Below are 144,179 nucleotides of genomic sequence, written 5' to 3'. Positions count from 1 at the left end.
CAGCCAAAATCAAGAGTCGGATGCCTAACCAGCTGAGCCACCCAGGCACCCCTGTGCTGCTTTCTCGCTTATCATATCTGGGTGTTTTTGTAGGGGAAACTATTTAGACTCCATACTATAGTTTCACACTGTTTCTCCCAAAACATCTAAATCAAGAATAACCGTGTGAAAGACATGCCTGTCAAACAGACATCCTGGCAGTTTCTACTAGCGGGTCTCGTAGAGAAAAGCTCAAATCCCAGGCTGTGTCGCAGACACTCGTACTTGCTCAAAGTAAATACATATGGTCTGAGGGAATTTTATTTATTTATTTATTTATTTATTTATTTATTTATTTTTTAAAGATTTTATTCATTTATTTGAGAGAGAGAGAGAGTGAGAGAGAGCATGAGAGGGGAGAGGGTCAGAGGGAGAAGCCGACCCCCCGCCGAGCGGGGAGCCCGATGCAGGACTCGATCCCGGGACTCCAGGATCACGACGCGAGCCAAAGGCAGTTGCTTAACCAACTGAGCCACCCAGGCACCCCATGAGGGAATTTTAGTATATCAGAGCTGTCAGGGGGACCTTAGATACAGTCTTTCAAGGAGTGGCCTATGGGTCATCTGCATCAGAATCAACCCAAGGCACTTCCTAAAAATGAAGATGAGGAGGCCCTATGCCAAACCTACTGAACCAGAATTCCTCAGCTTGGGCCCTGGAAACTACTCATTAAAATAAGCTCTCCATCAGGTTCTAATGCCAATGTACATTGGAGTTGGAGAACCACCAGTCAGCATTTGCTCTGGAGTCCAATCTAGGCCCAAGCTCCTCCTCAATGTATGACCCCGGCAGGCACATCCAAATATCCTTAACTTCCTTGTGTGATCTGGTGCCACACACTTAATGCACAGATGAGGAAGTGAGCCTACAGGTGGGGGCCCTCTGCTGGGGTTCCCCCTGGCACCCCAGGTACCACCCTGTGCTGTACGTAATTGTCTTGGCTGCTTGTTTATTGTCTATATTGTCTGTGAAGACAGAAAATATTCTGCTTTGTAGCCCCAGGCCACAACCCGGTCCCTGACTCGTAGTAGTCACTCAGTGTTTGTTGAATGAATGGATACGTTGATTTGATTGCTTAAGAGCCGCCTGCTAATCAGCAATGCTGTGAAAGCCAGAGCAGAGGTTCTAATTACTCCAAGGAGCCTTAAGGCTTCCAACCCTGCCAATCTGGCTGTCACTTTTCTACCATTCTTCCGGAGGCAGATAGAATTTCCTTCTTTGCCAAAGGGATGTTTGAGGCATGGAACGACCACTCATTCCTTCCCACCCCACTGCATCCCGCTGTGACACGGAGACTGCTATCCAGCTGCCTTACTGGGAGAGCGTGGAAGCAGACCAGGGCAGATCATTTAGAAGCTCTGCTGTGGGAACCATTCGGAAGTGCTGTTGTCTGGCAGTGACCGAAAGGGTCCAGACGAAAAGTTCCTAACTTTCGGTCCTTGGAGGCAGGGAAGCTGGGCTGAGATGCCAGTAGGCTCCCAACTGCCTTCCCCTCTAAACCTGACCTTGTAACTTGCAGACTTGCCCCCTTGGCCTTGCAATCCCAGTGAAGCCTGGCAAGGAGAGACCCTGTGTGAAGGAAACGAACCCCAATTCTCCGTCAACACTCCTGGCAGACAGAATCTTCCAGCAGACGCTCAGCCCAAACACGCTTCAGCGCTCCCCCGTGCCCCACACCCTCACTCTGGCTCTGTCTCTGCACTCTGTCCCCGGTGTCTCACCTCGGACTCACCCCTGACTCTAGGTCTAAGTTCTCACTGATAGAAGGCTCTGTGACGCGGTTACGGTTACGGGGCTGTGGCCGGCAGGAATGGTGAATTGTCAGCAGTTACCAATCCCGCTACCTCCCACTCTAGGGGATCAAGTTAACCGGTGACTCCCAGGACACAAGGACGCCACACAGCAAGTGGCCTGCTTGGCGGTTCCCTGTGGTCTGTCCGTGGACACTGACATCTGTTTGTTTGTTCAACTGTCTATATTTAAGACAAGGGGGTGGGCCGGCTCAGGTGTAAATGGAAACCCTGAACATGGAGTGGAGGCACGATGTAGGGACACTAATTCTCTCCCCGGGGCCTTGGTTCCTTGCCCCGCATCTCCCAGCTTGGCTGACTGTGGGTGGCTCCATCCGAACTTGCTCTCCCCTGTGGTGGCAGGACATTCACAGCAGTCCACGCTCCCGCCTGGCCCCTGCTCTGGCTCCAACCCAAGCGCTGGACTGGCCTCGCGGGCTCTAACTGGCCTGGATTGGGGCGGATGACTACCCCTGAGCCTACTCCCCACGCCAGGAAGATGTGATTCACCCACTGGCCAGACCTGAGCTTCCTGCTGCTCCCTCTTGGGGGTGCAGTCGGCTCCGCCGGGACCACGTGGGCTGGAAGGAAAATGGGCTTTATTAAACGGGGACTAGAGAGAATGAATGATAGTGACCCAAAATAACAAATCTCCGAAATAACCAACATTTTGAGCACTATAGACACTTTAAGGGCACTTTTTTATTTAGCACCAACCTTGTGAGTTAGGTAGTACTATCTACCTTTAATCATAAGAAAACCCAAATAGACCTCAAATGGTAGAGAAGGGGTGAGATCCCAGGTCCCCCTGATTTCAGAGACATTCTCCTTCCATTTTGGCTATAAATCCTTCCAACCTGACAAATCACTCGAGCTTGACAATTCAATCTTCTTTCATTTCTCTTTCTCCCTCATTCCCCACAACTAAGGGTCACCGGATCCGGCTGTTTCTCCACTCCCCTCCCTCCCCCAAGACTCCACTCCATCTGTCTTTGCTCCTGCGGCCCCTGACCTAGGTGGCCTCATGACCTCTCTCCCAAACAAAGACAGTAGTTTCCTGAGGGACCCTGGAGTCCCTCCCACAGGATCCCACAGTGATGGGCTTCCACTGGACATAACTCACAGGCCTGCCTGATTTAGCCTGATTTTTTAAAAATTTGAGCCAACAATTTGAAATCAGAATATCCCTTAAGCATATTATTTTTTCCAGCTTACTTTGAAAATTGGAAGATCTGGCAATATTAAACCGACATCCCCCTATGCCAGTAACGGATAAAACTGCCTAACTGCTGCCTGCCTTGAAAAGGGCATCCACGCTTTGGTTCACGAGTGTGTCCATGTCCCTGCTGTTGTTCTTTTCTAAAGTGAAATTAAAATATTTGAGGGGCACTTGGGTGGCTCAGTCGTTAAGTGTCTGCCTTCAGCTCAGGTCATGATCCCGGGGTCCTGGGATCAAGCCCCGCATTGGGCTCCCTGCTCTGTGAGAAGCCTGCTTCTCCCTCTCCCACTCCCCCTGCTTGTGTTCCCTCTCTCGCTGTGTCTTTCTCCGTCAAATAAATAAAATCTTTAAAAAATAAATAAAATAAAATAAAATACTTGAAAAAGTGCTTTATCTGCTGGTTTAAAAGTTAGAAGGGACAAGACAGGTTACAGGGAACAGCTTTTCAACTCTTATCCTTCCCTCGTAGGCTTCCAGAGGTATTCTGTACATAAACAACCAAGTACACACACACACACTCTTTTTTCCTTATCTTTACAAAAAGAACAACATACCAAACTCCCTGCTAGTTACCTTGCTGTTTTTTCTTAATAATGTGTCTTGGAGATTATTTCATGTCTATACAAAAAGAACTTCCTCGTTTTGGGGGTCTTTACAGCTGGATAGAATTCCATTATATGGATATGCCATCATGTATTTAATCAATAACGTCTTCATGGGCTTCGGGAGTATTTCTTGTCATTTGCCATTATAAACATTCCTGGAACGAATAATCGCACACAGGTGCTATTTCACATGTAAATAAGAATAAATTCTAGAAGTAGAATTGCAAGGTCGAAGAGTACATGCTAAAATGAAGCTTTTACCTGCAGGGGACGAAACATGACATCTAAAAGATTAAAGTTGGCTCTTGCTACACGTGTTCCACCACAGTGACAGACCCACGCTGATGTCTCAAATCTGTCTCTTCCACCAGACAGTACGTTCCAGCAAGGCAAGAAGCTGTCTGTCTTATTTATCCTGGCATCCTTGGCGTCCAACACCATGCCTAGACCATAGTGTCCAGGACAGCTGTGAAAAGGAGGGAGAGAGGAAGAGTTGAATAGGGGCTAGTCCTTGGGCACAGTGACTCCACGGGAGCTGTGCTCCCCCAAAGGCCCCGATTCTATGACCTAATAGAATAAGAAAGATCGGGCCCTCTAAAAAGTCTCCAAAGTACACCAGAGGGAAAAATGACAGTAACTCAACCCCAAAGTCAGGCCATAGAAGAGTGAACGTGCTTCCTTCTGAGATAAGGAGCTGTATTAGGTGCCAATCGTCCACTTGGCCTGAGTGAGAACAGTATCGTGGAAGCCAATCTCTCTCTATTCCAGGAAGGGAAAAGTTGAGCCAGAGTTAGAAAGATGGTCCGTCAGGGGAAAAGATAATCAACCTCTGGCCTTATTTCAGTTTTAACTAGATCCACATTTGCTCTCTAGCTTGACAGAATAATGCTGATAGATGCCTTTCCTTTTCATCCAGATATTTCCCAGATGGCTTCAGGAGTCCCTGAATGGTATGTTTGGGCACAAATATACCCATGGGAGTATTAAGAGGTCTTACCCCTAAGCAAATTCAATAAAACAAAGTGAACAAGTCCTTGGCACTAGCTAGAATTTTCTCCAAACCCAATATCGAGGCCTGATGCACGTTCCAAGAGTGGAAACTACCCGTAGGCCCTCAGTGTTTTTTGAGTGTATGAATGCCTGAAGACAGAGTGTGAGAAGTGTGGGAAGACTACAGCAAGAATTTGAGAGCTGCTTCCCTTCCCAACCCAGTAAAACCAACCAGGCTTGAGAGGAGGAAGGAGAAGAAGGACAAAGAGCAGACCGGCTAGGAAAGACTTGCTCCTGACAGGAGAGAGGTGGGTGACCCCGGAAGGGCCGCAGGAGAGCGGTGAGGCAGGAAGTTTTCTGCGCTCCGGTTCAGTCAGGCAGAGGGCGGGGCTGGGAAAGGAGGGAAGTGGAGGAGAGGGAGGAGAGACGAGCAGAGGGAGAGGAGGGGAGAGCTGGGGACGCGGGAAGACCTACAGGGCTACTAGACCGCCTCTCCCCCAGGCTCAGAGGAGAGTCTGCCTGAATCTCCCTGGATCTTCTTCATGGAAAAGGCAGGTCTTCCCAAAGGAGGACCAGAGAGGTCCATGACAGGCTGCCTCCTGGGAGGTTATGGAAACAGGGGCTGTGGGCAGGCCAACTGGAGAGGCGTTTCGGCGACGGTTTGCCCTGGTATGTGAAAAATTTTTCCTGCTTAGATAGTTGGCAAACATTTTCAAGGCAAAATGGAATTTATTAACAGAAAATATTTCTCAAGGATTGTTCCTTCTCCCTCCCTCTGTTCTTTTCTTCCTTTCTCTCTTTTTTTATCTTCTTCTTCCCAGGGTGGAGGACTGCATCAACAAGGTTCTTTCATCTTTTTTTGAGGTTTGGATCTTCAGGCCTGGCTTGAAAGAAGAGGGAGCAGGCGTTAGGGGAAATGCTCAGCCCTCTGCCCACAGTATGGCTTCCTTCTCTCCACGCAGGTGTCAGCCTTCTGCCGCACGAAGAGACTGGACTGATACGGAAATTGTCTTTCCAGAAGAATTCCTTCCATTCACACTGGTGTGGGCTTGAGGCCCCACAGACCTGGGCTTGAATCCATGATCCACCACTTATTAGCAGTGTGGCTTTCATCTTTTGGGGCCTCCATTTCCTTAGGAGTGAAAGGAGGGGGTGTGATCCTTACCTCTTGTCATTGTTATGAGGATGAAATGAGAAAGTGTCTGTTAAGTGTCTGGGAGAGAGTCTGGCCCAGAGTAAAATCTCAAAGGATGCTAGCTCTGTTGCTTCTGATAGAGGACAGAGAGCTTGTGGTAACCCGCTCACACACTCAACTAAGAATCAGAACATGGCAGCTATGGGTATCAGTTAATAGGAAACCTACAGTCAACCAGAGGCAGCAAAAATAGATGATGTTCATCAAGGGTTCACTAAGGACCAAGTGTTCTAAACGCTTTATCAGCATTATTTAACCCACACTACTGTCCTACCATTATTCCAAGGTTAATAGTCATAGAGTGGCTGAACCAGCATTTGAGCCCAGACCATCTGGTCCTCCAACCTACTTTGTTACCCATAATGAATGCTCCATCCCTGTGGCAATGAAAAGGAACCATGGAATAAAATCACTCTGGAAACTGAATGGGCTTGAGAGATCAGCTTTTCCAGATTTGTTTTGTAGAGGAGGAAACTTAGGCCCAGGGAGGGGAAGTTCTCACCCAAGGCCATGTAGCGGCAGAGCCAGGAATAGCAGCCCAGCGTCTGGACTCTCGGGCCAGTTGTTCTGTCCCTGAGAAAAGAGGAATAGTCCAAGTTGCTGGGGAGAGAGACTGCTGGTTGGCCACCTGCCCTTGAGAACTGCAGGTCTTCACTTAAATCCTCAAATTTAGCCCACGAACCAAACCTTTGATGGGGTGTCTGCCATGAGGGAGGCATCAGGGAATGCATTCGCCATCGGGGAGACTGAACATGGAGGACCCCTCCTGTGTGGACCTGGGAATGGGCTTCCGGCCAGGTGAAGCTCATCTCTGATGAGCTGGAACGAGGCAGCTGCAGGAACACGGAGCAAGAAACCAACGCTGGACTCTGTGTGGAGATCTAGAGGAAGGGGGACCTGTGGTGTGTCTCCTGAGGGGTCAGGAAAGACTCATTTGCAATAATCCTAAGAAGCCAAGGGCAGGGCTCCATTTTTTCCCCATCTAGGCAGAGCCCAGCCATACCTGTACACACAGATACAGCCAACCAGTTCTTAAAATATTGAAACATCTGTACCACTTGGTAAATAGCCACTACCCCGAGCCCCAGTCGTGCCCCTGGCCACCCCAGTCTCTCCGCTGACACCGTTACACCTCCCCTAGTCCAGCAACTAAACAGTTAACACTTGCCCCCGCAAAGGCCCTCTGGTAGCTTTGCTCCTGCCTTCAGAGTTGGCTGTTACAAATGGTCTAGGACTAAATTCATTCTTACTGGCTGTTTTTTTTTTTTTTAAGATTTATTTATTTATTTTAGAGAGAGCCTGCGAGAGAGAGAGAGAGAGAGAGAGAGAGAGAGAGAGAGTGAGCGTGGAGGGGAGGAGGGGCAGAGGGAGAAAAGAATCTCAAGCAGACTCCACACTGAGCGCGGAGCCCACCATGGCTCCATCTCAGGACCCTAAGGTCATGACCTGAGCCGAAATCAAGAGTCTGAGGATTAACCGACTGAGCCCCCCGGGCGCCCCTCATTCTCACTGTTTTTAACGTTTGAATGTCACCTTCAGCTGAAGCTCCCCAAATGGAATGAAGCATCTAAACAGAGCCACATGGGGTCCATCTGGGTGGCTCCCCAGAGGACAGGTCCTGCAGAGGAAATCTGAAGGGGTAAGAGATGCAATTTAGTGGCTAAGAGAGTGAGGGTTTGGACCAAAGCTCTGATTAAGGGGCTGTCCTCCTGCTGCGTGCTGAGGTTTAAACACAGGGTTCAGGTTCTTCCCACATCTCTCTGCCCTCCGCTGCTTCCCTGGGCCCCTCCCCTGCGACACATTTGGAGGGCCAGCCCAGTAGCCAGTGGCCACATTATTAATACTCCTCGATCTGCCGGACTCCCCTCGGCTTCCCTGCTAGCAGCGCCCTCCCTCCCCTCATTGCACACGCTTGGGGCTTATGCTCCTAGACAACACGTGCTGGAAGAATGCAGGTCAGAACAGCCACAGAGGGCTCCCCAGCAACCCACCAAATCCTCTGCCCAGCACGGTCCTCCAGAGGTCACCCGGTCAGGGTCCAAGGTAGGAGGCTTTTCACCAACAGGCAGACATTTTGCAGGGAAAGAGGCTCCATACCTTGCCAGGGATGGTGTCCCGTGTCTTATGACGGGGGTGGGGGGGTGGGGAGGGTTCCTGGTTGTCACCTCGGGCCCTCCCATTCGAAGGGAGAAAGAGCGAAGTGCGACCGGGAGAGACGGAGGGGAAGGGGGTGCCGAAGCCCATGCCCCTTCTCCTGCGTTGCTGTGGAAATGTAAACGGCAGCTCATCCCACTGGCTCTGGAGCTGGGCAGCCCTGGTTCGCATCCCGGTTCTTCCCCTTAACCAGCTGTGTGACTCCGGGCGGCTTGTCTAACCTCTCAGAGCCCAGCTTCCTCGTCTTTAAGATAGGAATCACAGTAACGTGAGGCCTTAGAGGGGTCAGATGATGTAGCGGAGGGAAGGCATGCCCCTCTGGGATTATTGTCAGCCCCCTTCTCTTCCTTCATCATGGGCAGTCGGACAAGGAAACAAAAATTATCTCCCAAGCCGTCCAAGTGTGCATAAAATTAGTCCAGGAGTTTTTCCTGCCCGCTACAGACTTTCTCACATGTTTTCATCTGGTCTTTTCTTCCCTTGGGTTCCCCGTCTCTGGTTCCCCCTGTCCCCGGGACCAAAACAGTGAGAGATGCCCAGACAGTCAGGAGATGGTTCCTGAAGCCAAGCAAACATTTCAGAAGGGGGGATCTCTGCCATTTTGTACTTCGTTCATATTAGGAGCCCCCCAACGTTCAGTGTTTCACCTGAAACTTCCACTTCTACGAAGATTAAAGGTAAAATGACATGAGATACACACACACATGTATTTGGCGCACATATTTATTTGACATTCCAGTTGTGATATTATATATATAATATATAATAACTATGTATAATATATTATATATAGTATATACCATAATGACACAGGTTGTGATACAATAATATACAATACATATTACATATATTATATGTATAATATTGTATCATATTATAATAATATAAATACTGTAATAATATATAATATATCACAACCAAAATGTCAAATAAACAATGCTGAACAGATTAAACAAATAATTCAATAAATCAATGCTTATTCATGCTAGAATATTATCAGGCCATTAAAAAATTAGGTTTAGGGGCGCCTGGGTGGCTCAGTTGGTTAAGCGACTGCCTTCGGCTCAGGTCATGATCCTGGAGTCCCTGGATCGAGTCCCGCATCGGGCTCCCTGATCAGCGGGGAATTTGCTTCTCCCTCTGACCCTCCCCCCTCTCATGTGCTTGCTCTCTCTCATTCTCTCTCTCTCAAATAAATAAATAAAAATCTTTTAAAAAAAAAATTAGGTTTAGGAAACTATTTAGAGAGATAGTCTTAAAATATTAAATACAGCGAAAAACCCAGGCGGGGAACCCCATTGACGGCGTGGTCTCAAATACCCTACAAATGTTTGTGTGCAGAGGAAAGGCAGGAAGGAAATTCACCAGAATGGGGGAATTCTGCTTAGTTCTGAGCGTTGGAATTGGAAGTGAGTTTTGTTTTCTTCATTATAAAAGTAATCCATGTCCATTGTAGAAAATTTGAAAAATGCAAAATGGTATAACCAGAAAAGGTTGGTTTTATTTTTAAAATATTTTAAAAGAAAAATGGTTGGTTTCCAGTGACCTCACCAAGAACAGCAATGATCAAAACGATCAGCTCCTCTGCTACCTGTTACCCACCTCCAGTGTTTGCAACATACACCTCGCACATGCATGCACACATGCACACACGTGCATGCACACACCTCACACATGCATGCACACAGGTCATGCATGCATGTACACACATGTTCATGTGTGTGTGCACATGCATGTCCACGTGTACACACATGTCCACACATGCGTTCACATGTGCACACCCTGAGATTTCACCAAGGTCTGAGGGGAAGTCCCCTGGCGGCAGTGCAGGAGCCTGAGGCTGGGAAGAAAGTATCTGCTGGAGGGAGGGGAATGGACTTCTGGGAATTCAATTCCTACTAATCATCATCTTCATTCAGAGAGATGAGCTGAGAGTCTTTGCCAGAGAAATTAGAGTCTGTGGGATGGCAGGGTGGTGGCTGTTTTAAGAAAAATATAAGTAGGGGCGCCTGGGTGGCTCAGTCGTTAAGCATCTGCCTTCAAGTCAGGTCATGATCCCAGGGTCCTGGGATCGAGCCCCTTGTTGGGCTCCCTGCTCCGTGGGGAGCCTGCTTCTCCCTGTTCCTCTGCCTCTCCCCCTGCTTGTGCTCTCTCTCTCTGTCAAATAAATAAATAAAATCTTATTTAAAAAGAAAGAAAGAGAGAAAAATGTAAGTAACTTAAAGGCCTGGGAGGACGTGAGGGTCTCAGTCCCCAGCACCCGCCAGGCCAGTCCCCTCTTGTCCAGCAGCAGACAGCTCGTGACTTCGTGGCTCCCAAGAGCACGGCCAATCTGTGGTGATAGCGCACCTGCAGTGTGGGCAGGGCGTGCTGGGGACAGCATGCCTCTGCCCCACATGCTGTCAGCTGGGCATCTGGACCGGGGGCCCCAGGATGGCTCACTCACACGGCTGGCATGTTGGCACCGGGCGCTCAGCCAGGGCCGAGGGCTGGGAGCGTCGGTTCCTCTCCACATGGGCTCCTCCTCCCCACGGGCGGCTTTGGCTTCTTTGCGGCATGGTGGCTAGCTTCCAAGAGCAAGCATCCCAAGAGACAGGAAGTGGAAGCTGCCAGCATCTGAAGGCCAGGGCCAGATATTGGCAGAGCACCTCGTGTACTCTGTTCATGTGTCAAATCGTCACAGGGCCAGATTTAAGGGATGGGGAGACCTGTCAAGGGGAGGCTGGATCGAAGAATCTGGAGGCCATGTTTTCGAAACCGCCACAGAGGAGCACAGACAAGATCTCTTCTTGGTGGGGGGTGCCTTCAGGCCAAGCTGTTTACAGCATCATGGCACTCACGAAGGATGGGTGGGATGAGAAGTTTGTAGAATGAGCCACGTCACACCATATCCATCAAGAAGCCACCTGCTCCAGCCTGGGAAAAGAACGCCCGGTATCTCTCTTTCGCCCACCTCCCCGGGACCCTCAGAATGGATCCCTCCAGCCTCTGGGCTCTCCTCCTTCTGTCCCCTCTGTCCCTACCGACGCTGATCCACCTCCTGTCCCTGATGGTCCTCGGGGCCTGTGTGAGCAAAGGGAATGTGCTGTGACTCCTCAGAATAGGCTAGAAGCCAGAGAGCGGGAGAATCAGGCCACTTCTCTCCAAGCCAATAATGAAGGGGATGAGAAAGCAAAGTAGGACAGATGCCTGACTCACAGTCAGTCTTCCTGCTGTTAGGCTCTCGGCCCTTGCAGGGAGAGCAGGAGCCCTTCGAGGTCTCTCCAGGTTCATTTCCTACTCCCCCTCCCTATCCCGGTGCCAGTCCAGCCTCTGACCATGGCCGTCCCGCCGCCCCACGCCCCCCCACTTCTCCCTCCTGGGGACAGTGACACTCCATGTGTCCTCTTCCCCTTGGGTCTTGCTGCCACCAGCTCTGCTTGTGGCTCCCTTTGCTCCCTTCCAGTCTCTCCCCGAACATCACCTCCTCTGGGAGGTCTTCCCAGACCTGGGTGTCGCAAGCAGCCTGTCCGGCCTGCTCCTGCCCTTCTCTGCTCTCCTGTCCCTCCCTGACCTGACGTTGTCTCCTCCCCAAGATCACTAGCTTCACAGGGGCAGAGATTTGGTTTGCCTGGTTTTTCACTCTCTTCCCAGGGTCTGTAGCAGTTCCAGGCACGTACATGATAGTCAATAAATATTTGTTAAATGATCCCCCACCAGAGCTATCGGGAGGGCGGGCTCTGAGTGCGGGTGGGGAAGGGCGGAGGGCACGGGGTCCCTGCAGCCCGCAGGGCAGGTCCGGGCAAGTCAGCCCCACGCAGAATGTCAGGCTTCCCTCGCTCCTTCCTCTGGGGGCCCCAAGGCAGGTTCCGACTTGCACAGCAGTGTGGGGTGACCTGGCAGGGCGTGCTGGACGGCCATGGAAGAACTCTAACCCTCCCAGGCCCCCGGCCGGACCCCTGCACTCAGGTGCCCCATCTTCCCAGGTCCCCGTGGCCCCCATACTCAGTGACGAGCGAGAAGGCAAAACCCCACCTGGGGCGGTGCTTCGTCCCTGGGCGAGGGGCGAGCGGGCTACTGTGGGTGAGAGAGGAGAGGCACTAGGAGCCTCCTGTAAATGCACCACAGCTTCACACATCATCCTTTCCACCCAGTGGGGATTTATGCAAAAGGTCACTGTAGGGCGCCTGGGTGGCTCAGTTGGTTAAGCGACTGCCTTCGGCTCGGGTCGTGATCCTGGAGTCCCGGGATCGAGTCCCACATCGGGCTCCCTGCTCGGCGAGGAGCCTGCTTCTCTCTCTGACCCTCCCCCCTCTCATGTACTCTCTCTCATTCTCGCTCTCTCAAATAAATAAATAAAATCTTTAAAAAAAAAAAAAAAAGGTCACTGTAATCGGGTGTCAGGTCGGGTCATAGAAAGCACGATCCCCGCCTTTACAGAGGGTGGCACTGGGGCCTTCAGAGCAGCCTCACTTGGGGTGGGGCTGAGTTGGCTGCTGATCGGGGGGATGGGGGCCAGGTAACCCTGGCCCTGCAAATCTCTCAGCTGTGGGCTTCTTAGAGGAAATATGTAGACACCCTGGTGGGGAGCGGGGTGGGGGGGGTTCTGGGCTAGAAACATGTTCTCATCAAAGATGAGCTCCTCATCACATTGGAAGCTCCAGAGGTAGCAGGGAACAGAGGTGCCCTAAGAGATGGGCTGGTGGACAGACCACTGGGCTTGGGGTCAGGAGAACTGGGTGATGGGCCCCGTTTTTCCAGGCCAGCCTCCTTCCTGCTCTGAGCCTCAGTGTCCTGCTCTGAGTCTGAGGGGCTGCACTCCATCCGTGAGGTTCTTGCTCAGTGGCTTAGGGTGTCACAGTCCCACGAGAAGGGCAGTCCCACAGGGCGGCACACAAAGCACAGTGGGATAGGGATCAGGAGGAGGAGTAGCAAGTGAACCTGGAGAGACCTCGAAGGGCTCCTGCTCTCCCTGCATGAGCCGAGAGCCTAACAGCAGGAAGACTGACTGTGAGTCAGGCATCTGTCCTACTTCGTCCTCAGAACCACCCTCCAGACGTGCACAGAAGTCACCAGACCACACCATCATCAGCGGTGAAATTGGGATTTGAACCCAGGACCATGTGATTCCACAGCCCATTCTGTCTCCACTATGGCATGTCACCTTCTACGAAACAGGCTTTTTCCTTTTCAAGAATGGAGGCACTGGGGCGCGTGGGTGGCTCAGTCGTTAGGCATCTGCCTTCGGCTCAGGTTGTGATCCCAGGGTCCTGGGATCGAGCCCCGCGTTGGGCTCCCTGCTCAGCCAGGAGCCTGCTTCTCCCTCTCCCGCTCCCCCTGCTTGTGTTCCCTCTCTCGCTGTGTCTCTCTCTGTCAAATAAATAAATAAAATCTTAAAAAAAAAAAAAAAGAACGGAGGCACTTTCATCTAAGCAGTGACTGAACGGGACACATTGACCTGTGGTCTAGGCATTGGACAAACCATGGCAAACGCCTGCCCTTTAGGATCAGCCTTGACCAATGCAGACAGCAGAGACTCTCTCCTACCTAAGCACTGATCCCTCGCCTCTGCCGTCTCCCCCTGGCTCCAGAAGGGCTGTGGTTTATGTAGCCCTGAGGTACCCAGAGGCCAGAACAGAGAGAAATAGGACTCCTCGATGGGCCTGAACCCTGCCCTCCTCCGGGTTCCTCAGCCTTTGAATCCCCTCTTTTTGAACCAAAGGAGGACGGAGGAGTCAAATGAAGAGCATCACAGGGGCAGAGTCAGAGAAGTTGAGAGCCTGCTGCCATGCTTAGAAGTTCCGAGAGCTCTGTGTCCATTCTGTGGTAATGCTCCGGAAACCTTCGTTTTCTGTAGTGAAGGTGCTTGAGAATCAAGGTCAGGGAACCACAGAGTACCTGGGATGGGATTAGTCAACCATATCCTTTCTCGTCCCCCCACGGAAGCCCAGAGGATGGTCAGGCAGAGCCCAGGCCTTGACCTACCTAGTCAGAAAGTTCCAGCATCATGAGCAGAAAGTCCAGGCTGAAGCCAGGTTGCTTTAACTCGGCCAAAATCCCAAAGCACCAGGCCTGTCTTCATCCTGTTGGGATGTGAAAAAGGATTTGAGGAGGGTTGCCACTTAATACAAAAATTGCTTTCCCTTCCAATTCTAAAGATTCAAGATATTTTTTTCTATTCCCTTCATAGGGAAAACCTTTCACCAAGCTTCCTTCCAACCTTCCTCCATCCCACCTGTTCTTCATTTGCTCGTTTTCATTATTGTCCTCATCAGTGTTTGAGCGCTCACACTCTCTCTCTCTTCCTCTCTCTCTCCCTCTCCCCCATCTCTCTCTCCCTCTTTCTCTCCCCCTCTCTTTCTCCCTATTTCTCCCCCTCCTTCTCTTTCCCTCTCTCCATCTCCCCCTGCACCAACCCCCCCTCCCCGTCTCTATCTCTCTTTTCTTCACAATCCAATTCATTCAATGGAATACTTTTCTTTGGGGCTCAGGGGGGAATTTCTTGACATCCAGGAATGTGGCCAAGGTGTATGTCTTTATCTGAGCTCTATCTTAAGAATGCTTCACAGCCCTGTTCCTCTGATGATAATCTAATCCCATGCAAGTATGGGAGCACCTTCTGCTGGGACACCAGCCTTGAGAGAGACAACTAGCAGCTATCAGAGCCCCCTTCCCTGGTTGTTCAGTTCAGAGGCCACATCACACATCCCCAGGCCATTTCTTGCCAAACAAAAATTTTAGAAGAACTATGCTTCCAGAAAAATAAAGAGGACACTTTGAAAGACATCAATCATAAAACATGCTCTTAGCATCTTTGAAAAAAATAAGCACCAGAGTAGATTGATAGGGGGCTCAAGTTTTCAGGTTGGGAATAGAAGAAACACATGTAGCATGCTCAACACTAGCAATGCTTATAATTGCACATCAGCTTCATGTGTCCAACTGTTTTTCTGATTCAGTGCATTTATGAATGCTCTCTGCCCCACCTTAGAATCAAGACAGAGAGTAGTGAAAAATGCTTTGTTATCAAGCAACCCTGGTTTCAAATCCTGACTCGGCCACTCACCCGCTGTAGATGTAAAAATACTTCTCTGAGCTTTGGTTTCATGTACAGAATACAGACAAAAAAATATCCAGCGCTTAGGGTTGAAAGGATTCAGTGAGATAATGTCTTAAAGCCTTTGCTAAATGTTAATTTCCCTCATTCCCACATCCTCGCTTTGGGTGCGGCAGAGAGATCATTCAAACAGGGATCGCCACATCCTTACCATCAAGATTACAACCTTGTTGAGAAGACAACACTTAGTAATGTATAATAAACTGCCAAACTGGTGGGAGACTGGAGATAATCGACAGGTAAAATGTCAGGTCATAAAGCGGATGGCCCGATCGGGACTGCCTCCCAGAGAAGATGGGCCTCGAAGGATCAGCAGTTGGCAGCAGAACTGAGTCTGGCAACTCAGGCCCAGCTGTGGAGGGAGGAAGAGGGCAGGAAGACAGGACGAGACTGACCAGGGAGGGGAAGCCCCGAAGCGGAGCCACACAAGATGCTCCTGCAGGAAGGTGCAGGGCGCGGTGTGGAGACACTGAGAAGCCAGGCAGAGGCAGGTGGGCATGAGTTCATCAGAAATGAGCTTAATTGCAGAGTCTGCTATCATGAGATCAGAGTTTTATGGAATGGAATGCTGAAGGCCTCCTTCCTCCCCAGACACGAGGCCCCGCAAAAGGAGCGAGTGGAGAACCACGTACAAGGGAGGGGACGGTAAGCTTCCCCAGGGGCCCGGATGTGGGGGACACAAGGGGAGAGGACTCTCGGATGAGCCCTGGTTTGAGTCAGGATAGCAAAGGAAGTTAGCTGCCGATACCAGAGATGGAGAGGTTCTTGGACAAGGGGACTGACTGAAGAAGAAAACCATGCAGTCAGCGTGGGGCGGGTTTGCGGTGAGGCAGGCGTGCAGGTCTCCAGGGAGTGCACACCGCAGGAGGGCCTGCCTCCTTCCAGCATCTACTTCACTCTACCCCCTCCTCTCGCTTTATTCCAGCACCTTGTTTCCTAAAACCTCAACGGAATTCCTAACTGGGTCTGCCTGGACACAGGACATTATGTAAGCGTCCAGAGGAAGCCAGAGCGTGTTTCACACCTGTGTTTCCTGAGTCTTAGTTGAGCCCCTGAAATAGTCAGCTAGTGGGCCCCTAAAAGGGCTCAGGCTCCCTCACCTTTTCGCAGCAGAAAAATAAGAGTTTCTGGAGAGGATGTGACTCCACATCAGGGAAAGTCTCATGTCTTATGGAGAGTCAAATGCTATAGAGAATCTTAGAATCCGAAGGTAACTTGGAGATGTGCTCTTGATGATATCCTTTATCAATTATGTGTATTCCAGATTCCTCCTCGAAGCTGGGAATATGTCGTTTCTCTTTTTGTAAGATACCCTTTGATGAGTGGTCAGAGGTCCCTGGGAGGCATCCTCTTGCCCATGCCTTCTGCCTCCGGGGAAGCCCACCCTTATCTGCTGCTGCGGTTTACCAGGACTCGGCTAGCATTGCTGTGTGGGATTCTGGGCACCGGAACAGCGAGCAGGCCTGGAGGCAGCCAGCATCAGGAATCGAGGAAGAGAGTTCCAGATGGAAGCAGCAGAGTATGAAGATGCTTGACTGCAGGCCAGCCCCGGGGCGGGGGGTGGGGGGTGGGGGGGGGAGGGGCGGGGGCTTGGAATGCCCTAAAAGGTTCCAGACCAGTGGAGAAAGGCTGCTAGGAACGGCTGAGAGCATGGGCACGCAGACCCAAAGGAACGTCTGGTATTCGGCCCCTCTGTTAATAAGATCTGAGGAATTACAGGCTCCCCAGGACGGAAATCACCCTCACCCTAAAATTCTCATGTCCACACTCCAGCCTCCTGCCAAGATCACCAAAGCAGTGTTTCATTAACAGAGATGGAAATCTGCCACAACTCTTGCAGGTCATTCATTCAAGACCCCCTAATACTTCCATTGCTTTCTATGCAATGTCAAGAAGAACAAAAAAGTCAAACTTCAGGCTTTTCTGAACTAGAAGGAAACAGGTAAATGCAGGGGAAGTAATGCACATCGATGAAATGAATATAAGTTAGAGAACAGAAAGCACTTCTCAGGAGTCTGAGATGTGAAGTATAGCCCACACCTTCCAAAGTAAGTCTCAATGTTCTTTCATGGAGAAGACAACCACACTAGCCTCCTCCTCATCTGTAATATGGGGGAAACCATTCTCTACCTTGTGTTATTGATATCACAGAGAGTAAAGACCACTTTAGATGCTAAAAACCTTGACATGTCGAAAGGATCCTCCACCCCTAGATCATCTTCCAGAAGCCCTGGACAAGTAAATGGGGCCAGCGCCATCTATAAAACGTGCTCCCAGACTGTGCTTATCTTTCGGCTGCCAACGCCCTTCCTGCTTTCAGATGATAGCTTACTTCCGTCACCAAAGGAACTATGACTTGACCACTCCCAGAACTTGGTGATCCCAAGCGCTCCAAGACCACTTCCTACAGCCTCCATCAGAGCTCCCAGGTAGCAGGTGCAGACTCCTCCAGGAGGTAGGACCAGCCCCATGCCCAAATGGAGGCGAAGAGAGAGCATGGAGGACTGGCTTAGAGCCAGAAAAGCTTGAAACATCATCTTAACTTGTGTGTTTGAACTGCAGCCTAGGGAACTCTGGAGTCCCGATAAGGTATTTTGATGCTGGAACAGGGGTAGATCAGGATTCGTTTTGGGTCCCCTACCCCTGCCTCAACCACAGCAGTTCTGATGTTACCCATCTTTTTTTTTTTTAAAGATTTTATTTATTTATTTGAGACAGAGAGAATGAGATACAGAGAGCATGAGAAGGAGGAGGGTCAGAGGGAGAAGCAGACTCCCTGGCGAGCAGGGAGCCCGATGCGGGACTCGATCCCGGGACTCCAGGATCATGACCTGAGCCGAAGGCAGTCGCTTAACCAACTGAGCCACCCAGGCGCCCCTGATGTTACCCATCTTATATACAGGGTTCCATATATGCTTTTGTTTACAAAAGGGATCCTGTGCTTCTAAAAATGTTTATAAAACATCTGCCTGCAATAATATATTTTATAGATAAAGAAACCAAAGTTTAGAGAGGAAAAATGAATTGTACTCAAGACTTCTTTAGAATCAAATACCAAACCCAACGGAGGAATTCTATTGAGAAAAGTACCCATGCTGCTGACCCCAAACTAATGTGACATGCACACAAATCCTGTGTATCCTTATATTTTTGCTGAGCTCTTCCCCCTTCCAATTCCTAAGTACTGCAAGGACAGGTAGAGGTGCCATTTAGGAAACGTCCTCTGTGCATCCTCACTCTGGGGCACTGTAGACCCTCCCTTCAGCTCTGTTTTGTTCATCCTCCATCATTAACACTCTGTATCATTGGTTGACCTAGACTATGAACACCTTGAGGGCAGGAACCAGGTCTAATTCCATATATCTGTTCAGTCTCCACATTAAGCACAGTGCCAGTAACTCAGGAGAAGCTCAATAGATGGCTCCTGAATGAATGAATGAATGAATGAACGAACGAACGAATGAATACTTACCCTGCACAGACATAAATCCCCTGGTTTCTCTTCTCTAAGTAAGTTAACCTCCTCCACGTTTTTTTTTCCTCCCCTTCTGGGTTACAGAGGGCTAATGCTGTAAATTCTCTCTAAGAGAAAACTGGGCAGATGTACTTGGGAATATTTAAAAAACTAGGCTGGCATTGGAGAAGAAACAGCCAATATATTTAGCTACCCATGGCATGCCAAGGCCTTATTGAGACAGAAATAAGCACTGTAGGAGGAATCTCAATTAAATATTTTTCTAAGTCGTCAGTTCTGGGCTTTGCCTAAGCATGGCTGTGGAGCTGGGGTGAAGCATAGGACAGAAAGCCAAGAGGACTCTGAGTGGGGCCTCTGAACCATCTTGGAGCTCAGTTGCCTGCAACATAAAGCTGGTGACTCCAGGGGTAGGGGACTGGCCTACCTTCCCCAGTCTAAGGATCAGGACACCCTACTTACAGGTACTTTCCAGCATCCCCTACGTTGGAGGGACACATCCTCTCCTCTACACCTCTTCAGAAGAGGTCCCATATATCTGAAATATTCTTCCGATGAGCTCCACCCAACCATTTCCAATGGTCAACACTCCCTGGAAATCCTGCCTCATCGAGAAAGTATTCCAGGAGTGACCTGAGGGGAAATAATGACATTTGGGGGCATTGAACTCTGCCATGCATCCTTCTTATCTTTGTTAAAATACACAGCGCTTTAGTCCAGAGGCATGAGGATGACCACCGCAAAGTGCCTGGGGCATGGGGCCTGGCTCTCGAGCTGGGCGGGGTGGGTGAAGGAGGGCACCTGGTGGGGGCATAGGCCGCCCAGTACGGAAGCCAGATCTGCCTGCCAGTGTACACACATGTGAGTAATAACAAACATCTTCCTTTCTTCATATTTGAGATCATACGGTTTTGAAAACAGCTTTTCTCACTTAAAAATGTATCATCAACCTTTTCCCCATGTCATTGAGTGTTCTTTTATAACATGATTTTTAACATCTATATAGCATCATGCTCTCGCTTGGAAATCAGACTTTATTTAGCCAACCTCCAGCTGTTAAGCATTTAGATTGTTTCCTGTTATCATAACGCTAAGATGAACACCCTCAGGGGTGCAATGCTATGTTCATTCCTAATCTTTTCAAGAAGCAGGATGGCCGGGTGCCTGGGTGGCTCAGTTGGTTAAGCGACTGCCTTCAGCTCAGGTCATGATCCTGGAGTCCCGGGATTGAGTCCCGCATCGGGCTCCTTGCTCAGCGAGGAGTCTGCTTCTCCCTCTGACCCTCCCTCCCTCATGCTCTCTCTCTCTTTCTCATTCTCTCTCTCTCAAATAAATAAATAAAATCTTAAAAAAAAAAAAAAGAAGCAGGATGGCCTGGTGGTTAAGATCAAGGGCCTTGCAACTGTTCTCCCCAGATCTTGAGCCCTTAGCTCAAATGACATAACCTCTCTTGGCCTCCTTTTCTTTCTTTGTGAAATATTCAATTTGCCTGTGAAAAGTATGAATACAACTTACCTTACACGGTTGTCCTGATTATTAAATTAGTTATTAAATATAAAGTCTGAAAACAATGCCATCCTTGACACTGTGTCATGGGTTGAGAAAGTACTCGAGCTTTAATTGTTATGCCCCTGAGATTATATTCCTTGAGGAAGAATCTCTGGATCAGCAATTTTATGCATTTTTAAGGCCTCGGAAACATCTTGCCCAGTGGGCCTTCTGAAGGATTCTACCAATTTTTATCCCCACCAGCAGCTTGTAAAGATGTTGGGTTGTCTTCCAAATCTCTTCTTTTAAAATACCCAAGATGTTTGCCTCTCACCAACCCGGACTTCTCTGTAGCTGTAGGACTGAGCACTACTGACCCCTCTTTCCCGGAGCCCTCTAGTCCCTGGTTCTGTCCCCAGGCTTGCTGGGTCCTCTTTCAAGGCCTCTGACCTGCCTCCATGTCTGTTTTTGTACCCACTCCCCCGGGACCAGGCAGGGATGGGGGATTTCCTCAGGTCCCGGCCTCCGAGGCTCCCAATCCGCTCTCCACGTGCTCTTTCTTGGAGGTCTCATTGCCTCCATCCTTGCCCTCAGCTTGCTAATTGACACATCCTGGGTTCTCACTCTTCATGAATGTCCCAATCCCACATCCCCATGTGGGTGTCCATCGTCTCAAAGCTTCAAACCCGACGCCAAATCCACCATATCCTGTTCTCTCTCGTCCACCTCTGCCAGGCAAGCTCTTGGTTTCCTTCTTCCTGTCTCCAAAGCTTGAAACTCCAAAGATACCTTGGATTCCTCCTCCTCAAACATCTTAAGCAGTCATCAGACCAGTCCATCATTTTTTCTTAGTAGCTCCTAGAGTGTCTTTCCCTTGTCACTTCCAACACTTTCTCCCTCATTCAAACTTTTATTATAAGGCAGGTCCTCTTGTCAACCAGCTCTCTCCTTCTGCACACTCCTTCCTTTGCTCAACCTTAGAACGGATCTCTCCAGACGCCCAGCCATGCCCCTGTTCAAGGATCCTCTGCAGTCCTCGCTGCCTGAATAAAGCCCACACTCCTCCACTTGGCGTTCAAGGACTTCAAAGACCTGACCCTACCCTACATCTCCGGCTGTGTCCTCTGCACATTTTCTTCTGCAATTCTCTTTGCCTGGAATGTCCATTTGCTTTAAATCCTATCCATCCTCAAATCATTCTCTTCCCTGAAGTCCTTTCCGATCTAGCCTGCAACAATAACTCATTTTAGTTAGCATTTTAGTGCTACAGGTAATGGTTTGAGAAACACTCAAACTGGTTTCAACCACAAGGATATCTGCTGGCTTGCGTCAAAGAAAATCTGCAGGGAGCGTACCCAGCGGGGGTCAACGGTAGCAAACACTCTTGCTAACCAACGTCTATTTGTCTCTCCCTCTTTCCTAACAGAACTTAAATTTTGTTCAAATCCCCACCTCTCCTTCACACAGCCATGTGCCCCAGGGAGACTGACCTCATTCTTAACTTGAGTAAGTTGTGATTAAGGACACAGGTGCTGCAGCCTGAGTTCAAAACTTAGCTCTGCTACTTCCTAGCTGTGTGGTCCCTGGGTAAATTATCTACTCTTTATTTCCATTTCTTCCTGTGTAAAATGAGAATATTAATAGTATCTCCTCTACAGCATTATGATACAGCACTTAGGAGAGTGCCTGGTACATAATACAAGTTATATTATGGAGGGCTTGCTATTTTTACCCCAACTAATAAGATGATCGTGGCATTCCCGAGGGCACTTGTCAAAAAGTCATGAGGGCAGTCTGCTAGGGACCTTCTGGGGAGATTATGCGAACTCTTAAGGAGGAGACACAAAGTTTCTGGACTCTAATTTTCTCCAGTGTGCCACGTCCAAAGTCTGATCTCTGGGATGTGCAGCCCGAGGCCAACGAGCCTCAGTGTTGATTGAATGATGTCATCAGGGACCCAGACTCTCTCGTCTCTTTGCTCATTCCTCTTGCACGTGCTGGCTTCTTCCAAGCACAAGTCGGCTGCAGCAGTCCCAGTCATCATGTTACAAGGTATAAGAGCAACCAGAGGACTAGAGAGGCTGCCCCTTCCTGTGGTTCTCTAGGAGCAAGAGAAGTTTTCCCATAGGCTGCCCAGCAGACCCCCATTCCTGCCTCACAAGCTAGAATTGTGTCACATGGCCTTCCTTGAAGCAACTGGTAGCAAAGGACAGAGGGTTTTCTGTAGCCTGATCAGGGCAAGCGTAGAGCTGGGAGTAGGGTCATCATCCCCTGAGACAACAGTGCAGCTTCCAGCAGCATCTCTACTGGCTCCTTTGTCCACTGGAAGTGGTATCAAAACAAAGGATATCCACGTAGGGTTCAAAAGACCCAGGTTCTGGTCTGCGCACTGCTGTTAGCTAGCTGGTGATGCTGAGCAAGTCACTGAACTTCTCTGGGTCAGTGTGCTCGTCTTTAAAGTGGGACTAGTTACCCTGCCTTATAAGAATCCAGTGAGAATCTGTGTGAGAAAGAGCACTTCGTGAGCTTGAAGTTGCTCTCTAAATGTGAAGTGTGTGAATTTCAAAGGTCTGTTGTCCTCTTTGACGAATCCACGCTCTGAGGTAAGAGAGCTCTAAAGTCAGCAACCAGTTCGGGAAGTGAGTCAGGAATCTCTGTCTCCATCCGTGCGGCCGCTCTGTTGGGCCCCCTCGTCTCATTCCCCACTCTTGCTCTTGGATGGTCCTCTGTCCATCTCTAGCCCTAGTGACAGGGCTCTTTTGGACTAAGGAATCTTTGTTTTAGTTTTCTTTCTTTTTTAAGAACATTTTTATTTGAGTATAGTTTGACACATGGTGTTACATTAGTTTTAGGGGTACAACAGAGTGATTCAACAGCTCCCATCTGGCACCACACAACACTCATAATACCATTGACTATATTCCCTATGCTGTACCTTGGATTCCCATGACCTACTCATTCCATAACTGGAAGCCTGGATCTCCCACTCCTCTGCACCCATTTTGCCCATCCCCCACCCCCTTCCCTCTGGCAACCATCAGTCTGTCCTCTCTATTATAGGTCTGATGCTGCTCTTCATTTGTTTGTTTATCCATTTGTTTTATTTTTTAAATTCCCCATGCAAGTGAACTCATATGTTATTTGTCTTTTCTGTCTGACTTATTTCACTTAGCATAATACCCTCTAGGTCCATCCATGTTGTTGCAAATGGCAAGGTCTCATCCCCTTTTTTATGGCTGCATAATATTCCATTTGGACTGGGGAGTCTTTAGGAAAGACTCCTTCGGATGCCCACACCTATCTGCCTCAAGTCTCACTGTCAGGAGGGCTGTGATGTTGCATTTTCATCTAGAAGTTCCAAGCTATCTTTCCTTTGACCCAGTCTCTTGAGATCTCTCAAGGTTGGGCAGGCAAGGTTTTAGAGAGTAGCTGTTAAAACCACAACCTCCAGAATCAGGCAGTCTCTGGGTTAGAACCTCGACGTTAATGCTCAGTAGCTGGTTAATCTAGGCAAATCCTTTAGCCTCTAAACCTAGTTTCCCCATCTTTAAAGTGGAGCTATGAATGTCTGTCAGGCTGCTCTGATCAAACATGGGACCCACTTAGCATGATGCATGGCAGGTAACAAGAGCTTACCAGGCAGAAGTGAGGCTTTCTATGCTATGTGTAACAGTTATTGGGGAAAACTTGAAGAACCTAATTCAAGCTCCTCTCCAGCCCTTGAACAGCTGGGAGTCTTGGAAAGAGAAGAAGGAGATCTGAGTCCCAGTCCCAGAGCTTCCACCATAAAACTGTGTGCTCGTGGTCATCCCATCCCTTTCTGAGCTTCCATTTCCTGATCTATAAGGTGATGGGGTTGCTCTCGAGGCCCCTCCTTATGCAGATGTTCACGAGCTTCTTTTGTGGCTCCCAAGTTCTTCCATGACAAGACTTTCAGAGTCTCCTCCTATCTATCTGATTTTCAAAACTGGCTCCTGGGACAGTCCGGGCGTCCCGGCATTTGCTCCAGGGGGCTCTTCACCGTTTCGGGGCATGGACACTACATCTCCAGATGGGTGCTGCTACCACCCCTTCCCTCACTGCCATCCGGGGCTCTTCCTGGGTTTCCTGGAATGCCATCCCTCCCCTGCTCCCACCCCACCACCGCCCCCCCCCCCCCCCCGATCTCCATGTCCTCTCACTTTTTGTCTGCTGCCAAAATTCCTGGCTCCCTCAGCCAGGTAGAAAAGCAGTTTAGTCCGACCCGATCTGGCACTTTCTTAGAACCTCCCCTGTCTCTGGCACATTCCTTGTGTTTGGGCAGGACCCAGAGAGCTAGAGAATTCCTCTCCCTCCTTAGCGTGGGTCCTCATGTTGGCATGCCAACAGCCCCAAATATTTAAAGCAATCATGAAAATGAGCTCAGAGTCCCATGCCAGCTCCTTGAAAGGAATTAGGCTAAAAACAGGACAAAGGAAGAGGTGAGGCCAAATGGAAAATGCCATGAAAGGCCCTGCCCAGCACGGCCAGGGCCCAGAACCCTCCTCACAGGCTCCATTCATCTGCAGCCAGGCACTGTGCTGGGCACTGGGGATGCAGAGTTAAATGAATTGTCATGCCTGCCCTGGAGGAGCCGCCCGTCCAGCCAGGGAGGCTGCACAAACAGCCCATCAGGGTACAGGATGGCAAATATGGCCAAGATGCCACCAGTGGTCCAATGGGGCCACCAAGGAGGGAGCATCAGCTCAACTGGGGAAGGTCAGCAGTGCCTCTCCAAAGCCTTGGCCCAGGCCTGACTTAAGACAAGCCTCCACCAGGGTACGAGGCAGAGGACACGCTTCCAGGCAAAGGGGAACCAGCAGATGCGAAAGCACAGGAGCAAGAAGCAGGGTGGAGAGAGGAATGAAGTGCCCATGCGCAACCCCTTTGTAAACTGCGGAGACCCCGCTCCTCCACCGGGCGTGTTGATGTACATGTAATACATCAGACAGAGAATGGAATGAGACCCAGCCCTACAGTTTAAGACTGTAAAAAATGCGGATAGAGATGGACACTTGGATGCACATAAACAGAAAGTCTTGAGCAGAAAGGCTTTCTGAGCAGGGGCTTTGAGTGTGCGCCAAGCCTCGAGTGTGGAGGGGAGGATGGTGGGGCCGAGCGCTCCCATGGGAGCACCTTTCCTGTGGTCGATCTCGCTGGACTGCTGGAGGGGAGGTGGGGTTTCCCAAGTCCCTGGAGTGATGGAAGAGAGTCAGCTTGGCAGGCCGGGAGAGCTGGCAGTCCCCCAGGCACCTGGCACAGCTCAGGGGAAGGTGCCAAGGTCAAAAGCAGATGCCAGAGTACCATCATCACTGGTAACCAGGAGGCCCTGGGGCAGGCCCCGTGGTTCCTCCTGCTAGAACACTTAAAGTCCTCAAAGTAGGAGTGCAGAGTGCCTTGAAGCTGAATTTTGGGGAGTTGAGCAGGCTTTTTTGGAAAGAAATGAGGAAAATGGGGGCTCCTGGGTGGCTCAGTCGGCTAAGCATCTGACTCTTAGTTTGGCTCAGGTTGGGATCTCAGGGTCATGAGATTGAGCCCCAGGTAGGGTTCTGTGCTCAGTGGGGAGTCTGCTTCTCTCCCTCTCTCTCTGCCCCTCCCCCACTTAAGTGCACGCTCTCTCTCTCTCTCAAACAAATAAATAAATCTTAAAAAAGAAAGAAAGAAAAAAGAAATGAGCAAAATGACAGTGACCCAAATGAAATGATTGTCAGGTGCTATAAAAAAGGAAATCTGTTACAACCAAGGCATCCACTAATAACAGTGGTGTTATTAGCATCATCATCACTGTTATTTATTTAAATGGTTCCAGCATTACTAAGCACCTACTGTATGCCAGCCTCCGATAAGCCTCCTAGGCACCTAATCTTCACAAGAACTTCAAGATATCAGTATCCTTACTGATCCCATTTTACAGAGGAGGAAATGTCTTTTCAGGAACCTAAATGAAGGTCCAAGAGGCCCTAAAACCGGGCAGTGGATATTTAAAAGTGTTAGGGGCTGAATTATGTCACCTCAGATTCGTAAGCTGAAGTTCTAACCCCTGGTACCTCGGAATGTGGCCCGTATTTGGACATAGAGTCTGTAAAGGGGTAATTAAGTTAAATGAGGTCATTAGGGTGGGCCTAATCCAACATTCCTGGGTCCTAATAAGAGAAAAATTGGATGCAGACAGGTGCAGAGGGAGGACCATATGAAGACTTAGGGAGAAGTTGAGGAAAGAGTCTTCAAAAGAAGCCAACACTTTGATCTTGGGCTTCCAGCCTCTAGAACTGAGAGCCAGTGACTTCTGTTGCTTAAGCCCCTGGGTCTATGGTACTGTTATGATGACCCAGAGCAGGGCCCAGGGGTGCCTCAGAGAAGCTAGGAGAAGCAAGTCTGGGACAGGCATGTGGTGCCCACACAGAGGAGCTCACCACCTTTGCCTCATCCTTGGCTGTGGGGAACCTGAGGACCCTTCAGCCTCCCCAGCTCTGAAGGTGACAAGCCCCAGACAGCTTGGAGCTGTATAGAGCAGCACAATTGATGGTTTCTTCTTTCCCAAGATGAGGGCTTGAAGTCAATAAGATCAAAAACAGGGGTTTAAAGAGATTAAAACACGAAACCTAAAACAAAGCAAAGCCATCATAATCTTTCCACTCTAGAGGCCTTTTTACAGCAAACCTTTGAGAGACGCAGGGTCAAGGGGCCAGATCAACATTTCTACCTGGCTTGAGAAAAAAAAACGGGCCCCCAAAATGAGTTCCCATTCTCATATGAAATGCACTGGAGCCCGAAGGATGGACCTCATGAGAGACATCTTTAGGATGGGTCAGTAACTAGGTCAGGCGTCACTATATCTAGGCTCCTGGATTCCTCAAAGCAAGTTCATCATTAAAGGAAAAGCAATGGGGCACCTGGCTGGCTCAGTCAGCAGAGTGTGTGACTCTTGATCTCAGGGTTGTGGGTTCAAGCCCCATGTTGGGGATAGAAATTCCTTTAAAAAAAAATCTTTAAAGGAAAAGACAAAAATACAGGTTGAAGCTTTGGGTAATCAAAATTGGTCTAGTCAGAGATTGGATGGGAAAAAGGGTTTTGAGAGTTCCAGTCAGCCCCTGATGTAGGCGCTGTGGAGACCCAAGTCACCCTAGAATCTGCAGTCAACATGGAAACCACCAGAAGTACAGAGGAGTGAGGGCTCCAGGTTGCAGGGGCCTGGAGCTGGGGGGACAGAGGGGAGGCATCCTGAAACTTTAAGAAATTTGAATTTCTGTGTGGAGAGCAGATTTTGAAATAGGTTTGGGCTACTAGAATAAAGAGAAGGCTAGCAAAAGACGGGGATCTGAGACACTCTGGAGGAAGTGCTCTGTGAGCTGGGCTTTTGAAGGAGGAAGGAGATGGACCCCAAAGGACAAAGAAAGGTGCTTTTTCCCATGAAAAGTGTGAGAGAGAAACTCAAGAAGTTTCGGTGGACAGTAGGCTGGGAGGGGAGCCCTGGGCGGCATGGGAGTGGGGTGTGTGTTCGTATGCACACATGTGGGAGTCATGGGATTTGCATGAGGGGGTTACCTGATCGGACATCTCCTGTGAGGAGTAGGGCTAATGGAGCCAGAGCTAATAACAGCGGGATTTGCAGAGAGCTGGGGGTAGGGGGGTATCCCCCACCCCCCGAAGGCAACCGGCTGTGGGGAAGGGGGAGCAGAGATAAAGGGTCAGGAGAGAGGCCTGCTGGATTTTCGATCAGACCTATAGTGTCAAGTTTCAGCTCCAGCAATATCTAAATGTCTCGTGTTTCTATTTTATCATTTCCACACTTGGTTCCAGTAAGCGGAGCGCACCATCTGCCCAGCATTGGGCCAAAAAAAGAAGACCGGAGAGGAAATTGCACTGCAGCGCAGCGTGATGGGTCCGATAGGCCTGGGATAGGAGCTGAGACATGCGTGTCTTCACTTACCTAAGTATTAACATCCCGCTCAGTCCGAGGCAGGACGTTTCCCGTTTGCTCTGGCTGAGAGGCAGCTCCAACGTGAACCCGTCTCCCGGAGCTTCTCTCCCACCCACCCCCCGCCCCTGCTCCTAAATCAGATCCCCCCCACCCCACCACCACCAGTCACTGCAAATGATTCTCGTGTGTTGACAGGTTACGCAGTTCAAGACAAGACAGCAGCAGGAGTCCGGGTCTGAGCAAGAACCACACGGTGCAGCGGGGAGGCACCCTGAGATGGGTGTTCAGTGACAGGGGCAGGAGGTGACCTGCCCGCCCTTCCCCGCCGGCTCCTTCTCGGCCCCGCTGGCATGTCCTCCGCAGCCCTGGGGGGCAGAAGCCCATCTCGGGCAAGTCACGTACTCTTTAGGCCTTAGTTCCTTCCTCGGGAAAGCAGGCTCAGTAATGCCTCCCTTGTGGGGCTGTAGGTGAACATGTCACAGAGGAAAAGCTCCTGACACAGTGCCTGGCACACAGTATCCACTCAAGAGATGCTTTAAATAATAATACTAAGACTAGGGGTGCCTGGCGGGCTCCGTCCGTGGAGCACACAACTCTTGATCTCAGGGTTGTGAGTTCAAGCCCCATGTTGGGCGTAGAGCTTAGTTAATAATAAGGATGATCGTGCACACGGAAAGCATGCCAGGATGATTTTCAGCACTTCATATGGATGACTAATTGAATCCTTCACCACCCCGTAAGGCAAATTCCATGATTATCTTCACAGAGGAGGACATTAAGGCACAGGGAGGTTTTGTAACGCGCCCATGGTCTGGGGGCTGGCAGATCTGGGATTCCAACTCTGGCTCCAGAGGCTGGTTGTGAATAAATGAACTAATTAAAAAGTTGCTGTACTGGTGGACGGATGATGAAGGACACGGATATGGAAATCCCCAGACGTTCAGAAGGAGTGACATGAACTCAGTAGGGGTAGGTTAAGTAAGCAGCATACGAACAACCTGAAGGCTGGGAGGTCCCCCCCCCACCCCCACACTGCCCAGGAAGCAGTTGCTGTCAGGCATCCCCTGTTGCCCCCCGAAGCCCCACCTACACCACCAAGGCCTCCTCCCTTACTGACGCAGGGATAGTCTGCCCTAATTTGGAAGGTTAGAACTGGAAAGGACCTAGAGATCACCTAACACCTCATTTCATGTTTGAGGGAATTGAGACAAGAGCAGGGATGTGACCAGCCCAGGATCACATGGCGTCCGCTGAGATACCTGCGTCCAGGCCAGCACTAGAGTCCCTCTACCCTGTGGCCTCTTCTTCACTCCAGGAAAGTCATGTCTGGAGGCGGAGAGAGGGATGACGGGTGAAAAAACAAGTGTGAAGAATTGAGTACATTGCATGGCAGATGCTTTACCATGAGAAGGTCTTCCTTTGTCGCAGGGAAGTTCCTATTTCCCTGAGCCCAGGGCAGTCACCCAGCCTTACCCTGCCCCCACCCCGCTTGAAGGCACAGAGAGATCCTTCAGGGGACAGGATCCTGGTACAGAACGCACTCTCCTCAGGTCCCACAGGCCACTTGCTGTTCCCCAAACATGCCCAGAGTATTCCACGTTCCCGCCAACAGACATTTGCTCAGTGTTCCCTCTGCCTGAACCCTTCCCCACCCCCATCCTTGCTCCCCCATCAACACCTGGAGAAACCCTCCCAGCTTCCCTCTGACCCATCACAGCCAGAATGGCTGTCTGGGCTCCAGTGGATAAAGCCCCGGCTCCCACACCAGCCAGGCCTGGCTATGAGTCTCCATACAAGTACCTTAATGGTTTCCCCGTCACCATTTTCCCACTTACCAGATGAGGTTCATCCTCACCCTCTCCTTGTGGGGTTACACAAATGAGATTAACATATGTACATTATGAATTTAGCACAGCGCCTGGCACTCAATAAATGGGAGGCATGATTGCTTCCCTGGGAGGTCTTCTTCCGCATGCTGTTTCGATTTATGGTTATTTGGGTTTGCATCTTATCTCCCCTCCGAAGGAGATACCTAGTGTGTCGGCGGCAACTGGGCCAAGTTCATCTTTCCACATCTGCTGCACCCCAAGCCCTGCACAAAGTAGGAACCTGGTGAGCACCTGTTCGGTTGAAGTAAACTGAACACAAACAGCATTTCTGCCAGGAGCAGAGGGTTACAGCTTTTGTAAAAGGCCTGTGGTGACTGCCTTTCCAAACAGGCCTCCGAGGTTCAGAGTAGGAACGGAGAGCGGGGAACACCATCAGCTCCATTACGAGCTCTCTCATGGATGATGAAGGCGTCACTAACGACCTCCATCAATCAAGGGCTTCACATCGTGCCTGTCAGGTCCCTGACCCTCGCAATCTCATTCAATGCTTACAAAAACCCTATGAGGTAGACACTCTTATCCCTATTTACAGATAAGGACATTGAGGCTCAGAGCCTGTCACCTGGCAAAGGTCAGATGTCAAGTGTGCGGCTGAGCTGGGAACTCAGGCTGTCGGACTCCCAAGTCCACACTCTCCATGCCAGGACTCTGAAAACTCCCTCATCGTTTGCCCCGGTGTCTGTTTCTGTAATGGTCATCAAGCTAAGAAGGGTTTTTACACTCTTAAATAGTTGGGGGGAAAACATCAAAGGGAGACTAATATTTTGTGACATGCAAAAATTATACGAAATTCAAATTTCAGCGTCTATAAATAAAGCTTGATTGGAACGCAGCTACATCTGTTCATGTGTGTATGGTCTGGCTGCGTTTGTGGTGTAACGGAAGAGCTGGAATATTTGCAGGAGGGATTGTGTGGCCCTCAAAGCCTAAAATATTTACTACCTGGCTCTTCACAGAAGAAGTTTGCTGACCCCTGCTCAATGCCATGCTGCCTCTTACAGATAAACTTCCTGCAAAGGAGATTTCCCTTCCGTAAGAGTTGTGCTCCAGCAAGGCACCCATCCCTGCAACAATCCAGCTTGGTCTCGGACTCTCACTTCCCCTGTGCATGCTGAGCCAGCCGTAGGTTCTCACAGCCATCACCTGGCTCCGGCTGCGATTTGAAAGGCAGAGCTGAGGGCAGCCTCCAGACTCCGCCAAGCAGGTACAGGTCAGAGCAAGCTTGAAGGAGAGGGAAAGGGATTTAGACCCCGAACTCAGCTCGACGTCATTAATGCCTTCACCCCCCTCCCCTTGATTCATGGTTTCCTGCCACATCTTGTTCATCGATGAACATGCCCGGGCCCCAAGCAAGGATAGGCAGGCCGGAACGCATGAAAGCACAAAGGCCCTGGGCCCCACAATGATTTATCAGGCTTCCTGCCTAGCCAGCCGACAGAGGTCCATCAGCAGAGCCCTCCTGGGGGGCCTCAGGCAATTCCCTCCTGCCCCGAACCTCAGTCTCCTCATCTGTAAAATGAGAGGGTAGCTGGGCTGCTCTCTTTCCCACATGCCCCACACACCTGCAGAAAGCAGGCCCTCCCCTTCAGATTGCATAAACCCTCCAGGAAATTCTGTAACACCGTTTGCTCTTCTGTTTCCCCCCAGGGGGGTGAGTTCCAAAGAGCAGATTTTGTTCTCTATGACATTCTTTCATTCAGCAAGAATTTTTGAGCACTGTGTGTCCAGTTCTATGGGGCATAGAGGAAGTAAAAGTAACAGAGAAGCTTTCCATTTGTTTCAGGAAAGAGAATGTACCAGATGGGAAGCTACAGAACAATCCAGCAAATTCAGATTCCTTGGACAAATGCTGAGCGCCAGTTATCTATTTGGCGCGTTCCAGGTGCTTTCGTATCCATGCTTTTACTTAAGCTGAAATAGGCTCCTGTGGCCCAAGCATCGTTAGACCCATTTTCCAGATAAGGAAACTGAGACTCTGAGAGGTTGCTTGAGATTAAGTGGCTGTTAAGAGGTGAGGCTAGGCTTTCCGTGCAGGTCTTACTGGTTCCAAAACCTGTATAGCTTCAAAGAACAGGGCTGCCCCCTCCACCAGAGTGTGGCTGGGGGTGCCTCAAAGGCTGCAGGATGTGGATGTTAAGACACATTACTTAGAGAAGAAAAATCTTTTTTTCAGGGGTAGGGGGAGAGGGAGACAGAATTTTAAGCAGGCTCCACGCCCAGCACGGAGCCTGACATGGGATTGGATCTCATGACCCTGATATCATGACGTGAGCCGAAATCAAGAGTCGGAAGCTTAACCGACTGAGCCACCCCGGTGCCCCAAGAAGAAAAATCTTGACTGAGTGAGCCCTTACACAACCACAGGAAGGTGATTGGACCAGCAATCAAAAATTCTTCAAGACCAAGCTCTGCCTTTGAATGAGCTCTATAGCCCTGGGTGAGAATTTTTTCCTCTCTGAGTCTCAGTTTCCCCATCTGTGAAACTACAGTAGAGAAGCTGGATGAAGTAATCTCGAAGCACTGCTCACCTTCACCACTTCCGTACCAATGCTGCACTAGGTGCACGAGTCACCGCTCAGCTCTGGCTCTGACTCGCAAAACTCACCCCTGCTGCCGGTATCAGAACCTGACAAAGGGAGAGAAACCCTAATAAAGCTCAGATAGTTGAGCTATATGGGTTCAAACCACAAAACTAAGTTTAAGAAAAGAATGGAGCCTGAGCATGTTGCTTAGATGGCGTCCTCCCCTCCTAATTCCATCCTGCTTGGGTTTCGCGGAGTTTGCTTTCCAAGAGTGATTTGGGCTTCTGTTGGATTTGAGTTTTCCGAGCCTCCTGCAGCAGGAAACAAGACAGGCATGTCGGAAAGGAAGCAGGGGTGGGTGGCAGAGGGAGGACTGAGGCCCAAAGGATGGGAAGGATTTAGGCAAAGCGTGGGACACAATTCAAATGAAGAAAGAGGGCCTCCTGGCTGGCTCAGTCGGTAGAGCGTGCGATTCTTTCTTTCTTTCTTTATTTTTTTAAAGATTTTATTTATTTATCTGCCAGAGAGAGAGAAAGGGAGAGTACAAGCAGGGGGAGTGGCAGGCAGAGGGAGAAGCAGGCCCCTTGGGAGCCCGATGTGGGGCTCGATCCCAGGACCCTGAGATCATGATGCCCCAGAGCACGCAATTCTTGATCTTGGGCTGGTGAGCTTGAGCCACATGTTGGGTGTAGAGATTACATAAAAATAAAATCTTAGGACCGCCTTGGTGGCTCAGACGGTTAAGCGTCTGCCTTCAGCTCAGGTCATGATCCCAGGGTCCCGGGATCGAGCCCTGCATCAGGCTCCCTGCTCAGCAGAGAACCCGCTTCTCCCTCTCCCTCTGCCTGCCGCTCCCCCTGCTTGTACACTCTCTCTTTCTGTCAAAAATAAATAAAATCTTTTAAATAAATAAATAAATAAAATCTTTAAAAAAAGAAAGAAAGAAAGAAAGGGAGGAAAGGAGGAAGGAAAGGCTGGGGGGGGGGGGGCCCAAGATCTTTTGAGGCAAGAGTGAGGTCACCAGTTGACTTTAATGGGCATTATCGGGGGTTAAGAGGAAGAGACTGAAAATATAGGTGTCCTGAATGCTTTCAGTGAATTAAAACTGTGACTTGACACTCCGGTGGCCACAAGCATACCTAACACCCAGATCTTGATTTCTAATATCATTCTCCAACACAAGGAACCAGGGCTCCTTGGAAAACTGGCTGCTTCTAGGACTGCAGCAAAAAAAAAAAAGAATATACATTATGAACCTGGAACATCTTATAAGGCCAAAAAGTAAGGAAGTACTAAAAATATATTTCTAAAAAATTTTAAAACCTGCATTAATGGGGGCATGTCAAAGGGACACAGGAACCAACTAAAAGAGCTCCCAATGGACAAAGCTGGAGAAATCTGAGCCACGAAGTAGAGCGGTAATGATTTCTACCCCAAAGTGTAAAATCACCATGAATCCACAAAGATATAAATAAGTATGATATAAATATATGAATAAATACATAAATGGGTAAGAAGAGAAAAATCTCTCTTAAAGAAGAATTCCAAATGATTTATATAGATAATCCCCTCTCAAGAAGAGGGGAGCATAACCCCCCACTCTGTAAGTATGGGCTGTGCGTGGTGACTTCCTTCCAAAGAGCGCAGCCACACAAATGAGGGAAAAGAGTAACTTGACAGTGAAAAAACTTAAAGATGGGTGCCTCGTCGCCATGTCCTTGCGTGTCTCTTCCTCTTCTCCTAAGGGCACTTGCTCTGTGGGATCAGGGTACCGTCTCAGTTGACCTTTGTCACCTCCTCCCAGGCCCTGTCTCCTACATTTGAATTCTGGGCCGACACAAGCATCCAGTCCATAACACTTCTGGACAAACCCCCAACGACATATGTTAAATCTTGTGGGCTGGAAAATAAAGTGATCCCGGAAGAAAAAACAGCAAGATACTCACAGATTTTTTTAGTTAGAGATATATTCATGAGGACACTATTGTAATAGCAAAGGACTGGAATAAAGCCAAAGATTCATCAATAGGATGTCTGGTTTAAATAAATTCTGGAGGATGCCTACAATGAAAATACTCGGCAGCTGTTACAAAGCAGGAATGAGGACGCTCTCTGTGTATTGCTGGGGAAATATCGCCACGGAATATGGTGAAGTAAAACAAGTAGGTGTGTATCTATTTAACTTGCAAAACTTTTGTGTGAAAAACATGGTGGGGGGGGAATAAGTATATTTGCATGTTGTCATACGTGCACAAAAAGTCTTGGGAAGGTTATGCGGTTAACCGGTTGTGGGCAACGAGAAGAGAGTGGAAATGGGGTGATGGGGGGCAGGGCAGGGGGAGGAATTCTGTCTTCTGTGCTTTACTTTTGAATCATGTGAATGTTGTACTTATTCAAAAAATAAATTGAAAAAAAATGAGATGATTTACAGAAAATTATTAACTTGAATAATAGTGAGGTGCTATGTGAATATGATAAGTCATAAAGGTTCTAGGCAAATAATTAGTGTAGAAAAACATTGCCAACCTCATTCAACGGCCTCCGCGCAGTGGACCCCCAGACAGGTTCCTATTGATTGATTGCTTATTCATCACCTTTTAAATCTTATGGGCTGAAAAATAAACTAATAAGAGGAAAAAAACAGCAGAACTATTCACAGATTTTTAGATGGCGAAGATACTGGGGCGCCTGGGTGGCTCAGTTGTTAAGCGTCTTGCCTTCAGCTCAGATCATTATCCCAGGGTCTTGGGATCGAGCCAGCATCGGGCTCCCTGCTCCGCGGGAAGCCTGCTTCTCCCTCTCCCACTCCCCCTGCTTGTGTTCCCTCTCTCCTGTCTCTCTCTCTGTCAAATAAATAAATAAAATCTTAAAAAAAAAAAAATAGATGGAGAAGACACCAAGGGAGCTTCCAACAGAGGGACCTCACCAAGCAAAAAGAGTCAGGGAAGGGAAGCGACTTGTCCAGGCTTGTTGGCAGGATGACCTGAGAGCTCTGGGGCCCTGGGCCCCTGTGATTTTGGAGGCTGCCCATCACATCCGGCATGTCCAAATGCACCCGCACTGAAGAAACTTTGTCCACACAATCTCTAAAGCATATTTCTAATTTTGCTTTTAAAGTGGTTTGACTACCAGTAAATTACTAAATTGATGGTTGCTGATGATTCCAGGGTATTTTAATAGTTGTGTTCCCTGGGATTCCTGCAAAGTCTGAAAACCTCAACTAAAAATGGTTTTCACGGGAAATCTGTAAATGCTATATTGAATAGTTAATGAAGGTGATATAAGGAGAAGTTTTAATTGAACATTATTAATTTTGGTCTTGCAGCTTCCTTTTGCTATCTTCTTTTTTTCCCAAGACTTAGAAGTTTCCTAATTCCTGCAAAGCTCGTAAGCACCAGGCACTGCGAGCTAGTGGCATAGGAGGTAGGAACCCACACTCTCCTCCACCCAAACCAATGCACCCCACAACACGGGTCTCCCCTACTCCAACCAGCCCAAGCAGTAGCACTGTCAGACAGAGAGGTGGTCTCCCGCCGGCTTTCCCCCACACAGATGCTGCTCATTGGTGGCAGTGACGGGAGCCCAGGGGGTCCAGCCCCCCACCCAGCCCCACCCTACCATCTCTGAAATAACGTGCCTCTTTCAGCGCCTCCCATTGACTCCATAAATCACCAAAGACCACACAAAGCCCCCTTCCGAGGTTTCCCGGAAAGACTCACTGGTAAGTGAAACCAATGGGCAAGGGTGGTGCTCCTGAGGGGCTGACCTAGGCAGGGGTAGAAGGAAATTGAGAGTGTAAGCTAGGAACGGAGAGCAGATGCCAGCCAGGCCTTTGTTTTCAGTAACAGCGTGACCAGCTCTCCTGCAGCCTCATTTTCATGTCCACTTGAGGTTGGGGGTTGGAGCAGGGCAGCGCTTTGCAGTGGGGGTTCAGCGCTGCAGAATACTTGCGGATGAAGGTGAGGCATGGCTGGCGGCAGCCAGAGGGCCAGGAGGAAAAGCCTCCCAGACTAGAGTCACAGCTTCTTTTTCCCTTGAGGGACGCAAGGGAAGACTGCAAGGCAAGACAAAGGGTGGGATTCTGCCTGTTTTACAGGATGGGGCCGTGCAGGGACCGTCGTGTGGCCACTCTTCCTCCGAGAGCACACAGGAGACCGAAGCACCCAAGCAGAGGTGCACTTACCAGTCCCTGGTAAGTACAAGGGACGATGCATTATTCATTGACTGCAGCCAGTAGCCACTTAATTAATTCCTGCACTTGCTCAATGCTTAGCCCACGTCTCCTGGACCTGCCTGGCACAGGCCGGGTGAGCAAGCAGAAAGCCCTGGTCTTAGCTTCACCCTCTGGTCAAATATAACAATAATGTTACCAGCTAACCTTTGCGGCTTCTCTCTCGTGCCGCATATTTTGCTAAGCATTCCACTCTTGTGTCATTTAAATCTCTGAGCAACTCACTGAGGTGGGGATCATAATTATCCTCATTACACTCATGGGGAAACTGAGGCCAGAGAAGTTGAATATCTCCCCAGCATCACACAGCTGGGAGAGCCAGGTAGTGGGGCTGAAGCCCACCCTCTGAACCAGTGCCTTCTACGGCCTTTTAACTGCCTTCTGATTGCTATCACAGGTTAGCTGGTGACCTGTGTTCATGCCCATCATCGGATGAGAGAAGAATCCTCCACTGGACTCAGAGTGGTCATTCATAAAGCGCCTGTCCTCAGGGATGCCCCATCTCCATTCTCACTCGCTACCACTCCCCCATGTAGCTGGCATGAACTTCCTTTCTACATCCTCTCCGAGTCTCGTGGCCACCCTGTGAGGAGGGCAGGGCAGGCCTTTCCATCCTCACTCAACACATGGGGGAGTTGAGCATAACAGGGGCGGGAGAGACTCATCAAAGGTCACAGCAAGCATTTGGTGGAGTTGGAATTCTAGCCCAGTTTTCTAAAGCCAAAGCCATCTGCTCTTGCTGGTATGTCAAGGTCATAACAAGGAGGGGAAGGAGATCCTCCAGGATCCTTGGTTCTATGGCTGGTCCTCTCACCAGAGGTCAGAGAAGAGTTCTCTGGGATTCTCCATAATGACGGAGGGCGGCCATTCCTTCCCAGCTGAGACTCTCTCATTAATCATCTATTCCTTCCGGTCTTGCAGTTCCCACTGTTGGCCTGAAGCTCAAAGCACAAATATGCCCCCAGGGAGAGTCACATATCAGCCCCCTAATTCTTCCATCTGGAGAAAGTTCACAGTCTCTTTGGGACAGAAAGGAGACCACTGACAGGGGTAAGGGAGACAGCTGAGGGGAGGGGAGGGGGACTGCAGGCCATATAAAACTTCTTCATAGTTTTGCTTAGGTTGGTCCAGCATGCTGTAGACGGCGTGCTGAGTTCAGGAAGTGGGAGAAGGAGGTCTCCATTTTCTGACATTTTCTTTGATCTTCTCTTCTGCTTTCTGTCCCTCACACTCATCTGGACCACCTCATTCTTGTTGATCTAGCAGTATGGGAGGATGCCAGGGTTCAAGAAGGGGTACCACATGATCAGGGCGGGCTGCAGGGGGGCTTTCTTGAAGGAGCGAACTCTCTGTTAGAGGCAGTCTGGCTGCAAATGAGGCAAACTCTTCACCCGGATCCTTAGGGTCAAAAGAATAATTCCCAAGGCTAAAATCTCAAAGAAGTCCATCAATTTTTGGCACAGCTAGCTTACCAGCTCCCTGACGTGACCTCAGGCAAATTGTCTATCCTCTCCAAATTCAGGATCTTCAACTGCAAAATGAGGCTAGTGAGAGATCTGCCTCCACAGTATTGGGTGAAGAGCCAATGAGACGATCTAAGTTCTTTGTGAACTCCAAGCCAAAAGAGAGATGTCATTATTCCTCAGTCACTAATCGCCTGCACCCCTAATTGGCTGTTATGCACAAAATGAATATCAGATTCTGCCATTAAATTTTTTTATTCGGAGAGATAAAAAGGCAACACAAATTTAAAAAACAAAACAAAACATTAGCATAGGAGAGCTGCCTTGGAGAGCCCATAGTTCACTGAAGCCAACAACAGTCTTGACAAAGAAATGCCAAGGGCTCTAACCTTCGTACCCCACTTCAAAGGCCATTGGCCCCTGACCCACGGGTAACACAAATATTTTTTACTCCAATGTATTTCTTAGTTCAGTACACTTGTCCCATTTTCCCTGGGTCCTCTCCACATTTATCAATTTTATGGCTGCCTTTTCAGCAGTAGCTCTCAAATTTGGGGTGTGATAAAAGTATCATAGGCATTTGTTTAAAATGCCAGTTTCTGGGTTCTACGCCTAGTCTGCACCTGTGGGTGACCCAAGACCCATTCCTTCAGAACCCCAGCTTCAGGTTCGTTGAGTCCCCAAGGAGTACAGCGTGTGTCACTTAACTGCCCGCCGTACCACCAATGCCCAACGCTCGTAAGATACTTGCTAATAAATGAGAAATACCGGGCGTCTGGGTGGCTCAGATGGTTAAGCGTCTGCCTTCGGCTCGGGTCATGATCCCAGGGTCCTGGGATCGAGTCCCGCATCGGGCTCCCTGCTCAGCGGGGAGCCTGCTTCTCCCTCTGCCTCTCTCTCTGTCTCTTATGAACAAAATAAATAAAATCTAAATAAATAAATTAATTAAATTAAATAAAATCTCTTCTTTAAAAAAAACAATGAGAAATACCAGTAAGGCTGAACAATTACTTCTTTTTTTTTTTTTTAAGATTTTATTTATTTGACAGAGAGAGACAGCGAGAGAGGGAACACAAGCAGGGGGAGTGGGAGAGGGAGAAGCAGGGGGAGTGGGAGAGGGAGAAGCAGGCTTCCCGCTGAGCAGGGAGCCCGATGCGGGGCTCGATCCCAGGACCCCGGGATCATGACCTGAGCCGAAGGCGGACGCTTAACGACTGAGCCACCAAGGCGCCCCTGAACAATTACTTCTTGAAGGACAGAATACTTTGTCCCCAGTATCATTGCAGAACTTCAACCTGTTGCAATATTCCTGCCCCTGCTTAAGAATAAAACTCCCTCAATATCAACCTTCCCATATTGAGTTTTTCTGACACCCCCCACTAGAGTAAGTGACCCCTCTTTGTGGTTCTACAGCTTGCAGACCATACCAGCCCTTATCTTATATTCTATTTGTTGACTTTACTGCTAGTCTTCCCTGACTTGAAGTTTGCCCCTTTCCCTGAGGACAAGGGCTGTGTCTCCCCTTTTTTGTGTTTCTACCGTCTGGACCAGTGATCAGCACTAAATCGGTGGTGGTTAATGAATGAACCACAAGGGGTATGCAGTGGGATGGGTGGGTGGTAAACACTTTGGGATGGGAGAGGATGGGAGACTCTGTGATGTCCTATTACAAGCACCCTCTCATTCTAGGATGAGCCACATGATTGTGTGTGGTTGGTTTTCAAAGAATGGAGATTAAAAAAAAAGATTTTATTTATTTATTTTAGAGAGAGAGGGAGAGGGGGAGGAACAGAGGAAGAGGGAGAGAGAGAACCTCAAGCAGACTCCCTCCTGAGCACAGAGCCCCACACGGGGCTCGATCTCACAACCCTGAGATCATGACTTGAGCTGAAACCAAGAGTTGAATGCTTAACCAACTGAGCTACCCAGGCACCCCAAGGAATGGAGATTTTTATCTTGGCCATGGTTTGGGAGTTTTGAGAAATTATCTCAAGGAGTGGGCATCAATAGATGCTCCTTTTAATGCTATGTGAAGGGTCTTTTCATTTTTCATAACAATTTTGACATCTTAGGGCAGGTGTTTCAATGGGCTCGTGTCAGAGGATCACTCACACTAAGATTACATTTGTTTATGTAGCAGATCATCATAAATTGTATTACTCCACCGATATCTAGTTACCTCCTGTAAGAGGATCATGCTTACCCACATTGCTGAACTGCCATATGGCCATGTGGCTTGGATTGGCCAGAAACAGAAATATGGGCAGAAATGACCAGAGTCACTTCCAGATGGATGCCGTTAAGAGTAGGCTTGTGCTCCAAATGCCTAGGTCCAGGACAAGGATGATGATAGGAGCAGAGCCCCCAGCCAACCCACAATGGACAAAGGGTATGAGCAGGAAATGAACATTTCTGCCGTAAGGCCCGGAATTTGGGAGTTGTTACTGCCACAAACCTGGCCTTGCCTGGCTAATGTCCAGATGCCCACATGTTCCCCTTTTTTTAATCAATGAAAATGCACACACAACTAAGCTGGTTTTGCAATTTTTAAGAAAAGAAAATCTATTTCTTGGGGTGCCTGGGTGGCTCAGTCAGTTAAGCTGCTGCCTTCAGCTCAGGTCATGATCCCAGGGTCCTGGGATCGAGCCCCATATCAGGCTCCTTGCTAAGCGGGGAGCCTGCTTCTCCCCTGCCTGCCGTTCCCCCTGCTTGTGCTTGCTCTCTGTCTCTATCTCTCTCATTCTCTCTGTGTCAAATAAATTAAAAATATTTTAAAAAAAAGAAAATCTATTTCTTAAAATATGCCTCTGTGGACCTCAGTTTCTGTAAAGTAAGGGGGAAAAATAACAAAATAATAACAATATAAATCACTAATTGAATGCTTATCCTGTGTCAGGCTGAGCACTTTAGGAAAAGTATCTCATTTTATCCTTTACAGCAAACCTAAGAGGTGGGTATTAGTATTACCATTGTCCTCATTTATAGGCAAGGGAACAGAGCTCTGGAGAGGTTAGGAGGCTGCCCAGGGGAGTAAGGATACTAAGGATAATTAGTGATGTAATGCAAATGGTCTAACACGACAGCCCTGTCTCTTGACCTCTGTGCCACATCTGTGGGGTCATTTCTAAGATCCTGTCCATCTGGACCTGCTAAGAGTCTGTGACATCACCATATGGTAACAACTGCCCCCCTAGGTCTTCGATTTTGAAACCAAGACCCATTTTCACCACTGCCCGAATCTTGTAGGGTTAGGAAAATCATTTGTGCTGTGCTCTGAACATCTTTGAGGAAAGCACCGGAAAAACGGAGCGGGTGCCCCCGTCCACAGAGGAGGATGAGCCTCCTCCAGGAGCAGAAGGTCCATTCCAGACACCTTCCTGTCCAAAGATGCTGCCTTGCTGTGGGAGAAGTGTGCCACCAAAGCAGAAAGCCTTTCTGCTCTTGCTAGATTTTTATAGAGAGATGAAAATCACCAGAGAAGTGGTGGCCGGGGTGGGGGGTCTCTCTTGGGGAGGCTGGGGTGGGGTGAGGGTGGCTTCATCATGTGGCTCTGGACTCGGGTTTGCAGCCTCTTGTCCCAGGGAATTTTGTTCATTCTATCCTACTAATCCTCACAACAGGCACTTCTCAGCCCCCTAGGAAGGGTGCAAGGAGTAAGAATTTTCCCAAAAATCAGGGCCCCTGGGCGGCTCAGTCGTTAAGCGTCTGCCTTCGGCTCAGGTCACGACCCCAGGGTCCTGGGACCAAGCCCCAGATCAGGCTCCCTGATCGCAGGAAGCCTGCTTCTCCCTCTCCCACTCCCCCCGCTTGCATTTCCCCTCTCTCTCTCTCTCTCTCTGTGTGTGTGTGTGTGTGTGTGTGTGTCAATTAAATAAATAAATAAATAAAATCTTTAAAAAAAAAAAGAATTTTTCCCAAAAATGGAAACCCTACTATTTTCATAGAATGGCATTGGTAGAACACACACAGACTTCCCGTATCTTGTGCCCAGACCCTCCTGCATCATCTCCCTTCTTCTGTTAGACAAAAAGACTTTTTTGAGAAGACATTTTTTACTCTCCATGGCCCTTTCTCCTGATGACCTGGCTTTTGAGAATGAAAAAATTTCAAGAGTTCAACTGATCTGAATAAAGACTAGTTCCTTCAGAGGAACAGAAATGTCAAACCAAGGGCCTCTAGAGTCTCTCAGCCCCTGGGCAGTAATGAATTTCTCATCCACAAATCTGTGTCCAAAGCAATGCTGAACTCTACCAAGACCTATTGCAGATCCAATCCTGGGTTCTTGTCATGGAAAGAGCCCGGAATTAGGCTTTGGCTCTGTCATAGCTGTCCAGCTATATGACTGTGACAGGTCACTTCCCTTCTCTGGATCTGCATCCCCTACTCTTTAAAATGATAGAGTTAGAGGAGACAGCCTCTAAGTTCAGCCCCAACAATATGATTCCAGGCTGCCATGATATCTGTGGTTCTGGGGACATTGGCATAACTGTCGTGCCTGAATAAGCAAGAATAGCAACATTGGCTTACCTCTCCCCCTCCATCCCCCCCTCCCTAAGTGTTATTGGAAGGCTGTCTCTTTAGTTTCTGTCCCTCTGCTTAGCCACATCTAACTCTCCTCCTGCCCCCACTACCAGTGTATGCAACCTATGTATGGATGAGGAAGTATGCAAGGATGCCACCAAATGTCATCAGCCACTTTGTTTTGACCCTCAGCAGCCCTGGCAAAAAGACATGGCTGAATTGCCATTGGAGTGCATCTGAGAATTTCACTCTTCTGCTTTCTCCTCATCTCCATGAACTTCCAGCTGAGTTCACGGAGATTTGGTTCCATTCTGACATCTCTAAAAGAGTAAAAACGCAAGTGGGACAAGACTGGGAATTTTTAGGTCCCTAAGCACTATGATTTGAGTAACTTGTGTTTTTCTACGAGATAGCAGTCCACCGACAGCTGATGGTCAGTGACATCAACAGGTAAGCTCCCTGCTCGGACTCCTCGGACCACAACCTCAGTGCCCTCCATTCAAATGCTCCTTGTGATGCCTTCCTTTGGGCCACTAAATTTGTATTCCCTTCCCAGTGTCCTGCAGTGCTCCCCAGTACCCCCAGCTGATCTTGGCCCTGACTCATTGGTGCTGACTCAACAAAGAAAAGCAGACCCCTCAGGCAGCCGGATAGTGGACCTGGGCCAGAGCCTGCAGGAGTGGGCGGGAGGGCAAGCAGAGGCGGGAAACCCATCAATCAGCCTGTCACCAAGTCTTTGCCGAGCCCCCCCCAACCCACGTCAGGACTTGGACCCACGCCGACCTGCACGGTGGGGTCCCAGAAGAGGAAGGGGAGAAGACAGGAGTCTTTATTCTGTTGCAACTAAAGATGCGAAGTTGGAGCTCTTTCCTTTTGCGGGTACCCGAGTATACAACCCACCATCGCTCCCAGGAGCAGGGTTTGAGGACAGCCAGCAGAGGCGACCACAGTGGAGCATTGGGGAAGGTTGGAAGGGGGGCAGCCAGGGTAGGGCTTTGAAGCTGTGTTTGCAAAGCTTTGGATGTAAGATTAAGATAATGTCGGTTGTTCCAAAGAAAGAGAGAGAAAGCAAATAGAGATTATGGGGGGATTTTAAAGCCCCCAAACCCACAATCTTGGTACTGCCGTCACCACCAGCCCACATTTCTCTCCTGCTGGGTGTGCGGCACCTCCTTTGAGTTAAAACATTGTTTTGAAAATGTCCCTGCTAAACTGAACTGACTCTGCTATTCTAAGAGTGACTCTTGAACTCCATTTGTACCCAGGATGGCATTTACAGAGCGGGAACACAGGCCCATGAGGGACCAAGGGGCAGGGAAGAATGACTGTGGAGGAGGATGCTGCACTTTTGAATCCCAGAGCCCTACGACCTGGAATCCTGCCTCAACAATTTACCAGTTGTGGAACTGAACTGGGGGCAGTGATTCAATCCCTCTGAGGCCTGGTCTCCTCGTCTAGCCAAGAGGGTAAGGCAGTCCCTCCCCAGGCCTTGCTAGGACCTCACGTGCACTTCCGTTCAGGAAACGCTGGGTGGGCACTGAGTGGAGACTAGAAAGGGAAGAAATATGCTCCCGGTGGGACAGCACCAGGGATAATGTCACTTTCTCATTCTTCTGCCGCCAGACTGGAGCAAAACCCATCAAGGGCTCCCTCTGCTGTCCGTTCTCTACGCTCACCATCCTACCATCCTATAGAAAATAGGACATGCCCAGATGCCTCAGTCTGGGGCGCAGAATGTGCACGTGCCCTAATTTCATCAGTGCAGTGCTGTTCATTAACATTCTCTCTCGAAAACATTCTTTCTTCTCCTTTCTGTTATACTTCCCCGAATTGTATGCGTTTGTCTCATGCCTAGGTTGGCCCTCCCATCACCAAAATCCTTCACAGTATGCTACTCTCAGAGAACTTCTCTTTATCTGAATAAATAAATAAACTAATAAATAAATAAATAAACATTCTCTGAAGTTCAAGCCAGTAAACAACAGAGGGAAAGTTGGCTAACATAACTTCTGGTCCAAAGTTCACCCTTCTTCCACACTATCATCCCTCTCTGAAGTGTGTGACCTTAGACATAACACTTAACTTCCCTAAGCTTCTTTTTCCCCGTCTGTAAGATGGCAGAAACAATCGTATTGATCCCATGAGTGTGGTGTGAGAAGGGGAGACAAGGCAGGAGGAAAGGAGAATCGGCCATAGAAAGAGCACTGTCAACACTAGCTACAGTCTTAAAGCACAGTGTATTCAAGTAACTGGAAGAAGTTCAGCATGGCTGGTGCTTAGAGAGGAAACAGGACCTCACAATTGATAAGGTTGGAAAGGAAATCAGGAGTCATGTCATGAAGAGCCTCGTAAAATACGGTCCCACAGTTCCCCAGTGCAGGGCTGTTGTGAGGACTAACTGAGCTTATACGGGTCAAGCCCTTAGAACACAGCCAGGCTCACAGCAAAGTGTATGATTAGGTATTCCTAATAAAACCTAAATGTTAATGAATAAATGAATAAAACCACTGTTAATCATGACTTAGAAACTAAAGCAGGGAAATTTATGAGCACAACAGCCTTGAGTTGATGACTCAAAAAACAGGTGCTTGGGAGGGGCGCCTGGGTGGCTCAGTTGCTTAAGTGTCTGCCTTCGGCTCAGGTCATAGGATCCCAGGGTCCTGGCATCGAGCCCCGGCTGAGCAGGGAGCCTGCTTCTCCCTCTCCCTCTGCCCGCCCCCCCCCACTTGTGATCTCTCTCTCTATGTCAAATAAATAAATAAAATCTTAAAAAAACAAAACAAAACAGGTGCTTGGGGAAAAGGAACATCAGGAAAGAGAAGATCCTCACGTCACCTATATAACACTGGCCTCTGAGCATCTTAGCAAATTACACCATTTCTCGCGTGTGCGTGCACACACACAAACACACACAGCCCCCTCTCCCGAGGGAGGTCCCTCTCCTACTGGCTCCCTTCCAAGTCATACTGCTACTGAGTATCCCATTGGCTCTGCCCAGTGGTGGCACCATTAGGGTGTCTCCCTGCATCAGTGTAACCTTTTGACCCACTTTTTGGGGGGCCGCGCTCTCACTTAGCTTCCCCCATTGGTTCATGTCTTCATTGCTCTAGTTACTCAATTACAAAGCCCAGTGATTTGTGAGTGTATTTAATACTTTCTTCCTTTAAAAAGTACTAAATTTTTTAAAGGAAAAAAAAATTCTTGAAGACTCTGAAAATGTAGTTAGAGACCCGCACACCCCAGATTGAGAAGTGCTTGATAAATAAAATCTTATTCAATTAAATATATTTCAACAATGCATTACCAATGAAATTTTGTTTTTACAACTAGTAAAAAATAATTTTTAATATTATTAGCAAAATAAAAATACTGAAATTTTCTCTTCAAACTAGCAGATCCTAGAAAATACACCCAAGTCCATCTTAATTATATATTAATGGGTTGTTTGTCCCAAAAGACCTATAATTATTAACTCCTTTTTGTCTCTCTCTCTTTTCTTTTCTCTCTTTTTTTTTTTTTTACTTTAGTCGGCTTGGTCACATTATGGCACCCTGGAAATTTAAAAATAAATTGGTACTTACTAAGCTGTAATTTTACACAAGCTCTTAACCATTTATATGCCCTCAAGATGACTCTTCCAACCTTTGCTTACTTGTCAGGGTATGTTCCTTTCTTCTCTACATTGCATCGCCCCCTAGCGTTATATTTGATGCTTTGCAGCCAACACAAGCTGACCAATTTCTCTGCTTCTTTGAAGGAATTATATGTGATCTAGAGATGAGTACTTTTCTGATTTACAGAGTAGCTTCCCAAAGAATATATGTAAATCCATTGGGTTCTAATGCCAAAGGGCACTATACAGACCTTCAAAAAGATCTAAAGAACTATACCTGACACCTTAGGAAGGTTGTTTTCCAGTCAAGACACAAAACAAATAGTGAATATAGTGATACACACGCCAAATGATTACTGTTCTCCCCCTGTTGACATTTGTAGGGATGCATCAATGTTTCATGCCAAACAAGTGGAGTGCCAGGCTTTTAGTAACAGAGAACAAACCACAGACCAAGTGGGTGGCTCTAGTTCAGACTTAAAGATTTTTTTTTTTAATGATTAGTATCTATTATACTTAGAGTTGCTGAAACATTTGTTGTTTTAAGCTTTCGCTTCATAGAAATATCTATTACTTAGAAATTAACTAATTCATATGCTTTCTAGCTTATATTGATTCCAATTTGAGGGTTCTTCTTGGTCAATTGGCATTGACTTGGTAGAATTTATCAGTTCTTAATTTTCTCCAGTGTTTCTCTAAGTTCTTCAATTAATTCTTCAATTTATTCCTCAAGAAATTCACAGCATCATCACCTAATTATGTAGTGTTTTGTATCTTCCTCAGTGGCCCAGAAATGCTGAAAAATGCACACATTTTTCTCCTATACGTGTAATGTTACAGTAGTCTCCCCTTACCCGAAGTTTGGCTTCCCAGTTACCCACAGTCAGCTGAGGTCTGGAAGCAGTTGAGTCTCCTACTGACATAGGGTCAGAAGGTCAGAAGTAACCTAATGCAACATCACGATGCCTCCGTCCTTCCCCTCACTTCCTCTCATCAGGTAGACATTTTAGCATCTCACATCATCACAAGAAGGGTGAGAACAGTGACCACGTTCATCTCATTTTTATTACAGTATATTGTTATAATTGTTCTATTTTATTATTGTTGTTAATCTCTTACTGTGTATAATTTAGAAATTAAACTGAATCACAGGTACTTATGTGTAGGGAAAGTTTATATAGGGTCCAGTACTATCCACGGTTTCAGGCACCCACTGGGGGGGGGGTCTTGGAAAGTATCCCCTGCGGGTAAGGGGGGACCACTGTATACTTGTCCTTCTTTGTCCCTAACAATGCTTTCCTGCCTTAAGGTCCACTTTGTCAAATATTAATATAGCTTTCATTTCATGGATTAGTGTTTGCAGGGCATATCTTTTCTCATCCTTTTACTTTAAACCCTTCTGCATCTTCAGTTTCTGTGTCTGTATCCTTGTATTATGATTTCTGATTCCTCAGATGTCTTTCCTTAATCTTGATACTTTGTGTATGTAATCCAAGTTGACTAACTTTATCTTTCAAGTGGAGCATTTAGTCTCTTGGTATGTAATGTTATTACTGATATATATACAATGTACACACATGCATGTTGTATATATGTATACACTTAATCTGCCGCCTTACTGTGCACTATCTGTCCGACTAGTTCTTTCCTATCCCCTGAATGCTTTTTAATTTTGTTTCCACAGTACTGTTAGTTATACATTATTTTCTATTCTTTTAATGATTACCAGAGATTACAACATGCATTTGATTTGTAGTTTGACCCCTTCCTGAACAATGCAAGAGCCTTATAACGTTTTAACACCATTTACCCACTTTCTTGGCCTACATGCTGTTGCTTTAATAACATTATACTTAAATACCATTACCCCCTAATTATTGTTATTATATATACAGTCTAAAGTCACTTGCAATTACTTGTGCTGTTCCTTTTTGTTCACTTTCATTCCTTCCCGCATCTTTGAGTCTCCTCCTTAGATTTTTTACTTTCTGTCCAATGGGTGGGTCTGCAGTAATAAAAGCTATGTGGGTTTTTTGTTTGAAATTGTACTTTATCTTCATATTTTAAGGATATGGTTGCTGGATACAGAATTTGACAGACTTTGAAGATACAAATTGTCTTGTAGAGTCTATTGTTAAGAAGTCGACTGCCTTAGGGGCACCTGGCTGACTGAGCTGGTGGAGTGTGCAACTCTTGATCTCAGGGTTGTGGGTTCAAGCCCTATGTTGGGTGTAGAGATTTCCTAAAAAAAAAAAAAAAAAGTTGACTGCCTTAGTGCTTTTTCTCTCCTAGCTTAAGATATTCCTTTTGTCCTTGGTATTCACAATATTGCAATATCCTTAGATATTATTTTCTTTGTATTTATTTTGCCGAAGGCTTACAGGAATTCTTAAATCTGTGACTTTCTCGTTTTTTTTATTGGTTTTGGAAAATTCTTAGCCATTATCATCCCTCCTCTCTTTCTCCTTCTGGGACTCTAATTACACATGTATTAGAGCTCTGCATTGTATCTCCAGTGTCTCTTACACATACTTGTTCCTTTCCTTTGTTTTTTGTGCTCCTTTCTGGATATTTTCTTTTGATTTATCTTTCTAGTCACTGATTATCTCCTAACCTGCATCTCATTTGCTGTTAAATCCATCCATGGAGTTCTACTTTTAATTATTAAAGCTTTCAGTACAGGAATAGACTTGTTTTGTGATGAAATTCTTAGTCTTGTCTTTTACTTCCTTGTCTATTATTAAGCAGTTATTCTTAAGTGTCTAACAACTCCATTATTTGGATACCCTGTGTATCTTTCTCAGTTTTCTATTGTTTCTCTTGGTTTATTTTTTCTTTTTTTTTTTTTTTAGTAATCTCTACATCCAACGTGGGGCTTGAACTCCCAACTGAGATCAAGAGCTGCATTCTCTCCCAAGCCCAGACGTCTCTTTTGGTTTTTTAAATGTAACAGTCTTGTCTCCTTGGTTATTTTTACTCAGGTGTCAGACATCATGTACAAAGAAGTATAGTGATAACTTGAAGTTTAGGGTATCTCTTCTTCTCCCAGAGAGGATTTACATTTGCTTCTTGTAGGCAGCTAGGGCACTAGTAATTCTAATTAACGAAATCCAATCATTAAGATGATTTGGAACTCATCTTCAATCCCCGGGAGGGCTTGTTTATTTCTTGTTCACTCCACAGTGGGATCTCACCAAATCAAAGGAAGCTAGCACTAATACCAAGGCAAGAACCAGGGCAACTTCAGGAAATCTTAGAGGTAGCAATTCATGGTCTGTTTCTTTGGATACGTCTAGAAGACTCAATTCCAACTAGCCACCTCTCTGTGTGTTATGCTGCACAATCTATCAATTCTCGGAAGAAATAATTTGATCAGTTATACCATTTTGTGTCATGCGACCATCCTTTTGTGGCCAAAGGAAAGGATCCTGCTCTTGGTAACTCCACTCTAACCAACTGGAATGGAGGAGGTAAGTTGCTCAAAAAAAGAGATTTGGGGAAACAAAAAGAACGTGTCTTATAGAACGTAAGGGGAAGGAATAATAGACGACACGGGATAGGGAACAAATTTGGAGGAGAATATGATTTCAGCTCCAGAAATGTCCAAAGAGGTTATTGTGAAACATCTGATTTGGTCAGGGTGCCGGCACAAAACAGATGGGATACTCAAATGGGGTAATTGAGGGGAGCCGAATAAAGGGACTAAGGTCAACAATGTGGGCAGGGTTAAGAGAAATCAATGATGGATGAAGCCCTCCAGGACCAGTAACAATGGGGACCCATTACCACCTTAGGCCTGCAGGAGTAAGGGGAGAAAAGTGGGCACTAAATCTCAGAAAGAGTAGCCGTAGAGAGGAAAGTGCCACCTAACAGAGCTGTACTTCTTTTTTTTTTAAGATTTTATTTATTTGAGAGAGAAAGAGAGAGAGCGAGCACAAGCAGGGGGGTGGGCAGAGGGAGAGGGAGAAGGAGACTCCCCACTGAACAGGGAGCCCGCCACGGGGCTCGATCCCAGGACCCGATCCTAGGACCCTGGGATCACAACCTGAGCTGAAGACAGACACTTAACTGACTGAACCACCCAGGCGCCCCAAGCTGTACTCTTTAGGCCATTATATTTGAAGCAACTCTGCAAGGAGCAGGGGAAATAAATATGACTTCATTTTCCTCTCATCTGCCAAGTCTTCTGCTGGTGCCTCCCATTTACTGAACCTAACCAGAAGCTGGAGAACAAGGGAACCCATTGCTACAGCCCATATACAGCAGGGAATCTCCTGCTGTATCAGGATCAAAGTAAAAAATCTAAGGAGGAGACTCAAAGATGCGGGAAGGAATGAAAGTGAACAAAAAGGAACACCACAAGTAATTCCAAGTGACTTTAGACTGTATATATAATAACAATAATTAGGGGGTAATGGTATTTAAGTATAATGTTATTAAAGCAACAGCATGTAGGCCAAGAAAGTGGATAAATGGTGTTAAAACGTTATAAGGCTCTTGCATTGATTGCAGGGAATCACAAGCAAGGGAAGCAAAAATGCCTTCAATGGGTCAACTGGCATAATTCTCAATGGTGTGAGTCCCACTCCCATCCCTTCATTTCTTGATCCATGCATCCTGACTAGGGGAAAAAAGCACCCTTTACCTTGTCCTTTAGGACATTATCTAGCTTTATAATGAGTTAACTCCCAGACGGTTCTATAGCTAAGCCTTTGGCAAACATAAGTCTATTAAGCAAGCTCTCTCTGGATAATGGGGCACATGGTAAAAATTATTTCCATAAGTGTGAGCCAGTTGATGTACTTTCTTCACTTCCTTCACTATCAAGAGACTATACTGTATGGGATACAGTGATGGATAAGGCATTCTGCCAAGTCCATAATGGTGATGCTGGCTAACATACTGCAGGCAAGAAAGACAAATCCACACCCATAATACACATCTATCCTTAAGAAGACAAACTGCTGACTTTTGCATAATGGAAGGTATCTAATGTAATCACTTGGCTAAATGGTACCCCTAAGGAATGGGGCCATATTAGGGCTCAGCACTAGCCTCCCTCATTGCAACATGCCACTCCAGCCGAGGCAATAGCCAGGTCACCCTTGGTAAGGGGAGGTCCAGCTTTTTGAGCTCATACACTGGATCAATCTCTGTTGTCATGATTTTGTTTCTGTGCCTAATGAACAAGCACCAAGGTAGTGGCTGGGGAAAATAAATGACAGACCTCCACAGAATGGGTTATCTTACTTATCTGGCCTAGTGAGAACAATATTTATAGTGGATATTCTCTGGTGGGTATTTACATGGGATACAAATATCATCAACTCTACTTGTTCTAAGAATTCTATCCACATATCTTTTCCTTTAACATCCTTGTCACCAATCCTTGATTCTTGTTCTCCCCAACTCTCTGACTAGCTGGCCATTGTTCAAGCCCATTGCCTAGAGAAAGAAAAGACTCTGGAACAGGTTTAAGTTGTGGTTCAAGTTGTTCTGCTACTTAGTCTCTATGATCTAGCAAATCCAAAAATTCCATTTTATAATAGAATGCTACTGCATGCATCTGATTGTACTATTTTATAGATCAGGTGACATCAAGTTTATAATGGGTAGTTTCAGTTGCACCGTTCAGGCATCCTACAGGGTCCAGGAGCAAACAAGAGGTACTTTTCAAATGGATAATAGATGTTAACAGAAGTCATTAACCCCGAACCTCTACCGTACTGATTCTTCTTTTGGAGCATCCTAGAACATCTCTTGTCTGCCATTAACCCTGCCAGTATGTTCGAATTTGATAAGTCATAAACTAAATAACAAAGTGACTTGGACCTGCTCCAAAGTCCTTACTTTGTCCAGTCTCCCCTCAAAACTGATAGCCTTACAGGTTACTCAGTAAATGGGACAGAGAAGCACATTTAAATGTGCTGTTTTGCCTCCAAAATCCAAACAGATCCAACATTATGCCCTTTCTTAATTGGGGGTGTCTAAGGTGATGAAACCTGTCTATATCACTTCAGAAAGGATATCCCAAAGATGACCTAAACTACTGTATGCATGTCTACTGAGGCATATAAGGTCCACAAGACATCCCGACCTCTCAGTCCAATTATGTCCTTAGTGTAATGACAGAGAATATGTGACCTGACAGCCCTGAAGCAAAACGATTGAAGTACACTGCTGTCCTGGGGCGCCTGGGCGGCTCAGTCAGTCAAGTGTCTGCCTCCGGCTCAGGTCATGATCCCAGGGTCCAGGGATCGAGCCCCAGATCGGGCTCCCTGCTCAGAGGGGAATCTGCTTCTCCCTCTGCCCCTCACCCCACTCGTGCTCTCTCACTCTCAAATAAATACAATCTTTAAAAAAAAAATCATAACTGAGATTGGTTATGATCATGAGACCACTGCTTGTGACAATTTCAGTTATTTGGTGGTACCATTAATCCGTGATTTCCCAGGGATTCCTTCTGTCCTACTATGTTGGTGTATGTGTTGAGGGGCAGAGAGAGAATACAATTTCTAGAGGTTTGCAGCATTTGACATTTCCAATCTAACAGCCCTCCCTCCACTGGCCAAAGGACAACTGAAGGTACTTCACAAGTTCCTAAGTCTATCTATCCCATTCTATATCCTGAGGAGGGGGTAAAAACCACAGGATGGGAGTCATCATTCCGTAACCCACAGAAGACTCAATACATCATGTATCATCCGACCTCCATACACTCCTAGTCTGACCACGGCCAGTGGCCTCAGGTTTCCATTGGGAAGAACTGGAGAACAACTTACAGGATATACTGTGGCCGTGTTGTAGTGTTCTTCCATGAGCTGCAATTTGCAAGCTGGTGAGAGACAAAATTCCAATTTTAAATTAGATGGTTTAGTAAGAACACAATCTAAATGATAATTCAAGGGGTGCCTGGGTGGCTCAGTCAGTTAAGCGTCTGCCTTCAGCTCAGGTCATGATCCCGGGGTCCTGGGATCGAGCCCCACATCGGGCTCCCTGCTCAGCGGGGAGCCTGCTTCTCCCTCTCCCACTCCCCTTGCTTGTGTTCCCTCTCTCGCTGTGTCTCTGTCAAATAAATAATATCTTTAATAAATAAATAAATAAATAAATGATAACTCAAGTTGATAATTCAAGTATTGAAGTCACTTTCACTCCTCAAATTATAGCCAATCCGATTTCCTTTTGGGGATTTTTCCTGTTGTGTGTAGTCTTGGTGAGACTGTCTACGCAGGTGCCCGGGGCTGGAAATGTAACCCCAATTAGGCCAATGAGATTAGTTCTTCAGGTCTTTCACTCCTAAACAGTGTCAAAAAGACAAAACACAGATCTGATGCCCCCACTGGGGATTCCTTAAGAGGACTCTGTCTCAGCATCTGTCAGTGATAACCAGAAAAGATGCCCTGGTTTTCTTCCCCTTACAAACTTGGTCTTTTTCTTCTATCCTGTGAAGCACTCTGTTACCTTCCAGTAAGATCTCTTCTGCTTTAATTAGCCTGAGTCGGTCTGGATTGCACACAACCAAAGAACTCTAGCTGAAACAAGTTAGGAATTGGGGCAGCCCTGTGATCCTGGCAGCAGGGAGTCCATGAGCTTTTCCTGAAGCTTAGTGCTCCGCCTTTGTGTAACTCTGCCCCTCTATCATTTGATTTAAATTCTCTGCAGAGAGTTGACTGGTTCCATTTACTCTTGTCAGATGTCCATCCCTTTTTCCATAGTGCCTGGGGCAATCTTTTTATGGTTCCTGTGCAAAATGCAGTCAACCCTGACCTTCTTTTCCCCACAGCCTGGAGTAAACTGAAGAGAGATTAAATAATCTACAATTAGACTAAAATATCTATGTAAAGCACCTGGAAAAGTTATTGCTTGAGACAGCACAAATGTGCCACAACCTGACCCATGATGTACAGGTCCACGTGACAAGTTTGCACACACAGAACAGCACAAGCAGACTGATGACAAAGGAGCAAAATGTACCCTACCCCTACAGGGAGTATCACAAGAGCCTCCAAAAATGAAATCCTACGAGTGCTCCACATAACCGGCACATCATGTGGCCATATACACATATGGGCACACATGCGTGCAACGCACACACATACAGTGTGACACTGGCTTCCTATTTTCAAGTAAGGTCTTGCTTTAGCCTCCTTTCCTTTTGGACCAAAAACTACCTTATGCGATTCTTCTGCCTGAACCTGACATCTTCTCCTCCTTCCTCAACGTAACTCCTCCTTCTACCACAGGCAGTTTCCCTCCTGTCTCCTCTGACGTAACACCCTTACTCAAACAGCACCAGTATCTCTAGTACCCTCCCCTCTCCATGATCCAGGATTCCATGTATCCTGGGTTCCTGGACCTTACCATTAATGAGTGTTCTGGAACCAAAATTACCTCATCTTTTGTTTGAAAGAAACACTATTATATCCATTTTACAGATAAGGACACTTAACCTGAAAAAAGGGGTAAACTTGTCCAAGGTCACTCACTAGTAAGAAATCTAAACTACTTCTGACCCTAGTCCATGTTCTTAATCACTAAGCTACAGACTTTCTGCTTATCCTTTCTACTTGTTTCCAAATAAATTTTAGAAACATTTTGCTGAGCTCTGAAAATTAGCATATTGACTGGAATTGCCACACATAAGGCACCCACATGTACACACTGTATGTTACTTTTTTTAAAAGATTTTAATTTTTTTTTTAAGATTTTATTTGACAGAGACAAAACGAGAGGGAATACAAGCAGGGAGAGTGGGAGAGGGAGAAGCAGGCTTCCCGCTGAGCAGGGAGCTGGATGCCGGGCTCGATCCCAGGACCCTGGGATCATGACCTGAGCCGAAGGCAGACACTTGACTGACTGAGCCACCCAGGCGCCCAACATGTTACTTTGAAACGCTTTTACCATATACCATTTTTCCAAACCAGGAATTTATAAGTGTAATGAAGCATATTTCACCCCACTAGTGAAGCTAAGATTAGCAATCATATCTTGTCCCTAGTTCAGGGAGTGGTCAATGTATGCTGATCAAATGAGGTCTCTACCCTCTAACCCCCTTCTTCATTAGCTGAACCACAAAAATCCCTGTGGGTCTTTGCTGTCAGCCATACCACCCACTGTCCTGATTCTCAAAGGCTCTGGCCTACAGGGTTGACCATGGCATGACATATACTTGACCCTTGACTCATTTTGACTAATTTATCCCAAAACACATAATCCATTTCCCTGCCCTGTTGTTCAATTTTGGCCCAAAGTGCTAGCAACAACAAAACGGCTTTTGGTTTTCCTGAGGAAGACAGTGAAAGTAAAAAAAGGTTTAACTTCATATAGACTGCTTGGTTCTGGCGGCTACATTTCAAAACTGCTGCTGCACATGTATTATTTCCATTCTTAGTTGGGCGCTTGTAGAACCCGTTCTTGGCCCCAGATCTTGGTTGCAGGATTTGAACTCTAGTCCTCTAAGTAGTCCCCATCCGTCATCTCCAAGCCCAGAACAAACTTGCATTTGTATGTGTTTGGGCTTTCGGGCAACCCGTGCGTTTATCACAGCACAGACAAAAATATTTAGAATAGAATGAGATATAGCCTGTCCAGTGAGGAACATTTGCCTTATTCACCTTTGTATCCTGATCCAGTCAGTTAAATGGCTTAAAAACCAAAGGCTCTGAAAACAAGCCAGGGTTGCTTCGTGAGAGTAAAATGAAGGTGGGGATCTTTCATCTGTGAAGAGGCAAACTGAGAAGAAACATACTCTTGAGCTCATAAGGCAGCTTAGCAAAGTGGGAAAATCCTGGACTACGGAGTCAGAAACCTAATTTTAAGCCCTACCCTCACCGCCTACCATAACCTTGAGAAAGTCACTATTTTCTATCCACAAAATATTTACTATTTCAACACCCTTCTAACTAGCCTCTATGTTCCCCATCTGTTCTTTATCTTAATAAACACATTAAAAGTAAAAAAATTTCTAGTATTATCAGCCAACACGCACGGCTTCAAATCCCAGCTCCACCATTTACAAGTTATATAGCTTTCTCATGTGTGTAAATGGGGATATTATCCACATTTCATAAAGCGGTTTTGGGATTAAATGATATTCAGTGCTTAGACTACTCAGGCTCAAGAAATGTTAAATATTACATCACTGCTTACAAAATTCTAATGGTTCTCTATTACCTATACAATCACATCCAAATTCCGAACAAAGTAACACAGAAGGCCTTCAAATAAGATTCTCAATAATTAATAAACCCTAGCTCCCATCATATACTCCATTTTACTACCAGGCATTATTCTGGAAACTGAAGCACAGGTTAAGTAACCTGGACCACATAACTATGGAGGCAGTTTGGCTGAGTTGGTACCTGTTAACTCCAGGTACCTAATGTTTATTTAACTCCCTATGCTAACGCAAAATCTGGGGTTTTGGAAGACCTGTGTCAAACATTTCCATGAAGTCTGAAAATCCTGATTTGTCAATCCTGGTCTTATTCCTACAGACTCACAGAACTGACGTTTCACAGTACAAAAACACACTGTTTACAGGTACCATTTTGCTACAAAATTAAGAGCCACACATTCACTCATCAAATACTTAAGGCTACTATGTGCAAGGAATTATATTAGATACTGGGGATACGTTAACGAACAACACTGTTGGGGGCAACAATTAAACACAAACCTAGAGTTCCTGCTATGAGTCTAATAAGGGCTTGACACAGAGCATTACCCTGAGGCAATGTTTATGCCACAGCCAACGTAGAAGTAAAGGTAAAAAATCTGTGAACAGATGTTATAGAGAACTTAAGAAAGCTAGTAATGGGCCAGAGAGTTATGGAAGAGAAGGGCAGCCCATGAAGAAAGATTTTTACTCTATCCTAAGGGCATAGGAAATCCATGTTTTCATCCTATCAGATTTGTATTCCTAAAGAATTACTGTCTTTGGAGTATAGACAGACATACCTGTTAGGGAGGTTCCTAAGGACTCCTTACCACAGATGGTAGCTTAGACAAGATTGAGAAAAGGCGAACCACGAAAACTGGCAGAGAATTAAGTGATGGACTGAATAAAGATGAAAAAAGGTTAATCGTCACCATAAACTATTCACACAACTCGAATTCCTCCATGGTTCTTCATGTTTATTAGTGTAACTGACCATCTACACCAACTTGAGTAATTCAATCCTGTCCATCCTTCTTTGCAACTGAAAAATGGGAGAATGGTGTAGACATCTGCAAAATTTGTCCTAAAATTCTAATTGTTTCATATTGTTTTCTGAAAATGCTGATAAAACGTGTGGTGAGACAAAACACCCATTAAGTTAGAAGGCAGTATATGTCATCCTACCTTTAGAAACAAAAAAATTAACCGTGATCTAAAAACAAAGGTCCTCACAATTTGAATTCATGTAGCTCAAAAGAGCTGACTTGGCCAAGGATACACCTATAGAAAGCAAAGACACATATCCAACCTCTAAGACTTATATTCTTATATCATCTATCATTTGACTACAGAAAAAAAAAAAAAAGCTGTATTAGGAAAACCCAATCTCAGCACACTTTTCCAATAAAAATTAGAAGGATTTTTAATTTCCAAAGCCTTTGAGAAAGCAAAACTAATGCAACACAAATTGAAAGATCTAATTAATAAATTTAACAACAAGCCAAAGTACTTTTGTTACATAAATTAACCCATTTATTATAGGCTAGCAATGTTTCAAATGGTGAAGCTTCTACTGGTCTTTCAACTCCTTCAGTCTTCTGATGGCAGACTTTACTGTGACAGCAGAAGTGGTGCTGGAAAGAAAAACAAAGTTGGTTCCAATATAATTAGCTACACTAACACGTGAAATGGCAAATGAGTAAATCCTGCCTCATTTTTACATGACAATCTTAACGATGATGACAACTTTTAACAAGAGTTGTGTCTTCAGGCTTTTGCAGAATTAAATAGGCAATCTCATGCATCTGATCTCTCAAGCAGCATTAAAAAAAAATAACAGGGATGAATGAATGGTTGCAGGAGGCTGACCTGAACTCATTGAAAGGGAATGGACACAATGTCAGGAGAAATAAATTTTAAGATGGTATCATAAATGAGACGTTATCAAAACAGTGTCAAAATAGGTAGAACAGACAAGTATATTTTGGGAAGACAGCTATTAAAATGACTACAAAAAGTTATACCAAAAGATTCTGGAACTCTACCTGGAACACCCATAACCATCACTTATGGTCGGTACAGGAATGCTAGTTCATTTTATCATCACAACCAAGAGAGCACGCTAGGCTCCGTTTGCCTTTTTGACCTCATAGACGCCCACAAGACACACACATATATAAAATATATATATAAAAATGATCATTTCAACACTTTCCAGTACACAATACACTGCTGCAGTATAAAATATTAAAATTTCAACTCTTCAAGCACACTAGCCTTATCATTTTATACGTGGGAGGCTAGTGTATTGGACAGCACACATCTAGATACTGGATCACGTATCAGCCTTTAAGGTCAGCAACGAATTCCAAAATTAGAGATCTTCAAGGGTGGCTTTAATTTCCAGAAATAGATTAACTCAAAAGTCCACTCAATCAATAACCAGCACAGGTAGATTTATCTCAGCAGCATCACCCGGTACTTGTCAGGGTCACAAAGCTGTCGAGGTCCAGCCAGTATTGTTTGGAATGGCAAAGGTGTCGTGGTCCAGGTGGCCTCAAGTCTCCATCCACAGTAACAAGCTAACTGACCTCATTTTTATAAAAACAGCTTGCAGTACAAGTCAAAGTTCAGTATAGATCCAGTCCCACTAAAGGACCTACCTGGACAGTATCATTATGCTCACACTGATGACCCTTAGAATTCTATGAAATTCTAAAGTCATATCAGACTTTTCTATTGTAGTAGTTTTGTTTCTAGTCTTTGAATAACTGAACATAAACCATAACTCTCCATGAGTCATGAAAAAAACAAAAGCATTCCTGTTTTCTCAGTCTTGTAAAAAGAGTTAAAACTAGCCCGTCCAGCGTCAAACCTGGAATTTTGATGTGATCCACACCCTTCCAAATACCACAAAGAAAAGGGACTCACTTGTAGGTCCAGGCGCCACCAGCGACGGTTTTCATGCAGGAGCCACAATGCCAGATCCCCACAGCTCGTCTTTTCATCTTTGTCTGTAAAAGACAATCAGTTTTCCCTATGAACCAATAAAAGCCTTTTACCTCACCACCATCCAGGAGTCTAAATTACACTAGAAAATGGGTGTATTTTGGGGCACCTGGGTGGCTCAGGTTGGGATCCCAGGGTCCTGGGATCACGTCCCCGCCCTTCCCAAACAGCACTCCTGCACACCATCGACATACAAACATTACACGAAACTCTCCAGCAACACCAGCAGACAGAACGGACAAGTCATTTCCCACGAAGCAGGCTTGGCTTAGGCTGGGGCTCCTTGTCAAATGTTTGACCCTTTAGTTCCCAAGTGTAAATGGAAAGCATTCTACGAAATCCACAGTTATCCACAACCCCGCACACTATTCACAAACTTCCTTCAAGAGCGGGCTCACTTCGCAGGAAAGCCTCCCCTCCCTCTGCCCCCCCACCCCCGGAGACCACCTTACTTTGCCACAGAAGGAGCAAGTGTACTTGGCGTGCTGGCTTATTTCAATCTTCTTCACCATTTTCCTGAGGGAGGCACCATAACGGGTCCCGTATTTACCCACGATCCCGACCTTCTTGGTGCGTTTAGCCTGTTAAGAGCAAAGAGAGAAACCGTCGATATTAGGACCCGGGAACGGAGTCTTTGCCCCCCACTCCCTGCGCCGGACACCATTCCTCCAATCACCCAGTCCCTGCCAGGGACCTAGGTCCCCCTCATTCCATCCTGGCAAAATCTGAGGCCAGAGCGGTCCCCGGGCTCCGAGGGCACCCTGTTAACCCGGCCCGCATGGGCCAGGCGCCACCGAGCCGCCCCCGCCCCTCCGCCCCGGTCTGCGTCCGAAAGGGGCGGCCACGGCACGAAGGCCGAAGACGGCGCGGGGCAGGGCGGGCGAGCAGACGCCGGGTGAAGGCGAAGATAGCAAGAAAAGGTCAGATGCGGGCGGATAGACCTCTAGGCCTCAACGGCAGCAACACTCACCATTTCGCCGCAAACTAGGTCTAAGCCCAGAAAGGAAGAGACTCAGTGCGCAAGCGCAGTTTTAGGCGAACGGGCGGAAGTGGCGAACGGGAGGCCCAGCTAGGAATTAAACTCTATGCTCCGGAGGTTTCTTCGCCCCCGGGGCCTTTTGGGGAATGTGGTTTTTTTGTTTTCTGTATTAAAATTGTTATTGTTTAAGCAGGCTATAAAGAGATAGAATTATTTATCACAGGCTTATTGCTAGGGATGGAAGGAGGTCAGTTCGTTACTTAATTAACTGGCTTCTTGTATGAATGGTAACAGATGGAAATATTAGACCAGTGTTTCTCAAAATTTAGTCACTCGAAAGCTGCATCTCCAGTTTTTGCCATACTGGTATTGACTGTTTTACCATTTATTTTAAAGCGAAGTCACTTTTGAAAAACTTAACAAAATGAAGCTTCGTCCTAAGCCAAAACTATCCGTGGAATCCAGTGCGAATGTGCTATGTGGGTATTTTTCCTAGTACGCATTAAAATCAACACATAAATACGCAAACGAAAAATGTCCATTGATGAAGCTGTTGATATTGACCCCCACAGTACATTTTAAAAACATTTCAGAAAATTTCAAATATAAACAAAAGTAGAAGAAATGGTATGATATACAAAGGCACATCTTTTAAAACATAATAACTACATCCCTTCTTTAAAAAATGCTTCATACAGTGACTTGGGGAGATTATTTTTATGTTCTAATTAAATAAATACACATTTTCACCAATTAAATTATATATTGTATTCCTTGGCATTACATTCTTGCCTTTACATATTGAAAACATTAACCTCTCGGTAAAAACTACATCAAGAAGAATGATGCTTAGAGACACACACAGCCAAGTACCTTGTTTTATACACCAATGCATCTGTGCAAACCCATCTCCCGGCTGGGGGAATAGGATGTGCTCAAAATCTCCCAGTTCCACCACAGCCTCCAAGTACCCTCTGCCCCTTTAGGGTGAAGAACGGCAAGGGGCAGAGGGAGCAAGTCTCTCCTCCCTCAGGAGAGAAATACACTGCATGTTGGGGATGATTTCTGGACATCTCACCACCAAAACTATGCCCTGCTTCTAGAAAACTATAAATTAAAGTAAAATACATTCCTGTTGGTGCAAACAACTGGGATTGGTGGAAGAAGAGTTGAGAAACAAGCACTCCAATTGTCCTCCTGTTCTGGTCTGTGCCTGCAAGTTGAGCAATAGTGGAGTTCACTTGCCCTGGGTGAGTGTATAAGCATGGCCAGCTTGCACTCTCTGAGGTGAGCCCTCCTGGGCTGGCTCAAGAGCCTAGTTCAGATCATCATTTAGCAAATTTACCACCTCCCCCCCCATCCCCTGTGTAGCCTCCTACCTCTCTGTCCTTCAGGGGGTCTGAGAGAGAGCAAGAGAAGATAGAATGCATCAGTAAGAATGCAGTAGAGTGGCTGAAAATGAGACACCATAATAGGAGGAAATTGTTCATGCTCAGAGCAATTTTCTCAAAACTGAACAATTCTCTTTAAATAGCAAGCTTGAGGATGTACAAATAGCACTCTCATGAAATCAGCTCTAAGTGGCTTCAGAGAACTGTGTACAAAGCCTCAATTTGTCTTATCTGTGGGCTAATAAATCTCCATCCCCATTAGAAGACCATCAGGTGTAGAGATGAACTGTAATATGTACCTATAAAAGTCTTAGTAAAAACCTCTGCTGAGTCACACCTGCTCATCAGGAGCAAGCAAAATTCACTTTGCCCTTAAAAAAATAGTAAGTTAAAAGTTGCCTCTAGGGCGCCTGGGTGGCTCAGTTGGTTAAGCGACTGCCTTCGGCTCAGGTCATGATCCCAGGATCCTGGGATCGAGTCCCGCATCGGGCTCCCTGCTCGGCAGGGAGTCTGCTTCTCCCTCTGACCCTCCCCCCTCTCATGCTCTCTCTATCTCATTCTCTCTCAAATGAATAAATAAAATCTTTAAAAAAAAAAAAAAGTTGCCTCTAGAGGAGAGGTCTTTTAGCTGTTGAGCCAACCAGTTCTCTTTGAGGCATATGGAACATTTGATTCTTGAAGGAAATCTGAGGTGCAAACATCATCCCCAATTTATCTCATGCTGGAGACCAAAAGGTTTGTCCTGGAGTCCTAGGCTCCATGTTGTTCCTTCACTTTGTGCCCGAAGAGCTCTTGCTTGCCCTTCACTGAAGTGCCTGGTGGCCACAAACGAGTGAAGTCTGCACACAATTTTAAGAGCCCTGTGGGCTAGCCGCCACAAGGGGCAGTAGACTCAGCAAGGGGAAGGCGGGCCCTGACAAGGCCAAGGCTTAAACTCCTAGAAAGAATCAGGTATCCGAAAAGAATTCAGTATGTGGATTCATTCCTTCTTCTCTTCTCTCCACAAATTTACTTTAAATTCATCATTCTAGTTGTTTGCTTTTTGTTTTAATGGACATTTCACAGGGGACTGACACAGGTAATGCATCCATCAGGATGGGAGTTACTTGGTAACTCTTAAAAGAGAAGGTCAATTGATATGAAACAATAGCCAAATATATTATGTGAAATGAGCCATTTCTAATATGAAGAGTTTGATTCAATTTTTGTAAAAACAATTCTATGTATATTTATATATTTATATGCATTGGGAATAAATTACCAATGGCTCCATCCTAAATTATTTATATTAGTTATTACCTGTAGGAAGTAGGGCTAGGAATAGGAGGGATGAGAATGCAGGGCTTTCATTTTTTACTTATACATTTTTATTTTTTATTTTTTCATTTTTATTATTATTTTTAAGATTTTATTTATTTGAGAGAGAGAGCATGAGCGGGAGGAAGGGCAAAGGGAGAGGGAGAAGGACAAGGGACTCTGCCCTGAGCACAGAGCCTGATGTAGGGCTCCATCCCACAACCCTGAGATCAAAACCTGAGCCAAAATCAAGAGTTGGATGCTTAACCGCTTAACCGACTGTGCCACCCAGGTGCCCCGATTAGTTAATTTTTATATCAAATTTATAATAGTGAAAAGAAGGCACTGCAGAGCACTAGATGAAGGGACAGTCTTTTCAATAAGTGATGCTGAGAAATTGCATATTCATATGGAAAAAATTAACCTTGACCTTACCTCACTCCATGTACAAAAATAAACTGCAATTGGATTGTAAATCTAAACATTAAGAGCAAAACAATAAACATCTAGAACATACATTCGCAACCTTGGGATTATGGTTTACATGAGTGTTTTGTAATATTTTGTTAAGCTGTAAATTTGTTTTATGAACTCTTTTTTTTTTTTTTTTTTTAAGATTTTATTTATTTATCTGACAGAGAGAGAGAGACAGCGAGAGCAGGAACACAAGCAGGGGGAGTGGGAGAGGGAGAAGCAGGCTCCCCACTGAGCAGGGAGCCCGATGCGGGGCTCGATCCCAGGACTCTGGGATCATGACCTGAGCCGAAGGCAGACGCTTAACGACTGAGCCACCCAGGCACCCCTGTTTTATGAACTCTTTTATGTATGATATTTCACCCTAGAAAAGGGGAGTTAATAACAAAGGGGAAGAGTGCCTGGCACTCAATATGTCAGATGAATGGGTTGGTAGGGGGGATGTGGGCAGAGGATGTTGCAAAACCAAATAGCTGTTGGCTGTCATAATATCCCAAACACTGTGACTCACAGGCTTCTCGATGTTTTCTGCTATGATTAGGAATCCATTTCCTTCGTTGGGACCTCACAGGAAAAGACAAAACCAAAATTGCAGGTATGAGAGAGTACTCCAATAAATTCTCTTTAAGCTTCCATGCCATTTTTTTTTAAGCTTGTAATCCTGCACGTGGTAAGAAGTGAGAGGATAGCGCAGGTGGTAAGGTTGGACTTCTTTTCATACCTTTTGCAGTTTAAATTTCACCTACAAAGAGTTTCAGAAAGCACCAAGGTTCTGGGGTGGCTCAGTTGGTTAAGCGTCTGCCTTCTGAGGCTCAGGATCCTGGGGTTCCGTGCTCAGCGGGGAATCGGCTTCTCCCTCTGCCCCCTCCCCTGCTCATGCTCTTGCACTCTCTTTCTCTCTCTCTCAAATAAATAAAATCTTAAAAAAAAAAAAAAAAAAAGAAAAGTATTAAGATTCCAATAGATAAGAATGCATAGACAAGGCAAAACCCAAGAGCCAGCAGTGAGGGGATGGCCCCTCCGGCTCGGTTTCTTAGCTCTCGCTCTGACCTAGAAAAAGGCTTGTGGGAAGCCAAGAAGGAAAAGACACAATTAATTCTAGTACAAATGGATCAAGACTTACGGGATGACTTGCTCCCTCTAGGAGTCTTCCTGATCGCAGCCCTAAAGGCAGAAATTAACCAGGGTCATTCAGGGAATAATGACCCTGGTGAGGGTAGGCAGAGACAGCTCTGGTGGGCCTGGGGGGCCTTTCATAAAACCCTGTAAGGGGCCAACTAATGGCAGGGACAGGAAGTGGGATGAGATAGGCCCAGATTTTCTTCATTAGAACTGACATTTCCAGAAAACACAGTGGATGGTGGCAGGTATGCGTCTGGACTGACTGTGAAGTAAAGATGGAAAAAGTGCAGAAATCCTTCCTTAAACCCAAAGCCATTTACTCTCTATAAATAAATCCAAGTGTCTTCTCTGAATCACACAGAAATGGCTGGATGGTTCTCAACAAATTCTAGAGGTACATTTGGGATGGTATAACTTAGAATTTACCGGCTTCGTAGTACAAATAAAATTTTCTTTGGAGGACCTCAAGGACATCTCAGAGATGGCGAGTCTTTCTCTAGAGCGGCTGAAACTGAGGTTTAACTGCAGGCTTCAGATGGAGGCTCAATAGGCCATATTTACTAAGACTCCAGAAGAATAGCGGTTTTAAACATGCACACCAAGTTGCAAGGACCAAGGGCAAATCCTCCCAAGGGCAGGCATTGATCTGACACCTTGTGGCAGGCCTCAAGGTGAATAAAGCAGAGATTTATTCATTTAACAATGGTCACTGATTCTCCCAAGCAACACTGGATATATATGTCTCAAAATCACCTGCACCTTTCACTGTATTTCTGGAGCATACCCACTGTAGACTAACCACATCCCTAGAGTAAGGAGGAGCTCTTTAAAAAGTAAGGAATGAGATGCTATAATCTCATTCTCTGAGACATTAAAGGATTTGACCAAACTCCAGTAGGGCTCCTGAGAAAGCTGCACCCAATCTTTGAGTGAGCAGCAGGTGAGTCTCCAGAGACGTCCACAGACTCACAGAAGAGGGCTTCGTAATGCTCCTCAAGCCGTGTGATGTCAGGACAGAGAGCAGAGGCTGTGGCTAGGCTCTGGGGCAGGCGAGGAAGAAATGCTCCTTACTGAAACTCTCTGAGCATCTAACTGTGATCCAGAATCTTTCTGCATCCTGGGCCTTAACTCATTCCATAGACTTTTCTGAAGTGACTGGTTGTTTTCATCAATGAGCCACCAAGACTGCAAAAACCACGGCAAAAACCTCGTGAGCAATGTTGAGGTAGGATTTTAGCCTTTCTTTTCATACAGATTCTGTCCTCATTGGGCCATCACTCAGCAGGCCACCCCGCGCATGATCGACTGTATCCTTTTCCAGAACTACACTGGGGGCTGTGTCCGTGGCAGGTTGATTATGGACTCCAAGGGCAGCAACCATGAAGTGATGTAGTTGGCTTTCCCAGAGCACCCACTCCTGAGGGAACTAAGGACAATTTATTTGATGACACAGCAGCCGTTGCTCTTAATTACTCTTAGACAAATATTTATTTTAAGTGGCCGTTTGGGACAAAGTTAGAGTAAACTTTAGACAGACCCATTACTTGTCCTCTGGAAGCCTCCAACAAGTCATAGTCAGTATTATAAACAAACTGGTACAGCTAACAAAATTTAAAAACAAAATAGAGAGCTGGAGGAAAAAGATAGTATAAGACCACTTCCGGTGGCCTAGAGGAGAGCCCAGATAAGCATTCTCTCTCGGGCCTTTGACTCTGGATTTTTTTTTTTTTTTTTTTTTTTTTTGGTAACACTGGTCATTCTCATTTCAGGAGGTGCTAGAGGAAACCAAAGGCCCAATTATCTATGGAGATCTGGCACCAGAGCATGGCAGGATACACCGGCGGAATGCAGACTCAGCTGTTAATCTCCACAGTCCTTTGCAGAAAGACGGGAGAAGCAACTCATGCCCCTCAGAGGTAGGTGTTCGGGCTGGATTTCCTGAAGAGCTCTGACCCTGCAGAGAAGCTCACAGCAGTAGATCAATACAGTGATTAATAGGAAGCTCAGTAACCAAATGCCAGGTTTGACTGAGGAAGGGAGAAAGTCAGCCAGTTATTTCCCAAGGCCAAAGCCTCCCACAGGACATGGCCCTGCAGTCTGAATCGGATCGTACTGACATGTCAGTATGCCTGACACCCTTGAGCAGCAGTAAAGGGGGTTGGGTGGCTCTCAAAGATCTCTCTGTTGGAACTGTCTAGAAGCCCTGGAAAGGGGGCCGAAAGGCACAAGAAAATGGTGCATTCCAGGGTCTTGTTCTAGTTAGAACAGAGTTAGCTGGGAGCCTGCAGGGAGGCTGAGCCCCTTGGGAAGGCTGCCACGCAATCAGCTGCTCATAGACCCGCCAAAGCAGCCCCAAGCCTGCTGGTGTAGGACGTGTGCACCTACCCTAGAGTAGGCGGCTCTAGAGGGGGTGGCCTAGCTGTAAGTCTTGCTCTGCCACTTCCTAGCTGAGACTCCCTTGGCTCGGTTTCTGCATCTGCACAATGAAAATCGAACTACCTTCTTCTGAAGTGGGGCTCACCGCGTCAATACATGTAAAGTGTCTGGCCCGGTGCCTGGCACCTAGTAAACTGTATGAGAGTGAAAACCATCCAAGTCTAACAAACAAATGCACACATATAGTCATGCTGGAGCAACTTAGACATCTTGCACTGCTGCCAAGAAAATTGGACTAACTCTAAACCTTTACTTAACCCTGGTCCATTGTCTTTCGACAATACCAACTAAAGCAGCCAACTCCTTCCTTTTTGAAACTCTTTAAATATCCCCCTCCCCGACACCCATTTTGGTTTTCTTCCTCTTTTTCTTTGCTGTTTGGCCTCCTTTTTCTCTTCCCAGCCCTAACTGTTGGCGTGCTCTGGGGTTAGTTAGATCTGCTTTTTTTCTCCAAAGTCACCTTACCTGCTCAATCTCATCCAGCCCCATGACTATAAATACCATTTATATCTGGTGAGGGCAGAAGTCACAGCTCTAGGTGTGACCTTCTCCTGCCAGAGACCCAAATCCTACAGCCTACATAACCTAGCCCTTGGATCATGCCACAGGTTGGGTTTCCTGGAACCACAGGGAGTGTGTGGTACACGGTGTTTATCAGAGATCAATGTCTGTGAAGGAAGGAGAGGGAGCAGGGCAGGCAGAGGGAGGTTAACTAGAGCCTCAGACGGCCCAGCGGGGAGTGGGCAGCTCTGCAGTGAATACCACCCGCCCGGCAGGGGTGTCCCACATCAGGCCTAAGTGGCCCGGCCTTTGTGGCCCCCTTGTTCAGTCACTTATGCAGGCTGCTCCAGGAAGGGTGTAACTTCGGACAAAGTGGCTCTCCATGGACTGAGACCAACTAGAAGTTGTGGCCCGGTGGAGGCTATATGCTAGTTGAGTTCCCTGAAGCTGGGCAGGAAGCTTCCCTTCTTGAAGGGGGAGTTGGGTGGGGTGTCTCCATCTCAAACTCAACAAGTCCATAACCAAAACCTTGATTTTGCCCTGGCACCCAACCTACCCACACTTCTTCATCTTTTTTTTTTCCTTTAATCTCAGTCAAGGGCACTACAGCTTTGCTCAGGCCAGATCCTAGGTCTAAGTATTGACTTCTCCTTCTCAAATGCCTCTCGGTCAATGCATCTCAAATTCGTTCAGCTCTACAATCACAACATATCCAATCCAAGCACTTCTTACCTCCTTCACACTGATGCTCAGCTGGGCCATACCTCAGCGTTGCCCTGTGGTCAGCTGCAATAGTTCACTAGCCTCCTCTCAAAACTGCTCCCCTGACCATCCTTCCCGATCTATTTGCTACACACAAATTGGAGGGATCTTTCATTTTTTAATTAATTTATTTTTTAAAGTTTTTTTTTTTTTTATTTTAGAGAGAGAGCATGAGTGGTGGGAGGGGCAGAGCGAGAGGGAGAATCTCAAGCAGACTCCATGCCCAGTGTGGAGCCCGACAACGGGCTTGATCGATCTCATGACCCTGAGATTGTGACCTGAGCCAAAATCAAGTCAGCCGCTTAACCAACTGAGCCACCCAGGGACCCCTGGAGGGATCTTTTAAAAATATAATCAGACTGCCTCATATCCCTGTTCAAAACCCAGTGGCTTCATGTTCAAAATTAAATCTGATTTTTTACACGACCTAGGGGCTCCATGTCATCTGGCCTCTTTCTCTTCAGTGACATCACCTCTAATCCTGCCACACGATACCCCCACCCCTCACCACTCTCTAAACCTGTGTTGGCCAACACAGGAGCCACCAGCCACAAGTGCACTTGAAACATGCACTTGACACTGGCTAGTCCACTCTGGGAGGTGCTGTTAGCATCAAATACACACTGGGTATAGAGCATGAAAGAAAAGAATGTAATGGTAGAAGTGTCTCAGTAAGTTTTTAATAGTGATTGTATGTTGAGCTGACATTTTGAAGACACTGAGTTAAAATATTACTAATTTGATCCTTCTTTATTTTTTAAAATACTCTTTTAGAAAATTGAGTTCACATCTGTGGCTTGTGTTATATTTCTGTTGGACGGGGCTGCTCTAAACTAGGAGTTAGCAAATTATGCTTTGTGGGCCAAATCCTGCCCACTGCCTGCTTTTGTATGGCCCGTGGACTAAGCACAGTTTTTACATTTTTTAATGGTTGAAAAAAAATCAAAAGAAAAATTCGTGACCATGAAAATTGTATGGATTCGCATTTCAGTGTCCGTAACAGAGTTTTATTGGAAAAGAGCCATAAAGTCATTTGTTTCTGGATTACCTAGGGTAGCTTTTGTCCTATAGCAGCAGAGTTGAGTCATTCCAACAGAGACAACCTGGCCCATAAAGCCAAATATATTTACTGTCTATTGACAGAAAAAGTTTGTCACCTCCTGCTCTAAACCCTTACCTCCTTAACTTTACTTTTCTTCGTAGGATGTATAACTATGATCTCTCCTGTGATGTAACTTCTACAAAGGCACCAGCTTTCTCTTTCTTGCTGAATTACTGCCGGCACCTAGAACGCTGCCTGGCACATATCAGCTGCTCTATAAATACTTGTTCAATCAATACATTTTAAAAACCCAAATTTCAGGGGTTGCACAGGAAGCACCTCGTTACTTAAAGAACATGAATTATCACTACTACAATCTGCTCTCTCTGTTTCTCAGCCGGAAAAGCTAAGGTGAAGACCCCAGGTGACCCGCACAGAAAGGCCAGAAAGGAAATGCTGCGCCGAGGCCTGCGAACCCGCGGGGCCAGAGACATGGCAGCACTGCTGTGACGTCAAGAGGAGCAGAAGCTTCAAAACACCTTGTTTTATTTCCATGATTTTTAAATGCTTTCCGCCCCACCCCCTCTTATAGGGGAAAGGTAAAGCTGTCAAAATTATCAAAAAATTCAAATCTCCTTTTCTTCACGGGGCTGCCCGTCAACGTGATTTCGTCCACCGCGTCGCCCAGGTCCTGGGAATCACTTCCAGGTGCGCCAGAAGCACTTCCGGGGTCAAAGGACTCCGCGGCCTCCAGGAGCTCCATGTCACTTCCGTCCTCCTCAAAGGACTTCTGGAAGAGGTCATAGATCTTCTGCTGCTTTGGGTCCTTTATCAGAGAGAGAAAACAAAAAAGTTAGAGTGCAGGCTCCAGCACCGACTCTCCCTGGGCCACCGAGGCTGGGGAGGAGACTCGGAGGTGGGGGCTGCACATTTTACGGCGTCAGGTGCCGCATGACGGCCACTGTAGACCAGGGCGGCCTTACTGCCTGACATCGTTTCTTTTCTGCTGCTCTGCTGCTCGTGGAGTAAAGGAAAAGGCGGGGGGGGGGGAGTTAGAAATGGTGTGAGAGCCATAAAGAACATGCTCTCAAACTATAATTTATGTTGGAAATGTCTTCTTCCTTCTAGCTTTCCAAATCGGTATTGAAATAGCTCCCAAGCTCTCACTTCCTACAAAGCCCTTCTCCACCGAGGGCTGAGTTAAGTTGCAATTCAACTGCCAAACCCGTGTACTCAGCCACTGCTTACACCTAATTTTCGGAGTGGTTGATACAACATACCCGTACTTGACATACGGAGAACTAGATTCCCATACTTGTTTCTATCTGAAATCTGCCAATGATCAGAAGGCCCACCAGCTACCTCTGTGCATTGACGGCCCTGGTGCAGTGTTAAAATCATGCCCAGCAGTTACAACCATAGCACGCAATGCGCTCGCTATCACCCCTTTGCTGATCTCTCCCAAGTGTGAATTCCCAACCCTGAGCGTCTTTCAATCCAGGTGCGCTTTCAACATCTCCACTGACATCCCGGTTCCGTTAAACTAACGCTGTTTAAAAACGCAAGCCATCTCTCCTCTCAATCCTACATCCTCAAACCAGCAACTCTCTCCAAAAAGCCTAGTTCTGATGGTCTACTAACATGCTTCCGGTCTCCCTGGCTTGTGATCACCAGGGCGTCCTGACTGCCCCCAATCTCACACAGACTGGCAGCAAGTCTGCCTCTCCAGGCTGTTCCCCTGCGAAGTTCCACAGGCACACTCTCACCCGAGCCACAGCACTCGGTACCTGCACGGATCTGCAGTGGCGCACCTGTGCTTCCCACTGCAGGCTTCTCCCCGTTTCAATCCCTGGCAGGTCTCTGCCGGGCCGATTTCTGCCCCCCATTTTTCTTTAACAGGATTTTCTCATCATGTCCTGGGGCTCCCCCACTCTGTCTACCTCATCAGTGCTGAAGTAGCTTCCCGGGCTTTTCAGTCCCTTTATGATCAGGTCTCAACCCAGCTGGTTTCTATTTCCCCACTGCTCCTTAACAGAAGCCCCCCGCATTGGTGATGGGACGCCCCTGAAAACTGACCATGGGAATAGTCATGTGAGAACTCCAGATTGCCTAATGTACCTGCACCTGATATTCCCTGGCCTTTCAGGATCCCAGCCTTCCCAACCAGGAGTGATATTAAAGGGTCATTAAGGTCAGCCTCACGTGATCCACACATCCTCCTCTAGAAATATCCTCATCAGCCTCTGTCTGAACAACCGCAAGGTTAAGGAATGCCGCCCCATAAGGCAGCCTGTTCCAAGTAAAATAACTGTTAACCTGCATTTGATTATGGTGGTGGCAATACTATGCTCTAACTCAGAGCATGCCTGATTAATGGAAACAAGGTCCAAGATCTGATTAGTATTTCACTTCCCCTCTGGGAAAGCAGGATGTCTTAGTGAGATGTAACTGCTTTTGCTTTAATCTCCTCCTAGGAGGCAACATTTTCTTTTTCTAGTAGTTGATGAAATTTTCAGCCCCATTTTAATAAAAAAAATAGATACAATTATTAATCAAAATAAGTATTGATAAACGGCATTTATATTATCTTGTACTTTAGGCAGAAATTCTTAACTAATTCAGAGTGAGGGTAAAGGCAGTATAAATAAATGAGTTCTAAATGAACTCATTATTGAGTTCGAGAAGGTTGAGAATCCTTTAAAAATAAGGTTCCTTCTTTTCAAAGGGCATATAATAACCAAGGCTCTGTGAAAATATTTATCATTCAACTGAATTAGAGAGTTCTTTAAAAAGCTTAAAAATAAGGTTGTTTCAAAATTAGTTTATTAATTGTTTACATCTATGAGGATAATTTATACTCTACATTAAAAAATATGATCTCTGGGGGTGCCTGGCTCAGCTGGAGGAGCATGCAACTTTTGATCTGGGGGTCATGAGTTCAAGCCCCACGTTGGGTGTAGAGGTTACTTAAATAAGAACTTAAAGAAAAATAAAAATATGACTTCTGAGTCTTATTTATCTCAATAATTACATTTGGAAGGAAGCATTTAGTTGCTACCTCAATGTAAATGAAAGTTTAAACGCTCAGACTCTCTAGTCTTCCTGTCACTCGAGGATTTTGCTGATTTCACTCAGACTCTGATTCTGGGCAGTTCCATGAGGAGAAGACACTTTGGTTTCCAGACGAGCTATGGTAAAGCCACTTTTCTGCATGAGGCTGGGTGAAATCCACAGGAGTGATCCACACCTTCTCTCTCAGGACCCAAGGGCTGAGCAACTTAATGCCTCCCCCCACCCCAGTAGCAAGGAGACATTTGCTAGTGTTACCTTGTAGAAGTAATTAGTAGCTTCTGTCATTTCTGAAAAATTGGTCTCAGAAAGTCCGGCCTCACCCAGAACTTTAATCTTCTCTTGAATTAGGGGCCTGTTGGGGAGAAATGAGCTGCGGTGAATACAAGCTGCGCAGAACCAGCGAGCTGATTAAAAAGAGATCACCCTCCTTGTTTTTATGGGACTGAAGTATGCTGTTTCACTTCTTTGCCGCTCTCAAGGCACCAATGCCCAACCTCAAATATTTGCCTCCTCTCAGCTGCAAACCAATTTAGGGTTCGAGTTAATTAGGTTCAAAATCCTTTCTACTGGAAGATATAGAGGAAATAAATGTCTCATTACAACAAAATTCTGAACCTCGTGCTGTTATGAGCTGCCCAGTGAACAAACCCACAAATCCAAAGATGCGGGAGGAGGAACAACCGACACACATGGCAAAGGTAAGACCCCTTAGTCATAAAGCTGGAAACAGAGATGAGTAGTGGAAACAGATAATCAAGAAACTTAGTATCAGGAAGGGGTAAATGGGATTGAGAAGGAGCATTTGGAGATTTTTTTTGCTTAGGTACATGAACCCCGGGGTTGAACATTTTACCCCAGCTCTGCTAAGGAATCACTACATGGCCTACAGTGAGCCCACTTTCTCCCAAAGGTCAGCAGCAGTACTACAGGGCGGGCTTACTGTACCGATACATGCCATAAAGGGGCAGAGGGGGACATCACTGTGTCTTAGCAGTGCCTTCACCGCTGGGACAGAGTGTCTTACGAGCAAACCTGCACCTACGCTTCCTCACGATCAGCTCCCCCCTCCCTTGTCTCAGGCCACAGCCCCTTAGTCCTCATGCACCCAGCAAGGTGTGAGTGAATGCTGTGAAGGAGTCCCGGCATGCTCACGGTGGAAGTGAGAGGGCATGACACCTGGGTCTTCTGCATTGGTCCCTGAAGACATCAGCAAGAGCAGAAGTGCTTAGGGAGCGAAGGAAACACATCACTGGCCGTCAACCCTCGCTCAAGCCCCGTGGCCAGCCATACCAGAGGTAGTCGTCAGCTGTGCCTCTCGCCACGAGGTAGTGGATGCTCACGGAGCTCGACTGTCCGATTCGGTGCACCCGGTCCTCAGCCTGGAGCAGCACCTGTGAGGTCCAGGGATCAGGATGCATGCAGGCCGAGGCCTGAAGGGGCTCTGTCCACCACAGCATGCAGCCCCCTGCCCCTGAGCCCACCACACCCTCTCTCCTCCAAGGACTGCACTCCACGACCCAAGTCTGCAGGCTCTGCAGCCTCTGCCTTCAAGCAAGCTGCCATCTAACACAAGAGAGAACCAAACCAAACCAAGCCAAGTTCTGGGGGAGCTAGACTCTGCAGCTCGCCAGTTGTGGGCACAGCACTAGGTGCCGGGAGAAACAAACAGCAAGCACTGACTCTGCTAGGAGGCTGTGCTGAGGGCAGACGAAGGAAGCCCGGCACGCTGCCATGCTTCTCACCGGGAGAGAAACTGTGACCTTCTAAATAAACATATCGCCACCGAGGGAGAGGCCATATATGACCAGGGGCTGGGTGATCCTTTAATATGGTGGTAAGCCCTATAATAAATAATAGAGCCCAAGAGCATTGTTTCTATTATCTATGCCTTCAGCCGCGAAGTCCACCCATCACGAAGCAGTGCCCTGTGGCCAATGACACATATCTGCTGTCACAGCTCTTCGCTCACGCGATGAGGCCAGTGGGGCACCCACCGCGGTCGCCTGTTGTGGCCGCATCGGTAAAGAGCTCCCAGCAATGGTCAATACTAGGGGCACAGACTGGAAGGCCAGAGGCCTAGGCCATGGCTGCTGGGGCCACACGCTCCCCTCCAGGGACAGCTGGGGCCTTGAGCTATCTGTGCCCCCAACTCCTCACAGAGGGAGGACTCCTAAGATTCCTCCTGGCCTTCCCACACTTCAACATTCCCTTCGGGAAAGTGGAGTCGATAATCCTACTACTTAGAGGAGACTGCCATGAAGATCTAATAACTAGCCAACGGACATGCGAGCCTTCACTTCTTTGAAGACTGACATGTGGGAAGTACAAACATGTTTCTGAGGCCTAACAAAAACGGATGGAAGAAGACAAAACTGGTGCTAGGTGGTATCTCAATGTGGTTTAATTTGAATTTCCCTGATGGCTAATGATGATGAACATTTTTTCATGTGTCTGTGAGCCATTTGTATGTCTTCTTCAGAGAAGTGTCTGTTCATGTCTTCTGCCCATTTTTTGACTTGATTATTTGTTTTTTGGGTGTTGAGTTTGAGAAGTTCTTTATAGATCCTGGATACCAGCCACACTGAGATACCACCCTACACCAGTTAGAATGGCAAAAATTGACAGGGCAAGAAACACCAAATGTTGGAGAGGTCGTGGAGAAAGGGGAACCCTCTTACGCAGTTGGGAATGCAAGTTGGTACAGCCACTTTGGAAAACAGTGTGGAGGTTCCTCAGAAAATTAAAAATAGAGCTACCCTATGACCCAGCAATTGCACTCCTGGGTATTTACCGCAAAGACACAGATGTAGTGAAAAGAAGGGCCATATGCACCCCAATGTTCATAGCAGCAATGTCCGCAATAGCCAAACTGTGGAAAGAGCCGAGATGCCCTTCAACAGACGAATGGATGAAGAAGATGTAATCCGTATATACAATGGAATATTACCCAGCCATCAGAAAGGATGAATACCCAACTTTTACATCAACATGGAAGGGACTGGAGGCGATTATGCTAAGTGAAATAAGTCAAGCAGAGAAAGTCAATTATCATATGGTTTCACTTATTTGTGGAACATAAGGAATAGCATGGAGGACACTAGGAGAAGGAAGGGAAAAATGAGCAGGGGGGAATCGGAGGGAGAGATGAACCATGAGAGACTATGGACTCTGAGAAACAAACTGAGGGTTTTAGAGGGGAGGGGGGAAAAGGGAGGGGTTAGCCCGGTGATGGGTATTAAGGAGGGCACGTACTGCATGGAGCACTGGGTGTTATATGAAAACAATGGATCGTGGATCACATCAAAAACTAATGATGTACTGTATGGTGACTAACATAACATAAAAAAAAAACCAAAAAACTGGTGCTAGGGACAGCTCCCGGCAACCCTGTCTGCCCAGACTGACCCTCGCTCCTGTCTCCTGTGTCCCTTACCCCTGGATTCCAGAACAGCTCAGCAAACACCACCAGGTCAGCCGAGGAGAAGGTGAGGCCCATGTTGGCAGCAGTGATGGACAGCACGGCCACGGCGTGCTTCTCGAACAGACAGAACTGCTGGCAGAGGTCCTCCCGGTCTGCCGACGAGGTGGAGCCGTCGATGCGGATGTGCGGCACGTGCTGAGGGGACAAGAGGGGAGGCAAGGTGGGCTGCACGGGGGCCCGGGGCTCAGCGGCCGCGGCCCCAAGGACATAGCCACGCTGTCGTGCTGGCTCAGACCCGCCAGCGCATAGTCTTCACTTGACACTGCTTTCGGAGCTGCTTGTCTTTTCATTTCAAATTGACATTTGTGTTGAGAGAACTGTAGATTCCCTTTAGTTTAAGCAAAAGCACAGGGATTCCTTGCACATCTGGCCCACTTTCTCCCAGGGGTAATATTTTGTTATAGTGTAGCATAACCAGGATATTGACTTTGATACGTGTACTGATCTTACTCAGATGTCCTGTTTTACTTAAACTTGTATGTGTGTATCCTACACAATGGTATCACTCCTGTGGCTTTTCACGTATCTGCCTTCACAGTCAAGACACTGAACAGTTATGGGGCACCTGGCTGGCTCAGTGGGTAAAGCATGAGACTCCCGATCTCGGGGTTGTGAGTTCAAGTCCCATGTGGGCATAGAGCTTACTTAAAAAAAAAAAAGAAAAAAACAAAGAAAAAAAGAGACACTGAACAGTTCTAACACCACAAGGATCCTTCTATGGCCCTTTTACAACCACACCCACCTCCCTCCTGCTCCCTGCCCCATTCCCAGGTGCCTTTCACTTCAGGAATGTTTCATCAATGGAGTCATATGGTGGGCAACCTTTTGGGATGGGCTTTTTTTCACTCGGCATCATTCCCTGGAGATCTAACCAGGGCGCTGCGTGCGGTGGTAGCTCCTTCCTTTCTTACTCCTGAGTAATATTCCATGGTGTGGCCGTACCACAGTGAGGCCCTTCACCTCTGGACGGACATGTGGGCTGGCTCGTTTGGGGCTACTACAAATCAAGCTGCCATGAACATCTGTATACAAGTTTCCATGTAAACACAAGTTTTCACTAATCTGAGATGAATGCCCAGGAGTTGGCTGCTGGGCCACATGCTCCTTGCATGTCCAGTTGAATTTTATCTTCTTTTAGGGGGGATTTATCCATTTTTTTTTTCTAATGATAAAGACAAACATTACAAAGGAAATACAAATATCAGGACTACTACCAATCTATTTTTTCTTTTTTTTTAAGATTTTATTTATTTATTTGACAGAGAGAGAGGGAACACAAGCAGGGGGAGTGGGAGAGGGAGAAGTAGGCTTCCCGCCGAGCAGGGAGCCCGATGTGGGGCTCGATCCCAGGACCCTGGGATCATGACCTGAGCTGATGGCAGACGCGTAACAACTGAGCCACCCAGGTGCCCCCCAATCTATTTTTTCTTAAAGATTTAATTTATTTGACAGAAAGAGAGCACACAAGCAGGGGGAGCATCAGGCAAAGGGAGAGGGAGAAGCAGGATCCCTGCTCAGCAGAGACCCTGCACGTGGGGCTCAATCCCAGGACCCTGGGATCATGACCTGAGCCGAAGGCAGATGCTTAACTGAATGAGCCACCCAGGTGCTCCTATTACCAATCTATTTTTGCCAGGCGCTCTCTTCTCAATGTATATGATAAGCTTTTAAACACAAAGTTTTATATCCTGCTTTTCTCCAATAAACATTATATTGAAAATAAACTAAATTATTACAGTTTTCTAAAACATGATTTTTAATGTCCATATAATATTTTGTTATGTGGCAATAGTATAATTTATCCACTCGTGTATTTCTTCATATTTGGGAGATTCTTTTTGTTTTTTAAAGATTTATTTATTGGGGTGCCTGGGTGGCTCAGTCGTTGAGCGTCTGCCTTCGGCTCAGGTCATGATCCCGGGGTCCTGGGATCGAGCCCCACATCGGGCTCCCTGCTCGGCAGGGGGCCTGCTTCTCCCTCTCCCCCACTTGTGTTCCATCTCTCTCTCTCTGTCAAATAAATAAATAAAATCTTTAAAAAAAAATAAAGATTTACTTATTTGAGAGAGACAGAGAGAATATGAGTAGGGGGAGGGGCAGAGGGAGAGAATCTCAAGCAGACTCCCTGCCGAGCACAGAGCCTGACTCGGTGCTCCATCTAACAACCCTGAGATCATGATCTGCGCAGAAACCAAGAGTTGGACGCTTGACCGACTGAGCCACCCAGGCGCCCCTGGGGGATTCTTCATTTTCACTAAAAAAGATGGGTTGGCGAACATCTACCAACAGGTGAATGGACAAAAATCATGGTATACACATACAACAGAATATTACTCAGCAAAAAGAAGGAATGAACAGATGACACGTGCAATAACAGATGAGTCTCAAAATATGTTGAGAGAAATCAAATTTAAAAAAGAGTACACACTGAATCATTCCACATTTATATAAAGCCCTAAAAATGCAAATTAATTTAGAGGGACAGAGAGCAGATCTGTGGTGGCCTGGAGATGGGAGGGCAGGGAAAAACAGGAGGGATTACAAAGAGCACAAGGAAACTCCTGGGGCCAACAGACACATTCACTATGGGCTTGAACTCACAAGCCTGAGATCAAGAGTCGATGCTTAACCAACTGAGCCACCCAGGGGCCCCTTCACTGTCTTAACTCTGACCAAACTGTAACCTAGGTGCAGGTTATTGCACGGCAATTAGATCTCTATAAAACTATTAGAATAAAAAAAAATTTTAAAGGATGGGTTAAAATAAACCTGTTCATGGTTCTTTGCCCATATTTGGTTATTTCCTTAGACTATACTACTAAAAATCAAAATACTTTGGCAAGAGGCAAAGACTTAAGGATCCTGATATTATCACCAAATTGCTTTCCAATAAGTAATGTAAGAGCATGTCCAGCTCACTGCACTATTATCAATAGTAAGCGCTGCACATTTTTTCATATCTTAGGTTCGTATCTTAAAGGGTCCTGTGATCTCCACAAAGTTAAGAACCATGGATCTACATTATTATGTTTTATGGTTAAACAGACTACTATTTAACAGTATGCCTACTGACAAACATTTAGGTTTCTAATTATTCAATATTATAAATAATAATATCACTAATCTTATACATAAATCTTTGTTTGGTCTCATTATTTCCTTAGGATAAATTCCTAGAAGACAAGCTTGGAAAAAGTTGAGTGTGCATTAAGTTACTGCCAAATTGCCCTGTGAAAAGGTACCAAATGTATAAAAAACCCCCATGGTCTAGCCACTGTGTGTTTGTGACAGAACAGATCCATAGTTTTAGGTAATTTAAATCAATTTTTTTCCTTTGTGGTTTCTTTCATTGTTTTTATGTTTGTTTATTTATTTATTTATTTATTTAAAGATTTTATTTATTTGACAGAGAGAGAGAGCACAAGCAAGGGGGCGGGTCAGAAGGAGAGGGAGAATCAGACTCCCTGCTGAGCAGGGAGCCCAATGTGGGGCTCGATCCCAGAACCCTGGGATCATGACCTGAGCCGAAGGCAGACACTAAACCGTCTGAGCCACCAAGGCGCCCCTCATTGTTTTTATGTTTAGAAAGTCATTCCTCATCCAGTGATCAGCTATATATTCATCTATAGTTTCTTCTAATGCTTTATGGTTTTAATGAGCTTTGATTTGTCTGAAATTTAATAAACAGTGAAGTTGAGTTTCATTTAAGTATTCCACCCAATTACTTAGTCAATTACCCAAACTTTATTTGTTGAATAAATTAAGCCTAATTTTTTATGACTCCTTGATTATACATTGTCTTTTTATACTAAAGGGCCATTCAACTAAAGAGTTATTAATACTAAAGAGGGCTATCCATTCTATTCCAGCCATCTGACCACCAGTTCTCGGACTAGCATGGCTGAGTTTTATAACAGATTTTAATATCTGGAGGCACAAATCTATCAACATTGTTCTTCTTTTTCAAAGTTGTCTTAGATATCTCTCCTGCTTATTTTTTGAAACTCCTTTAGCATAATAATATAAGGTTCCCTTAAAATAACCAATTGGAATTTTTATTGGGATTGAGTCAAGCCTACGAATTCATGTGGGAAGGACCAGTATTTTTACAGTGTTTACACTGAAGCATGGCCCAAGTCTCTCCAGTTGTTCATTGGTTTCTACACTCTTCTTGGTGAGGTTACTATTAGGTACTTTATATGTTTTTGTTGCTCCAAATTTGATCTTTTTTCCATTGTATTTACTAATTAGTTATAGCTGGTATATAAAAAAAGCAATTTATTTTAGTATATTTATTTGGAATCTAGGCACCGTGTTAAACTCTTACGCATTCTGACAGTTTTCCAATTAACTGTCTTGAGTTGCTTGAATATAGTGACAGCTCTGATTTTTCCTATCCAGCGATCATAGCTTTTAATTCCTTTGGCTGGCTTCCTGCATCACATCATATACAAAATTCAAGCCCAGGTGGATTAATGAACCACCTCTAAAATTCTCAGGAAAAAAAAAATCACTGCAGAAAATTTTTATGACCTTAAGTAGGGAAAGATTTCTTAAATCATTCATAAAAATTAAAAACCATATAGAAAAAACTAATAAACTTGAAATGTATTTCAGTTATAACAACTAAAGTAAAAATTAAACACTCTGCTCAATAAAACTTCAACAAAATGAAAAGAAAAAAATGTTATCTGATAAATATCCAGAATTTATAAAGAATATTTCCAAATCAGTAAGAGAAAGACAAACCATCTAACAGGAAAACAGGCAGAGTATCTACAGAAGAGAGCCTGAAATCACCAATAAACACATAAAAGGATACAACTGTCAGGGAAATGCAAATTAACATAAGAAAGAGCCGAGATTTCATTTCAATGGAGTGGCAAAAGTAAAAAGTCTGATAATACGAAGTGTTAGTGAGCACTCAGAACAGTAGGAATTTCCAAATGCTGTTGGTGCAATTATAAATGTGAATTACCACCCTGGGGAGAAATGTGACAATACCTAGTAGAGTTGAAGACGAGCCTATCCAGTGGTTATACAAGATCATGCATGGACATGCCCACACGTACGAACACATGCATGTCCGTGTGTGCATGTACACACATGTATATCAAAGTATTCATATAATAGCAAAAACTGTAAATAAAATTCCATGTCCCTCACCAGGAGAATGAATAAACTGTGCTACAGTCACCCAGAGAGATACTATTCTGCATTTATGGTGAATGAGCTATAGCTATAATACTACATGGAAAAATTTCAAAAATAACATTGAGCGAAAAGGCAAATTTCAGGATACTCACATTATGCTGCCATTTATGTATGTTAAAAAATACATACAGAGGAGACTATATATACTTTGGAGTAAGTATGACAACATGGAGGGAAGGATTGGGGACAGTGCTTACATCCAGGGAGGAGGACAGAGAATGAATTAGAGGGCTGCTGAGTGGCCTAAGTATGTTATTACTTAAAATACACACTTTGAAATAAATATAACAAAACAATTTATTAAATCCGGGTGGCAGACACACAAGTGGCTGCTTTATGTTTCTCTGTACTCCTCTCCATGTTTGAAACATTACAAGGGCACCTGGGTGGCTCAGCCGGTTGAGCTACCAGTGCTTGATTTTGGCTTGGGTCATGACCTCAGGGTCATGGGATCAAGCCCTGCCTTGGGCCCCACGCTCAGATTCTCTCTCTCCCTCTGCCCCTCCCCTACTGCTCATGCGTGTGCGTGCACACACTCTCTTAAAAAAAAGAAAAGAAAAGAAACATTACATAAAATGTAATAAAGATGAAGGAAGTCAAAAAGCAATTTATGGTCCTAAATTTAACCAAAAATGAAAAGGGAGGTGAAAATACAATGTGTTTAGCTGTTCTGATTTAATTCTATATGCAGAAGCTGGTGAAGATTGGGCAGCACTTCCATGTGAAATGTTACAACTTCGTAAGTTTTGTTTCTTAATTTGATGTGTTTAGTTTTAATGAACATCCTTGGAAATCTTTCTGGATATTTTTCATTCAATGTAATAAGGGCCACAAACTCTACTGAAGTCTGCATGTTGCCATGTACGATTAATAAAGCCACTTTGACGGTAATAAGGAAGAACAAAAGGAAGAGGATATTCATATAAATACTTGTTTCCACACAAGAGAATTTCTGCTACCTCCTTTCTTGACAGTCTTGTAATTATTTACACAGAGTCATGAAAGATCCACTGTTCACAGTGGATCCTTGTTCTCAAAGCAAGGCTCCAGGGGTAGCTGCAGGGAGCAGGGAAGAAGTTAAAGGACACTGCTGGGAAGTATTTTGACCCCACTGTGGTTCTACAAGCAAGAAGGATGCTTCAGAAAGTCTTCAGCAATGTTTCTGGAAACATCATCTCACTTCTTTGGTTCAGATCTGCCCTCAACCTGCTCAGAACCGCTCAGCAGCCAACACACGAAAGGAGCACCCTGTGTTGAATTTTGAAGGGAGCTTACCTTTTTCTCAAGCTCTCTTGTAATTGCACTCAGGACTACCTTATGGTGTGCGAATACTAGAAACTTCTCTCTTCCACTTTCCAGGAGGTCCAGGATATATTCACTGCATTTGACAATGAGAGCACAATAAATTCAACATATACTTATCCAGTTGAAATTACTCCACTGCATCTTTAGCAGACACCTTCGAGGTAGCTGCCCTCCCCTGCCCTTTCCCTCCCTTTCTCTGAGAGCTGACCTCTTGCCCTACCCCTCAGGCCAGGTCACCTAAGTAGAAGAAGCAAAATTGGAAGCTCTGGGGAAGCCACCTTCTGCCATGTGCAGAAAGAGTTCTTCTATGCTTTTAAGTCATCCTCCATACACAAATAAAGTATCGTTACGTTTTATGTGTCTGATATGCTACTGAAACTTTCTTACTATCTGGGATCACAGAAGATAATTAACAGTTTTCACTTTTGCTGCTACTATCATTGTAATGTGTTTTCAGTACAAATTGAAATGTCGTCTAAGATCTGAAAATGCCTAGGCAGGGGATTACAGGATTCTTGACAGTACTCAAATTTCTGGAAGTGTGATATTGAAACTTAATAGTACTGAAGAGACGGTCAGGGAAAGTTCCCCAGCTCCCTCACACAGCAGGGGGCAAGCTACAGGGCCAACAGCTAAGTCAGTGGGAAGGGAATTTTTTTCTGAGGCAAAGGAAGATGGAGTGAAGAACCTTGTTTGCTTGCTCGTTTCTCCCCTTGATTTACTTCTCTCCTCCATCACTGTTTTTTCTTGACTTCCTACCCCCTCTTTAGCTGTGGCCCCGAAGGAAGGCAGCTACACTGGGAGCTATTGGGGGTGGGGGTAGGGGTCACCCAGTTAGCAGACTTTTATGGCTTCCCTGGAATTAATGCCCTGCAGGGGGTTCACAATCCCAGGACACGTCACTGTTCCCACATGGGCAACGGGAAGGTGAGCCTCCTTGGACACAAACAGTAGGTCCAGGATATAGTCACTGCATTTGATGAAAAGGACTCACTCGGGCTGAGGCCATCCTCACACGCGGGTGTGTCTGGGCATAGAACAGACACTGCCCTCCTTTTTTTTTTTTTTTTTTTTTTAAAGATTTTATTTATTTATTCATGAGAGATAGAGAGAGAGAGAGAGAGAGGCAGAGGGAGAAGCAGGCTCCCAAGGAGCAGGGAGCCCGATGCGGGACTCGATCCCAGGACCCTGGGATCATGACCTGAGCCGAAGGCAGACGCTCAACCATCTGAGCCACCCAGGCGCCCTGCCCTCCTTGGAGAAGGACAAATCTCAAAGGTTTCCTGTCAGGCAGGTGGTGACCTGTCCTCTAAGCACCTAAGAATTATTTTCAAGCAACACTATGGCCAACCAGGGAATGGATTTGAGTTCAATTTGTGAAGAGCAGGTACTAATAGAATCTAATTAGTTTGAGAGACATAAAATTTGCCATGATATAAGCAAGAAAGTTTATTGCTACAACATCAAAAAGTCACAAGGCCGTAAAATCAAGTTGGACAGCTCATTAACAACTACAGGTCCCAGTTTTCCTCGTTCCTCTCTCCCCTCTACATCTCAGATGTGGTTTTTTATTTCTATCCTTCCCAAGTCCCTAAGTTACCAGGCTGGAAATATCTGCCTACCACAATACCGTTGGCTTTTATATCAAAAGATGCCCATTAAAATGAAAACAAACAAACAACAGCAAAAAGGGGAAGAAAAACAATTGGCAGAGGAAATTGGGGTTTTAAGATTTATAATCTAATTTCCACTTACTAGTCGTGTGACTCTGAGACCCAGAGACAGACATGAGATTTACTCTGTCTCTGCATTTTAAAAATGGGGCCAGTTTGACTTACTTGACTGATCTCACAAAGAGGCTGTAAGTGTGAAATGAGTTAGCAGATGTCAAAACTGGTTGGAAATTAGAAAGCACTATACAATTTATCACAGAATTTTGAAAAAGTATGTGTAAGGTATGTAATAGATGGAATATTTGCACCCCGACGCCCCCCCTGCACCCGCCAAATCCTGTTCAAACAGTAACCCCCAAGGTGAGGTTATTGTGAGATGAGACCTTTGGGAAGGGATAAGGTCACACAGGCAGAGCCCTCATGAATGAAATCAATGTCCTTATCAGAGACCCCCCCCCTTCTGTCACGGGAGGACCCAGGGAGAAGACAGCCATCTACAAGCCAGGAAGAGGGCCCTCACCAGACATTACATCTGCTGTTGCCTCGATCTTGGACTTCTCAGCCTCTAGAAGCGTGAGAAAAAAAATTCCTGTTGTTCAAGCCACCCAATCTACCGTATTTTTGTTACAGCAGCCTAAACACACTAAAACAAGGTAGTACCAAAGTTTATTTATGAGGTGGCGGAATGGCCAGATTTAACATTTCTCAGAGAAATGGGTGGTTCTGGGCCCAGCATTCAGTAGGCCCTGAATTTTGTAGGTCACGAGCGGAGAGAGTGAGGGAAAAGAATCACACCTTTGCCATCTGTTATTCAGCAGCTCATGAGAAATGGGTTGGTGGGGGCAATTCTGATGAGTTTCTGAGAGAGAAGTTTCCAGGTTGTAAAACCACAGCTGGAGTTCATTAGTCTCCTAACAGTCTCATAAATGAAAAGGGCAGCGGCCCGAGAGTGAAGGAGAGCTGGCCAACATTCAGCAGTCTTTTTGGAGGGGGGGATCTTAGATTTGAATCATGTGGTGAATGCACTCTCTTGCTGCATTTAGGGGTGCAGAGGAAGAGGCCGGAGAGGCTGGGGGATCTGGAGGCTTAGTGAGAGGGTGGGGTAGGCTGCGTGTGTCTCAATTTATCCACAGATCTTGGTCCCCACAGCCAAGCTGGCACCGCTCAACCCACGCTAAATTCATTTTCATTGTAATTAAATCACTTGGACCATTATCCTGCCAGAGTCTCTCATGAATGTTAAACAATAAAAAATCAGGCAAATGCACGTCATGAGAATTGCCTCAAGTTTCTACCACAGTGAATATTTGAACATGAGTGGGTTTTTCCTTTCTTTAAGAAAGGCAGACAATTTTTCAAGTCAGTGAATACATTTAAGAATAGGAATTATGACTTCAGCCTTAGTATAGAAGGCGGAAGGAAAACTTAAGTGTGACAATGGCCCCTTGCCCATATCTTTTGAACAAACTTTGACAGTTGCCTTTTTATGCAGGTAAGTAATGGCTGAGACTTCATGTCTTTGGAGAATACCAGAGAATCCCCATAAGGCAGCCTTCTTGGTCTTCCATGAAACCCCTCACTTGTGTCTACAGGCAAATGACCACAGTTTCCTACTACGGGGAAAAGCTCACTTTAGTGTTTGGTCAACCCCACCCTCCTTGTAAGTGGCAGCAGCTCCAGCTTGGTTAAGACAGGAGCTGTCGAGGACCCCAAACTCAACCGGCAGTGCTCCTGTGACAGGCCCGCTTATGCCCTGCGGGTGATGAGGCTACGCTGCCCTGAACTTTGTATTGAAGGCAGCTATAATTCTAGGCTCTGATCGTTTCTTGCACAGCAGTAAAACCATTCTGGGAGGTTAAGGTAATAGGTGTTTCTTTTTCAAGAGGAGAGAGAGACAGAGTGTGGGAGAGAGAAGGCGACACTTGGTGGCCACTTACATGACAGATGGGATTTTAGCTTCAGCTGTTCTGTTGAAGAAGAGAAGGAGGGCTTCTTTCTGCTGCCGTTTCTGTGGAAAGAGAAGTCTAGGGTTGAAAGTCTCCCACTCTGCGAACCCTGGGATGAGCTAACATAATCATCACCGCTAGGAGCTTTACAAATCCTAATGCCAGTTATCGGAGCTGGGAGACCCCGACTCATCCACTCAATTTAGTCGAGCCATGGGAGCCGCAGAGACTCTAGTCTGTCATCGGAGGTGCACCATTACAGGTACTCTGTCATCTCCCAGGAACTGTTGTGAACAGCCAGTGGTGAGACCTGGAACACGAGAGCCCTCGGGAAAGGTGCCTGGGCCACGCGCCACCATCCACACAGGCTCACGTGATCAGCTGAAATGCAGCCCTTGTTAACCTATGTGAACCACTTCCTATAGCCTGCTGACAACTTACACATGACACTGGCCCAAGCTGCTTTTTGCCCCCTTTTTCTTCTGCCATGCTGTGTCCATACGCAATTGATAAAGCTTCCTTCTGTCCAAGACTTACTGAATCAATTCCAATGGACCCCAACTAGTCTCTTGTAGAATCATCTCAAAACCATTATTCATGTGTCTTTTGGCCTGGCTCCCACATAAGGCCATTGACCTCCCAGGAGAAGAAACCATGTTTTCTTTATAGTTGGCATCTAAATAAATACTAACCAAGGATGCTAGCACAGGAGGTGCACAGTTTCACAATATTATGGGAAAACATTTACCATCACTCTGGGTTCCCCAGAGATGACAGACACCCTTACCATCACTGCTAGGGTGGCCCTCTCCTTCCACTAGCAAGCGTGGATTACAGATGCCCCTGGGGGTCTGTGAGGCCGGTGACAGACACGATAGCTTCTTCATGTAACAAGGAAGTGAGCCCACAGTAATAACATCCATGGCCCTGAAGCCAGGCTGTACCTTAAACAACGGACACCACAGGTGGTGGGACAAGCTGCCTGGTCCAAACAGCTTCCTGCCTCCCAACAGTGTCTTTCCTCGAGGACTTGATGAGAAAGAAGGAAGATAACCCGAACCACAGGAAGCCAGGGGGCCGCTGACAGGCTAGTGGGGCCATGTCATTCTTGTGGCAGTGGTGGCCACCGTCCCTCCTGCCTTGTGGCAGAGGTACAACTGAACAAACTTCCTGAGAACTCTTGTTGGAGATACGACTCTGTGACAGTGTGTCTTAAACTCTTTTTCAGCTATAGACCCAGTGTAGACTCTGATGAAGCTCTGGACACACACTTTTCCCTTCTGGACAAAGAGCTCACAGACGTCTGAGGTACATTCACGTCCCCTCAAAGGGTCCCTTGTAGCAGGCCAGGCCCTCTAACATAATGCGGTCCCTGGCAGGACACAGCAAAGGGACAGAGCCAGGCTTCCAAGTGCTGACCTCACCCGCAAGTGGGCATGCCTCAAGCAGAGCGCACCCCAGTCATCCTGTCTTCACATTGACTCCCATGCCCTTCAGAGGCCACCCCTGCTCCTCTCAGGTCCTTCCTTTCACCCACGCTCTCTCCCTCCACACCGGCTAAGCAGAGAGGGGGAGGGCAGAACAAACAAATAGGCAAGTGGCAGAAAGCACTCTGAGAAACCTCACCTGAGCTTTACCACCAAGCGCTGAGGAGGTGTGGGGAGCAAACCCCTTTATCACACTCAGTTGTGGGGTCGGCCCACGGGCACCGGCGGGGACGACTTCCAAGTGCGCCCAGCCCCATGTTGCAGCAACTCACTCCTTCATGCCTACCCTCACCATACAGTCCACGTTCACAAATTCCTATGGAAGCTGCTTTCTCGGTATCTGGTTACTTACAATAGGGAACTGAAATAACCCAAATGTCCAACTCACAATTCCTGGCAAAATTCTAATATGGCCATGAGAGAAAACACATATTGTGCTTTAAAAGAACATTTAACAACACAGAAAAGTGTTCAGGATGAAGTTTTGTAACCTGTTTTCCTCCCCACCTGATAGACATTTATAGGGTACCAATTCTGCTTTCAAAAATATGTTACTTATTATATACATAAATTATATCTGTATCTATATGTAAGTATATGTGTAAATAATGCATATTTGAAAGCCAAATATACACACATTTTATAGAAAAACTACCCAGATCATATATGCCAAAATTATATGATAAAAAAGATGGGTGACTCTTGTTCATAGTATAGTAATAAGAAACACTTGATCATTGGGGCGCCTGGGTGGCTCAGTTGGTTGAGCGACTGCCTTCAGCTCAGGTCATGATCCCAGGGTCCTGGGATCGAGTCCCGCATCAGGCTCCCTGCTTGGCGGGGAGCCTACTTCTCCCTCTCCCACTCCCCCTGCTTGTGTTCCCTCTCTCGCTGTCTCTGTCAAATAAATAAAATCTTAAAAAAAAAAAAAAAAGAAACACTTGATCGATGTTACTTTTAAGTACTTTTCTTTATCTTTCAGATTTTACGCAATAGACAGCTATTTTAATGTAGGAGAGATCAACAGTATTATCTTAAAAAAAAAAAACAAAACCCCAAACCTCCCCAAAACTGAGTAGACACAATACTAGTGCATTAATGATCTCACTTCTTTTGCCAGCCACAGGCCAGGAAATTTAAATAACCTGCGTTCTTTGTTCTTCGGCTTTTACTAAATTAGATCCACTGGGGTTTTGATTCTATTTTTTCTGTTGGAATTTGAATGTATTGTCAAACGGCAGAAGGGTGAACTGCCACTGTCACCAGGAAGTCTGTGCGGACTTGCTCTATTTTTCTGTTCCTGGTTTGCTGATCAAAAAATTACTATAGACAAAGGAGGATTAGAGTCAGCTTTTCTTAGCCTGGGAAGGGACAGCTATTATTTCACCTGAAAATAAGAAAGAGCTTTCATTGTACATTATGTTTCATAAGTGGGCCGCTTCGCCTTGGCTTCTGTGATTTAAAGCTTTTTTTTAAAAAAAATGTCTTCCTCCAGATGGGACGGTGTGAGGGAGCAAAGAACTGCTTCTTGACAGGGCAGGAGCCCTTTGCTGGAACCCTGCCGGGAAACTTGGGGCTACAAAGTAACTTAAAAGTGGTAGGGGTGGGGGCGCCTGGGTGGCTCAGATGGTTAAGCGTCTGCCTTCAGCTCAGGTCATGATCCCAGGGTCCTGGGATTGAGTCCCGCATCGGGCTCTCTGCTCCTTGGGAGCCTGCTTCTCCCTCTGCCTCTCTCTGTCTCTCATGAATGAATAAATAAAATCTAAAAAAAAAAAAAAAAAAAGTGGTAGGGGCAACTTTCTGTAGATTCACAGGCCTTCCTTACTTGCCCCAAACCATAAAACCACTAACCCCCATTTTGACTTTTTCAACACAGGATTTCACAGCCAGCCAGGGTTTGGAAGGGATGTCAAGGGCCAGCTAGTCCAACTCCTGGCCGACATGGGTTCCCCTTCCTGAACTGAGGGAGGGTGTTGCCTCCGATCGGATCCGCAGTTGACACATGCACCACATCAGTGGCTTTGGAGTAAGAAAGGTTCTGGCAGTCTCAAGGGCAAAGCTCCTAAATTCATTTTCTACTTGGATGTTCCACATAAAAATGAGTTTACATTAAAGACCACAAAAGGGAACCAATTTATCAAGGATTTATCTTGTTATCGGAAAGAATCTAGTATCCGGCTTCAGCATCATCCTGCGGGTCATCTGTACCAACTCAATTTCTCTCTCTTAGGAACAAACTCCTAATTTTCCTAAGATGCCAAGGAAACAGCAAGTCCCAAGCACTGGACTGAGAAGAGCTCTAGGCTCTTTCTCTGCTGGATTCTCGAATTCCACTGCAATCAAGGTTTTTCATAATCTGCACAACAGCATTACGACTCTGGGATGAAGAAGCAGAGAGAACAGTCACCCAACAGGAGGGGCTCAGAGCGACTGACACTGTCCTTAGGGACTTTTCCAGCACTAGGCCTACGAGGCACGTCATGGTTCCCCGTTTTAGGTTTAAAAGAAAATATCAAAATAGCCCAAAGAATTCGGGGGATTTACATAGTACCTATGTAAATAAAAATACCAAACATTCCTGATTTCCATGGTTTAGCCTAGTAAATTTTTTTTTTTTTTTTAAGATTCTATTTATTTATTTGACAAAGAAAGAGAGAGAGAGCACAAGCAGGGGGAGCGGCAGAGAGAGAGGGAGAAGCAGGCTCCCCGCTGACCAGGGAGCCCTATGCGGGGCTCAATCCCAGGACCTTGGGATCATGACCTGAGCCGAAGGCAGACGCTTAACCAATGAGCCACCCAGGTGCCCCTAGCGCCCATTATTGCCTGTAAACTCAGAAGTCAAACCTCCAGGTCGCATCTGAAATCATCTTTAGAAAGAGCCCCATAACCTAAGGCAAGGAACTATATAAATGGGCAAAAAATTTTAAAAATGCTTTCAAACCTTGTTGCACTAAGTTAAAAATTCCCATACTTCTTTTGAGCCATACTGCACAATTTACAGCTGCCTCTTGGCCACTCGATATGCTGTTCCTCTTCAGTTCAAATGCCCACTGCCTGCTTTTTCTGTTGTCTACATTGCTGGTCTCTGCCTGGTTTGGGAGGGGAACCAGGGACTGGTGAGGGGATTCTCTGGGGAATTCCACAAAATACTGATAGGCTTACTTCCACCACACACACAAGGAACTAAAATGTAGAATATTTATAAACATTTAGATCTTTGCACCTAAAAATACCCCACATCTGAATTTTTCCCATTAATATATTTGCTATACTTGTTCATTGGTTTTCTTGATGGCAGAGTTCATTCATGGGCAACAGTTAGTAGACATAAAAGATTTAAGAGAATTATAAGAAAAAGCTTAAAACTGAGAAAAAGAATTTCCATTCAGGGGTGGCTAGGTGGCTCAGTTGGTTGAGCGGCTGACCCTTGATTTCGGCTCAGGTCCTGATCTCAGAGTCGTGAGATCAAGTCCCATGCTGGGCTCTTCCCTCAGCAGAGCATCTGCTTGGGATTCTCATTCTCTCTCTCCCTCTGTCCCTCCCCCCAGCCCTCTCTCTCTCTCTCTCTAAAAAATAAATAAATCTAAAAAAAAAAAAAAAAAAGAATTTCCATTCATTGAATTTTTATCTCTAGAAATCAGAAAAAGACCACCAACAGTGATTTTAGCAACATGTTCTGCTTCGGCTCATGTTCCACTGAAATACAGTTTGAGAACCACTGGTCTGTATCTCCACATCGGTGCTGGGGAATTTTGCTGGAAAACCCCACAATGAAGACATTACGCCTGCTCACTTCCTCCAGACTATCCAGATTATTATATGTAATACAGCGTAAATTACAGACAGCCTGACAATTTACCAGCGTATCTTCTACCCTACACTCTTGTTTCTTAAAAGTTACCCATTGGTCTTGCTCATAACATGGTAAAATAACATAAAAACCCTACACATTCCGTCTCTTGTCATTCTTATTTATTTTGTGCTCTCCCACAAGGCTGGGATCTCATCTTGATCTAACTTTCTTTACACAGGGTAATAACAAGCTCAGATAATGCTTTATGATAATGTCAAAGAAATGTCAATGACTGTTATTTTCTTGGCGATGGTTTTATCCCAAAAGGACAGAAATGGAGCTGGTGTAAATTACTTTACCGCACTTGGCACAGTGTGACACTGAAGACAGATATGAAAGTGTTTTGAAAAGATAAAACCACCACAGTGTTAAGACCTTAAAATATAGGGGTAACAGGCTTGGTTACAGCCTCAGCTCTGCCTTGGAGCAGCCGTAAGACTGAGTAAATCACATTCTCTGTGGGCCTTAGTTTCCCTTTCTATAAAATGGGGATGCCAACTTCTTACCAACCATAAATGACTGTAATAAGGATTAAGGGCTAAGAGGGTTTGAAGACCCTACTGTTCTATAAATGTCGATTTGTTATTTTGACTAAAAGAGGGTTAACGTATATAACAAATACACCTAGAACTAACTTCTGTTACTAGACTGAGTAACAGTTACTAGACTTTAAGGCATTCTCAAAATACACTAAACAGAAACTCCGATTCTCTCTGAGAGATTCTGAATGTACGTCACCATTCTGCCGTTGCCATGGGGTTTATCTTTACTACCATCTGTCAACAGTGATCTACACATGTACAAAACCGCAAATTAGGAAGAGATTTTGGAAGGAGACTAGGTAGGCTGAGAGAGGACATGGGCTCACAGTCCTTGCCCAGGGGCGTGGGAAGAGGTCCTGGAACAGCAAGCTCCGAGAACTCTGGGTGACCCCGGTGGACCCCCTCCCGGGAAGGACCAGCTGTGGACACATCGACTTCCAAGTCCCCATCTCAAGCCCCGGACTCACAGTTTTGTTCATGGTGGTCATTTCCTTGGCCGCGGCGTCCAGGGCGGCTCTGGCCTTGGTGCTGATCTGGCCAGGGACAATGGCTACCATCTTGCGCTGCTTGGGTGGGAGCTGGGCCAGGACATCACACTTGAGGCGTCGCAGCATGACTGCTTCCTCCAGCAGGAGCTTCAGCTCGCCGAGGTTGGAGGAGCCCGAATAATCCCATCCCCAGGGCTGCTGTGGAGGAAGAACCAAGACACGCAGCCAGTTAGCTTCTCCTAGGGCCAAGTAACCGGGCTGGGACCTCAACCGGCTCACGACCTTCTCTTCCTGTGGCTTTGTTCAGACAACTTCAAGGGGCTCTAAAGGATGAATGAAACCTCCTATAATACAGGTGGGAGCAAGGAAGGAAAAGAGAAAAAGAAAGTCAGGAATAAAGTGAACTAAAAACATCTATCTTGGTGTTCTACACGCTGAACTTTCTAGCAGCAAATGCAAGACGCTGAGAGGTCTGGTGTCCGTTACTTTTAAAAACAAATAAGAGGTTTGGCTTGTTAGACTATTCATGTATTCTCAATAAAGAAATCATCTTCCCCAGGGCTTATCCTAAAGTCCACTGCACGATGAAACAAATCACGTTTTTTCAGTAATATCTTTATTTGATGAGATGTATTGAGATTTAAGATGCTGTTGTTCCTTAGTACAGACTATCCCAGCACAACCAAGTGCAATGAGATGCACAGTGTGTTGCTGCTGCTGGCGGGGACTGGAGGGAGGAACCAAGAGCACAGGCTTTTGCCAGTCTGGCTGAGACCAGAGGTGGGTTTTAGGGTGCCCAGGCAGTCCTTCATAAAAATGGTTTCTTCACTTAGTAGCTCATGGGAGGCAATGAGCAAGAATATCTATTCCCGGTCACATAGCTAGAGAAGATGTTAAAATGAAAACCGGTATCTTTCACTACCAATCTTACTCGAAATAGAACTGACATCTCCAGTCCCGTAGAAATGAGGGAACCAAGGTGTCTGCTGCCCTATGTTTCCAGCTGCTTGTCTCTCTTTCTGTCTCAACCTCCCCTGGACCATAAACCACCTTAGGCAGAAGCTAGGCTTGCTCATTTCCGAGGGCCAGTGAACCTAGCCTCTAATTGTGAAGACATGGCGGGCGTCCTTTGCTAAATAGAGGATAGGAAGAGATAGATGGTCAAAGGTGGAAAAGTAAAATGATCAAAAACTGCTTCTTCTTTAAAAAAATTCTCTGAAATCAACTGGAAGTTCTCAGCAAATGCCTTCATGCAATGGGGTCGAAAATGAGCTCAGCAAGGGGCAGTCTCTTCAGTGGCTTTTCTCAATGCAAGAAGTTGGCCACAGTAAAAAAAAAAAAAAAAAAAAAAAAGGCAGCCCTGCCCTAAGGCTGTATTAAATAAAAATCATGCTGGGAACAAGTGGATACCATAATTAATTTGGATAGCATGCTCCTATGTCAGCTTTTAATCTTGTAGGTTAAAACCCAATAATACCAAAGATTTAAAATTTGGAATATTCACAATCTAGCAAGCTTTTATTGAAAACTTACCATGTAGCAGGCACTGGGCTAGGTGGAAGGAGGGGAAGGGGTAAGGCACTGTCTATGTTTGTTTTCTTGGTTGTTAGTGGGGGAGGGGACACAGTGAGAAGGAGAGGAAGGATGAATTTAATAAGGATGGCATGAAGACTGGGGAGATGGTGGACAGAGACTGGGGACACGGGAAGGGACAGTCTGGGGGTAAAGGCAATGAATTCTGTCTTCAGCCCCTACCATCACTAGCTAAGCATTATACTGTGAGCCCAGATAGTCGAGGAAGAGAAGATTCTTTTCAGAAAGTGGGACATTTACAAATAGGACAGAGGTACAAATCACTCATGAAGAGTTTTGAGGGACCATGACAACCAGGTAGAATCTAATCTGGATTGATCCACGGGGAAAGTCATTACAGATTTTGTTAAAGAAGTGTATAGCTTTAAATACATTTAATAACAGAAATTTCCTGCCTCAATAAGCAGCTAAAAATGGTTTGCAATTAACTTTGCAAAGCACTACAATTTACATTATAAGTACTTTGTTTGAATGTAAGTGGATATTTTTAAAGTACTTGAAAAGTTTTTTGAAAAAAGTATTTAAAAAATAAGGCAGACAATCTTATTTACATCACAAACTTGCACAGCAAGGCTTTTTCATCAAGATGGCATGCGTCATGGGTAAGCAAACAGCCATTTCTCCAAAGTGTCAGCATCTTTGATGCAAATAGTGGCTCAGTATATTTGTCCTTTGCTCACAAAACAGGAACCCTGAAGGTCTGAACTAATGGGGTCTTCGAGCCAGGCTGGAACCTCTGCAGCCAGGGCGCCATCCATAAAAAAGAAGTCGGGCAGAGTGCGGGTTGTGGCGTCGAGATTTACGAAGTTACAGCAGAAAACTGGGGAAAAGGAGAAGTGATCTACACTTGTGAGAGGGGCCAGAGTCTGCCGCTCTAATTCAGGGCCATGTGGACCCCCGTGGGAACAGCGTTTGGGAGTTCGAGAAGTCTGACCTTGCGAGACGAAGATCTGTCACTGAAGGATAAATTCACTGCCCTGGCCACTTTCAAAAATAGAGATGAGAAAGAAAAATTAGCGAATCTTCCCTCTGGTTTTCTGACTGTGGAAGTTCCAGAGCCTGGGTCAGAGAGAGCTACCGGGGCACAGGAAGAAGATGCCGGCCAGGCCCATCCATATCCCGTCAGCGTCTGCGAGGTCGCCAACCCAGACCTGTGCTTCCATCCCCCATGGCCAACCCAGACCCTTGCATCCCGGCAAACAGATGAGTTGTATCCCACTGGCGGGTCTGGAGAGAGTTCAGAAGGCACTAGAGGCCAAGAAGGAGGAGTCCCTTCCTGAAGAGAAAGCAGCCCAATCCCAGAACAAAACAGCTCAGCTGAGTAAGGAAAAAAATGAACACCTCAGCAAACAAGGAGCTGATTCTCCGTGTCATCTTTTCTCGAGTTATTTTTGGGGAAGAATACTGGAAACGTGCACAGGCTTTGGCCAAGCCGGTTATGGCTGCCTGACACTGAGAGGCACCCCTAGCTCCAGGAAACATGCTGAGTCTGCCACGAACATGCTGCTGACATGGAGGGAGGCGCGGCCGTAGACAAGGAGAGACAGGAAATCGTGGAGGCTCTGGTGAGGAGCCTCCTCTACTGAGGAGGACAGTGTCCCATGCTCAGTGGGCTGGATCCGATTGATGAACACTGATGGATTCAATGGCCCATGAGGAGGAATGGAGGATCGGTGAATAATGTCATTTAAACATTTAAAAAAATGTTGATTTTCTGGCTTACAAAAGTAATCCATTTTGGTGTACATTATCTTCCAATCATTAATGAAAGAGAGGTGGGGGGGAGAAGGGGAGGGGATGGGGAAGGGAGAGGAAGAGAGAAGGAATGAACAACTGAATGATGGGGAAAATTTTGCATCCTACTTTTTTCCCACTCTTTTATTTCCCCAAGTCATTAAATAATTTTTTCAGTTAAAAGAAATCGAGGTTTTAGAAATCAAGATTTTGATTGCAATGGCATTCACGGTTACAAGCTCCCTCTGCCATCCTTGGAGACTGAAGCTGTGCAGACTCGAGTCCCAGAGGCACCTGCCCTGCTGGCACCTACAGATAATCTGTAGGTCAGAGGCTTCTGGCTTATTGAGCAGGCACACTTCACTGTAATGAGTCGACATTTTGGCTGATGAGAGCCCACTGACGCAGCTCCAGATCACACTCCCTCTCTACCTGCTTCGAGGCCTCTGCTGTTTCTTCCGTGCAGAGGATATGGGCCCCAGCTGCACCCCTAGCTCACCTCTGCGCCCTTCTCAGAGCTCCGGGCACCTACACATCAGCCACTGGTCCCCTTATTGGGAAACCCCACCCTAGAATCACAAGCATTAAAACTAGGAGGGACTGTTCTTCTTGAGGACACTTGAAGGTCAGAGTTAGGGGCAAAGCAGGATGAAAATCTGGGTCTGGCTCCCTGGCCAGTGTGCTTCTGATCATACCATGGCCAAAGAAAAGGAACAAAAGGTAAGTATCAAAATCGGGGAGAGGGACGGGGTGGTGGGTTGGGGGGGAAGGGGAGGGGAGGAAAGAATAAATACCCGCTTGGCATCACAGTAGCGAAGTCCAAAAGCATGAAACTGAGGGAAGAAAGTTGGCCTGACCCCGATGATCTGGGTGTAGAGCTCTGCGGGCCGGGACATGGCTGGCGTGCCGGACAGCAGGATCACCCTCTTCGCAACCTAGAAGACAAACAGCCAAAGGTGCTGAAAGCACACAGAGGAGCACCTAGAGACTATCCCAAATGCCCCACCGGGATTGGAGCTGGATGCCCCAGGAAGAGCAAAATGCCTTGGAAGGCAGCAAGAGCACCTCTCCCTTCCTGGGCGCCCTGACTGCTGGCAGTTCACCAGTTTACCCCTCTTGACCCAGGGAGATCTAGATCCCAATGACACCAGAGGCTGGCCTCACTCCAGATCCCGGTGTGGCCCATACCTGGGAACTCTAAGCAAAGGTAGAGGAGCACACACGTTCCGAGAGCCTCATGGTGTGACCCACGGTAAGCAGTGAGATACCACCTCCTAGGCTGCCTTTGTCATAAATCCCTACATCAGGACTCAGCACATGATACTGAATTCCACCTTCTCTGTCTCCCTCACTAGACTGTGAGCGTCTTGAGATCAGGGCTGTGTTCACCTTTATCTTCTGTAGCACAGAGCCTGGCACAAAGTAAGCAACCAACAAATGTTCGCTGTATGCTGAGAAATATTCAGCTAACCAGTGTCCCCGGGAAGATGGGAAAAACTCAATGAATCCAGCATTGGAAGAGGAAGTGGAAGTGGGGGACAGAGAGCAACAGGTCTGACCTGCTTCCAGAGGGGATCTCTGACATCCGAGCTGAACTTCCAGTCAGAAAATGACACTGAGGACCAGCCCTTTCTCACTGCCAGGAGGAAGAGTCAGGGGTGGCCTGTGCACAAGCCTCTACCTGATTTTCTTCGGAGGACAAAGAGGCTGTCGCTAACTCAGCTGCACAACGCTTTGAGCCCAGAGCTCCCTGACTTAGCTCATTTTGCAGTTAATAAGGACTTTAAAAAGTGGGACCCAGATCCATTTACCCTAAACTCAGCCCAGGTCTGCAGCAGCCTGCTCAGCAATGGGTAGAACAGAAATAAATGGTCGATTCCAGTGATGAACTCCAGGTTCTTAACTAGCTTGACCCCAACTTGACCCGAAGAGATCAGACCGAAATATCCTACCTCTTACTAAGATGAGACAGAGGATGAGAATAAGGGAGACACTCCTCACTGTATTAGGGCATGGAATGGCCAAAAATTCCTGGAGGTAAAATCCATTTCAGCCCTAGAAGGAAGCCTACCAGGGAGCTCATTGTCTAGAAACACCTTGTTAACCACTGTAACCTTGAGTTAACGAGTATAAATATAAGGCAATGGCATGCAGTAAATCACCTAAGGGAGGAAATTAGGTTTTCAAATGGATATGCTGCCTCATAAAAATAAATAAATAAAGGTGCAACAGAGGGAAGAAAAAGGACTCTTTATACATATACAATATATACAACTCTCAAGATGCACTTTTGCCCTCTCTGTGACTGCCAATACCTAATTCCATTATGACAGGAGAGGTATGAATTTCTCCAGCTATAATTTTCCACAGTTTTCCACAGTTCAATTACCCAGGCTTCTAATTTCCTGCACGGTTTAATGTAGGCTCATTAAAATAACAATGAGCTTCTTGAATGACGTCTGTAGCATCGCTTACCTTGGCTCAAGACCATTTCAATGAAACGGGGACAATGAGAAGTCTTACCAATGAGAGAAAATTGGCCTGTCTTCCCAAACCGATTCCCCACGTCGCTGTTCTGCTGCTGCCTGGGGATGGAGCCTGGGCAGAGACAGCTCACAGATCAGGTGATGGAAAATAACTCCCAGGTTCTTGGGTGGGTATTTACAGGACAGAGTCAATTCTGAGCCCGTTCACCCATACACTAGGGGTGATAAGACCGTTGAAAATGGGCGTTTGTGGGTGTTTAAAAAGTAGAGGCAGCATTATGGAAAAAGAAAAAGGCCAGCTTTGAAAAGAAACCAGAATAGCGTCTTTTCTATTCTGGAATGATTTAGCCTGCTCCCTGCTCAGCCCCAACACGCTGGTACTGTCATCCCACTGTCACCCAAACGGCCTTTATTCCTGTCCACCTGCCCAGCTGCCCATGATTTATGGGTCACCCTCCACCTCGGAGAACCTCCAATTTCGGAAAATAGAAATGCATAAAACTACGTAAATCAACACTAAACGGAACACTTTATAGTCAACTCCTCTGGCTAACAAAAGAGAGCGGCACCCGGGAAACCCATCATGGAGCAATGTAAAAAAATCATTTCTGTGTGATGTCCGAGAGAAATGATGTGATTCACAGAAGCAGACGCTGTTGGGGGCAGGTGACTTTCAAAGACAGGTTCAGTTTCCTAAGGGATTAAGGTCATCAGTTCAGCCCTGGGGAACAGGATACTAGCAGGATGAGTTGGTATATATAATTTGCCAAGGAGAATCCAATCCAACTCAGAGTAAATAAACTACACATAGATTTTTAAATATGAGCCAAGAGAATGTTCTGTTGCAGAGAAGAGCCGAAACTGTTGTAAGTTCATACAAGCAGCAGCCTGGGAATTCTTCATCACTTTCTGTTGTTACCTCTTTTTTTCCAACTGAGCCAATAACTTGCTTTACCGAATAATTCTGACTGGGTATAACACACTTCACCAAGACTCTGGACAGGGGAAAACGTCATGCTCCCCAAAGCTGAGCCCCATTCTTGTCCCATGTTATTCCTAATGGTACTCTAAATAAAGCTCGGTCTACAGGCGGAGTCCCCTGTGATTTAGAAGTACTACTGGAGAAAGCTGGCGACATCGAAGAGAAGGTCACGCCTGTGCCACCCAAGTGTCCTGATACACACTGGCCCCATGAGGCAGGGACACCGGAGCTACACTGTCATGAGTTCAGAAGTCATTACAGAATCTTCAAAAACAAGGAGAATGGCAAACACAGTCTGGGGGCATGTGACCAAAAGTACAGAGATCAAGAACAGAGGCAGGATCACCGTCAGGAGCCAAGAAGCAACAGAAGAGTCAACACCTGTGGTTAAGTCTAAACCCTGAGAACAAGAGGGGAAACCCACTCTTCAGGAGAAACCCAGTGACCGGAATTGGGGAAAAGATCGAGGCTCTGTTCTTTCCTCTGCTCTCCATGATATGCAAGACCAAACCAAGACAAACGGCATCATTATGACAACTGTTGACCAGAGGCCACTCCAGGGATCAGCAGAGGGCCACCTACCACCCAGTGATACGTCAGATGGCCTTTCTGAGTCTCTGGCTGGGTCAGCATATTTCATACAAAACGGTTCCTTCTAGGATCTAGCCTTTTCCCAAAAGAGACAAAGTTCCAGTCACAAGTCTGAGCGCTCCTGCCAACACCAAACTGATCTGCATGAGAACCAGAGCTAAGCAAGCATCACTGCCCTGGTATTAATAAAATACTGATGCCATGTAAAAGGTGACTAGTTCTGCGGGAAGAACAGAAGAAGGAAGGGGGCGCCTGGTGGCTCAGTCGTTACGCATCTGCCTTCGGCTCAGGTCATGATCCCAGGGTCCTGGGATCGAGCCCCGCATCGGGCTCCCTGCTCCGCGGGAAGCCTGCTTCTCCCTCTCCCACTCCTCCTGCTTGTGTTCTCTCTCTTGCTGTGTCTCTCTCTGTCAAATAAATAAATAAATCTTTAAAAAAAAAAGGAAAGAAAGAAGGAAGGATGGGACTACAGGTGTTCTGGTTCACAAACACCAAAATGTATGAGAACACATCAAATGCCATAATTACAGCTAATTAAAGTTACATTGTTTTGACCTTCAAGGCATGCATGGGCATAGATGTTATTAATATAACACACAGGCTCAAATTAAACATTATGTTTTTTTCCTCTAGAAAAAAACAGTCTATTTTACCTTAAGTGTTAGACTCCAACAATTTCCTTCCTGATTCTGTGATAAAGTGGAGGATTATTTGCCAGAACAGCAGGACCACAAGGGACTCCTCCCGCAGGAATCACACTGGGAGAACAGACCTTCCAAATGATACCACTCTCCCTTCAGGCTGAGAGGGGCAAAGAGCCATCTCTTCTGGACGAGGAGAGACTGGGTTTTCCACCACCTGTTTCTTGTATATCATGTGAAAAACAGTTCACCATAATACTATATGTAATGGCCAAAGCCTGGCTATAAATCCATCAAAAGGGAGCAGATGATACGTATTATGATAGATTTATACAATACACTACTATCTGTAAGAATGAGGTCCAGTCATCTGAAATAAGGTGGGATGATTTCCAAGATACACTATTCAGAGAAGAAAGGCAGGAGCAAACAGTGGTTGAGGAACACTCTGAGGAGGGAGGAAGGAAACACACACACACTCACACACACACACACACACGCTTAGCTGGGAACAGACTAAATTTTAGAAGTAAATGTGAGAATCTGGTAACTCTGGCTGCCTTCGGAGACAGAAATCAAGGGATCAGGGCCCCAGAGGAGGGAGAAAGAGTTATTTTTCACTGTACACCCTTTTGAATATACCATCTACTTAAACTCCTTTAATGAGAAAGGAAAAAAGAAATAGCTCATACGTTTTAGGACACTACTCTTGTTTCATCTAACCAATCACTAGAGATGTAAAAAGGACTCTACTCACAAAAAGAGAAAAAGCTATTTAGTAGGAAATGATGGTGGGATTTTGAGGGCTTTTTACCTCTAGAGAAATAATCGAACACGAGTCTGACAATAAAAAGCGCTATAAATCAAAGAAAAACTCAAACACATACCTCACTGCACAAAAGCAAGAGACTGACAACCTTCAGGTTGGAGTCATATGGAGACGACTGTGTGATCTGGGTTGAGTGGGAGTAAAGATGGTTATGACTGGCCACACTAGACTTCAGAGGCATCTATCAAAAGGTGAAATTTTGACCCAGCAATTCTGCGCGTAGGAATTTGTCCTAATAGGTCAAAGTTTGCAAGCTACGAGTACATCGATGACATTCACTTGCAGAATTATTGATAACAGCAAAACAATGTCCAACTAAGGGCTAAATTATGGGATGCATCCATCCCAACAGAAGGCTCTAGAGCCATTAAAAATGATGACCTTGCCCTACAAAGGATGTGTTAATGGTGGTTTTTCTCTGTTGGAAGGAATTAAGGTGATTGGAATTTTGTTCTTCATAGCTTTCTGTCTTGCCTACTTTTACACACGTGTACATAAAAAATAGAACTACCCTGCTTGGTAACCCAAGCAAATAGTGCTGTGGGGGGAGAAAGATGTCACATTTCCCAGGGGACCACAACACCAACTTCCTACAACCTAAGCCACGTGTGCCCCGCGTGCGCCTGCTGTCACCATTTACAAAACCCACATTTCCAGGACATGATCCGGCCTGGCTAGCTCACAGACTGCAGGATATCACCTAATTACCTCATTGTGCACATTTGCTGAACATGTCTTGAAATATTAATTATGAGAATACAGTTCTAGGAGATGCACAAGTTAGAGGAACAATCAAGTGGTACTAAATTAGGCCCTTGTGTGCCTTTTTAAAAGCATATTTTACTTCTCCCAATTCTCCTCTTGTTCCCAAAATATTTAGATCCATCTCCTTAGAGTATCTAGATCAGTAATTCTCAACAGAGATGGAGAGGAGTGATCTGTCTCTCCCAGGGCATGTTTGGCAATATCTGGAGACAATTTTGGTTGTCACCACTGGTGTGGGGGGCGGGGGGGGGGGGGCCGACTACTGACAATTAGTGCGCAGAGGCCAGGGATGCCGATAAACATCCTACAGTGTGCAGGACAGCTCTGCACAGGAAAGAACGATCCAGCCCAGTGTCCACAGTGCCAAGACTGAGAAACTCTGACCTAGATGAAAATACAGCAGAGAGATGAAAGGTCTGGTTAGCAGAATAGCACATAATGCCTCAGCCGCACTTGCACTCAATCCCATCAGCAGCCTGGATTCCTGTGAAGTCAACATTACAGACAAGAGGGGCTTCAAGACACCTCCATAAACAGCAGGCTACGTTCATGGGTCCTATCTTAAAGTTTAACTCATCCAAGTTCTATAGCCAATGTAGAGTAATCTATACTAGTTAACAGCTAAAAGATTTGTCTTAAATGCATCAATCTGAAATACACCCACGACATTAAAGATGTAAATGCTGCTTTAAAAGGTCTGACCCAGAAGCATATGTTTCAGAAACAAGTATGTAGTTGAGTTTGCCTGGCCAGGCGATGACCGCATGAACAAGATGGTTGCTCAGCTTTCCTACTGGGGCGCCTGGGTGGCTCAGTCGGTTAAGTGTCTGCCTTCGGCTCAGGTCATGATCCCAGGGTCCTGGGATCAAGCCCTGTATCAGGCTCCCTGCTCAGCAGGCATTCTGCTTCTCCCTCTCCCCTCTGCTCATGCTCTCTCTCTCAAATAGATGACTTTTTTTTTTTTTTTTTTAAAAAGCAGCTTTCCTCTCCACCTGTAGTGATACACCCTACCTACTGCACAGCTTCTAAGCAATCAGGGGCCCAGATTTAATTCTAGGGGCGGCTGTAACACTGGAACCACGGTATGAAGATCTGTTAACATGTCTCAAAAGAAAACCTATTGAAGCCTCCCCCCAAAAGAAGGGTCACCACTCTGGGAAAAACATTTCATTTAAGTGTGTCCATAAATATTTATAGGTAATGCGAGCAGAGAATCAGGGTTTTTAAGTAAAGGACTTTTAAGTCTGGAGCACAGGATGTAATGCTGCTTTGGAAGATGTATCATGTTACTTGTTATTCCTAAAACAAAAGAAAACGAAACTTGAAACAAGTAGACAGTTGTGCTTTACGGGGAGTTGGAAAAATTAATTTTCAAATGTTAATAAGCTTCACCAACATTTAGCATATTTGTCTTCCCTAGTTTACGTACAACATCGAGCTTCATTTAAGCAATGAAAACTGCAGTTGAGACTGCTGGCACAACACAAAGGCTGCTTTAAGGAAGCGCAAGATAAACACGGACTTTAGTTTGCTCAGTGTACATAAACCAAAGTAGAGTCTCCCAAAGTCATCTGCGGGAGGTTTCTATCTGGGTCTGAGAGAAAAAGCGACTTTCCTAATTGTACTAGTGCTCCCCAGTATTAAGAAAAAGCTCACCACAAAAAGATGGAAGTTTGGGGGCCTTCCCACCGTCTGGGGTGGGATGTCAGAATAGCACACTTCTAGATACAGATGTGAAGCTACGCCAGACCCACACCGACACCTGCCCCGCAGGCTCGACCCACCGAAGCACTCAGGCCTCAGTTTAGACCACCACAGTGAGGGCGTGGACGGCTGATCCTCTCGATAACCACACAGGCTATAACCACGCCTGGGAAAGGGCGTCGGCTTATGAGGCACACCTCAGCTTTGCAGGGCTTCTTGCTGATACCCGATGGCCTGGTTCCGAGTCTGCATGACTCCTCTTCCCTTGGTTCTCAACACCACGACAGCTCTGTCCCCACAGTGACTTAGAAGACAGGCAGTTTCTCCTGAGCTGTTCAGAGGGCATGCTGCTGGCGGCCCCCCTCTGCCTTGTCCGCAAGCCTGAGGAGGACCTACAGTGTGGTCCCCATCAAGCCTGCGACCTTCCAGAGGCCTTCATCTTTGAGAGAAAGAAACGACTGCACCGACTGCCAGTTCCTTAGCAGGAAGTTAGGAAGAAAAACGAGTCTGGCGCTGATGGCCGGAGTCAAGGCTAAGTCACGTCCATGGCCCGCAGCCCCTCGCCCTGGATGGAAGCCCTCGTTCTCCTTGGCCCCCTTGCCAGCCTGAGCAACACACAGCAGGACTCACCTTGAGGAGGGGCATAGCTGCACGACAGCGGGCAGTCTTAATGTTCTTGAGGAAGTGAGATTCATCCTGAAAAGAAAGGGTCACACAGGTGAACAGGGCCAAATCCTGAGTGCATGGAGCCAGAGCCCACGTTAAGCTTGACCCTGGCAGGCGTCACACTGGGGATGCCTCCCTTAGTTTCTTGTTCAAGGAGACAGCTGTGCGCCTAGGTAAGGACCCAGGTTCTGGTGCCGCTTCCCCACTTTATTCTGGGCAAGTCGCTTCAACTCTCCGGGACAGTTTGCCAACTGTGAAGCGGGGTTAGTGATTCTCTGGCCGGCCCACCTCCCAGGCGGCGCTGAACAACCTGCTGCGAGGTGGTTTGCTGCTTAGTACAACATGCCTCACGTCTGCACAGCACGACGCCAGAGCGGGCCCACTGTGTGTCCTGCCCTGGTGCGCAGCATGGCGCCCGGCTCCTGCCCCCCGGGGCTCACCAGACAGGAAGGATGTCAGCCACACCACAACTGGGCAGACAACGTTATAAGTGCTGTCACTGACGAAGTGTGACAAAGTACCGTGGGAACTCGAGGAGGGGAAGAAGACCCAATTCCCGTCCTCAAGGCACTGTCAGGTTTACAATATGGAGTCTAATTATATAGCTCTGCATTCTATGCATGAGCAAACTAGAATATGGCATATTCTCTTTTTTCTTTTTTAAAGATTTTATTTTTTTAAAGATTTATTTATTTATTTGGGAAAGAGACAGTGCGCAAGTGTGGGGGGGGGGCAGAGGGAGAGGGAGAGAGAATCTCAAGCAGACTCCACGCCGTGGAGCCTGATACAGGGCTCAATCTTGTGACCCTTGGAGCAGACCTGAGCCAAAACCAAGAGTCAGGTGCTTTACCCAACTGCGTCACCCAGATTCCCCAAAGATTTTACTTTTAAGTAATCTCTACACCCAACATGGGGCATGAACTCACAATCCTGGGGTAAGAGTCACATGCTCTACTGACTGAGCCAGCCAGGCGCCCGTGTCATATTTTCTAAAGCCAAGTGAGTAACACATTCTTACTATTTGGAGAAGAAATTTCTATTTTGGTACACAAATCACGTGCCATGGACCTGAGCATATACAGCATACATACAGATACATATGTACCTCTCTATGGTGCCAGCTTCTCCATGGACAAAATGGGTAAGACACCACTACCGAACTTACCAAGTTGCTGCAAGTCTTAATGGACTAACACACATAAAGCCCTTAGAACAGTCCTGCCACTGAACTCGGTCAGCACTCAGTGGTATCAGCCACCCTATGATGGGGACACCAAGGGGATCCCGGCTCTATCTCGAGAGGTGATCTGTAAGAAACGTCCTGTTCCATTTCAGCTATGATGAACCAAAGTGGTCCTCAAAAGCACAACGGAGAGGAGTGCAAGATGAACCCGCAAATGTCAGAGCATCTGTTCCTAGAAACCTGGGGTGTAACATTCATTCTCCTGTCTGATGATGAGCCCATATGACAGCCAAGAAGGAAAGGGTCTATAGTGAGAAATAGCAGGAAGTACAGAGGATGGGGAAGGGAATGGACCCTTTTAACCAATGGGCTAAAATGTTCCACTATTATAACTAACCACAAGGAATGGCTTACATCTGAATTCTCTTCTAAGAAGCGTGACATCTTAGAGCTGACACTTTATTCCTTCCTATAACATTTCTCTGAAATCAGAAGATAGGGCTCTTAAATAACTGAAGCAGGTGGTAAGTGGCTTGACAAAAATCATATGGCAGGTTGAAGTGTTGAGCCAGAAACATAGACACATGATGCAGTCCAACTTTGATCAATGATGTCCCATCTTTCTGGCTTCATGCCTGTGGGCAAATCGCTCTGTCAGTTCCATCAGTGGTGAAATGGACATAATGTCTGCCTCAGCGGCCATGGGGAAGATCGGCAATTATGTGTAAAGTACCTGACACAGGAGAACACCCAAGAAATGAAGGCATTATTCTTCCTACTTACTAGAGAGCCATCACCATCATCCTGGGATACTTCTTTTAATGTTTGCATTTCACGTGTATGCTAACATTTTTTCAAAGCGACACCTGAATTTGTGCCAAACCAGAAATGACTTCCCCAGAGACTCATTACCCTTACAGCTGTGAAAACATATAAACATTTAAGTTTGCTTAAGCTAGGAATATAGTATGGTTTTCATGTCCAAATCATGATAATAGATCCCTGAGACCAGGAACTATGCCTTCTTCCCTTCTCTGAGCTCCCACGATACTTGGGCACTAAAATGTATTCTAATGATCTGTGTGTGTGTCTGTCTGTCCTACTGACAATGGGGCTGACTTTCCTCCCTCCGCACCTTCAGTGTGTGGCTCTGTGCAGGGTGTGGTGCCCGTCGGTGCTCAATGTTAGCTGAACACATGGATGAACGAGCCTCCCCTGACAGCCAGACCCATACTGAGAAACCCACAGGCTCTACTGCAATCTTGGTGACTTTTCTGGGCCTCCTAAAAACTCATTCCTTTCCCTCCTTCTAGATAAGATATGCACTACACGTTCTGAGCATCAGGATTTGGGAAGCCACTGTCAGCAGAGAATTCTATTTTTAAGAGAAGGAAAATACCACGGGCTTTTAAAATCCACACGTTTGAAAAAAGAAGAACTTTTCATATCAGTCCGGAGGCACTGGCTTCCCCTTCTTTGCCAAGAGGAGAAACAAGGGTAAACTTCGCTGAAAATCATCCACTGTGCTCTGTGGCCCTGAATGCCTGTTAGTGGTTACCTGCACTGGGGGGTGGGAGCTGCATGCCTTTTCCTAATTTTTATTTGTAAGCCACATGAATACACTGAGTTCTGCCAGGTGGCTGGCACAGGGCCTCTCTAGACTTTCCTTATGGAGGACTTGAGGAACGAAAAGAAGAAAAGCCAGTTAACTGAAAGATGCACGGTCCCATCTGGGAGCAGAATTTGAGTAAAGCCTACTTAAGAAAAAGAACAAGCCAAAAACTGGTGAAAAGTACAGCTAGCCCTTGAACAGCGCAGGGGTTGGGGGTGCTAACCCCCCTGCCTCCTGCAGTCAAAAGTCAGCATGTACTTTTGACTCCCCCAAAACTTAACTACTCATCCAGAAGGCTTACTGATAACATGCACAATCAGCACATATTTTGTATGGTATATGGTTATTTACTGTATTCTTCCCATAAAGTAAGCTAGAGAAAAAATATTAAGAAAACCATAAAGAAGAAAAAACACATTTACTGTACTTTACTGTATCTACTGAAAAAAATTTGCCTATGAGTGGACCCATGCAGTTCAAACCCATCTTGTTCAAGGGTCAGCTATACTTTTTCTTGGGGTGGGGGAGTGTCTTTATATTGGCTGGAAAAAAACCTTACTGTTTGATCTGAGCCCTTTGGACAAGAGAGGCCATCAGATGAAGGCACACGCCCTTGCTGTCCAGGCCAGGGGCCCAGGGCCCCCAAGCCAGCCTCCATCCATGACCTCACGTCGGGGAGATGGGCTGCAAACCCCCAGCTCAGGCCTAGTAAATGACACTTTTCATAGCACTCCCCAGGAGATTCTAATATGTAGCCAGGGCTGAGAACTGCAATTTGAGATGAGTAAAATGTCAGTTTCCCACAAACTAAAGACAGTGATTTCTATTCTCCCAGAAACAGAGGGAGGCTCCAGGAGAGCAGAGACGTGAAAGTTCTCCGAGCTTTCAAGAAGAAAGTTTCCCCAGAGATGAAGTACTTGGAGACTCTGCCGAGGTACTTACAATGATGACAACTTTAAAGGGGGTCTTTAGCTGTTTTTCTAACTTGCTCAGAAGGTCAAAACTGACAATGTTGACCAAGCCAGCCGTCAGGTGGTCCCTGCTGGTCACCACGACATTGATGCGGTCCGGGCTCAGAGACGGCAGCCACCGAAGGAAGGCCTGGGGATGACAGCGGAGAAGGACACCTGGGGAATCTGGCCGGCAGCTGCCCGCTGAGACCCCAGCCCACCCATCAACGGCACTCAGTGGACATTAATGCTCCCCGAAAAACGGCCTCAGCGCCTTTCTCTCCACACCCCCCTGTATTTCCTGGGGCCCTTGGGCCCATGAACAGCAATCGCCTTCACTGCCCTCCTTCCTACCCATCCGCTCCTTCTCTTTCCACTGACACGACACTGCCTGCCTTCGTGAGCAAGCGCTTGTTAGCAGGCACTGCGGTGTCTGCGGATTTCAGGCCTCGAATCTCTAACTAGATGGCAAGTTTCTGCAGGGCAAGAATGTGACTTTTTTTAGGAGGAGGAATTTTTAGCAGATCCTGGTATATACCAAAGACACTGATAATGACAAAAATACTTACACCTGCTCTCTCCAGAAATCTTGCCATCCCTAGCCCAAGCCAGTGCCTGGAGCCAACGGAAGGCCACCAGGTACCTGCAGGTCAGCGGCTGGGTCCCTGGGCTGACACTATGGTGATGTCGATGGGCTGGTTCTTCCTCCAGTTTTGGTCCTGCTCATAACTAAGTGACCACCTGATTCTTTTTTTTTGGAGAATTTTTGAGGGTGCTGTGGGAACCTAACCACACCAAATAAATATGTGTTGAAGTGTTCGTTTCTAGAGGCAGTGGCGGAATTCAGGTCACAAGGACGGGGGGAAAAATGAGGTATTGTTGTGATGTACGTTCAGTGAGAAGGGCACGTCTGGGCCTCAGGCTGACCAGCAACAGGAAGAGCTGCCTCTTCCCCACAAGTGGCTCACGGGGGGCTTAGTAAGAAGCCAGCGTGTGAGGAAGCAGCTGCCATGAGTAGCAGAGAGCTGGGAAAAGCTCCAGACGATGAATTAGGTCTCCTTTCTCCACCAAGTTTGCTTCTATGGGTGTTTATTCATTTCACGGAAGCACTCTGATCCCTGGATTTATGGCAGACAAAGCTCATGGCTGAGTGCTAAGGCAATGTCCACATCAGGTTCTTCAGCTGTAACAGTACCCGGCTGACAGTGAACATCCTGCCCACACCACCTTCTGCAGGGTGCACAAACCCTGATCCTACAACTCAGGAGATGCCCCTTCGAGGTCCAAGAACGCCTCCAACTACCAGTGAGCCTGCTGCTTCACCTTGCTGAGATTCAGTTTTGTCATCTGTAAACGGGTTTAATACCAACTGCGTCCACTCGCACACAGCTGCTATGGGATTCAGGGAAATAAAGGAGGTAGCCATTGTGAAACTTCCGTGTGGTACAGGCGAGCGGGGTGAGCAGCAGGGGCACAGGAGGTGCTCAGGAAGCGTCTGCTGCCAGAGAGCGGCAAGTCTGAGCCCGTAAGCCCTCGGCTTTCTTCCCTAAAGGTATAACCAGATTCTAGTTCAGAAAACCATGAGCCTGGCCTCCGAAGGCCACCACCTCCTCTCCCTCCCTCCTTCAGCTGACACAGGATCTTCTAAAGCTCCCCAGGCCCTGTCCCCAAATTGTTATTTGATTGCTTCAACACTGAGGACACTTCCTGGTAAAAATCACAACACAAGGAGAACTGACCTGCTCCCAGGTGAAGCGCACAGATGACGGGACCACCACCAGGAGCGGCCACTCCTTCCGGTAAAAGGCCGCGATACAGATGGCTTGGATGGTCTTCCCCAGGCCCATGTCGTCAGCCAGCAGCAGGCGGCCTCTCTTCGCTATGGCAAAACTGAAAGCAGACGAGGGAAGGACAGGGGCGTGGCAGGTCCGTCAGGGGTTAACCCGCCATCATGTCACCAGGTAAAGCAATACGCGCCACTCAGGGTGGGCCACCGCAGTACGCAGCACGGGCCCTGCTCCCCCAGAGAGGGAAGACAGGAACCAATAGGGGACAGCATGACAGCAATAATACTAGAGAGTCAAAATAGAGACAATGTGGAATGGTGGTCAAAAGGTAGAGAGAGGCTCTAGAAGACAACTGGGTCACGGAAGCCAAGGGAGGAAGCTTCCAAGAGAGGCAGCCCCCTCAGCCCAGTGCAGGCAAGACCTGGAGGAGTGAGAGAGGGGGGAGACTGGGAAACAGCCCCTAAACAGGGGCCAGAAGGGGCAGTCTTGTTCATGTGAGACGTCTGCCTAGAAGGGAAGGGAAGGGAAGAAGGAAGAGATGGTGGCATCAATATCAGGCTTTCTCAAGGTCAGAGAGGACGTTTATGCACAGGGGCAAAGGGAAGGAGCGGCAAAGACAGAGGACGCTGCAGAAGAGCACGGCCCGAGGGAGGACAGCGCCAACGTGTCTGTCTGTCTACCGGGGAGCACCAGCCTCAGCAGCGTCTCCTCCACCAGCAGCCGCCAGGACCCCTCAGCCCTCCAGCGCTACAACTCCTGCTGACATTTTGTGAAGAAGGGCATGCTCTTCCACTCTCCGGGAGCCCGACTGGCCTGCAGGCCATCCCAGTTCCACCGCTTCGCAGCGGGGTACCTTCCCTGCAAGTTATCTCACCTCCCCGTGCCTCAGCCGTGACAAGGGAACAAAAGGACCCACCCCAGAGACCCTCATCAGGGTTTAACAGAGCTAATGTTTAGGGCACTGACTGCAGTGCCTGGCACCACGTACGTGCTGGCCAAGTGTTTCTCTTCTAACCACTATTCCACAAAAAAGAGAAAAATGATCAAGATGAACGCTAAGAAGGACTTGCTTGACTCACAAATGAATTAGTGAAAAGCAAAGAGGATCCCAAGTGCCAGATGTCTGGTCTCCTGCTCCAAACACCGGCCCTCTTTCATCTCAATTCCTGAAAAACTGATCATTCGCTCCGAAGCCTGAGAATAAGCCTGTGGACGAGCTCTTTTTCTTCCCTTCTCACACAGCCAAGGCAGCGAGTGTAGCCCCCTCTGATCAGCAGGGGGTACGGCGGACAGAAGTTGCAGGCTGCAGGGGGCCTCTCTGAGCTGCCTGTCCTTCGAAAGCCAGCACTCAGCAAAGGCGGCAGAGTGAGCAGTGCGTCTGCGGGTGGTAGGAGCCGGCTCGCCCGGGCTCGGCGGACGACACGCGTCATGTCACAGCACTGCTCTGTCCCCCCAGCGGCCACGGCGGCGCACCAGGAGAGGCAGCACCCCCTCTGCACCCCCGGGGCCGTGACCACCATGTGCCTTCCGTGGCAAGAAGGGAGCCCGGCGCGGTGCCACCTCACCTCTCCGACAGGCTCAGCCTCTTCTCGGCACATCTGCCCCGGTTAAATCTTCTAGACTATTTCCAGGATCAACCCTCCACACGGATGGGGGAGGCAAGTGTGAAAAAGATCCATTTTCCATCTCATTTTTAGTTTACAAAACTGACAGCCAGGGCGGATGGGGGCACCTAAGCAACAGACCATGGAGGACCCTCTGCTTCGGCCATTTGCAACGTCCCTATGGTTTGTCCATCCAGTCATTCTCAAAGCAGAAGAGACCCTTGAAATTCGTGGTCTTTCCTTTTTCCCCTGCCTTGAAGTAGCCCAACTAAGGAACAAAGTGGCCAAAAATGAGAACAAAGGAAATGCCTAACAGAGAAACAAGCACACAGCTGGACGCCATTTTCAACAGGGCAGTCGACAGAACACAAGTGCTGCGCTCATCATCACAAAACGTGGATTTCAGCTCCGATTCCCACTCTTGGAAGCTGAGTGACTTTGGGCAGATGACTGTCATGCTGGGTCTCACCTCACTCATCCATTAAAAGGAAACTTTTAGATGTTAGAGGAACCTGATATATATCTAAGAGACTTTGCTCCACAAATTTAAGGGTGTTTTCCTTGTAGTCTTACAAAACCAACATGGAACTGCCAGCCCTTTTGCCTCAACACCAAAATCCTCCTCTTCAGAGAATGAAAGTTAAAATCTGGATTTAACTACACAGATTTGAAGAAAGGCTGTGAGTACCATTAGTGGTTTCAGAACCACAGGGAAAAAGATGGAAGCTGCTGACCGGGCTCTGGTTCTGGCTCCCATCAGGCCTGGGGGGCCTCCACACAGAGCCATTCGATGGGACAGCCTAACTGGCAAGGCAGCACATATCCACGGGCCCAGGATCTCTAATGGGGCCCAGGGGAGCTTGGGCACCAAAGACAGAGGCTGCCTGGGGGTGGGGGTGGGTAACCTCTCAAGCAAGATGAAGTTGTGCAAAGCGTGTTATCTGAGACAGATGGAACTGGGAGAGAAAACGAGGGAAAGGGTGTGAGCAGAGCTGGGACCATGGGAATGCAGGGAGGGTGACTGTGCCCAAATCGAAGAACAAAATCCTGTCCAAGAAGGTGGCCAAGCTTTTACCAAAACCTCACGAAGACGCTGCCTGTGGGCAAGCTGTCTTCATTCGCCAGGTCCATGATGATTTACTTTCTTCCCTTATCCAGGGCTATATCCCCAGCCACACTGTCAAATGACAGATGAAGCTCTTACCATCTCTTTCCTCTCCTTGACCTCTAGTATTTTCACTAGAAGGCAAGTTCAAACTTGTCATTTGGCTTCTCCCAAGAAGCTCTGGAAAACAGGACAGGTCATGATGTGGGCTCATCTTCTTTTCAGTCTATAGTAAGAATACCCTAACTTTCTTTTGGAAAACCACTACCTTCCCCTCTCAGTCCAAATAACTCAGGGACCGGGGGAGCTACCAGCTGGCTCAAGGGATGCGCCTGTCATCCAGTCTCACCAATAAGACTCCCCAGCCCCCAGGCCACAGCGACTGGTTCTGGCATCAGCACCAGATTTCAGGCCCACCAGGCCTGATTCCACGCCCATCAGTGTTGGGCCCACCAGGAAAGAGGTGCTTAAGCTGGGTTGCTGAGCTCTAGCCACCATACCTGAGGAGCACCTGGCTGAGAACAAAGCAAAGTGAGGAGAAAGCCGAGCTGAGGGTGGGACAGAGTTCTGATGAGATCTTTGGAGACCTTGGTTTTCTACTACCTACACTGAGAAATCTGTTTTCTTGAACCAGTCTGAGTTGGGTTTCTGCACACCTGGATCCACAGTCCTGATTAACTCATGGAATTTGAAATCAATGGTTATAATCAGGCTTTGCTTACAGCACACCTGGCTGTGTAATGCCTAGATGCTTCTAAATGTCCATGAAAGATGAGTGTTCTTAAAAGAGAGCATCTGAACCCAGTTTGTATGAGTCATGAAGCCCAGACGAGAGGAAGACCCAAGAACCTACTTGACTCCAGCTCTCTGGAAGGGCAGCAGATTGGACACAAGCTTGGGGTCCACTCCAGAAAGGTCTGCCTCGGGGATGGGTTCTGTGAGACAAGGAGACGTCTTCTCTAGCTGTGACGCGAATGCCAGGGTGAGTGTCTTGGGCAGAGGATCCAGCTGAACTTGCGGAAGGCAGCCCACGCTCTGGACTAGAAAGGAGGACAGAGGTGTATGACTTGGAGGGAAATGCCCATGAGAACTAAGGACAGCAAAGTGGCTTGAAATACAGAGCTCAGTGACTGGAATTCTGCTGTGTGCCACCTTCTCAAAACGTAACTGGAGAGAAAACGAGGGCTGACAATCGTATCCTGAGCAAGTACATAAACCTAGAGAGCTAACACTCCCTCTCTACTCCTGGTTTCTGCAAATAAGAGGGCAATCACAAATGCCAAATTTATTTTCTACACTACACGGACCCTGGGAAGAATTGCAGATGTTTCTGTGACTGATTCTTTTTTAACCTAAAGTAACTTAAAAAAAATTATCTTAGTATTCCCATTCAAATAAGGACCCATATTCTTAAAAACCAGTCCCGAAAGACCCGTAAAAAAAGCAAAATGCAGAATGAATAAATCTTGTCGTGCTTCCATTCTCTTTTTCTTTGGGTTTTGATGTTCGAGAAGTCGAGAACTCTACATTACCTGCTGCTGACAGGCAAGGAAGCGCTGTGCTCCATTCAGAGCAGCGGTTAGGTGTTTCCAAGGAAGATCAGGAGGACAGGAGGGCTATTTACAAACAATAGCAATGACAAAGGGCAGAGCCCGCGCTAAGGCCACCAAGTGATAAAAATACAAGTGGCCCTGCGCCCTTGTGGCCTTCCCCTAAGAGAACACTGATCTCCCCGTGGGAGAGGGGAGTTTGAGCGGGACGTCAGCGGTGAAGTGGGTGGGAAGTCCCTTGGTCTGGAAGCGACCGGATGGCACCCCACCTAGGCTCGAAAACAGGTGCTGGCAAGCTAAACCGGCCTACTGCCTGCTTTTGTAAAGAAAGTGTGATGGAACACAGCCATGACGACTTGCTTATGGACTACCCACGGCTGTGGGCTTGCCACAACGGCAGAATGGAGCTGGCGGGAGACCACACAGCCCACAAAGCCTAAAGTCTCTATTATCCGGCCCTTTACAAAAATAATTTACCCACTCCTGCTATGCTCAGAGTCTAAACTATTACCAAGAGTGACCACTGCTCTGACTCTTTCAATTAAAGCTTGTATTTAGGGGTCTTTACTTTCCTTCCAGGTTCCAGATCCCCTTATATAATGGATGGGGAAATCTCCCCTTCCAGTCAGACCCATTATCTCAAGTGGGAAAAACTACTTGGGATCTACATGAAATGAAAACAAATTAATTTCAATGATTTTTGCTTTTTGAAGGAATTTAGCCTCACCTGACTTTAAAATTAAGAAGGGAGGGGAAAAAAAGCCCCTTTATTTAGTAGAGAAACAGAAAAAGAATAAACCAGAGATACAAATAAAACAGGTAATTCTGGGGGTAGGAGAGAGACAAGTTAAAAATTAAAGATGATAGGCCTAGACAACCCTGGTGGTAGAATTATCATCCAGCTACTAATCACAGCCCGCTGTCCTATGGGTTGTAGATGTCCTTTGAAAAACCTAACTGGAAGAGTAACTACTGTTTGCAGATCTTCGACTGCTCTTTATCCTTTACCTTGAATGGACACCCCGGGTGTCACTGTAACCCTCCAAGGGGCTGTTTTCAGGAACCTGGTAGAAGGACCCAAATAAAAAACTGGGTATATTTCATTTCTCCCCAATATTATTTGAAATTCTAAGGTTGTTGGTTCTGTATTCCATACGGTCATGTGTTTTCCTAATATCCTCACAAGCATTCCAAGTTCATTGCCACACCATCAATTGGCTACCATTGCAAATACTGATCTGAATATGGAGGGCTGAGTCATCTACTGCTACCTTAAGTCGCTTTGTGTTCTCAATATATTTAAATCCATTTCCATTTTTCGCTAAATGTATATACCAGTTATTTCTGGAAACGCCTTGTGTGAACAGAATCACCACGGTAAGAAATTAGGTAAGGTTGGCGGCTTTAATATAAAAGAGACTTCCCATATTGATGGAGAAATACATTTTATGCCTCCAAATTAAATCTGAACATGCTGATTTCTGCACACTTCAGGAGACTGAGCACCCCATGTGCTTTCAGAAATCATTTTCATTTTAATTCTGGTCATTGCCAGCACTCGAATACCTGATGGAAGCTAAGAAAAGGCCTGATGATCTGGCTGGTGTGAAATGTGGTGCTTTGTAAGCATTATGTTCTTCCAGCCATTCAAGAGGAAAAAGCAACCTCTACTCTGTCCCCCACTGAACTACTACCTCCATAATCCTGTGCTGCTAGTTCAGCCAAGGGGCTATGTTTCTGAGAAAGCCCCCCAGTTCGCGGATGTCCTTTCCAGGGGCTGGAAGATGACAGGAGTGTGCTGTCTGGCTTCATGAGTCATCTAGAAATCGTTTCTGTAAAATAGCTCTTTGGCAGAATGCTAGTGAGCTACACAGCAGAGAGATGTTAATGTTTTCAAATAGCAGCTGACAAGACAAGATCAGTGAGGGGGATGCAGAACCCTTCTGGACTGTGACAGCCTGGGGAAAACAAAAGGCCTTATGCCAATTTCACTGTGGGCAAAAGGCCTCAAGTCACTGAGAAAAGAGGGAGAGGGAAGCTCTCAGATCCCCCTTATCTGGAGAAAATAATCGTCACCACGTCATCAGTGAGCATTCATATACTCAGAAGGTCTTATTGTCATTTCTTAATGAGTTTCGTATGCACACGTTCACTAGCTCAGGGTCAGTAAGCTAGCTTCGCACACGAGGAACAAGACCTGGGGTGTGGGGAGAGGTGTGGGGTCCCCGGGCTTACAGTTGGTGAACAGTGGAATCGTCTCCTCAGCTTCTTGTTCACGAGTCTGGCTTCTATGTTTCCAAATGGGTCACGTTACAAAGTCAAGATCACCTGTGTGGCCTGATCTCCATCACGGACTTTATTGTGACCCCTGTAATGCTCCGGGAAGGGAAAACAACGGGTTCCTTTCTCTGGGTTCAAGCTTTTCACTATCTACGAAGTGGGGAGAATCTGTCTTCTCTTCCATAAGACGCTGTATTGACAAGCCAGCACTTAAAACAGCAATCTGATTCCTAACTCTAAAATTCTTAACTCCAGATCCATGGAGTTCTTAATATCAAATGCAAAATTTTACGTGTGGCCATTATTGTGCACTTTTCTGGGTGAAGAATCCATCATTTTCCTCAGACATTTCAAAGTGTATGGCCTACACAAGATTTGGACCCATTATATAATGTCACATGAGTCGCAAGTCACGGTTTTTTGTTACATTCCTCTGCTCTGTCCAGATCCTGCTTCACATGTTGGTCCACAAAAGTCAGTCTTTATGGCTAACATTTTTATGTATCTTTCTGTGGTTGAAAAACAAGGGGGCAAGAAGGAAACACTCCCATTGCTCATCAATAATTCAGCTCTGGCCAAATAGTTCGCTGTGAATCACAAGTTCCAAACAGCAGCGGCCACGGGGTCTCAGCTCATCAGGCGTTTGCTGATACTAAATAAGGATCTCATCACATTCGAACTTAACCTTGAGTTTGCAGCAAGTCTCTCTGCAAGGAATCAAAGGCACTTCCCTTACACTGAATTTCTGGCAGTAGGGCAGATACGGATTGAAAACTCCTTCTTTCACTGAAAGGACGGGGGGACCCAGAATGTTGGATCACCCCTGCCCGATGTCACCTCCTAAGTCATACGAGGAGAAGACTGAGGGAAGAAACCCAGCTCTTCCGTCTTGCTGACAGCCCTGGCCTGCTGGGCAAGATGGGCAACGACTCGGAGCTCCTCGGATGGAGCTTGTCTCTCCTGGCCTGACTGGGACCAGACTGGCTGCGAGGCGCAATACATCCTCAGGGGGCCAAACAGGAGGAACTGAAGTTGTACCAGCTGCAGACCCACTGCGGGCGGGTGACAGCTGGGTAGATGGGTGACAGATGGGCATACCAGGACAAGCTGAGCTGTGCCCACGTCCCCCGTTCTCAGGCACACTAGAATTTAGTGCCCCACCCATGCAGAGCACAGAGACGAATGGTGAGCCCGAACAGGCTTCTCCTTCCTATTCTTACACCCATACACATCCCTTCCCTTGGTCAGTCTCCAAAATGCTTATTAAGTGAGTGTGCATCCAGGCCTATTACGAAGCCCGTAACCACTCAGACCCTCTGACTCTCACTGATCATCTGGTTCTAGAAGTAAACCGAGAGCCTGTTCTTAGAGGGAATCTACAGCGGCTCCCACCTACGCTAAGCAGACCTAGTTCACGTCCGATGCCCAAAGTCCCCATCTAACACTTCTCTCACGGGCCTTAGGAATTTGACGAGCACCGCCATACTCTGATGGAAGAGGGGGCCCTGCGTCTGCTGGGCGGCTGGAAAGCCACCATCTCAGCTGCCTGGGAACATCTTCACCCTCACTTGTCCTGTGCACGAGTATGTAGAACTACCACAGGCGGAGAGTCGGGGGCCGTGGGGAAGTCGTCTTCCTCTAAAATATGTTAAATTTAAGACAGATAATAACGAAAGCTTAACACTAGCATGATATAAAACAAGCAAGGTAGGCATCTCACTTAGTTTATTGTGTTCTTCCAAGAGAAAGTTCCACTTCCTGGTCTTGACATCTGCAATGACAAGAAACAAACAAGCAAGCGTGACACCCTGCACCCTCCTGCTGGGTGACTACGTTACTCATTCATTCCCTGGTTCCAGAAATCTCTAATAAGCTAGGACACTGTGGCTGGGCCTGGACCTGGCACTGGGGATACAGAAACGGAGGGTACCTGCCCTCAAGGCTGTCAGAGAATTCAGGGAGAAAAGACAACCAGAGACAGCAACGATATCACGCTGGTAAGGGGGTGACGAAGGGTCCTATGGGGACCTACGGGCATCTGTGACCAGGGATGGCCTGGAAGGTCAGAAATGCCCTCCATTTCCAAGATAGCAGTAATAATGGCAGCTTACATTTAATCAGTGCTTACTTGAAGCCAGGCATGGTGCCAAGAGACTCACATGCGCCATTCCTCTGCTCCTCCCGACCCTAAGAGCCGGGCACTATTATTAGCTCTCTTTCACACACGGGAAACAAGCTGCATGTAGTCAGAGTGGTCAAATAGCCTACGTTCAAATCCCGGTTCTGCCACTTCCTGTGTATCCTTGGGCAAATTATGTAACTTCTCTGTGCCTCAGTGCCCACACCTGAAAAATCAGGACACTGCAGCCCCTGCCCCAAAATGTGTACAATGGGGCACCTGGGTAGCTCAGTCAGTTAAGATTCTCTCTTTCCCTCACCTCCTCCTCCCCCAAATAAATAAATAAAAAATAAAATGCTTATGAACATGTGTCTGGCAAACAATGAGCGCTCAAAAGAAAGCTGGCAATTATATCAGACACCATCTGCTGATTAGTACAGTGCAGCCCACACCACATGCAATACCGACCAAGAAGGGCAAGCATCTCAGTACCCAACACCAGCTAAGTTCTTAGAGTTTCCCTATCGATCTACTTCTGAGAAAATCACGACAGCTTCCGCTAGATAAATGCCTTCTGGACAGCAGACATTAAGTCTTCTCTGCATCATCACTGAGAAAGCCAGGTGTTGAGGGAATGAGCGGCATAAACACAGTGAGTCAGTGTCCGGGGTTTAAAAAGCAAGGTAGCCCAGGTATAACCTGACAGGTCACGTCAAGGGTGAGGTATTCTCCCACTTGGCGGAATGCACACAGGCCATGTGCACTGGCCTGTAAGGGTGACCCCACAGTGAAGCTGAAAATCCAAGGGGGCAGAGGAGGCCAAGAACACTGGCTCTCGTGCATCTGGCCCATCTCATGACTCAGGCCAGGCCCGGCCAGTCTCCCTTAAGTCCTACCAGCAGGCTGCCCTTGTGAGTTAAAACTCTATCCAAGGAATACAAATGTTATAGCCGGCATCACCCTCCTCCTGAAGGAGCCCGAAACCCTGAGGAAAGCTCACGGAGCAAGTATTTCTGGAGAGGCTACCTCCATGACATCGCCTGAGCATGAGGTCTCAGAAACATGAGGTGTTACAGGTCTGCTTCCTACTTACCTAAGGAAAAGACTAAAACCATTTCAAGGATGGAAAAATAGCGATCCATAAAAGCCACGTGGTTTTGTAAAGCGACATGGCCCAGGCTGAGAATGAAACCCAGCAGTTCCAAATTCTAATACAACTTCTGCGCCTGATTCTGATAGGGCACCTTCTGAAGAGCCTCACAAAAAATAAAGCAGAACTGCTCTGCTTGGGCCAGTGGTTTCCAATTCTGGCCACCTCCAGCGAATTAAATCAGCATCTCTGGGTGGGCACCAGGCATCAGGGATCACTCTGGGAGTGGGGCTTGGCAATCTGCTTTAACAAGCCCTCCAGGCAGTTTGGATGCATGCTCCAGTCTGACAACCACGGACTCAGTCTACCCAAGGGCATTTACTTTTATGGCATATGTCTGTGTTTCAAGCTCTCCTAAGGACACAAATCATTTCTGAACATTCAAACAGAGAAGAAAATAACCTGCTCGGAGATCACAGACCACTCTGCATCCCAGGAATCAGGCAAGAGCCAATTACTTGCCGTAATTTCTGGACTCCATCTGCTTGAACAGTGCAATCAGGTCTTCGGAGTAGCCGATGTCTGCCTCGAAGCGGACCCGGGAGATGAGCACACATTGCCCTTTGACAAAGGCCAGGGAGGGAGCTGAAGGCAGGCAGGTCTGGGCCACGCCAGCGGTGGAGGGTGACCCCCTGCTGTCCTCCGCCCCTTCCAAGGGCTGCAGGGTGACCGTGGGGAGGCTCTGGGCTGCTTTCACTGCGGAAGAAAAGGAGAGATGTGATAAGGTGGCAGACTTCCACACGGGGAGGGAAGAAGCATGGTTAGATCAGGACGGCTTGCAAGTGCGCTTTCACTGGGGCATGGGGAAGTCCAGTCTTCACTGAATATAACTTCTGCTGCTTAAGTGTTCAAGTTACAAAACCTGCAACTCAGAAACGAACAGGGGAAGGAGGGGTCTCACCAAGATGTGCGAACTTAATGGATAATTGCTGCTGCTGTTTCAGCCACTGAAGCCAACAGCCCAGGAATTGCCCCCTAACCCAATCCCCAGGCCCCAGCTGCTCCTACTTGGAGAGCCAGGGAAAGAGACAGAACTGTCAGCCCACAAATGCAGTTTTGAGCCTGATTTTATGTGTTACGGATGCACTGTAGAGATTAGCAGATTTGACTACATAAAACTAAACTGTCAAAAAAAAAAAAAAAAAAACCCAAATGGAATTGAAAGGCAAAACTACCGAATAAAGATTTTTGCAAGAAATCAGAGTAGAGCTGGCACTTGAGAAAATACTAAGACCACAAAATGTAAGAAGACAGAGATGTCATGAACTTGGCGGGGGGGCAGGGGGGAGAATGTAACAAACTTCTGGAAAAATGTTCAACTTCACAAATAATCAGAGAAATAAAAAGCCATTTTTACTCATCAAATTTGCAAGATTAAAAAAAAAACCAACCAGGTGTCTTGCATTGCTCGCTGGGAATAAACCTTTTGAAGAACAATTTGGCAATCTAGAACAAGAGTCCTAAACAGTGATCATGATTCCACTTCCAGGAATCTGCCCAAACCAACAACCGAAAATACAGAGTTATGGAGGAAGGTATTCCTACAGCTTTAATCCTGGGCGAACTGGGAGCAGACAAGTGAAACAAAAACAAAAAAAATTTATGACACATTTATACCGTGGAATGTTATACAGCCATTTCATTTTTTTTTTAGGGAGAAGTTTTGGAAAAGACAAAAATACAAAAACCAATATTAAGTTCGACAGCATGAAATCCTTTTCTTAGGGCTTGAAGTGTCCAACAAGAGATCCTGTATTGTCATTGCTCAGAAGTAGTGGCTAATGTTCACCATTACAATAAAAATACTTCTGCTGGAACACTAAGTAAAAAAAACAAGATAAAAATCCTATTATGTAGATAAAATGTGTATTTTTTTTTTAAGATTTGATTTATTTATTTGACAGAGAGAGACACAGCGAGAGAGGGAACACAAGCAGGGGGAGTGGGAGAGGAGGAAGCAGGCTTCCTGCAGAGCAGGGAGCCCGATGTGGGGCTCGATCCCAGGACCCTGGGACCATGACCTGAGCCGAAGGCAGACGCCTAACGACTGAGCCACCCAGGCGCCCCAAATGTGTATATTTTAACGCACAGAAAAAAAGCTGGAAGGAGCAAAACCAAATGTTAATAGTGGTTAACTAAGGAGATTACAGGGGAACAGCTGTTATCTTTACACGACGATATACTTTCCACATGTTCTACAATGTATGTGTGGGAGGGTTAAAAAGGCAAAATCCACAGGTATGCCTAAAGCAAAATGACAGACTGACAGTCTTTACACGTTACATTGATAAAAAGGATAACCTACTAGGAAGGCACATCATAAAAACTATCTGAAAATTAAGAGCACAACCTAACATTGCGTTGTCCAATCCCCATGTTGTACACCTGCAACAAATGTAACGCTGTGTGTCAACTGTACTGCAACAGAGGGGAAAAAAGAACAAGGATAAATGCACAACTCCACAATGATTGCACAAGTGTTCAAGGGACATCTCAGTAAACAGCAAGTCAAGTGTATGAAATGCTGGTAAAGACAAAGATGAGCTAAGTAATTCGTAATCAGTAAAATTCATCCAAAAGCTATATAGAGAATTTTGTGCCAATAACCAGTTTTTAAAAAAGATGTGGGGCATTACCAAAAGCAACCATCCCACAAAGAAAACCAAAATCAATCTGCAAAAGCAGAAGTTATCCAAGTCACCATGCATTGTGAGCACGGGAGGAAGAAGACGGTAATACAAACAATACCACGGTCGTGGAAATCACTGGTTTAAAATGAGCAAAAATGAGAAACCCAGGTGTTGAAACCTGCAGTCTTAATCCAGAGTACGGGCTCTCCCCCTCCCTAAATCCCTAACACAGGGATTAAAATAACAGTAAAAGTGAGCGCCCTCCCCCCAGCCCCCGCAAAAGGTCACCAGCCACTACCAAAGAACCACCCAATGCCACACATTTGAAGAGGTGGATGCCAAGGAAAGACAGGAGAGATTGTGCAGCGGGCTGTCCCATCCGTGCTGGTGACTCCAGAGAATTCTACCCCAGGCCCCACACCTGCAAAGTGACCTCCTCGTCATGCATCTTCGTCTTTCCCCTTTTTGAACTGGGTGGGGAAAGAGAGCATCGAAATGGCTCTGGGAAGAGAGGAGGAAAAACGGGCGGCCAGAACATCCAGGGCTGACGTGCTGGCAGAGGTAGAGGCTCCGGGCATCAAGAGGTGACGAAAACCTTCATGTAAGAGTCAACAAAATCTGAGAAGACAGAGGGGTGCCCTCGAGGGCTCTGACAACGGACCGCACTGGGTTAATGGGGTCCACTGGAGCCTGATGGGGCAACATCTTCGCCCTGCACCCTCAAGGGAACCGAACGCATGGAGCGCTGTGAGGACACGGCTGTCAGCGGAGCCATTCCTGTCAGGGCAGCCCGGCTGCCTGTCATGGCTGGAACCAGCAGCCCCGTGGGAACATGGGCTCTGAAGTCAGGCTGTCTGGGTCTGAATCCCAGGCATACAACTCATTGGCTGTGCGACCCAGTTTTAGTTACTTATCCTCCCTGGGCCTTAGTTTTCCCATCTGTAAAAACGGTTGTTGTGAGAAGTGGAAGAGATCGCATATGCAGGCAAACCTCATTTTACTGCTCTTCGCTGTACTGTACTTCGCAGACATGGAGTTGTTTTTACAAGGTGAAGGTCTGTGGCAACCCCGCACGGACCAATTCTAGTGGTGCCATTTACCTAAAAGCACTTGCTCACTTCCTGTCTCTGTGTCACATTTTGGTAATTCTTGCGATATTTCAAACTCTTTCATTATTATTACATTTGTTTTGGTGATCTGTGATCGGTGATTACAACTTGCCAAAAGCTCAGGTGATGGTTGTAATGTTTCAGCAATCAAGTATTTCTAAATTAAGGTTTGTACGTTGTTTTTTCAGGCATAATGCCATTGCGCACTTAACAGACTCCAATATAGTGTAAACATAACTTTTATATGCACTGGGTAACCAAAAAAGTCATCCGAGTCACTTTATTGTGCTATCTGCTTTGTTGCTGTGGTCTGGAACTAAACCCGCAATATCTCCGAGGTATGCCTGTATAAGGGGCTTAGAACAACCTGGCAGAGCGGATCCAGTAAGTGCTAGCTTTTGTTAATATAGTGACCTTCATCCAAGGAGTTGCCTCAATGGGCTGGCCATGAGTGAGAAGGGAGAAGGACACTGGGGTAGCGCCCTAAATGCCATCTAAACTATAAGCTAGATCCCATCTGCTGCTCTAGGAGCTTCTCAATACCAGGACTTCCCTGCATGCAGGGCAATGACATGCCTACTTACTTAGGGCACCGTAGTCGGTCATGCTGAAGTTCCACATCTTGGTGGCAGGATCTGAAATGAAACAGAAGTACTTGGTTTGCCCATAACGAGACTGATGACTGTTGTTCTGAGTCGTACTGAGACATTCAGTAAAAGCTTGTTTAATGAATGAATGAGTGCTCTGTTTGAAAAACAGTCGAATGAGAGCCCCTATGGATGTACAAAATCCCTGAAGGGGACAAACAGCAAATACAAATGAGGACAGTGCTTTTACTCCATATAGTGGAACTCATCAGGCCCTGGAATGTTATGGTTTCGCCTAAGAGGGCTGAGGACAGACATGGGACTAGAATCCAAGTATAGTCAGGCAAACAGAATAAGGAGCAGGCCCTCTGGGCTGATGCTGAGCTAGCACATCCTGGCTCTGCCCTTCCAGAGGAAACAAGAGCATCTTACTTCACCTTACTGAGCCAGTCCTATTGCCTTTAAAATGGAAATAACATTTACTTATCTCAAAAAGCTGTTGTTACGCTTTAGTGCTACAACACAAACAAAGCACCCTGCAGGGGAACTGGCCTCTCAGTAAATATTCATCCATTCTCCATATGGCCACGTGGCAGCCCCCAAGTTTGGCAGCTGTTGGAAGGAACATTTGTCTATTACAAAAGGAAACATGAGCTAAAACAGAAAATTTCAACAACTGGACAGACAGAATGTGCCAATGCACTCTCTTCATATTTATGAGAAACTGTTAGATTAAAAGAGACTTTAAAAATAGAAAAAAAAAAACACGTGAAGCACAAGACCGAAGCCTCATTACCGTAACTTCTGCTGGGTAGACGCTTAAAAACTGCAATGAGCTCTGCATTGTAGCCGATCTTCACCTGGAAACGATCCCCACTCCTTATGCACGTTCCCTTCTGGAAGCTTCCTGCTTTGTGGAGTGAGGCCCCCAATTTCTGTGGGCGTCTTCCTTCTGTCCCAGGTGCCACGATCCCTGAGCCACAGTTTGTGTCAGAAATGTCCTGCCCCGAGGTGGAGGGCCTCACTGCCTTGGCCTCTACTCCAGGATCCCTGGGTGGCTGTCCAAAGAAAGAAGCTGGTGTCTTCTGGAGACTCTTGGCTTTGGCCAAAGGCTCATGAGTTCTGTTAGCGAAGAGTGTGGATCTGATCTCGTGTGAAGCCTGAGGATGACGTTGACCTAACATACCACCCAACAGCTGTTGGTTGGGGACCTCTGGAGGACTTTGTGCCAAGGGCGGAGAGATGCCAGTGAGAGTCATTTGACCTAATGGGCTGTGGCCTGGGCAGGCTGTGGGCACATCTTCTTGCCTCTTCCAGATCCCCTTTGCCTGCTCTGGAGCGCTTAGATGAAAACTGTGGGAATTAGGAGGTCTTTGGTCACCATTAGATGAACTATTGAGATTCTGCTGCATGAAAACAACACCATGGTTCACTGGCTTAGAAGGATCCCTGGGGAGGTTTGGGGGAGGGCCCTGCTTGGACTGGGAAGAGTTGGTGGCAATAATGGAGGAGCCAGAGCCTGAGCTCTGATGGTGTTCTGCTAATAATTTCTCAGCTCTACGGGCCAGAGCCTTTTGCCGGTTCTCTTCAATTTTTTTCCTCTGCTCCTCTGTAAGAGGCAAGGACATTTTAACAGGGAAATGCTTATGCAGGGATGTCAATCTTTAATCAGAAACTTGGCAGAAGCTGAGGAAGAAAAAACAATATTGAAATAAACATTAAATATATTTATTTTTCATACTCCTACCTTGATTTTAACAAGCTTTCCTCCAGGAAATGCACAATTTGCACAATCATGGGATATGTTAAAGGTTTCTTTTATAATTAAACACACACACAGGGATAGTAGGTAGCATATACTGAAATAAAGACCCTGACAAAAAAAGCAAAGAGCAAGGTGAGATGGAATCCAAAATTAAAAAGGTATGTTAGCTGCAGTATTATTCTCCCTCTCATCCCCAGCCAATGTGAGTTAGCAGATCCCAAGGAAGTTATGCAGTGCATCCCAATCTATCAAATAATAAGATGACATTTCAAACCAGAATAATGGATTAAACTGACATAGACCAAAACAGCCACATACCATGGTGTGACACTTGCTAACAGACTCCTGCTAAACTGGAAGAAGGGAAGAAACATTAGCTTCACAAAGACTGCACGTTAAATTCACCCCTTTAATTCAATCCTGTTATCATTCCTGGCAAACCAAGCTGCAGGTGGCCAGGTGCAAGCCACAAAGCAGTGAACCTTAGTGCCTGCCTTCCAAAATGCACCACCGTGGGGCAAGCGTGACTTTTTGGAAAAAAAAGCAAAAAAAAAAAAAAAAAAAAGTAATGCATGCTCATTGCACAAACTCAGATGCTACAAAAAGATGTACAGAAAAGAGTAAAATTAATCTGTAATCTCACCACCCATCAATAAGCACTGCTGGTGGTTTAGAGTAGTTTAGTTTTTTTTTTTTCTATTCATATCCATAGATACATGCCACATATTTAGGAGATACGTGTATTTATTACAAAAAAGGTTCATTATACACATTGTTTTGTATCCTGATTTTTTCAATTAATTTACAATTCAGGACATTTCTCTATGAACAATACAATCTTTTACAATATTCTAGAATCAAGGAGCTGGACCCCAATTTCTCTGGCTTGGTTCAGACTAAGCCTCCATCCAACCCACTGCCACGTAATGTTTACAACGATGACATGGGGATGACTCCAGGAGCACTGCTGAGACTGAAAGGGTTCAAAGCTTTCCTTGTTGCTGAAGACTCCCTTTGGGCAGAGCTCCAAAACATATGGGTTTCCATGGTACCCCCAAAGACCTCTCACCTCCTCCAACCACCAGTTAGGAAGGATTTGGGAAAGGCTTTGTTTCCGGGGCAGAGCTGAAGCCCTCAGGCTCCCTGGGTAACACACTCCTAACTTCCCACCCAGGGCTCCCCTACGCCCCCAAACTCTCCAGGCCCACGGCCGGGTCCGCCGCCTCCACGAGCCAGGGGAGGCGAGGCCAGGGGATGAAGAAGTCTCACTGATCAGCCCCAAACCCTAAAGACATCCCCCTACCCAGACTCCCCGCTGCCTCTTTGCCGGGACCCCTCCTCCAGCGGATTCTGCGCGGGCGCCTCCGGCCGGCCAGGCACTAAACGCCACGCCCCACTCCCACCCCTATTATCTCCACTTGGATTCACCCGTCCCCTTGGCCCACTACCTCTTTCAAGCTGGCATTTGGTCTCGTCCGCCTTCTCACCAAAGGCGTGGAACTCGAGCCACGTTCGCGGCCACCCCGACCCCAGGAGCGTCTCCAGAGTCCTCCCCGCCAAGTTACCCTTCCGGGTGGGCGATTAGAAACCGGTATTCCACCTCCGCCAGCTCGCCAGCCTTACTGCCGCGCCTGGGCCTGGAGGGGGAGGGGCCCAGTCACCGCAGAACTACGCTTCCCAAAGGGCAACGCGGTCGCAGTTACGCTTGACAAAGTGGGAGTGATGAGCCGGGAGACAGGACCGGTGCTGCAAGGTCTTCCGGGATCCGTAGTTCCGGCCGGGAGCCTGGCGAGAATTAGGCGATACGCAACAACGTGAGCGGGGCGGGGCGGGGCGGGGCGGGGCTGGAGTGATGCAGCCTGGGAATTGTAGTCTTTGTTCCCACAAAGGTTTGGCCAAACACTACGTCTCGAAAGCCTGGAACGTTGAGGTTTTCAGAGCTGCAGTCTCGTGGTCTCAGCTGTCTCCAGGGATATCCCAGACACTGATTTCGTAGCTCTTAATAAAAAGTATCTCCTGGAGCATCAGTTGTAGGTATTGATTACCTCGCAATTTAAGCCCCACCCGTTGTCCCAACTCCGACCTGACCTTTCCGGACTAGGAGATTTGGCCTCGTCATCATCGTCTTCATCGGTTGTTGTGCTGACCATTTCATGTAAATTTTCTTTTTTAATCTTCACGATAACCTTATGGACATGTGTTATTCGTATCCCATTTTATAGATGGGAAAACTAAGACAGCACTTTGCTAACTTTTTTCAAGTCTTTGTTAGGCTATTTGTGATTCTGATTCTGAAGTCCCTGCTCTTCAGGGAAAATTACTAAACTGACATTATGAGAGTCAGTTTACCCCATTTCTGAGCATCAGTACCCCTTTCCTCACACCATCAAGTCAATTATTACATATTGGTGTTAAATATAATATTTCTTTATCATCAGTGTACACATATGTTGCTATTCAGTTTTCAAACATGGCTCACTTAAAGAGGTAGATCTCTGTTTAAGAATTTGGAAAAATGGCCAAGACATAATGTTAAGAAAAACAAAGCACAGCAATGTGTATAGATTGAGCCATTAAAAAGGATGGATGGATGGATAGATGGAAGGAAGGAAAGGAAGGAAGGAAGAATGGAAGGAAAGAAGGCAGGCTTAACTATAAATGCATGTAACCTCATAGAAAAAGGTCTGGAAAGGAAACATCAAAACTCACTCTTCTTTTTAATCTATATTTTTCTGAATGATTTGGATTTTCTTATAATACTTTTATAGAACTTGTGACTTTTGAAACACAAAATCATTTTTGAAGCATGTAAATTTTTTTTAAGATTTTAATTGTTTATTTCACAGAGAGAGAGCACAATCAGGGGGAGCTGCAGAGGGAGAGGGAGAGGGAGAAGCAGGCTCCCCTCCGAACAGGGAGCCCGATGTGGGGCTCGATCCCAGGACCCTGAGATCAGGACCCAAGCCAAAGACAGATGCTCAACCAACTGAGCCACCCAGGTGCCCTGAAACATGTAAATTTTTAACTGACAAAGACTTTGGCCTTTCTTAGTCTAGTTGAGTGACATTAAGTACTAGAAAGTGGGCCAATCTCACTCTACCTCTTTTATGGCCAAGTAAGCACGGTGACTGTGTCTCCATTTTCTCCTCTTCGAAGTTAAGGTAGAAAACACCACCACCTTGCTAAATCTTGTTGTGCTGGGGATCAAAGCAAGACAAGAGAAGTGTTTAGTGAACCGTGAAATCCCAGAACAGATGCCAGATGGATGTTGCTATTGTTTGAGGTAAATCTTCTTGGTCTTTCATTTCTCTACACCCAGCATGAATTTTCTACTATACAGATGAACAGAAATTAATGAACACCTTTCCCTGCCCTTCCTGTTCCCCAACAGAGTCCATTAATTTGCTAAGAAAGTTGAGTGCTGTGCTCTTCACCTGTGTCTGCCCCCTATTTATATAACAGTGACTTCACTCTGTGGTGCTCAGCCACCTCTCCTGGAAAACGACAGATTGCCCTTTGATACCTACTAAGAGGGCATGTGGACCAGTGGAACTCGGATCCTAGATTTTATGGATCTTACCCCTCAAAGTCCCAATTTGGTAGGTCTGGCATTGGGACTAGAAGTTGCAATTACCTTTCTAGCTCTAACTTTCTAAAATTCTAGGAAGGGGAACTTAAAATAAGAATTCAGTAAAAAGAAAAAGAAAGAAAAAGAAAAATCGTCTTCAGAAAGAAATACAATCAGGTCCCACTTAATACTCACATCTGCTTTGCCAACAGCATCATCTGTTGAGGCCTTGAGATAGGCAAGGCTTTTATTTATTTATTTATTTATTTATTTTCCCCTATACTTCTGAGGTTCTTGAGGCAACTTAGAGTGAAAATTCACTCCTTAAAAGGTTTTTAAGGCCTGGAGGAGAGCACATGAGCCAAGGGATGGAGGGAGAAGAGAGGATAGCTGAGGCAGTTGAGCTCTAATTGAATTCACCCTCCCGGGCAACTAAAACAAAAAAGTCAAAAAGTTGTGCCAGGCCTTCGAGCAAACACCGCACCACTGAAGCTCCCAAACACAGGGCAGCTGGGCAGTGCCACGCTGCTTGGAAGCGTCGCCTGGTTGCCTTAGAAACGCACATACGCACGCGCGCACAGACACGCACACACAAGGACAATGTAATGAGTATTTTGTAAAGGTAAAAATTTTTTTAATGATTAATATAATTACATGATTATGCATAATTATATAAAATGATTTGAGAGTTTGTGTCAGAGTTTTTCATGTTTACCTGGTTTTCTTTAGTAAAGCGATGATGGTTACAAATACTTTTATTTACCAAAATTAAAAACTGTTTACCCCTGAAAGAAAATCCAATCATGTTTCATCTGTGAAATCCAAAAATCTGGCAGACACAATTGTAAGGGATTCCAAAGATGAGTAAGATCTATTACTATCTCCAAAAGTTTACAAAGTCTGGAGGATAGAAGACAAATAGTTAAAATTGTCAGATTTAGCCAAGGTCCTAAATATCTGTCTCAAATATTGCACGGGACTCCTTATACTAAAAAAGTATTTATTGTTTATCTGAAGTTCAGATTTAAGTGGGTGTCTTATATTTTATCTGACAACCATAAAAATAGTCCACTCGTGTTATCAGTTAGGCTTAGCTGAGCTGCAAACAAATATACACTGATACATAGATGACTTACAGATATATTGATATGTAAAATTTTAAAGCTAGAAGGGACTTCAGAGCCTGTGGAGTTTCCTAAGGGAGGAAATAGAGGTCAGGTCAACCTTTGTGTGTTGTAAAATTGCACCCAGAGAAGTTAGCTTGCATGATGTCACAGACCAGGCAGAGACCAGGAGAGAAAGGGGAACCTCAGTCCCAGTGTGGAGCTCTTTCCAGACACTAATTACGTAGCTGTTGCATGCTTGCCCTTGCCTGATAGTATGTGTGGGAACCTACAACAGATTAAAGTCCCCTCCCCCTGGAGCTTACATGCTAGTGATATAGGTGATGGGATTCCCACTTCCCTCTGTTTCTGATCCCCCAGAGAGGGCTTGACAGCTCTTTGGGGAGAGAGCTTTTGACAGCCTCCTCAAGGGCATGTCATCGCTCAAGTTAATTACACCCAGAGTGCTGTGATAAGATTGTGGAGTAGATGCAAGACTTTGGGTGGATAAGGAGGCTGTTCCCTCCTCCCGTGCTGCCAGTTGGCAAAGACATTTACATATCCAAAGCACAGAGGAGCAATGTGAAGGTTTATAAGCCAAGAAATTCACCTTCCTTAGCGGTTGTTCTGTTCTGATGGACTTAATTGCTCTGAGTCTGACAGTTCAGTTTTCCTCCCTCGTGGGTCTGCCTTTCCCTAGCTCTCCTCTCCCCCAAAACTTTAAATGTATGATAAAGACAGAAACTCTGGGATTATTTCTAGGCTGTGCATTCCATATTTTGGTATGAGTATTCTCCAAGCATCTTAATTTCTCTTAACTGTTTGGTCTTGGTGTCTGTGATTACTTCACAAGCTTCTCTCTCAAATCTGGCACATTTTCTGCCCAGGATGGCTTTGTATATCCTTTGCCAAAAGCATCCCCCTCAACACCCTCATCCAGTTTTCTTAGACCTGTAAAATTTCACTTTTTCCATTCCTCCAAAATCCCAAATTCCACTTTATCCATCCATTCATATATTCATTTAACAACAGTTCAAGGGCCTACTAGGGGCCACATATAGTGCAAAGGCACTGGGGTTGCCAATAGTAAATAAGAACCCGAATATGTCACCCTTTCTCCATAAAGCTTACAGTCTATTTGGGGAGGCAGACAAGAAAAGAAAGAAAAGAAAAGAAAGGAGAGAAGAGAAGAGAAGAAAAAAGAAAAGAAAGAAAATAAGATGATAAGGGCCTGAAGGACCTAAACAGCGGGTTTAATTAGAGACTAAAGAGGGAACCATTTCAAAGTGGTTCGAAAAGGTCTCCTGCGGGTTGGGGGCAGGCATTAACCTTGAGACCTGAAGGAGGACAGGAGCAGCTCTGCAGATATTGGGGCAAGGAAGGCTCTGAACCAGAGGCAAAGGCAGCACCACTGCACCCAGACAAGAGAGAGCTGGGTATGTCTGCAGAGCGGAATGAAGGCCAGGGTGGCTGCAGGACAGTGTGAGTGTAGAGGGCTGGAGAAGCAAGTAGGACAGATAACTTCAGGGTCCTGCAGGCCAGGCTGAGAAGTTTGCATTTTGTTCTGATAGCAGTAGGAAGGCACTGAAGGATTCACGCTGCAATGGTGTGATCCGATGTGTGCCTTGAGAAGATTGCTGCTGCCTCTGAGCAGAGCGTGCCCTGGAGGAAGGCATGGCAGGAGTCCAGGGGAGAGATGAGGCTGGCCTGGCTGGATGCTCATTTTGGAAAGCTGCCTGGAGGGAGACTCCAGCACCATCTCTCCTTCTCGAGGAGCCTGAATGTCTGAGGCTAGCACACACCCACACTCAGGGCTCCATGGCTCACCTCCCACTGGCAGCAAGAGACGTGAAATTGGCTTAGAAAATCAGGGTAATATATGGAACTCTCTTAGGGACTGTTGTTTTTTTCTGCAGCTTCCTTGCGGGAATTGGAACAGTTACATTTTTTCATTATTATTCATGGAAAATGGGGGCAAAGAAGAGCTAAGTAGCTTCTTCAAGGATACAAGTAACACTGAAGTAAGCACCTGCTGAGATGTCCTACTTCCTACTCCTCATTCACTATGCTCCTCCATGGGTCCTACAAGGAGGAGACAGCCACGACTTTGCTCAGTATTCTACTCAATTTCCCATTCCCATGGGAAATTGCTCATGTGATGACACCCCATTTGTTTCTACAGAGGTGGAAATTTAAGGTTGGATTGTCATTGGCTTGGTGCAATATCCCTGAAGGCCACAAGGGGGCGAGTAAGAGTCCACGAAAGCTGGTCAGCCCTGTCACGGTTACCTGTCCCTCTGGGCACCAGTCCCTCTGTCTGGGTCTCTTTTTATGTCTTGCTTCTCCCGGTGTATGTTTGTCTCTTCCTATGTCTTTCTTTTTCATTTTATGTTACATTTATTTGCTTCTTATTCTTCTCTTTTTATTTCTGCTCCTCTCACTCCGTATCCAGTCTGCCCACAGCGTGGAGGAAAAGCTTATTTTCAGTAGTTTGGTGTATGTGTTGAATTGCTTCCCGGTTTTCAGTTCTCAGAAAGTATAAGTGAAACACTTTATACTCCTTTCCCCTAGGTTCCCCTGACTCTCATTTGTTTGTTTTACTTATATGGTCATATCTATTCTCCTCTGTTTCAATAGAAAAAGAAAGGAGACCCACTCCTGACCCAAATAAAACATCACAAAATAAAAGGTCATGCAACTGTTGAAGAAGTTCAAGAGTAGGGGAAAATTTGAGAGGGCCTTGGTGGCTGCAACCTGTCTCCACAGTAACCAAGAGGGCATCTAAATAACCACCCAAAGTGTGGAGTTCCTATGGATTGGGGGGAAAGCCTTCCTTTATCCCAGTATTTCAGTTCTTACTGTCAGAAGACTCTCCTGTGTAACCACTCCAAATTCTCTGTGAGTTCAGATTTGTTCTGTGCGCAGGAGAAAGGTAAATGGAAGGAAATACTAGCTATATTATGTTCTGTTGACCCAAGGGGCTTGCTACCCTTTCCTTCCACATGGATGGAATGTGCAGTGCTGCAAGTTTGGGCATCAGGGTGGTGAGGACGCAGGGTTGGCTCTCTGCTGCAAACAGAACCATCTATATTTGCACTCGATGGGGGCCCGCACACACTAAATCAGAGAGAAGGAGCAGTGCCATTCATCATGAAGGTGAATTATCCTAATTGAGTGGTCAAGAGGATGAGTGCTTTCTAGGTAGTTTACGGTAAGGACCTCCTACTCCTGGATGCAGTAATAGAAAACCACGGGGCCATCAGATCCATTTGGGAAAGAGCATTAGCATCTAATCCACTCACGCTGGTCCTCCAGCACTTGTTTTCGGGAAATCAGTTCTCTCTTAGCCATCAGTTCAATATTATTCTAGTTTTTATTTTATTTTTCCCTTTTCAGCTTCTGAAAGATCAGAGACTCTCTTCTTAACCCGACTTGTACAGCAAGTGTGTTACACACTCAAGGCTTTTAGACTTACGGCACAAGCCTCCACTTCTAAACCATGAAAGTAAATCCCTGTCTTCTGCTACCTGGCTTGCATTCCACAGACAGCTCCAGAACTCCTTCTCAGCGCCCCCTCCAGCTTGCTGCAAGTATATCCTTCTCTGCTTGTAAATAAACGAAACAGTTATTTGCTTTTTGAAAAATTTAAAAGGCCCATTTCACGCTGTCAGTTGGAGAGATGGCATTTTAAAATATTAATTAAAGTAACTATATACTTTTTGGATAGGCAATACAGTTACAGGATTCAAACTCCAGACACATGCAAAAGTCCATACAGGTATGTTTTCTTCTGGCTGGAGGCAGATTTAACGTGAAGCTATAGAAGCTTTGGCTTCAGGGACCCTCGTTTGCATAGGCCCCTTCTGAGGGCCTGCACCTAATTCTGTATTCACGATCTTGCATTATTTTTTTCTTTAAAAGCTTCCCTTGCCCCCCAGATTGTATGCACTTCGGTGCCTCCAAAACTTGACTCTGCCTCTGCCCCCATCCCCGTCTCTTAACCACCCCATTCCCTTCCCAACCAGCAACCAATGTCAGCAGTTTCTTGCATATTTTTCTGGGTATATTTTGTGCACATTTAAGTAAAAACATATTTATCCCTCCTTCCTTTTATACAAGTGGTAACAGGCTATACACCCGGGTGTGCATTTGCTTGTTGCATTGCTTTGAAGTGAGTTAATTTCTTTGTAATTCCATTTCCTCCTCTGTGAAATCACTGTACCTATCCCAGAGACTTCCTGTCCCTGTTAAATGAGATAATGTAAAGCCCTTAGCCCACTGCCTGGAACATAGTAAATGATCAATGGAGGTAAGTTATTATTCCATTGTTACTAATTAAAATACAGAGCACCTGGGGGCCACAGAGCCAGGGCAGGACCAACAAGGCTAAGCGGGTGCAGTGCTATCTGAACTGGCCTTCGAAGAATAAGTAGGGGTTTGACCTGCAAAGATAAAGGGGAAAAGATGCTAGCTACAAGGATGATCCAATCTGACAAAATTACAAATGCTGAGGAAAATGTGGTTAATTACATGAAATATGTTTAAAAGAGTTTCAGTGTGACAGGCTAGTTTCTGGAATGACAGACATAATCTTTGGGGGTCCTTTGAACAAATCTGAAGCAGTAAGGGAGGGCCAGGAGTCCCTTGGTTGGGGGTGTTATGTGGGCTTTGATTTAATTTGACATCTCAGTCCTTCCACTACAGTTTAAATTCAGGGGAGGGTAGTATCAATATTAACTAATCCAATCCCTCATGAACAAACTCAAAGTCTAAATCTTTAGCTAACACTTTATCAATACCATGTTCTAATTCCATATGAGGCTTTGAAAGCATGCTGCTGAATGATAATTGCTGTAAAGATTTAGTCACCGGGACTTATACAGAATAATTGCACAGACGAAATAGGGGGTTTATTAAACAGTGCGTTTAACTGATTGCAACTGCAGATCTTGACAGTGCCTGGAACGATGGGCACCCCCAACACTCCTCCTGCCGCTACCCTGGATAGCAAGGGTGTAAGTAACACTACGTACCCAAAATGGTCCGTGGGTCATCCCACCACCCCCCAAGGCCAGATAGGGCTTTGGGGAACCTGAGTGCTGAGGTGTGTGTTAGATAAAATACTTAATCCTAGAAATTCAAAAACCCTACGGCTAAGTCAGCTTCCAGGACCGTCCAGACCCCAAAGAAGAATCCGTTCCTCGTGGCTCTGTGATTAGATGGAGTATGTTTGAGACCTGACGAGGGAGGGAGGCCCCGAAGCTGGTCCCCGGCATGTGTAGGGTGGGTTTCTTCAGTCCATCTGGCACCTCTTTCTCCAGGTCCTCCTCCTCTCAGTCTAAATTTCCTCTGGCCCCCAGACCTCACCCAAGCTGTGTATGCTCTCGGGTGATCAGCAAGTCATTTAGGGAAAAGCCTTTTAATTAAGAGGAGAGCAGCAGATTATTAAATCAGACATTTATTACCCTGCCATCTGGCCAGAACTACTCCCGGCCCCTCTTTTCCTCCAAGCCTGCACAGGCATAAGAAGGGACAGAGGGAATGAACAGAGAGAAAGCCTGTCTCTGCCTGAACTTGGAAAGGACCACCCAGCCCTTCCTGAAAGCAGGTGAGGGTTCTCGGAGGATTTCTCGGGGTCGTTTCCCGCACTGTGGAAACCGGGTCTGTTTCCTCACCTGTAAAATGGGGATAATAATGCCTGTGTCGATGCTCATGAGATGCGTGGCCCACTGACCGGCAGGGTGGAGGCGCCTAGGGAGATGTAAGTTGACTCTAGAGCCAGTGGAGTAAGAGTTTTGTTCTGAAGGTGGGCGGTGATGATGGGGGGGCAGCTGTGGTGGTGGCAGGGGGGCAAGAGGGCGACAACAAAGTGTTTCTTCCCACGTAAGCCCCTTCTGTTGTGACCCACAGGGGCATTCCTTGGCCCCCTGAGTGAATGTCAGGGAGCTCAGGAAATGCATGCTCACCTCTCGTCCAGACCCCCTCCAAACCTGGATGTCAGGACGTTACCCTAAGGGAAATGAAGCTGGAGACTTCTGTGTCTGGTTTGGGCATAAGGAGGAGTTGACAGACACTAACAGAGAGGCCAGCACCGGAAGACGATGAAACAGACACGAAAGGTAAAATCACTGCAGTGGGACAGCTATGAATGGAGGCTAATGCAGGTGGGCGTGTTTGGAGACTCAGTTACCACAAGCAGCATGGCCGTCAGTGATGTGACTTTGCAAAACGCAAGACAACTCCTGGGAAAGCACTGAGCCCAGTGAAGTCCAATCTTTCTATAATTTGCCAACAGTCCCATTCTTAGTGTACACCGAGCATATATGAAAAACCATTTTAAAAAGTTCTTCCGTTCACATGTAAAACATCACATTTTAAAGATCAGATGAGGGGCGCCTGGGTGGCTCAGTGGGTTAAGCGTCTTCTTTCGGCTCAGATCATGATCCCGGGGTCCTGGGATCGAGCCCCGCACCGGACTCCCTGCTCAGCGGGAAGCCTGCTTCTCCCTCTCCCACTCCCCCTGCTTGTGTTCCCTCTCTCGCTGACTCTTTCTGTCAAATAAATAAATAAAATCTTAAAAAAATAAATAAATAAATAAAATAAAGATCGGATGATTATAAATTTCCAACTCTATAAATGCGGAAGTGGTGTGGAGCGTGGGGTCCGGCATGTGCAGGATTGTCTCACAGATTGCAAAAGTTCAGGCTGCACCTGTGTACCCACCTATCTACGCCCATCCCCTCCGTGCCAGGAGTGAGACCCCTACCCAGCACTGAGCCAGCCCCAAACATGCCACACTCTTCCAAAGTGCCTTCTGAGCTAGACTAAAAATTAGAGTGTGAGTCAAACTAATTAAACGCAAAATGTGAATCAAGGTAAATAAAAGGTAAAAAAAAATGGAACGAAAACGGAGACGTTTTAAATGTAAAAAGAACACCTTGAGATAATCAAGAAACTTTTGAACTGGATACTAGGATGAAAGAATTGCTGTTCATTTTGCTCAGTATAATAATGAAATAATTACTCATTATTGAATAATGAAATATGAAATTGAATATTGAAATATGGAAAAATGAAATAATTTCATGTCAGAATACGGACAAATGTGCATGCAATAATACAAAAAAGCAAATCACTCCCAGGTTAAAATCTCAATAGTGACCATCAGAGTACAGTATGTCTATGAGCTTTATAGAAAATATTTCTTGGGGTGTCACGCTTCTCTGGGAACTTCCTCCATTCAACACCAAGCTAAGCCCTCAGTTGGGGACCTTGTATCACTTGCCTCCACCCCTCCAGCCCAACAGGTGATTGGTCCAGGTGGGGGTGGGGCCCACCTGACCCAGTTCAAGCCCATCAGATCCCCTTTCCCAGGAACTTGGCATTTTGAACTGAGAGATGGGGAGTCTTGGGTGTGGGAGATGAATTACATTAAAAGCGACTCCTCGTGAAAAGTCATATCCTTCCCCCAAATTCCATTTCTTTGTGCTCAAGCCAGCTTAACGTTGATGTCTGTTAAAGATTCTTTCATTCTGGGGACAAATGACAATCAGGAGGAGATTAGCAGATTGAAGATCAACTACCGTAGATTAGGTCCCTTGGAAGTTAGAACTTGGAGAATTACTAGCTTCAATTTAGTTATGTTTAGATAACCCCTGTAAAGGGTATTGGGTTGAACTTGGCAAATCGTCTGTCTTTGCGCATATTCGAAATGATCATTTAAAGAGAATAGCTGTGGTAGCCAGCCTCCAAAAGGGCTGCTTGGTATTCACATTCTTGTTTGAGTCTCCTCCCTTATTAAATAGGGCTGGTCTGTGTCACTCACCAGTACCGTATTGAAAATACTGGGTGTGGAATGGGACTTCTTAGGCCAGGTCAGAGAAGACACTGAGGCTGTCACCTTGTCTGTCTTGGGTCACTCCCTGGGGTTGAGGAGGCAGGAGGCCAGTCTGAAGAGGTCTCTGTGCTGAGCAGCCTCCTGGCATGCGGCTACCTCAGGCACTTTGCAGGCACTCAGTGACCTGTTCTCTCACCTCTTTCAAGGTTTGGTTCAAAAACTCACCTTCTCAGTGAAACCTTCCCTGATCACTTTATTTAAAATTAAAAGTCTTTCCCTCACCTGGCAATGCCCTCCCTCTCCCCTGTGTTATTTTTTCCATAACCCTTATCACCAATTATATTTTACTTCTCCATCTTCCTTATCTTTAGCTCCATAAGGATAAGGATTTTTGTGGGTTTGTTCATTGCATCCTTAGGGTCTAGAAGCTTTTCAGTAACTATATTAAGTGAATGAATAAATGATTTAATCTAGTTAATTTAAAAATGAAACATATCATATGGGTTCCTCATAGAAAAATTAGAAACTATAATAAGCCTTCAGAATGAAATAAGAACCATCATCTGGAAATACCCAGTGCTGACATTTCTGACATTATGGATCCATGCTGACTGTTCTCTTCCATGCTCTCTGAGTTGTAAGCAGTGGAAATCCACTTTAGCTGGCCCCAACACAGGAATATTGATCAAAGGCGGCCATGGACTCCAGAGAAATCTACAGGGCACAAAGTGTCTCTGGGCCTCAAGGGAACTAAACTCCAACAGACACCAAAGTTGCCCTCTCTGCCTCCGAGGGGCCTGACGACCTCCCTCCCAGGGCATCTCTGCTTCATCTGCCCACCTGCTTCAATCTTCTGTCTCCGAAGACCACTCTTTTTTGCTCACTTATTCGTTCACATGTGGTCCTCATGCCTGCTCTGGGGCCTCAATGATTTTTCAATCTCCCTGGCTCCATCTTTCATTGTCCTAATTCCATATCCAGGAAGACCGCCAGCTTAGGCCAGGAAACTTCATCCGGTAGACCGGGTCACAAATCTGTATTAGTTTGCAAAGGCAGTCATAACGAAGTGCCATATGCTAGGGGTGTAATCAACAGAAATTCCTAGTCTCATAGTTCTGCAGGCCCGAAGTCCAAGATCAAGATTACAGTAGGGTCGGTTCCTTCTGGGGGCTTGGATGGAGGATTTGTACCATGCCTCTTCCCTAATGTCTCCTGGTTTGCTGGGATCTTTGGCATTCCTTGGCTCCTGCTGTATCACTACAATCTCCACTTCATTCTCTCATGGCACTCCCCTTGTGGGTATATGTTTGTATCCAACCTTCCCCTTTCCATAAGGACACAGTCATATTGGATTAGGATCCACCTTAATGACCTCAACTTAACTTGGTCATCTACAAAGATTCTATTTCCAAATAAGGTCACATTCACGGATACTGGAGGCTAGGATTTTGATATCTTTTGAGGAAACACAGTTCAACCCATGACCGTCATATGGAAAGAGTAGATTTGTACCTTCAAGTGGCTGTAGTGGAAGCAATGACATTTGTCTGGTACCAAAGTTGTTTTCTATGTAAATATGTATTTTTTTCTTGCAAAAATGGAATAATACTGCATGTTTTCCTTTAACAATAGATTTTGAAAATGTCCTCGTGTTAGTAGCATATTTTACCTTGTTTTCAATGGCGGCATTGTATTACACTATACAAACATACCGTAATTTATTTAAGCAAACTCTTATTGTTAGATTTCTTCCCATTTTTTGTTAGTCTGTACAATACTGCAGTGAATATCTTTGTCTCTAAGTCTTTGTGCACACCGATAATTATTTCCTTTGGATAAATTGCTGGAAACAGAATTAGTGGTTCAAAGAATATGACATTTTAAAAGCTTTTGATATATGTTATCAAGTTGATTTCCAGGAAGTTTGTTGAGAATGTCTGTCTCCCCATCATCTTAGCCAGTATCCAGATGAGTACTTTTGGTCAGCCAAAGTCAACGAGATTATAAAATATCTTATAATGGTTTTAATCTATTTTTTGGACTGAGATTGAAGTGTTTCTGCGTATTTATTGATCATGTGCATTTCTTATTTGGGGAAATTTCCTGTTCGTTTACTTTCCCTACTTTTCTATTGACTTTATTTGTTCTTATTTATTTGTATTAATTTTCTACCTTAGAAACATTAGCCTATTCTATGTTGTAGCAATTTTTTTTTAATGACTTGAGTTTTATTTTCAGTCTTGTTTATAATGCTTTTGAAATACAAAAGGTTGAACTCTATCAAAATTTGCGTCACTGGTTTCTTTCAATCCTCTTATGCTTAGTTTCCCTATCCATGGTCGTGGGGGGAGGGCAGACAATCATGTATATTTCTTTTTATTTTTTCCCTCTAGTGGTTTCTATTTTTACATTAACAGTGTTGATCTGTATGCTCTCATTACCTCTGGTAGATTGAATATGGCTGCAAATCCTTCATTACTCTTATCTCTGAGAAGTGGAGTCTAATTCTTCTTCTCTTGAATCTGGCTTTAGTGACTTGATTGACCAATAGAATATGGTAGAACTAATGTCCTGGGAATTCTGATGCAAGGTTATACCCTTGTTGCACTGGCTTATAAAATCCCCAGTCTCCATGTAAGAAGTCTGACTACCTTAAAAGCCACCTTGCTGGAGAGTTTATGTGTAAGCACTCGACCATCCCAGCTGAGCCCAGAATTCTAGCCATTTGCACCAGGGCAAACTCATTATCACCAAATAACCTCTGTCAGCACTAAATGGAGCAAAAGAACCACCCAGCCAAGCCCTGCCCAAGTTCTGGACCCATAAACCCATGAGACAGAACAGAGACAGTTTCTGTTTTAAGCCACTACATTGTAGGGTAGTTTGTTGCGCAAGAGTAGATGACCGGAACATTACCTCTTACCAGCAGGAGAGTTACAGAGGCTGTGAGATGCAGGAAAAAGCACTAGAGTTGCAGGGAAATGAGAATCAAGAGCTTCAGCAAGGGTATTTTCATCCATTGGTAATGACTGATGATATCAAAAGTAGCAAGGTTTATAGGTGACATGTACTTTGAGGCAGAAACAAAGGGCTAATCAATCCCAACTCGAGCATATTTTGAGAAAAAAGCTTTTCTTAAATAATTAAAATCCGTGGAGCATTTTTAATGTACCATACACAGTGCTAAGTTCTTGACACAGATTTTTTTTCATTTATTCCCCAGTGGACTCACCCTGTGAGTAGCTGCCATTATTGTCCCCATTTTATAGACGAGGCAATGAGGCTTCGAGAGTTTCAATAATGTGCCTATGGTCAAAGAGCTGGAACTAGGATTTGAATCCTTCTGTGTGAGCCTGCACGCTTGGCCACAGGGCTAACCTCATTTCCAGGGTGAGGCTCTGATATCAACTTGCAGAAAGTGCCCCTTTGCTAAGGGACAGATCTGGACACCAGATCCTATCAGATCCTCCTCCCCACCGGATCCTACCATATAGATGTTCCTAAGTCTGCAAAATCAGAGGGTTGAATTAGATATTCCCCAACCTTTTTTCCAGATCTTACAAACCGGTGGTTCCTAAAATCAAGCCACGGGCCTGGCAACGTGAACAATGCAAAGGGAATCGACTGGTGTGCTCCCTCTGTGCCCGGGATTCAGAGTGCCTTTTCCTACCCAGGGCCCTCTGTTTCCAGACACCTGGAGGGATGTGGTAAAGTCATTTAGGCAGGGAGGGCCTTCAGGGGAGGGATCATGTCCAGTTCATCCCTATATCCCTAGAGCCTAACAAAATGCAGGGCCCCTCAGGATGTGTTTGAGACTACAAAAGAAAGTTCCTCAAATTACAGTGGCCTGAGCTGAGACCCTAGCCTTCTCAGACCATTCTGAGGGCTTCCCAGAATCCTGCCTTACCCATTGTTCAGGAGCAAGTCCATGAGCCACTGCTTCAGCCACTGACTTCCATGACATTCCTACTGGGTACAGGGGCCCTGCGGCTGCCACTGTTTCTACTTCTCCAGCCACTGCTCTGCTGCTGGGTCCCAGACAGGTGCTAGCTGCTTCCCTCAGCTTCGACAGCATCACTGAAACCATATTATATATCTTAAGAACTTTCTCTTAGTCCGGGATTAATGAAAGGAAATTGTGAAAACTGAGAATGGTCAAAAACTCTTGCCCCATATCAGGCTCATCCTTTAAATCTGTTTCCTTGCTTGGCCCCTTGTGGGCCTCCATTGACAAAGGGCAGCTGTCCTGCCTGAACGTGTACTCACACCAGAAATATCCTGGGGCTGTTCTTGGCCTTGAGGCACCAGCTGAAGGGGTACCCTGAGGAAAACAGACGCTTTTTTTCTTCCCAATGGAAGTCCCTCCTCCTTATATTCTTAGAGCAAACAACTGATTTAAGTCTTGCCAGGACGACTGACAACAGGGAGGATCCATCTGCTTCAAGGGCAAGCCATCCCCCACCCACCCCCATCTCCCCCACCCCCTGCCACCAGGGTGTGTCTGGCCCAGATAAGACAATCACAGAATGGTCTGACATTAATCCATTCCTTCAACTGGGTTCTCTAGTCTTCTCCATGTGCACCTTGTAAATTAATGCATGAATTATCCGACCAAACCGAAGGTATCCACCCTGATTCCAACCCATCAGCCCTACACCAAGCATCTTCGTAAGTATTCAGAAAGCTTCCCCTTCACACCAGAGCTTATAAATTCTTAGCACAATTCCAAACCCCGTCAACACTACCCTCCGCTCCTCTGGCCATTGTCTGTTCCCCAAGCCCAAGACAATTAATCACTCTGCTGCCTGCCAGGCCCTTTCTGTCAGCAACCGTTCCCTCTGACCCTCCATGTCGATCTCTCTCCCTCGCCCCAGCCTCTGAGAGAGCAGAGTAGAGGCTCACACCTGTCGGAATGGAGTGGACAAAATCAATCAACAGGGTTATGAATCTCTCCCACTGCCCCTCCCTGCCCTCCACCATTTCATCCCTCTACTTCTCAGGAGCATGCCAGGATTTTAAATTTCCTTCTGGTATTGGCCCAAGGGAAGTGATGACAAGAGGAAATGGGAAAGGATTTAGGGGAAAACAAGAACAGTAATAATTGGAGCACCCTGCAGAGCTCTGGAAGGATTCTGATAGCTGGCTGCAGCAGGCGCATGGGAAAGTTCTCCAACTTGGACCCAGGTTCCCATGGGGGAAGAAACCTAAATAGGAATGCAAAGGAGAGATAGAATATGATACTTTGCTTGTCAACATCTTTACCTTATTTTTGTTAAAGCCTGCTGCCTAATTTCTTCAAAGCCCTGGTCATATGGCATGAATGAATTGAGTGACTGGTGTCTCAGTAGGAGCCAAAATTGTAAAGTAGGCCAGTCTCGTCTTCTCTGAGCTCCTGGCAGTATTAGCTCTTTGTGCTAAAAGGAGCAGACACAAGGGCCTCCCTTCCACTCCCAGGAAACCTGCTTTAACGGCGACCTGCTGGGAAACATGCTCCGTCCTTTGTCATCTACAACCTTGGAGACTCTAATGGCAGGAATTGCGGGCCCGATAAGAAGGGAGGGTGTCATAGGCAGGTGGGTAGAGGAGATATTTTTAGGCAGCCAGAACCTCGGAGAACCCATCAAATCACAGAGGCCCACCCACTCCACCTGTGTCAGCTTTAAACTTGGATTGAATTTTTGGTGGCACAAAAGATGCTGTGCCTCCTGCCACTGGGAGGGCCCGTTCTCCCACTCTGCTCTCTCCAGTTATTCCCCTCTTCCAGCATCCATCTGGCTCTGGCTCAGCCTGA

General features: G+C 46.4%; 2 protein-coding genes across 3 annotated transcripts; both read right to left on the bottom strand.

Annotated features, from left to right (window-relative positions):
• Positions 1-57,782: 57,782 nt before the first annotated feature.
• On the bottom strand, positions 57,783-60,428 carry RPL37A (ribosomal protein L37a). Its single transcript, XM_021702813.1, has 4 exons — positions 60,365-60,428; positions 59,847-59,975; positions 59,317-59,399; positions 57,783-58,019 (listed from the first exon to the last, which is right to left on the bottom strand). The coding sequence occupies exons 1-4, from the start codon at positions 60,365-60,367 to the stop codon at positions 57,956-57,958; spliced, it is 279 nt and encodes a 92-aa protein (XP_021558488.1). The 5' UTR covers positions 60,368-60,428; the 3' UTR covers positions 57,783-57,955.
• Positions 60,429-69,562: 9,134 nt separating this feature from the next.
• Positions 69,563-127,522, bottom strand: SMARCAL1 (SWI/SNF related, matrix associated, actin dependent regulator of chromatin, subfamily a like 1). Of its 2 annotated transcripts, XM_044913399.1 has the most exons (18): positions 127,368-127,522; positions 126,199-126,233; positions 124,912-125,801; positions 124,113-124,163; positions 120,252-120,485; positions 118,241-118,291; positions 113,544-113,730; positions 109,934-110,084; positions 108,187-108,345; positions 104,414-104,479; positions 96,580-96,720; positions 92,438-92,656; positions 86,080-86,150; positions 82,440-82,542; positions 75,903-76,085; positions 73,760-73,860; positions 72,725-72,821; positions 69,563-70,223 (listed from the first exon to the last, which is right to left on the bottom strand). In XM_044913399.1, the coding sequence occupies exons 3-18, from the start codon at positions 125,741-125,743 to the stop codon at positions 69,984-69,986; spliced, it is 2,886 nt and encodes a 961-aa protein (XP_044769334.1). In that variant the 5' UTR covers positions 125,744-125,801; positions 126,199-126,233; positions 127,368-127,522; the 3' UTR covers positions 69,563-69,983. The 2 variants fall into 2 exon arrangements, with proteins under 2 accessions (XP_044769334.1, XP_021558561.1); XM_021702886.1 differs by lacking the exon at positions 126,199-126,233 and having other exon boundaries at positions 124,912-125,468; positions 127,329-127,509.
• Between the last annotated feature and the right edge of the window lie 16,657 nt (positions 127,523-144,179).

This window comes from Neomonachus schauinslandi, chromosome 3 (genome assembly GCF_002201575.2).
Source record: "Neomonachus schauinslandi chromosome 3, ASM220157v2, whole genome shotgun sequence".
Lineage (NCBI taxonomy): Eukaryota > Metazoa > Chordata > Mammalia > Carnivora > Phocidae > Neomonachus > Neomonachus schauinslandi.
This window is presented reverse-complemented; position numbering and strand designations above follow the sequence as displayed.

Coding starts and splice junctions, on each gene's coding strand:
- SMARCAL1 (XM_044913399.1), bottom strand. CDS start 125,743: ATGTCCTTGCCTCTTACAGAGGAGCAGAGGAAAAAAATTGAAGAGAAC. Junction 110,085..113,543: donor TTCCAGAGAGCTGGAGTCAA/GTAGGTTCTTGG, acceptor GTCTGCTTTCAG/TTTTGCCATAGCGAAGAGAG. Junction 73,861..75,902: donor AGCTGTTCTGGAATCCAGGG/GTAAGGGACACA, acceptor TGGACCTCACAG/GTGCTGCTCCAGGCTGAGGA.
- RPL37A (XM_021702813.1), bottom strand. Junction 59,400..59,846: donor CTTGCTCCTTCTGTGGCAAA/GTAAGGTGGTCT, acceptor TGTCTTTTACAG/ACAAAGATGAAAAGACGAGC. Junction 58,020..59,316: donor GGTGGCGCCTGGACCTACAA/GTGAGTCCCTTT, acceptor TTTTCTTTCCAG/CACCACTTCTGCTGTCACAG.